The 144,179-nt window shown below is 36.2% G+C and overlaps 4 protein-coding genes and 1 long non-coding RNA gene across 10 annotated transcripts; 3 read left to right on the top strand and 2 right to left on the bottom strand.

Annotated features, from left to right (window-relative positions):
- Positions 1–475: 475 nt before the first annotated feature.
- LOC122757254 lies at positions 476–1,374 on the top strand. Of its 2 annotated transcripts, none has more exons than XR_006357217.1 (3): positions 476–764; positions 859–1,042; positions 1,104–1,374. It is a non-coding gene; the product is annotated as an uncharacterized LOC122757254 (long non-coding RNA). The 2 variants fall into 2 exon arrangements; XR_006357218.1 differs by having other exon boundaries at positions 1,100–1,374.
- Positions 1,375–50,415: 49,041 nt separating this feature from the next.
- On the bottom strand, positions 50,416–51,127 carry LOC26528528 (bromodomain-containing protein DDB_G0280777; the record flags this gene model as incomplete). The annotated part of the gene is made up of 1 exon (XM_032728518.2): positions 50,416–51,127. A coding segment is annotated over one exon (486 nt), but the record flags the coding sequence as incomplete, so codon positions are not given.
- Positions 51,043–122,245, bottom strand: LOC6576605 (guanine nucleotide-binding protein subunit gamma-e). Its single transcript, XM_015165272.3, has 4 exons — positions 122,160–122,245; positions 121,467–121,707; positions 93,206–93,347; positions 51,043–51,233 (listed from the first exon to the last, which is right to left on the bottom strand). The coding sequence occupies exons 3-4, from the start codon at positions 93,316–93,318 to the stop codon at positions 51,128–51,130; spliced, it is 219 nt and encodes a 72-aa protein (XP_015020758.1). The 5' UTR covers positions 93,319–93,347; positions 121,467–121,707; positions 122,160–122,245; the 3' UTR covers positions 51,043–51,127.
- An 8,022-nt stretch (positions 122,246–130,267) lies between these two features.
- LOC6576604 (borealin) lies at positions 130,268–131,939 on the top strand. Of its 2 annotated transcripts, none has more exons than XM_032729066.2 (3): positions 130,268–130,824; positions 131,043–131,472; positions 131,550–131,939. In XM_032729066.2, exons 1-3 carry the CDS (start codon positions 130,437–130,439, stop codon positions 131,740–131,742), a joined length of 1,011 nt encoding a protein of 336 aa, XP_032584957.1. In that variant the 5' UTR covers positions 130,268–130,436; the 3' UTR covers positions 131,743–131,939. The 2 variants fall into 2 exon arrangements, with proteins under 2 accessions (XP_032584957.1, XP_002002593.2); XM_002002557.4 differs by having other exon boundaries at positions 130,269–130,824; positions 131,031–131,472.
- An 80-nt stretch (positions 131,940–132,019) lies between these two features.
- LOC6576603 (borealin) lies at positions 132,020–133,648 on the top strand. Of its 4 annotated transcripts, none has more exons than XM_015165271.3 (3): positions 132,020–132,282; positions 132,939–133,149; positions 133,221–133,648. In XM_015165271.3, exons 1-3 carry the CDS (start codon positions 132,024–132,026, stop codon positions 133,411–133,413), a joined length of 663 nt encoding a protein of 220 aa, XP_015020757.1. In that variant the 5' UTR covers positions 132,020–132,023; the 3' UTR covers positions 133,414–133,648. The 4 variants fall into 4 exon arrangements, with proteins under 4 accessions (XP_015020757.1, XP_002002592.1, XP_032584958.1 ...); XM_002002556.4 differs by having other exon boundaries at positions 132,936–133,149; XM_032729067.2 differs by having other exon boundaries at positions 132,936–133,161; positions 133,221–133,307.
- The last annotated feature ends 10,531 nt before the right edge of the window (positions 133,649–144,179 follow it).

The following is a 144,179-nucleotide window of genomic DNA, read 5'->3' as shown; positions in this document are numbered from 1 at the left end:
GATATCTGAAAGTCCATACTTTTAACAGGCTTACTCATGTGAGTGCATGTTTTAGTGTTTAAATGTTGGCTTTAGTGTTTTGGCCATAAAATTGCGACTTTAAGTAGCCATCATGTTTCAGTGCCAGGATTGTTAGAGGGCGGGGCTAGACAGACGAGGGCTGTATCTAACATTTTATGATTGCTAAAAAGCTGTTTCATTTCAATGGGAGCCTAAAAGCAACAAAATAGCACAAACTGAAGTTTTTGTGTAGAGATTGTTGAAGGGCGAACTTCATCAATGGATTGTTCAGCCAAACATTAAGCAACATTAAGTAAACAAAGCAATTTGTAAGGACTCCATTGTTGGCAAAGGGAAATGTAAGCAAAATAAAACAAAAAGTCGAAATGAAGTTTAGATTCCGTTTTAGTGGTGTTTTAAAGGCAGCAGAGATGAACATAACTATCGATTTTGTTTTGTTTTGTTTTGTTTTTTTTTTTTTTGGCAAAAGATTTACATAACAAACCCAAGCAACAAAAGCCACTTCCGAAAATAATCTAAGGCTTGACTGCCTCTAGGGAATTTGATATGTCAACCAGAAATGATAATGCCAGACGTACAAATGTATATACAGTGCTGCTCAAGTGAATAGATTTGAAATTTCTTAAGGTTTAAAAGGCTTCGTTTTTCTTGAACGAAAACTTCGATATGAATTCAAGAACTATTGTATGCAAAAATGGATCTTTTGTATAAATAAACTATCAGCTAAAATTCCAAATTATAAGGTATGTAGCACTGGATATACATATATAATATAAATACGCATATGTATGTATATCTGTATAATATCTCAATTCCCACAACTGCCATCAAATGCAGCAGCGACCAAAACTATGCAACGAGCTAAATTTTTCAGTCAAGACAGAGAGAGAGAGAGAGTGTGAGACAGAGCATAGAGAACAGAGAAAGTCAAGAAAAGGAAAAGCGTTCATTGTAGTCAAGGCGCCAAAGCAAGATAAATGGCCCAGAAGCAAACACATTTGGTGTGAAACTGGGTAACTGGGTAAGCAGGGAGTAGGAATATATATATATATAGATGCACTTAACCTCTCAGTCATAGCCAGTCCGCAAGCTCAGCCGTGACGCGTCGGATGCCAAGTAAAATCAGAGACCTCAGCCGCTCCAAGCAGAGGGAACAATGGTTACATTGAGGCATGCACGGTGAGAGGAGGGGGCAAACGGCGGCAAACAGCAGAGGCCAGCAGCAGCAGGAGTTGATGATGCGACAGTCAAATGAGGCAGCACAGACTGCCAAGAGTCAGCCGCCATCTCATCTTCTGTCTCTCTTTTTTCTTCTCTGTATTTCTCTCTCTCCTTAAATAGATTAATTTATGTAGCAGCCAAGTTAGAAACTCACTTTTCTCTCATTTTCTTTTCATTTTGATCTTTTTCTATTTTCATCACCAAAAACATTAGCGAAAGTTATTTGGCTTATAAATTATACAGTTCGTGTGCATAAATTGGCTTTGTATAATCGACATCTTGATTAGCTGGCATTCAAAAGTGCACAGCTCTTTGAATTCGAGCTGGAATTTGAATTGGAATCGCATTTTGTGCGAGTGTGTGTGTGTGTGTGTGCATGTGTGTTTTGGCCACATTTTACTGCATTTTTTTATGATTTATAGTTGACATTTTACTGCTGCTGCTGCGGCGGCTGCTGCAAGTGGCGCATAGATTAGTTCATGTTGTTTTGTTGCCTATTACCCTGTAATATGGGCGCAATGGAGTATATTAACTATATACATAGGCATGCACCATCAAATAATTTACTCCTAATATTTACGCTGTTAATATTAGATGATATTGTTTTAAATAAATCAAGTTAATTAATATCAGAAATTACACTCAATTAATAAAATTAATTTTTATGCATATTATTAAACAAAGTTTTAATGATTTTAATTTATATTTTAAAATCTATTTATTTTTTTTTTACTATCTAATATTACATTCATATTAATTTTAAATAAGAAATTTTGTTATTGGATCTTTAGGTATACATATGCTTTTGGTCAAGGATATCTAACTGTGCAACCTTCAAAGTTTTCAAAGATTTATAAAATAAATTTTTGTGGTTTTGGCTTCAACGGGATTTCAATTTTGTTTTGGTATTAAAAATGAACACGTTTCGTTGTATGCTTTGGAAAGCCTTTAAGTTGCGTTATTTATACTGAATGTACATATATGTATATTTATATATTCAATGTAAAAAACTTTATATTTATATAAAATTTTAACTTTTTTAAAAATCTTATTCTGATATTCAATCAATGTTCGATGTATTTATTGACAAGTATTCTAATTTCGTACTTTAGGGTACTATCGACTATTTGATGTTCGTTCTTTTTTTTTTTCGAGATTATAAAATTTATTTACAGGTTAGCCTTTTTGGCAACTTACCTTTTTGGTAACTTAATCTAAACAGAAATGTTAACTAATTTACATACCGAAAGCTACAATCTAGGATACTTATATATTATGTATATATTATAAAATAACAGATATTTATTGGGTTTTGCAGATGTATAAGTATTCAGGTCAAGACCCGATCCAGGAGGTTTTGCGGGATGCTCGTTCAGTGTCAATTAGCGGTTGAATGAAATTTATTATTAACTTGAGACTATTATAAATATTATAAGTATTTATCTTTTCTCTCTCTCTCTCTCTCTCTCTCTCTCTCTCTCTCTCTCTCTCTTGCTCTCAGCATTGTAGCTCTATAGATTTGACTGTGTATACTTGATCTATTTTATGAACTCCAAATTCTTTCACTTTGAAATGTAGACATTACAAAATTGCATTTAATAATTTATAGACATTGCTCAAAAACCAATATACTCGGTTTTGTTTTAGAAAATTTAAATCAATTTTATTTAAATGCGATTTGTTAGCATGTTTCTTTTTTTTTTCAATCCATTAATCTTGAGTGTTTGGAGCTTAACAGCAGTTGATAGGCTTAAATTTATATATGACTATGAAAATCTAGTAAATTCGATTACACGTTTAGATGAATATAAATACTTTTTAAGAGAAGAGATATGCATAAACATACATATAAATGAAAAATGTAATTAAAAAGTAAAATTATAGATCGTCTTTTCATGCATTGAATTCAAAGTTTTTAGTCTCTCTTCTTCATTTCAGTTGTTCTAATTGGATATCGCAAATAGTTTTTAGTTTCTTTGTTTATTGCAATTTAATATTGATTCGTGTGCAATACTCTTCGTTTCTAGAAACTTTGAACAATTTTCGTTTGCATTATTTTTGGTAAGTTTATTCATTTCGCTTGAGTTTGTATGAGTCGAAGTGCAGTTAGTTTTTCGTGTTTTCTTAATTTCCCTTGCCTAAGTTGGTTCATCTTCTGCTTTTGCTGTGTGTTTCCCAGTTGCAGTTGCAGTTGCTCATTTCGGTTGAGGCCAAAACTTTAGACTCTGAAATGAGTCTAAGCAAAAGTCAGAGAGAGAGAGAGAGAGAGAGAGAGAGAGAGAGAGAGAGAGAGAGAGAGAGAGAGAGAGAGAGAGAGAGAGAGAGAGAGAGAGAGAGAGAGGGAGAGGGAGGGAGAGGGAGAGAAATGGAGAGAGAGATTGCAAACTTTTTGTCAGATCTGAACCGTTGAATCGTTCCATTTCAAGTGCTCAACTGTTTTGAGCCATGTTACTGGAAAAATCCGTTGAAAGAAAAACTCTTTGAAGAAAAACTCTGCAAGGAAATCCAAACAGAAATCCTGCTTTTAATTAGATTTATGCCCAAGTGGCCAATACAGAAATAACACACACACACACACACGAGCATAACACACACACACACACTCACTTACGTGCCGAGCTTTGAACAGCCCCTCAGGGATTTGCACGCTGGCAGAAGCAAACAAAAAAAAAAAAAAAAAAAAAAAAAAAAAAAAACAATAAAAAATAAGAAGAAAATTTAAAATTTTTGTCAGACCAAAAAGATTGACGACCGTTAGCCATTGAAGGGTTACCATATCAAAAGAGGGGTTTACAGGTGCAGGAATGGTATACAATGGAGTGAATAACTGGTTTTTGAGATAGAATTTAAGTTGCTTACAAATTGATATGAAAAGGTAAAGCATTTAAAATCTTAATAACTTAGAAGAAAATCCGTAATGATTTAAAAATTACAAATCAATTAAATTAGTATATTTATGTTATCTATATCTGTATAACAATATCTCTCTGTCTCTAACTCTCTCTCTCTCACGCTCTATTTATTTTTCATGATCTATTTCTCAAATTTCCTTCTCTCTATATATCTATATCTATTATATAGATATATATATTTTCTATCTCTCTCTCTCTCTCTCTAAGTCTGTCTGTCTCTTCCTGTCCTTTTCCTTGTTTCTCCTACTTACTTGCTAGCTCTTCTGTCCCTTTCCCTCTAATTTTACTCACTTCTATTTTCCTCACATCTATTTCTTCTAATTTCCGTCTTGACCTCTACAATATCTCGGTCTATCACCTCTATATCATCTCCCTCTCTATATGTTTTTACTGTTATTTTTCTCTCTCGCTCACACTCCCACTGTCTCTATCTTAAACATATGTTAACTCATCAGCTTCAACCACATTGAATATGGATTAACATATCTCTTGCCTTAACAGCTGTTACCTAACAGGTTTTCGTTGTCTTATCTTTAAGTTGAGCAGATTTTTGAATGCTTGAATGAAGTTTTGTTGCCATTGTCTAGAGCAAATTAATGTGCCCGCTATTGACGCTGTTGAGCTCTCGCACGGCCGTATTCGGGGGACCGGCTGTCAATTACGTAAATAGGTCTTCGAATACGCCGAAATGTGCCCAGTGCAGTAGTCAAAAGTTAATCAAATCAATGTTTGCCGGTCTTATCTTAGTTACGTGTTATTTGTTATTTGTCAGTCACTAAGCTACTTCATGTATGTCAATATGGGTCCAGGTGGAGCATCCAGCCCCTCCCCTTCCCTTTCCTTGCCCGTCTCCGGAAACCTCTTGGCATCGCTTTGAGGAAGCAACCAAACCGAACGACCAAGTCGACCAACTCGACCGCCCGCCCGCCCTCTGCCCCGAATGCTTTGTTCATACACTTGACTGGCCACATTTGCCAACTGTCTGCCATTCCGCTCTCTCACTCTATAGCCCTCACTCTTCCCCTCTCCCCCCCTCTCAGTCAGTCTGTGTGTGTTTGCGTACCTTGGAGAGCTCGATTCAGGCTCTGTGTTTGAGCTCAGTGCATGGTTCATCTAGCTTACCTAACACCATTTCCAATTCGAACATAAAATCGAACTGGGACAAAGACATTGGAATTGAAATCAAAAGGAAAACCAAACTAACAACGAGCTTGACAATGGGAATCGTATGAAAACGACAATTGAATGGGCATCGAACCTCGCAGCTACAAAACGAAAACCAGGCACCCAAATCGAAAGCCACTTTCCACATTTGTTTCTAGCATCGCCAAGAGCCAGCTGTAACTATAGATATTATGGCCAAATCACACAAAATTGAATTGAACTGGGCTGGCAGGTGGATTTATTGATTGATTTCTAGATAATAAAGATGTTAGGGCATAGCGATGTTTGACGAAGATCTTAGATACCAAATTTATCGAGCCAAATAGATGTATTTAGCAAACAGTCCAGAAATCAATAATAAACTACAGCAAAGTCCAATTATGTATTATTCCCGGAAGACTCTAAGCCCGTATAAGCTTGCTCATATAAGTTTATCTGGGGACTAGAATGTAAATTATGTGAAATTTAGTAGTTCTTGTTTTTAGAGATTTTAGATTTGGATGGATTTTCCAGCGTAGCCATTTTTAAACTAATTCATGAACGGAATGAATAAACCCGATTAATTCATATTGAAGGCTTATATAAATAATCTCTGTTCGTCTGTTTCTATCAAACATTTCGCAGCTATTGAAGCTTAAACAATTTTTGAGCTCTGTCCAAAATATTAAAATCTCAGCGGATTTTGTACCGATAATGAGTAATGAGTATGCAGTCGGTAGCAACCAGCCGCAATATTTTTCCTTTGTTTTTTTTTTTCATATTCAGTTGAATTGGCTGTTAATCTTCGTAGAGCTTTTTTTTTTTGGAGAATTTTAATCTTGTTGCTTGAGGATTGTATAATCCCATAGAGGTATTCTATATAAGAAGGCTGACTATGGTAACTTTATTGAAATTTCTAATAATAACATATAGAAAGTCTAAAGATATATTTTTTAAATGTATATATTTGTTATTGCTTTTTTATTGGCAACTGTAACTAGTAATCAGCAAGTAAACAAATCCACAGAAATTATATTATCATGGAATAAAATATTATAAGAGATACCTTTAAGATTTAATACACTAAATATAGTTAGATAAGTATAGATTAAGCTTTCCAACCTCTTCAATCTCAGACATTCGCCAGTCTCTATTACATCTCCACTAAATTCTCTCAGAGCCAAAGGCATTTTTCTTACCAATTGAAAACCACATCTATCTCTCAATATATATTTATATTTAATGTCGTGAGTGCGCACTCAGGTAGCAGCAGGTGTGTTGGCCATTAGCTGCACCCAGCAGAAGCAACAATTAGAGGTGGCTGTAAGTGAAACTTAAAAATGCAAAGCAATTTGGGGGGCATTAGGAGCTACAGGAGCTACAGGAGCTACAGGAGCTGTCAATTTGCTTAGAGCCGGACGCAAATGAAGTCTTAATGACTAGCCATCTATACCCGATTGGGCAAGACTCATCGAGGGGGGGGGGAGGTGAGAGACCGGGGTAGTGAGGGGCTCTCTGACTAAGAAGCTTGGGAAGCAACGCCTGCGGTGTTGCCAATTTAATTGTTTTGCAAGCTGTGCGTGTTTTGCATGGCCAAGTGTGGCAGGGCGTGTGGGCGTGGTCCGGCTTCGGGATGTAAACACTAATTTGTGCTTGAGCATTGCACACACGTAGGCGCGAGCAGCCGCCTTTTAATTAGCCCACGATCCGAGCTGTTGGCCAAGCGCACTTGAGTCACGAGCCGCTAGAGCATTGCCCCAACTTTGGCTCATGGCTCTTAATTAACCTGGCCCGCTGATACAGTCGGATAGACGTTATCTAGTCTTAGTCACTGCCCTTACCTGTGGCATTGTGCATGCATCTAGCGTGGGCGTGGCACCGATTTCAATTTTGAACTTTGATGGGCGAAAACTTGAAAGTGCTGCCAAATGCAAACGGACTGAAATGAATTGTAATTTTGTTTCACAGTTTGGCGACAGACAGTAGTAGAGAGAGAGAGAGTGAGTGAGAGAGAGAGGGGGAAGTTGGCATTGATTACATCTTTATGCAGGTGCTGCCAGCTGGCTGTGTTTCTCTCTTTCTTCCTCTCTCTCGCTTCTGTCTCCCCCCTCTCTCTCTCGCTCTTTCTCTCTATACACGCAGAGTCAAGGCTCAAGTCTTATTCAAAATTCTTGGCTTTAAGGCAGCTGAAGGCAGCTGTTTTGTTTCTATTGGGGCACAATTTTTATCGAAGCAAAAAACATGCAAGGCACAAGTTTGGTTAGCTACGACTGTTAGATACTCTATCTGCAAAAATAGATACTTTAATTTGTGAAAGATAGGAATTAATTACAATTTCAAATGTACAAGTTTTCGCAATACCCTGTAAATATCACTAACATATAACTTCGGCTAGTAACAACTTTTAGAATGCCCACGCATAGATAATAATATTGGTGAAGGATACTTTTATGGAGATGAGCCGTTGCCGAATTATAAGATCCTATTTGGTATCGTGCTTTTATATACCCTTTTGCCTTTAGATAGGGTGTGCCTGCCCAAATAAAATGTTGGTTTGAGCTGCAGAAAAGAAATGGCTGTCGGCATTCAGAGCTGCGTGAAAAATTAGCCCCATTGCCGTTTGCTGTTCAGAGCAGCAGCGAGAGCTGCGGCTGTTGTTCAACTACTTTTTTTGTGTACGCTGCGTACGATACCCTGTACATAAGGCGTATATATATGTTGCAGGGTATATTTTAACATACTTTTAGTATCAATTAAGTAAGTACATAGACTTTCTCAAAAGATTTGAGAGAATGGGGAATATCTATTATTAAAATTTCAACAGATTAACAAATTTTACAGATTTTCAATTTATAGCAACTATTTTTCGTAAGCTTCTTTTCAAAATGAAACTTAGAATACTTTATGCAGAATGAATCAGAGCAAGGGTGCGCTATAAAGAACACTTTAGATAATACCTGGAAAATGTTTAGCTTAATAATAGTGTTAGCATTTTGTAACAAACCTAACCTCACTTTAATTGCGCGTACTCTAGGGTATTTTCGTGCAATTGATGATATATGATATTGTTTACATATTATATATATATATATATTTTATTTTTTGTAATTGTCTTTTATTTTATTGTTGAATTTTATAGCAAAAGATATAGAAATAATATCCATAAACCTCTATTTGCTATGATAGAGTTTTGTGTCGCATAATAGAGTTATACATCATATATCATTGATAAGGTATAAATTTTATAGCAAAAGATCTAAAATAAAATACGACAAACATTCTTTGCTCATATAGGGCCATTCTAGGGTATTTTAGTGTCGACTCACATGCAACAATGGCATATTTTTTTCGTATGTGCCTTTGTTTTCTGACTCACCTAACTGCATATTTGGAGGCGGCTGCGGAAAAGCTTTTGCAGTTTTCGCTGTTGGCTTCGTGGCATTTGCGTAACGACACAAACGACGTCGAGGACGATAGCAGGTGAAAGCTGAAAGCACCTGCCTGGAGTAATCAAATTAAGGCGTGGGCGGGGCTGCGCCAGGTACAAGGACTGGCCGTTAAACGTGTGTGTAAATGTCAAAGGTTATGTGTAAATGGCAAAGCGTTAATTGTTTATGGGAAGAGATTTCCATTCAAGTTTACTCTTAATGTTAATTAAAATATGTTAAATTATGATCGGGCATATTTGGTGCTACTATTTGCTATTTGAGGTGCGCCTTAAAAATTCAAGACCTAATTTGCATGCAACCAGGTCCGGTCCGACCTGTTTCAGATGCCAATTTCAATCTGTATCCGGCTAATAATAATTCCATATCCCAAGTTTGTCGCAGTTGATTTGCAGCCACATGAAAGCAAAGCAGGCCCAGGCCCAGCTGGGCTCTGGCTCGGTCCCATTGCCCACAATTCCAAAGATTTACCCAATCACATTTTGTAAGACACACACACACACACTCACTCATGCACGCACGTCTGACCCGAAACGAATAAAAACAAATGTGGAATCTGCAGTTGTATGTGTGTGTGTGTATCTTCTGCTTCTGTAGCAGACACACAATTCTCTCGGTGTGGCAAAAGTGCATGGCGTACCTTTCTGCATACACTTGAGAATTTCAAAAATTTCACGTGAATAACTGTTGTTGCTCTCCCCATCGTATTTGCCCAATCTCCCCACACACACACACACACGCACTCTCTCTCCCTCTCTCTGTCTCGCTCTGTGCTGTTTTTGCGTTTGTCATCGAAAATGTTTTGCTGCTTACCCAGCGCAGCCAATTTGCAAGCCATGTCCTTACGGTTTCCCTGTCGCTCTTACTCGCTCGCACACGTGCTCGTTTATGGTCCGTTTCGCTTTGTCTCGTCCAGGGCGTAGTTTTTGTGCGATGAAAGAAACCGCAAAATAAAAACTGTAAATTTCTTGTGAACCACATGCGATTTTAAAATGGTAAACAATGGTTGAAATGCTCCCAGAGCGATGGAGCAGAAGAGGAAGAGGGAAAGGGACAAGAAGAGGCAGAGCGCCAGAGAGCAAGAGAGCGTAGCCGAACAGGATTTACACAGCTATACATATGTACATGTACATACAGTATGAGCAAGCGGGAGAGAGATATGTTGAAGCGGAGCGTTTGCCCTGGAGGCAAACCAATTAAATTACTCCAAACGCAAATTGGATACACAAAAAAAAAAAAAAAAAAAAAAAAAAAAAATTAACTGAAAAAAATGAGTTTTTCGAACTGATAGAATTTCGCATTTCAATTAGCAAACAAATTATGAATTAAAACGCTGCATACATTTCTGTCTCGCTGTCATAAATTAACCCAATTAAAAATTGTCGCACAATCATTACATTTGTTCGGCACGACAATGGAGATGAAACAGATGAACTTGGCTGACAATTAAAGTGATTTGCATACAGAAATATCTTAATTAATAAATAATTAAGAGGCGTTTGTTAAATGTTTGTTAGATTATTTGAAATGGACTTTTCTGACAGAATTGTAAGTAAATTGAAAATTGATTTTAAATATTCAATATTATTAAGTTTTTTAATAAAAGTAAAATAAGAGTTTTTTTTTTTGTCAATTTCACTTCAGTTTTTTTTTTTTCATAAAATTAAAGCAATTACATTCTTATTATTAAATACTTAATATAAATACACAATTTTTTTTTTTTTAATTTCATTAAAGTTTAGTTATTAAATTAAAGCAATAAAATACTTATATTCTACTTAAACGCTTCTCGTCATTATATAATATATAATTACTAACACACAAAAAAATATAAACATTTTTTATACCCTGAACCCATTTTTTATTTCATCAAAAGCTAGTTAGAAAATTAATTTAATAAAATATATATTATTTATTTATTTAAAATCTCAAACAATAATACAAATTATGCATTTTTAAATATAATAATTAATGTAGTGTAATCATACAGATTTTATGCTGTATTAATTATTAATGAAGTGAAATTAAGAAAATAAATTTAATATTAATCTGATATATAACAATTATTCTTTTTTTTTTAAATTTACTTTTAAAATCAAGAGCGTTGAAAAGAATAACAGTTATCTTTTTTAAACTTTGTGCAAAATAAAATCAAGTACATTAATTATTTATTTTAAGCTGATGTAACTTTTTTTTTATGTTTGAAAGAAATTGTGACCATTTATCTAAAATTCGTTTTAAATAAATTCACTTAGATAACTCTTTTCCCCCTTTTCAATTAGTTTGCGTTTCGTGAATATGCATATCAGAAATTGAATTGATGCACAATGTGAGAAGAGTATATGGGCTGTATGCAATGCTCGCTCGTCTGCCTGAGTTGTTGTTCCTGTAGTCCATATAAATGTTCGATTATTTTTTAAAGCTATTTAGCTGAAACTTATAATCTTTGCTAGCTTTAGTTAAGCGAATAACTTTATATTTAAAAATAATAATAATAATATATGATTAAGGAAACGCTGATAGTGCCGACCATATATATATATATATATTCGTGATACCTGAAAAATATATAGTAATAAGTATTTATGCATATTGGAGCGTAGGATACTTGTAAAACTTAAAAAAAAAAATAAAAATAAAAATAAAAAATAAAAATACAAAAGAAATATATAAAAAAATATAAAATAATAGCCAGGTTTACTTTTACTGTATGCTTTTATATGTGTATACAGTTATGGCCTTTGGGGCATGTCTAATTGGAAAAGTAATATCTTAAGCCTCAAATGTACCCCCACTTCATGGTTATCAAATTACATATATTTCTATGCTCTGTGAACGAAAATCAAAGCATGTTTCATGCCGAAAATATACCAATTAATACAAACATTGATGTGTGCTGAAATTGAATTCATCGTATACCCTAAACGAGTATTATGCCATCGTAAATGCCCGACTGCCATCGTTTTACATACTAAATGTTTGTGCAGCGAATGCAGATTGAGAGTGCAATAAATGCATTGCTACTATGTATATACACATACAAGGGGTTGCAGTACAAGTATATGCATATGTATACATGTGTATAATATATGTATAGACGGTATATAGTTGCCAGCCAAGCCTCAACAAATTAAGTGCAACATTTTCTAGCACATGCGAAATTTGAGCTGCAATTTCAAAGAACTTTTCATAGAGATTTTCTATTTATTATGAATTTCACTTTGCAGTCATCTTGAGTTATACTTTAGCAATTAAGAATTCTAGACATTTGCGCGTAATTAACAAAGTTGTTGCCATTCTGGCAAGTTGCTAGGTGAACAGCAGACGTCTGTGTATCTGATGGATACAGAGAACGGAAAAAGTATCTCATGTTGGCACATCTCAACTGTGGCAAGTGCTGCTTATCTTCCACTCATCGTTCGCATATCAGCCATGCATAAAATTCTAATGATAACATGCGATGCTCGGTGTCATTCAGCTGTGAAATGAGCTGGCATTACAGACAGCTAGCAGGAGCAGGAGCAGGAGCAGGAGTAATGGCAGCAGTTGCCAATAAAATGTCAGCATGAAATCAAAGTCATCTCCACCTGTGCCTGCCCACCTCCACCTTCTACCTGCCATGAAGCAGATGTCCCGCTGTTGCTTTATCGCTTTCTATCCCTATTTTCACAGCTTTCCATTTCACTTAACATAAGTAATAGGCACACACACACACACACACACACACACTCAGTTCACATATGGATCGTTGGCTTGCAGCACTCCTTGCGTAGATACTCTAAATTTCAGACACATTTTGTTGGCCCTTCCCTTTCCAGGTCAGCTTCGTTTAGTTTGTCAAACAGTCAACAGTTATGTGTATTTGATAAATCAAAAGTATTGCAAACATAATTTCGCTTTTACGTAATTCCTATAAATTATCCAAGTGAAAAGAAAGAAGTCCGTGAATTGAGATCTCGCTAAATGTTGCCACTGAAGAGGCGTAGCATGTCGGGAGATATGTTGGACGCAAGGTACGCAAAGTATGGCGATTCGCCCAGTAATGTGGCCCACATCAAGCCCATACAGGAGGCGGGCGATATGCTGACGGCCGAGATGGAGCCCAAGCGCAATCGATCCGTCTCGGTGGGCACCTCGACCCTGTTCGACAGTGCCAGCGGGCGGTTCAGCGGCAGCAATGCCTGTTTATGCCCCCAATGCCTGCTGCAGCGGAGTGGGGCAATGATGCGGCGCAAGAAGTCCCTAACGGTTCTGTGGGAGCGGCGGTGGCTAGCGACGAGCAGCAGCTCGCTGTGGCCGCGCTCTGTGGAGGCGACTACGGATCTGCGGGCCAGGCACAAGCGGGAGATAATATTACGGAAAAAGTTTCTGCTGCACGGCCTCTTTATGCTGCTCAAAGAGAGTCGCTATCGACGCTACCAAAACAACAACAACCGATCCCAGAGTGAACTCTGCCTGGCCAGGAGCAACAGCAGAGCGCAACAGCTGCGCAGCATACGCAGCCTGACGATCACGCTGGGGTCAGGGAGCGACAGCAATGGGAGCAGAGCACAAATTGAGCAAACTGAGAGCCAAAGCGAGATCATAACTGATGATGATGCTGCTGCTCCATTAGCAGTGAATGCTGCTTTCCCTCCCACAGCTGTAGTGCCGCCAATGCGGCAATTGCCCAGCGAGGAGCAAACTGAAGAGGATCTACCTGAAGAGCCAGAGGAAGGAGGATCTGCCGATGACAGCTGCCGCTTGCTAAATATCCCTTCAGAAACTCCCCGCTTCCTACCCGTCAAGTCGAAGTCGGCGGATGATCTGCTGCATCGTCGCCGTGGACTCAGGCTCAAGTGGGCCTTGGCCTTTATCGGCTGTCGCAGCCTCTTACGCCACTAGAAACTTTGTGATTCTATTTCTATATACATATATATACATCCTTTTTTTGTAACTCCGTGTTGTCTCTAATGTTTTTATTGCCATTTGGAATGACTATAATATAAATTTAGCGTACAAATACAAAAATCATTAATCATAAATGAGTCGAAAAACGGTTCTGAATTTTGGGTTTTAGGTTTCGCTTAACCTTAAAACCTTAAAAAATCTATTCATATTGCAGTAGTCTAAAGAGATTAGGATGTTTCGATTGCCGAGTACTGTAGAGTATATGCAGGATCCTTGATTCATAAAGCGAGTTCCATACAACAAATTGTACAAATTGCTTATCATATAAATTTCCTAAATCACCTATTTTATGATATCGTTCACTCCCAGTTTTTTTTTGATATCATTGTTAATATTAGGGATTTACATACAGTTGATATTATGCGTTATGTGTAGGTCATATATATATATATAGGCCTATATATGATCTAGCTCCTTTGCCTTAAGAGATATTTCAATTAAATTTTTATTTTTATTTTCATTTATTTTATTTTTATTTTTATAATATTGAAATTTAAATAATTTGATTTGATTTTTACATAACATTTTAAATGTAATTATTTTTTATTTTTATCATATAAATTAATTTTAGTAATTAAAAAAAATTTTTATTTATATAAATCAAAAAATCATTATTATTATTATTATTTTTTTTTTTTTTATAAAAATTATAATCGTTACGGTTCCCGGTTTTTAGTGAAATTAAAACCAAATTACTATTGTCTTATAAAAAAATAAAAACAAAAGAAAAAGAATATTTTTATAATACAATTTTTTTTTTTTTAAGAACCTGGAGCTTCAAATTATTGGCTAATTGGAGATTAGGGCTCTAGTATTTTTCTCATTTTCCTATAATCAATTGTTTTCCATATTAGGATAACCGTAATACTATCTCGCATTGCAGATAAAGAGATCCGAATCAGTTGACTGTTAGAACCTTGATTAGGTTTGCACACTGTCTATATCGCATTTAGCTCTAATGCTGAATAATCCTTATACTAGTATTGTAATATATCAATATATGAATATATCCCTACATCAATATATCAATATATATACATACATACATATACATATATACATTATAATACACATATCAGACTTTTCACAAGCGTATCTCAACTTCAGCTCTATACTATGCTAAACTGTTTTTTTCTGCTTCAATTTTAGTGTCACATTTACACCTGTGGCTGTGGGCGTCGGATGGGCGTGGGTGCAAAGTTTTTGCTGTTGTTTTTGTTGTCTGTCTGTGGACTGACACATTTGAATATGACAGCAAAACGCTGCAGGGCATAACAGCTGCGTCGGCGTTTTTTTTTTTTTTTTAGTTGTAGGGCGTGGCTCGCTGCGTTGCGCTGCATGCGTAGCATTCGAGATTTGAGCTGTGAGAGATTCGAGCTTAGCGCTGTATTCACTTGAAAATCATTTGGCGTTCGACGCTCCAGTGACACGGATTTCAAGGCGATTCAAATGCCGTTAGCTTCAGGTGTGCGTGTGTGCCTGAATGTTGATTGCATATGACTCTCAGATTTACGACACTGAATGCGAATAGGCCACAAGCTGTAGAAAAATATCCAAAACGCTGATAAAAGTTTCTGGGAATCCAATTCGTTCGTCTGGCGGCAGGTGCGTGGGCACACCTGCGAATCGTTCGTCTGTTAAGACTGGCAAAAATGTCGATAATATTGTAACTAAATGCCGCACGGAATAAAATCTAACGTGTGGGCCAGCTAATTGGCAATTAAAGCGTATCGAATGCTAAAATTAAACGTGAAACTTAAATACAGCCAACACCAAACCGTTAGTTTTTACACACGCACACACGGGCACGAGCAAAAAGCTGTGCAACTGAATGAAATTAAGCGCAAAAAACTGGAGAAAGCCAAAACTGCATGACATTTTTAATTATCTAGAACAAGCGCATTTAGCACACAACACACGCACACACACACACACATCGTACGTGCGCTTGCAAATGAGTTGCTCAGACTAATACACACACACAGCCACACTTCCGCACACACACACGCGCACACATTCGCACGCAAAAAATCGCTGCATACTTTGCGGGCTGCTGGGCATTTAAATTAACATTTTGCAGCTAACTGCATGTGTAGAGGGAAACGGAGTGAAAAACGCCAACACATGCACACACACACGCACATATATTGGCTAAACATGTTAGGCAGTGTTAGAGTATGCACGTCTGACAGTCACCCTGAGCAAACAAAACAGAAGCGGAACCATTGTTAAAAAAAAATAGCGTTAATTTATTTATTTCTTTATTTTTTTTTTATAAAAATTTTAAAAGCAGACACTGTACCTATATTTATTTATTTGTTTTATTATTAATCATATTGCTGGACCTTTTTAATTTAATTTAATTTTTTTTTTCATTTATTTTTATAATTTTTGTAAAATTACCCAAAAATAAAAATTTTAAATATATTTGTACTTGTTTTTTTTTTTTTTTTTTTTTTTTTTTTTAATCAGCTTTAATGTTTTTTCAAAAATTAAGTTTGGAAGTAAAATATTTTTTCTTTTTTAGAAATACATAAATTTATTACATATGTTGGAAAAGCTATAGCTATATGATATTTACATACATAATATACATACATAGTTAAGAGGAAAAAATTATAGAGTGTAACAGGTACTGATACTGATAAAGTTTCAATAGATATTTTATAAATTTTGCGTCTGTAGATATTGAAGTTGGTGACGTCTGAATGTTCTCAAGTGTGGTGGTACTAAGACGAAAAGCAGGCTAGTATAAGTATAAGCAGTATAAGCATTCCCAGACATTAAAATTGAAAAAGTGCTTAAATTCTTTGTATATTGGAATGTTGTAATGTGGAAGAAATTGGGTTTGAATTCCTTAAAATATGTATTAAGCTATTCAAACTTATTTTCTCAATGAACAGAGCCAATTGCAATTATTATATTAGAAATCGAAAATATGGACAAGAGTCTAGAAAAGACCGAGATTAATTGTGTTATATGAAAGACAATGGAAAAAGAGATTAATTTTGGCGTATAATCCCTCTAAGTACTACTGAAGTAATAAAGAATTTATAGCAATAGTAATTTTTAATAAACCTTAAATTGTTTTATTAAAGCTTCTCTTGTCATACAATTTTCTGCCAAATAAATACTTTTTATTTTTATATATACATAAACTCAAATCAAACCCAACCGACTGCTTTCTTAACCCCTTTCCAGCTTGCAGGGTATCAAATGTGTTGTAAGAATACAAGGAAAAAGGCAAACGGAAAGCAGTTTGCATGCTTTTTGCTTTTTTGCTCGCAGACGAGTCGAAAGTTTAATGAAATATTTGCTAAATTGCAAAGAATTACCAAGGGTTTTTCACCATTATATATATGTATGTGCTGTTGTACTTTTTTCTCTTGCTCTCTCTTTCTCTGTCATTCTCGTTCTTCCTGTAATTTTTCCTTAATTTTTACACCGTGTGCTATATAATTGTTAATTAAAGTCTGGCAGCTGTGCGTAAATTTTTTAAATTCATACGCAACGAATTATGGAAAAAAAAGGCGAAATGTGCAAAAGCTGTGAAAATGAGTTGGAGGTAAATTCAAGCGTAATCAGCTTTGCTTTAATGCTCCACTGCAAAAGCCGAGAAAACCTTGCATAAAGCCCCATTCTACACCAAAAGCTACAAACGGCTATAAAAAAAAAAAAATGAAAAAAATATGCCTTTTTATGGCAACTTTTGTAGCTGCTGCAGCAAATGTATTTGGGGATGTGAGTTGTGCGTGTGTGCGTGTGTGTGTATGCCTTATACATATATATGTTTTATTAAAGCCAAGTATATGTATGTATTTTTATATACAATATTATTTTATACATTCACAAAGAAGCAGAATAGAAATTTATTTCAGCATTTGTTAAGCAAATTGTAAATACGCTTACAGCTTTTCAGTTATTTATAATATTTGCTTATTAAAATTGAAAGTATTACATAAAACATTATTACAAAAGAAATGCTAAAACCTGTTTTAAAATATATTAATTAATAATAAAATATGAGTAGTTGCAAATATGCCTAACTAATATTATTTTATGTAGATATGTTTATAAATATTTGTTCATATTATTTTTTATGTATTTGATAACACTTTTTAGCTTCATTATCATATGTTATTTACATAGAAATATATTTTCTATATATAACTCTTTTTGTTTCTTAGCTAGGCCTTAGTTCTTTATAAAATACTCTTCTATTCTTCTTTATAGTCTTAGTTATGAGTATTCATTCTACGTTTTTCTCTTAGCTTGCATTAGAATATGATTTAGGTATCTCACAGTCTAACTAGTCCAGCTACTACTGTAGAGGCTGCACAAGAAATAAGACTAAACTTGTGCAAGTATAAAAAAAAGCGAATTCCTTAGGCTTTTCGAAACTCATTTGACCTGATTTTATTTATGCGTAAGAAATGAAAAATATACAAATAATAAAATAATTTTATGTTGCTCGGACTCTTTCCATATGCAATCTAAATTTATATAAAGAAATATTCAGCTCACAAAAATATATATTTTATACTATATATATTATACAATATATATTTTTTGTATCGTTTTATTTTTAATATTTCCTATTAATTTTTTTTATCAATATGTTTTGTGTGAAATATGTAGTATTTTATCCAATTTTATTATTTATTTATTTTTTTTTTATTTATTAGAGAACTAATACGTACTTTTTGAAAACATTTAATTTATTGTAAATATTATATATATATTAATATTAATATTTATATATATTAACATAGAGCTTATGAATTGAATTATAATATATTGTTTTGCTGAAATATTCAGTTGATTTTTATCATCAAAACTTTTACATAACCTTAGGTTAACAATTGCATTTAAATATTATTGATATTATTGTTACTTAAATATTAAACAATTTATGCTATAAACCAATGTACTTCACTGTGATATATTTATGTCCAAGTGCAATATCATGTCGCCCCCTGATAGAGTGTCAGCATATGAATAAATATAAAATATGCCGATAATTTATATAGTCACATACATGTTGTTCAAGGGTCCTTTAGTCGTGGCAGCTGTGCATTTAACGGTTTAATTAATAACAGCAAAGAGAAAACGAAGTATTTATCAATAAGTGTACGAGCCAACGAGTCGACGATTCATAAATACGAAAACTGAAATCAGACAAGGCGAAACGAGCTGTTTGAAGAGCTAGCAGACGCCATTGAAATATTTTTATTTCCCTTTTATTTATTTTGGTTTTTGCTGTTTAAGGATTTGCAAATACTACATTAATAACATTAAACCGGCATCCAGTTAATTGTTAGTTAAGCTTTTTATTAACTGTTTTCGGTTCGTTTCGTTTGCGCAACTCTCGAGTCGCCGATTTGAGAACTGGCAAAAAGCGGCCAAAAATGCAACTTGATTTATTTATTTTATTCTGAATGAAGTAAAAGAAGAAAAGTTTGCAACGTTGCGAATATTTGTGCAGCACTTAAAAGTACGCAGTAAGCTAGAGATAGAGCGTCGAGTGAGAGAGAGAGAGAGAGAGAGAGAGAGTGAGAGGGAGTGAGTTTGTGAGTGAGAGCGTGAGATAAACCACGCTGAAAGCAACTCAAATTAGGCAACACTTTTCATTTCTCACTAGAGAAAACGACAAACTTGTTCATCCGTCCGTCCAACCATCCCTCCGTCCGCCTATTTTCCAGCATCAAAAGGCGACTTTCCCAGCGACTTATCGCCAGTATCCGGACACCAAGTGGGCAAGAAGCGAGAGAAGCTACAGTGAAGTACGTGAACAGTCCGCCCGCACACACACACACACACACACACACACACACACACAACACAATGCAAACGTTGTCGTTGATAAGTTTATCAACATAAAATTTTGCATACATCAAGGCGCACAGGCCAAAAGCGAATGCTCCGCATGGTCCCCCCTTAGCCCTCAGGCAAGTGCGCAAATAAAAAAGCAGACTTGATTTCGTATTTTTGTTCCCTTTTTCTTCTTCTTCTTCTCATTTTTTTTGACATATTTGTTGGCTGGCTTGTCAAACCGAAAATATGTTCAATAGCATTGCTGTTGGAGCAGCTCGAGCAGCTGTCCTTGTCCCACCAATGGCACTTATCTCAGTCGATTGCGACAATGTGCTGGTCGATGCTCGGCTGGCGTTTGTGCTAATATCTGTTGACATGGAAAAGCCTAAAGTTATTGTTTGCAAACACCATTCGCCTGACCTCGACCCTGGTGCGTTGTGGTTTAGCCCACAGCCACAGCCACAGCCACAGCCACAGCCACAGCCATTGCCAGAGTCAAAGCCACGCCCAGCTCAAAAAGCTACATAATTTGCCTCTCTGCTGCTGCAGCGCCTCTTCTGCTCCTGCTGGGCTTTGCTGGGCTGCCTAATAAGCAGCTCAAGTGTTGGCCTGGAATTAATGCGCTCACCTCGGCCAACCCCTCCAACTGTTACCGAATGCCGTTTGCTTATGTGTTTATCATTGCTGGCCATCCAAAAGTTACATTTACCGGACATGAAATGGCCCTGACTGCAAAACTGTATGTGTGTGTGTGTGTGTGTGTGTGTGTGTGTGTGAGTGTGTCCTTCAGTTAGCCCAGGCTATCATAGTTGCTGACTAAGTGCGTTTGCTAACGAACCCGCTTGTTAGCTTTGCGTAGCATTCAGAGAGCTCTTCATTAAAGCTAAATCAACAGTTTTAAAAGCATTCGATTTTCCACCTTACACTTTTTTATTTGATTAGGCTGTGATAAAGCGGATTATATGAAAATATTTTGGAACATTTATTTTTGAACTGTTGAGTGTGAATTCGAATCTCAAGAGTTTTAGTTGAAATGGGTTCCATGAAAATGTATGTAATGGACATCTTGGGGCGTGGCATCAAAATAAAATAGATGCTGCCTGACCCATTCGTTAGTTCGTATGTCACAAATATAGAGAGATGAAAGAAAAGAATTATATATATTTTTTATTTTTGTGGACCGTCATACGTACGATTTTATTATGATTTTTTGTTTGATTTTTATCCCTTGTGCTTGAAAAAAATACACAAAATATTTTTACTGTGCCTCTTCGCTTGAGCTCTTCAGACTCTGACTCGTGACTCTCACTCTCGTTGACTACTGAAGGATCTGCAATCGCTATCGTGGCTATTGATTCTTCATAACAAGCATATATTGACAATCAAGCAGGGCTGGATTAACCCTCAACGGGGCCTTAGCTCACAATCTTTCCATATCATAGAACAATATTAAGTAAATACCTTTTCTTTGCTTTACTAAAATCTACAAATAACAAGTAAGGCGGCTCTATTCGAGACTGCTCGACTACGAGATCCCCTGAACTCTTCGAGTTTCAGATCGTGATTATATTATGCTTATATATTTGGTTATATATTGTATAATGCATGCATTTGTCAAAGCTCAAGTCTCTACTATTTGAGATACTCTTTTTACAAACTTAATATAACAAGAATATATATACTTTATTGGGTCTGCCACGCCTCCTTCTGCTTGTTACATACATTTCAACAAAAACATTGTACCCTGATTTCCCAATTTCAATGGGCTCAGGGTATAATAAAAAGAATGTTTGTGAAATATTACAGAGTACAGCTATATATTATTTTAAAAATAATGAAACAGAGTTTAATACTTATTTAAATATTGTTATATATTCCAAAATCTGATTACTGAAACTATGGAATATATGACCCTATTACATTTCTATCGCCATCAATACATTTATTTATTTATATGAAACAATTTATTTTTAATAAAAATTCTGATAACATTTTACTACTTATTTTCTACTTAAACATAAATAAATCAATGTACGTCATAAACTGACTCTATAAGTAGAGTATGCTTACAGTAATAGTAATACATAATATATATATCTTTTTTTTATATATATATTTTAAATATTTTAAAGACTGCATTCCATGCTTTAGAGTGGTCAGCGTATTGCCCGAGTTTCAAGAACTGTTCCACTTTGCTTTCACTTGATGCAGTTCACAAATGGGGGAACTATTCAAAGCCGATAAATTTATGTGAAGTGTCATCAATGCTGGAACTCGGGCACAGCAAACCCATTACTCTTAGCAACACATACACACAGATACACCCACACACACACACACCCTCACACCCACGCATAATCTCTTAACGCACCATTGCCCAAGGGCCAAAAAATGCTATACTTTTTGGCATTTACTAAGCTCGCAGATCTAACGGCCTGCCATTTGGTATGTTTCTGTCCATTTCCATTTATATATAGATATATATAAATATGTATGTATGTGTATATGTGTGTTTGTATATATGCCATTTCCATTTCTATTTCCATTCGAACTGGCTTCACTCTAATTTCTATTTCTGTAGCCAAGTTCCACTCGAAGCTGCTGATTGATAAGCGGCTATAATAAATGCCGTTATTAGGCAGTGGCAGCCGCAAGAGGCCCAAACGAGCAAATGATGCGTTAATAAAAGTCCAACGCCCAAGTATAGAAGCTGGCCTATTCTTTGAATATTACACAAATAGATAGATGGATAGATAGATCTCCCGCTGGCTCGACTTGATGCGCTTATTTGTTTATATGAATGCGTCGCACTCGATTCACTTTGATTCGATTTGACAGGACGTTGGGCAATTCAATGCGCTCTTGGCGCCTCAGGCTCCATCAATGGAAATGACAGGGCAAAGTAAATGTGGACGACAAATAGTTTGTTTTCTATTTTCGCAAATTTGTGCAGTTGGTCTGATTAGCCCTCAGCTGGTTCAAAATTTGTCGTTGGCTGTGATCCAGAACAGAACCCATGCAAATGGCAGGAGTCCCGCCCACCTCGCTGCCTGCATCCCTTTTTGATTGTAATTATTATACAGCTGGTGGCAGCACAGGGTGTCGCTGCTACCGCCGCAGCCACAGGGTGGCATTCAATTTTGAGTGTAGCTTCAAATTTGTGGCAACATCAAATTTTGTTTGCTAATTTCAATTAAAAATTGTTTGCGGCAAGCTTTGAGGTATGCCGTTCGCTTCCTCTCTTCCGCCCCCTCCACTTCCTGTAAAAGTTTGCCAGGATGAGAGGCAGTCAGGCTCAACTCAGTCAATGAGCGCAAGGTGCCAAAAGTTGTTTTAAAGGTGCTTTAGGTGCGCGGCACAAAGTTTCTATTGACTGCCATGACAGGCAAATGAATCACTCAACAAACGACATTGACATTTCGGGACTGCTCCAACATCAGCAACATCAGCAGCATTGGGGCCAGCTGCCCCCAAACAAACAATACGGAACAATATTTTTAGCCTTAGCTAATACTTGGAACAGACTCTACCAGGAATTACACATGTCCTCCGGATCGAGTCGGTGCTATTTAAAGAGAAAGTTTGCAGGAGTTGTTGATTGTTGGCGAGCCACAGGGTATATGAGCTCGAAGATCTAGAAAGATGGCGAGAAATAAGCTGAAGTTGGTTAAGATTTAAATAAAAATAAATAAATTAAAAGTTTATATAAAGATAATATATGTATACGATGGTTATATTATGGGGTATATCCTATATGAATATGAGGAATTCAAAACTCTCTTCTCTACTCACTGCTTTATTTCAGATTTGAGCAATCAAATACCCTCTAATATTTATACACCATGAGGCTTACATATTCTGTATTGCAAGATATAGATAAATCTGAAATAGTTAAAGATTTTTAAAATAATAAATTATTAAAATAAATTATACGTATATATGTATATCTAAAATAGTTGAACTATAGAAATAATATATATGTATGTAATTTGTGTTATAGAATCTTCTCATATCCCTATAACTTGTATGATATATAAAAGTTGGAGATTGAAAATATAGTTAATAACTATATATATATTTTTTCTTTATATTTCTTGTATAGATATAATGTATACATACATACATATATATAACTTTTCGTTAGAAGATTAAGGAATAAATTGAAAATTAATAAGGAATAAATTTAAAAATTGAATTGTAGGGAATTATATAAATAAATATTACACTAATTGTAATGATTCTTTTGATAAATTTGTTTCAATCTTCATTAACTATTTATTTGTTTTATCTAATATAATATCAATATATGATCAATTTTTTTTTTCAGTTTGACATAACTTTATTGAGTGGGAACTTAGAAATCTTTTCATGAAAACTTGACAGAGGTATGCAAAACTTATGTAAGTAAATTAAGTAAAAATTTCTTATATTTCATATATTTAAATATAAACTTATGTATATTTCATATCTGGATAATATTATTTTGCATATAAAAATAATAAACATTTTTATAATTTAAGTCTTTTATAAATTTGTGCCTTTGTTTTTCACTTTGAACGCGTTTTAAAAATTACATTAAATATTGAGAAAGCTCTCTGACTCTATTAATGCTACTTCTAATATTTATTTCTTCCACATTTAAAGCCTATTTGATGAATTTAAATTTATTTTTCAATTTTCAATTTCAATTTTTGTTATATATTCCTCAGTTTTTCCCTTATTCCAGCACTCACACTGAGTCAATTCAGACAATTCAAATGAATAAAATAAAAAATCCCCAATGACAGTTGCGACAATAATTCGCTTCATTTTGCTTTTTATTCAATTTGATTCAATCAAATCCAACAAATTAATGGTGTTGATTAAAAAACGCTTTGCTTAATGGGTATTTAATGGTCGCGCATTGCCGCCGTCGATTTCGTGCTCAAATATTGTTTATTTGCTTCGCCTCGCACAACAAATGGCAAATATTTTCTTGCGTATTTCTTGATGTGTGCGCAAAAAATAAATAAAATAAAATACAATATTTTTAGGAGTCAGCGTGTAGACCGACTAGAGAATAAAGTCTATCAAAAGCACACACACACTCACATCTTCCCATACCTTGATACAATACGGTATTCAGAGAGGCCTTTGTCTGGTTTCGCTTTTTTTGTTATTTAAGAATTGTTCAGGCGTTGAATTTGCTTTCACTTGTATTTTATTTTACTCTCATCCTCTCTCGCCCTCCTTCTTTTTGTGTTCCTCTGTTCAATTGAGCTATGACCTTCGTTCCTGCCCCAGCCATGTCAACTGAGTTATCTACTGCCCAATCAGCCACTATTTCAGCACCCATTCCACATGCAATGTTTTATTGAAATCGATTGCGTAATTGGGCAATTTGTGCTGCTTTTTGGCTGACTGATAATCAAAGCGGCATTTGAGTAGCTTTTGCTTTTAGCCAGCGTATGCGTATTAGCCACAATTAGACGACGTTTGAAATGCCTTTGACTGAAGTTGCGTTCCATTCCATCCATTCGATCCGAATCGATTCGACTCGACTGAGTCGACTCTTAGCTAATTGAACTTGTCCTGCGGCGCAATATATTCAAATATTCAATATTCTATCTGCTCTGCTCGCATTTGCAGACTGAACTTATTATATTATTATTACACATTATTGCGCATTGTAATCAGCAAAATGATAAAAGTACCGCATACATAATATGAAAAAAAAAAAAAAAATACTTTTAACGCTCACGCAATCGAATCAGAAGTAGAAGTTAAATAAATAAAAATTGTGAATAAAACCAAAAATCAACATAAATGGTCGTTGTGACTGCAGAGCTGTAAAATGAAAAAAAAAAAAAAAATTAAAAAAAAAAAAAAAATATTAATAATAATAATAAATAAAATACAGTAGTGGATTTTGATAGCAAGTATGAATTTAAATACTCTATAGCAAAATAAAAAAAAAATAAATAAATAAAAAAATACTAGCAGAAAGTATTTCTAAAACAATTTAAGATTTAAATTTAAATAAATATAAATTTTTAAATTTACAATTACAATTTTAAATATAATATCAGATAAGAAATAAAACTTAAACTTTATCCAATATATATACTTTTATTTGAATTATTTAAATAGATATGTGGTTTTATTCAACTGTAATTATTTAAATAACTTGTTTTGTATATATATAATTTATGTTGATTACTAAAATATTATATATCTTTAAATATTTTTAATTTAATCTTTTAAAACTATTCATCTACTATATATAATATTAATATTATTATTATTATTATTATGTATTTATTTAAACAGTTTGGCATCCTTTGCTCTGTATTTTTCTGCTTAGACATCCCCCATGTTAGCTGCATAATTGATTACAATTTCGGTGGTCGGTCACATTATCTCCCACTTAGCTAATGGACTCACATGGGTGCAGCTGGTGCCCGGCAGGCGCATAAAATATTTAAATAAGTCGCCTTGGCATCGGCCCATTTTGCACACTTCACATTCGCGGGTTTCGTTTGATTTATGATTTGTGCGCCTTAATGTTGCCTGCTTAATTTATTTTCGTTTCGCTTCGCTTCGCTTTCGACGCGTTAATTTTCGTGGCAAGCGGAAGGCGGAAAAAGCGGGGAGAGACGACAATTTCGGTAATTTATTCGCTGCGCCCACCATATGCACAATTAGCGAATCGTAAATCTCGTTACATTTGTGGAACAAGCAAAAAAACAATAACAATCTACGATCGTTTATATCATGTAAATTGATTGCTCGTGAAAATAGATGTATGTAAATGTATATTAATTACATATACAGTCGAGTCTCGATAATTTGTAACTGCTCAATCGAAAATCACGATTAATCGAAATTTCACCTTGACTCGAATTTGTGTATAACTCGAAAAAAAAATTTATCCCCTTGCCATTTCGAATCGGAATGTAAATATCTACTGTATATGTATAAATGAAATGAATAATAAATAATGTATGTATATCATATGTATGTATGTATATATATGAATTATATGTTCTCATTTAAATTTCCACTAATAATATTTTAGGGTAGTTTGTCGTTGCGCATACCCTACTGCTACTTGCTATACCCTGAACCCATTTTCAATAGGAAATCAGGGTGTAATGGCTTTGTTAAAAGTATGTAACAGGCAGAAAGAGGCGTGGCAGACCCCACAAAGTATATATATTCTTGATCTGGGGAACGAGCTGAGTCGATTTAGCCATGTCCGACCGTCCGTATGTATTAACGCGTCGATCTTAGAAGATATAAGAGCTAGCGACTTGAAATTTGTATTCATAGGTCCGTGTGTATCAAAATCGGTAAATGCTCCCGATATTTTATTGTTTGTTATTTTATTAAATGTCACTGCCCCCTCAAGGACATTGGGTCCTCAAGGTCACAGCCCCCCAAGTTCACTGACCCCTCAAGGTCACTGATCCCCCAAGGTCATTGGGCCCTCAAGGTCATTGACACCTCAAGGTCATTGGCCCCTCTAGCTAATTTTAGCCATATTATTACGCTCTGAAAGTTTCATATATAGTCCTACTACAAGAGAAATTATTAAAATTATAAACTGTCTCCCAAGCGCAGTCGCTGCTAACTGCGCAGTCAGCAGAGCGTGTGATTATACGTGCGTGTGGATGCGTGTGTATGCATGTGTGCATAAAACAAGGGCGGAATCAGTAGAATATCAGCTTGGAGGGTTCAGGGTATCTCCTAGTCGAGCAGTCTCGACTGGAGCCTTCTTACTTGTTGTTATATTAGTTTTGCCTTCTTTCACTTATTACATTTTTCAACACGCTCGAAACTTTTTGGCTCGCACAACTGGCGCCTATTTAGTTTGCTTTTTTCGAGCTATACCCTCTTAAGGTATGCCCTGCATGGGGTATGATAAGCTATTGTGTAAGTATGATGCATTTAGAAGATTTATATAAACTTTTAGCATAGAGTTAAATCTCTTTATAGATTAATATATCATATTATAATCATTGATAAAACTATATAAAATATGCAAATTCATCATACGAAATTTCTTAGCTTTCTGTTATTATAGTTAATATTTCCTTGAAGATATTTCTTATAATATATAATTAATTATACTCCCATATTATTTTCCTTTTCATATAGTCAGCTATTTGGTATTTCCAAAGGGATGGCATATATAAATTTGCCCTTTATATAGTCAGCTTGCCTGAAAGGGTATTTTAGCTGTAGTTCAGTTACAATTGTGTTTTTCCCATTTTCTATTTATATAGTTTCAGCCGTTTTCCTATTTATTTTTCTCTGTTCTGTTTTTCGTCTGCTCAGAGAGAGGAAAAAACTTTTATGTGTAATGAAAACTTTTTAAAATTATTTCTTTATTTTTTTTATTTCGCTATTCACTTTTTTTTGCGCAAGTTTTTCTATTTTTCTATATTACTTTGGCATTGTTACAGCTGAAGTGGACTTTGGCCGGCAGCGTTTAAGCTGGGTGCGGCATTAAAATAAAGAGATAATATAGCTAATAAACTAGATTAAGTTAAGCTAAAGCTAATAGGATATATTTTTTATGAAATGCTGAGCTGCGCAAAAAGTTCCTGCTTCATTTTATTGTCCATTTCTATTGGATAGCTGTTAAGTTATTCATGGTTCAATGCCAGGGCATAGGCTTCATTGGGGGACTGTTTTGAAATGCAAATGAGATTGATTAGCACAAGAAACCCGTTATATACCACGCCTCAACGCCCATCGGACTGCTCCCTTCGCTTGTGCCATAAAAGTTGTCAGAAAACTTGTCGTAACTATTGGCTGTCAGGCTCAGACTGAGGCTCTGGCTAAGGTCTGTGGGCCTGGCCAAAGCAGTTCAGTTCATTAGCATAGTTTACATTGGGGCGCACGGGCAGACAGGCCTCGGCTTTGCCCAGTTTTCGGACATTGTCTTGAGTCGCAGCGCTTGAAGTCTCAAGTCTACTTACATTTCACTTTGCGTTGCATTTTGCTGCCTCCGAGGGCTGCCTCGACTTGGCTGCTTGCCTGCCAGCTTGACTTGTGGGTCACTTTGCACAGAAAAACTGGAAGCGCTCTCTTCTCCGCCTATGCCCGCACTTAACGGGCGCCCATATATAATTATGCTGGAAGCTGAGATGCCATTGTCTTTACTCAGTCTTCTTTTTGTTGTTTTTTGTTTTTTTGTTTTTATCAATCGAAGGCATGTCTCTCGCATGTCTCATAATATGCCGCATACGTAACGGCTACAAGCTGACGCGCCCCTAGCCTCGCCCACGCATAATGCGACAAAAGTGCCTAAAAGTATTCCAAGCTTTTTGACATGTGCGACATCAGCTGAGGCTGAGGCTGAGGCTGAGTCTGAGGCTGGTGAGGCTGAGGCTCGCTGGCAGCGCCTGATTAATTGAAGTGGAAAATGTGCCTGCACTTAAAGAAAATAATGATATACATCGATAGCAGATTATGGGGGGAGGACTGATAATGATGATAGGCTCTTAAAAAAGTAAATTTGGCTTAGAAATGTGAGACGTAGTAAAAAATAACTAAAAGTAATACTGGTTATGAAAAAAAAAGTTAGCGTATAAAATAACTTACAATGTTTTATTTGGTTTATTTTTCGCCAATCTCAAATTAATAGCATAACTGCTAAAATTCTAGGTTCCAATTTGAAAGCTTTAGAAAACTTGTAGCTGATTTCCTATGCAATAATAATATTAATTTTGGTAAATAATCAGAGGAGGTCAACAGGTTAACTAAGTCATTGAATTTAGAGAAATGAAATTCAGGTTCAGGTATTAAAATAAAAATATGGAAGACTATTATTTATAATATTTAAATAAAGCTCTAAAAAATAACCTACAGTAACTGAGGCTCTAATATTGTGCAAGGTGTAGAGTTTCTTTTAGCTGCCGTGTCTTCATAGGATTGTATTATACCTACAGTATGTATATGTATATAGTATATACATATATTATTAACTGTTATATATTATTATTATTATTAAAATTCTTTCCATTTATATATATATATACATAAACATGTATTTTTATGAATTTTCCAATACTCCATTTGATATATCCTTAAAACAAATTCATAAAAATCATAAAATATATGAATTGCTATGTGAAAATCTTGCACTTCCTAAATTTACAATTGATAGCCTATAATTTCTTTGAATGCATTTTGCACAGTTTCTGAAGCTTGATTGATGGCACTTGCTTTTAATTAAAATTTATTGTGGCTTACTTTGCGGCTTGGCTGGGAAATTAAATTGCTTGATTTTAGCACAAGAAATGAGTTGGCCGACGGGACAAACGGCCAGAGATCAAGTTTTCTATGGCGCTGGAGTTTCTCGTAATTTGGCTAAAAGTGCTGCGAGCATTTAGTTCTGATTTTGGTTAAAACATTATGTTAAAAGCTTTTTGCCTTTCGCTTTTTGTTGGCTGGAATGGAGCTTAGCATTCAGGCCATTTGCATTGACAGCGACTGTGACGGTCGCTTTGGTCCGGCTATTGTTGTGCTGTCTCTTTCTGCCCGTCTTACTGTCTCACCTCTGCCTGTCAAACGCCTGCCGACATGCAATTGTTGCTTCTTTCCTTTTTTTATGCTCCCAGCCCATTAAAAATGTATTGAAAATGGGTATCAAGGTTTTCAGCTCATGTTTGTGACGGGCAGAGCTGAGGTATACTATTGTTATGGATAATGATCGTCTGCATAAATGATCTCCGAGGCAATGAAAGCTTAATACTTGTAACTTAAATAGGTTTTTATAGGACTCTTTTCCGTTAGGCTAATCTATTATACAAGGTAATTATGTGAAATTCTGAGGAAGATATATATTTTTTAAGATTATTCTTCGTTAGATTGATTTATTTTGACTTTCGTATCGAATAGAATCGACAATTATAATATTGAAATGAAACACAAAAATATAAAATAAATAATAAAATATATATAATATAAAAAATATATATAAAATATAAAAATACATATGTGTAAATAAAATTTAAAAGAAATGAAAATGAAGTGAAAGTAATGAAAAATCTACATCTACAAAAATAAATGAAATAAAATAAAAGTAAATAAATGAGTAATAATAATAATAATAAAATTTTAAAATTTTATAAAACAAAATGAATTTGTTTAAATATGTATAAAGATAAAGTATTATCCAATTTTAAGATGTAAAATTTTTAACTAATCTGACAATATAATAAATAATTGCATGTGAACAAGTATTACGCAGTCGAAGGCAACTGTATTTTTGTATGTCTATATATTGATTGAATGTATTAGTTCTTTTTAGAGTTAGGGTATCTGCTTTTCGGTCCCACCCGAGCCAGCCCCACCAATGCCGTTCACCTGCATCATGTCAGAATGTCTGCTTGCCTCATTCATGGCCAGCATGCATTCGTTGCGAGGAACCTACGTCAGCTCTCAGCTCCTTCCCTTTCTCACTCTCTCTCTCTCTATCTATCTCCATCTCTCTCTGCTGAACAATAGCATTAAGATATAGGCACACACACATATAGGGAGAGGCACAGTTGCAGGGAGGACTTCCTCAGTCAAACTGTGGCACTAATCGTAATTGTTGACTGTGTCTTCATGTCTTTCTCTCTCTCTCTCTTTCTCTCTCTCTCCCTCTCGCTTTCTTTTACTTTTCTCGCTGCCATTTGTACAATTGACAATTGTGATTGCATATGTTATAATGTTGGCTGTGCATAGAGCGGGGCATGGCACGTGTAACGCTCGACCCGGCGGGCCTTTTGTTTGACTGAAGAGTAACTAAGCTCACTGGCTCGCTCTTTCTCTCTCCCTCTCTCCCTCTCTCCCTCTCCCGCTCGCTCACTCGTTGCGTCTGGGGATTGAGTCATGCGTGTGCGACTCGACTGCAGCAGCTGATTACTGATTGCTTTCAATGTGGGGGACTGATGTCAGCTTGGCCCAAGTCAGGTCAACTGAAGGCAGTGCTTGGTCGGATATATACGATGGCGCAGATAACGCTAACCACTCACTTCTGGCCCAGAAAGCGAACGATGTCAGCTGCCAGATATCCACTTGATTATGTTTATCTTCTGCAGCTGCTCGATTGATTGACAAACGTCGCGACGTTATCCCACTATTCCCAATCACATAGCGATAACTCTGATGACTTATTGTCATTATTATGTGTAACGGAAAGCCAAGTACCAAATTACTCCGGGGAGCGAGCAAAGAGAAGAAATACTGAAATTTAAGAACGTTTCGACTTGACTGACTTTAAGAAACTTTTAAACCTCTAACCGGTAGAGTCAGTTAACAAAAGGTATGAAATATACCGTCATCAAATATGCTTTCTATGTAATCTGTTTTTTTTTTTTTTTCCAATATATACAATATAGCCTGAAAATAGGCCCATAAGAAATTATTATTTCGAAAAGCAAGGCAGCAAGTATTTATATATCATATAAAGATAGAGTCACCAAATTTTAACATAACTTGCATTTGTATTATATTTTGTATACTGGATGTATCTCCTGAAATATTTCAGTTCTTCGAAGACTGCAGGGGATCTACTACCTATCTCTTAGACTACGTAATCTCGAATTTGTTTAAAAAAGAATCGATAACAATTATTGGTCTAAGTTTATCGATTAATAACCAAAATCAAAATCAAAATCAGTCTTTAGATAAATCTTTAGATAGTCTCTAAATTTCAATATAACTTGAATTTTTATTATATTTTGTGTACAGGAGATACTTCAGTTCTTCGAAGACTGCATGGGAGCTCTACTACCTCTTAGACTACGTAATGTTGACTAACATTTCCTAACTGTTTGACTTTTTCAAATATTTTTTTTGCACTAAATTGAGTGAACATAAATTTGGTTATTGAAAATATAAATTGTGTTCCAGGCTAGGGTTAGCTCGAGGACTATGTAATCAACAGTTGTAGGCGCTAATGTCTAGTCGTCCGTCGGCATGCCAAGAGAAGCATTACCATATTTTCGCACCAGGCAAAACCGTTTTCTTTGTGCTGGCCCATTCATGAGCTGTCAGGCTCTATGGCTGCTGGGAATTGCCAAGCCCCAGAAAACAGAAGGAAGTTGCAAAATAGTGAAGCGATGTCGTTATTTGAGCCAAGCCCACTTTGGCTGGGCCATTGTCCGCGGACAGCGTTAACTTTTATCTTTTATCCGTTCCGCCCGTTGGCCAATGGGTTGGTTGCTTCTTTTTTAATATTTCCATTTTTCCTGCTTTTGTGGTGCGTGCCGCGCCCTAAAATGCAGAGAGAAAGCAACGCCCAGCCCGAATGTCCATGTCCGAATCATGCAATGGCAAGCGGAGCACGTGCTGCCAGCTGTCAGCAGCGAGCGGGCGCAGCGGCTGTGACGAGCTGCATTCGGACAGGCTGCCGGCTGGGGCTTTTGTTTGCATACTTTTGGGGGCCAGAGTTCAATTCGCTGCTGTTGCACTCGAGGTCGAGCGTTGAGAGCAGCTACTGGCATGACTTTTGTCCGACTTTGGGAAAGTGAATCGTGGTTCTCTAAGCAGTCAGCCACAGCCACACACATACACACACACACACCTGCGTAGCACACCTGACGCCCAGTTTCTAGCGCACTTTATTTCCAGCGAAAATCAGTGCCAAAACGTGGAGTCCTCAACGGACTTGAAAAGACGCTAACTAGCCGCATTGAGACAACGTGCCAACAGCTTCATTGTTGGCCTCTGATTAGCTACAGCTTTTTTTGGAGGCGCTTTGTTAGCCAGTTGTGAGCGGCTGCCAACGGAACAGGGACAGTGACAGAGAGAGAGGCAGAGAGGGTAAGAGAGAGAGAGAGAAAGAGAGAGAGAGCTCAGTCAAACAAAAATCCTTTGTGTTTTGCTTTGGTTAACACTTCAATGCAGCGCATGAGCTTGAAGCGAGTAAATTATGAAATTGGCTTAAAGGCGCTTGACCAGTTCAAAAATAAATGTTATTGCAATACTCTAATGTAAAAATAATTTAAAATTTAATAAATTATGCGTAATATTGAACTATTTTTTGAAAATATCATTTTATGCGTGCTTTAACTGAAGATATTTGTTAAGAAGTAAAGAATATGAAATATAAATCATAAAAAGGAATTATAATGAATATTTCTTTAGTGTTTTTTTTTTTTTTTTTTTTTTTTTTTTTAAATTTTATTTTTATATTTTTTATATCTATAAATAAATATATCAATAAATGTTTTTATTGGAAAGTTTTTAAATTTCTGAATTTTTAAATTTCTGAAATTTTCTGTAACATTTTAGTTTTTATTTCTTTTATTTTTATTCGAAAATTAATTTAAATTTGTTTGAACTGAAGAAAAATAATGTGATATAATATATAAATAATAATATAACATACTAATATATATTAATAATGAATTATTTTTCATACCAGAAATTTTGTTAAATGAATATATTTTTCTCTAAACTTCTTTTGTTTTGTTTTTTTTTGTTTTTTTTTTTTTTTTTGTTTTTTTTTTTTTGTATTATATAAACAAATATTTAAATAGTAGAATAATTCTCCAATATATCTTTATGAAATTTATTATAATAATATAATAAAATACTTATTAAATTGTGGATCTGTCGAAAAATGGAATCGATCCCAAATGGAATATAAAAATGTTTTTTTCAAATAATTTTTCTTTTATTAATTAATTTTTCATAGTAACCTTGAAACAGAAACACCCATTCTACAAATTGCAGATTCCATATATCCCCTGCATTATGCTTGCCAATATAAGCTGGCACATCACGATTCTGTTTGGTATTTCGTTGTTTATGCATAACGCGTCGCAGAAGCCAGTCAAAAGAATTTTATGCGAAGCTCAGTTTTTAGCGCTTTCCCAGCTTTGCAGTTCGTCTTTGTTGTTTACTTCTTCTTCTTCTTCTTTTTCTCGCTGTGTCTGGCGAACAATTGCGAACAATATTCCTGACACATATAAGTATATATTATATTTTTGGCAATTGTTGTTGTTTTTGTTGTGGTCGTGTTAAGGTCAACGGCTATGGGCGAATAAAATGTGACATGGCCAAGGCGGAGCTTTGGCTGGTGTGCAACACTGTGCTACAAATGCGATTACGTATACGCAGCGTGTGACAGGCACGTTGACCGTTTTGTAGCTGAATAACAAAAGGGGTGGCCGGCCATCAAGGACGTCCAGGATATAGAGCGGAAAGAGCGCTTCGAGCCTGAGTCTAATATAATTCTCAAAAGCGCCCACATCCTGGTCATGGCTGGACTGCGATTCTCGACATGCCGGGCATAATTTAAATGGGCGTGGCAAACTCTCTCTTTCTGTCTGTGTGTGTGTGTGTGTTCGAGTGGGTCACGTGCCATTGTTGAATTTCATTTGTGGCATTTTTCAGTAACTTTTTGAGCCTATTAAAAACCGGACAGCAGCTAAGCCCCCAGCTCTGAGCACTAAGTGAATCGCATTAGCACAGCTCTCGAGAGCCTGTTGAGCGCTCAGCACACTTTGCTCGAGGCGGCGACTCAAATGGCTCATCTTTCTAGATCATATTTTGCATTTACTTCTCAGCTCGATATAATAAAAATGTTGCCCGTCCGTAAACAGAGCTGTCAGACGAGCAGCAGCAGCAGCAGCAGCAGCATACCGGATGTCTATTAAGTCAATAGAGTGAGGACTGAGGGAGAGGCAGGGTCTGGGAAAGAGGGAAGCTATCTGCAGCAGTGTAACATGCGCCAGGCATTTATAAGCAATTTATAGAATATGTTAACCCAGCCAGACTTTGATGGCTGGCTGTCTGGCGTTTTTTCTCTTTATGTAATCGGAGCTGACTCGAGTTGTGAAACAGCAGCTCGAAACGAGGAAGTTAACTAAAGCGCATCAACAGGCTTCAAGCAAGGTAGACAGTTAATCAGCGGCAGCTTTGGCAGTCATGGCAAAAAAAAAAAAATTGAAAAAAAAAAAAAAAATATTATTCTCATAAAAATGTTATGCAAAAAATGGTATGAAATGGAGCTGAGAATTCTATTCTCTTCTCAATAACCTTAAAGCCAGTTTGCCAGCTGACTTGAGTTGGGGTTAAATTTTGCAAAGAATAATAACAGGAATTTAATTTTTTCTGTTGCTTTTGTAGTAATAATAAACATGCAAATGGCAAAGGCTAAGAGTTATTTGGATTATATGCAAAAAGTCAACAAAACAAAAGGATACAAAAATAGCTGCAAAAAAACTCGCTGAGAGAAAGCTTCGAATTTCATGTAGTTTAGTAAATTTAATTCACGAAACATTTGAGTCAAGGCAATTTATGGGTGACCATACAAATTTAAATATAATAAATCATAGTTCCCTTAAGGTGCACCCCTAACATTTAAATTTGTGATTCTTATCCTACATATTAGAAATATATATTAATTAATTACTGTTTAGATTATATTATTATGTAATATATAATTATAGATTATATTAATATGTAAATAGTTAAAATATAAATAAATAATAAAAAAATTTTAAAAATAGTTAAAAATAAAATTGTATTCAAATATGGAACGTTTCAGCATTGCTTCAGTTCATTGTCAAAATAATATTAGTTCATTAATTATTAATCATGATATTTATTTTTTTTATTTATTTATCATTATAAAATTTAGAATCTGCTTAACACATTTGGTTGAAGTAAATAATATTTATTATTTATTAATTATATATATATATATGTAATAAATAAAATAAAAAATAGTTTGAGCTAATATTGTATTTAATGTAGAACGTTTCAATAAATCACATTAATTTAAGAGGCAGGTAGAGCCCAGTTGTGGTTAAACTTTTGCCTATTCATTTAAATTATAATATATTATATTGAAATTAAATGACATTGAAAACCCGCTCCTGCTGAACTTTCATAACTCTGGTTTATTTGTGAATTTGTGGTTATCACATAAATATCGTAAATTCTTCTGCACTTCAATATCTAATATTATATTAGAATATTATATTTCAAATATCTATATATTTAAAGCGCAAGCAGCTCCCGCTAATAGTTTTACCTTATACACATTGAATGCCAGCCATTAGACGCTGTGCCGCTTTTAAATGCCATGCTCAAGTTGGTCAAGTTGGCCAAGTTAGCCAAGTTGGCAGCCACCATAAAGAGCATTGTTTAAACAAATGAAGCAGCAGGCGAAAGGAAAGCAAAACCCGATTGCCAAAACACTAGCCAAATTGTTGGCACGCAAGACCGCAGAGAGCAAATAGAGAAACCGCAAGGGCGACTGTAAATGTTGCCCACATATGTGCAAGAGTCCTGGCCCCTGCTGTGCCTCCTGCTCGCTCCTCGCTCGTCCTTGTTGTCCTCGTAGTCGTCGCTCGCTTATCGCTCTTATGGTATTTACGAACTTGTGAGCACGGAAATTAATTGAAATGCTCCAAATTTTGGATATGCTGGAAATGTTGTTGCGACAGTGCAAACTAGCAGCAGCAGCTGGAGCAGGAGCAGGGGCAGGGGCAGCAGGAGGAGCCATTTGGCGCTCAAATTAATTTGCAGCCAACAAATTGCTTTGGAAATAGCTAAGCAAATTTTTGTATTTTTGGTATTTTTTTTTTTTTTTCGTTTTGTTTGCTTTTTGTTTCTCATTTAAGTTGTTCGTCGTGTCGGAACTGTCTCAACTTGTTGGCGCTTTGCCGCACTATTGAGTGTTGAGTAACTTGCAGTTGTTTTTTCTCTGCCTCTGCTGATTGGGGCATTACTTTTTTCAGTCCTGCCTGGCAGACAGGTGCAAATTTCTGCTTAATTGTTAGCAGAAGCTTTCAACGCCTCGGCACACAAAGGGTTCGGCGGGCCAGCAGCCCTCCACTCCTTGTGCTCCATGTACCCAAGTCATTTACATAATTTGCATAAGGACGCGACGCGCTCAACCCAAATCAGCGACAATTAACTTTAATGGGTATTAATGCTTTCAAGATTTCACATTTCTCTTACACTTGGCTGGCTATAAAACTCTGTTGGCTTCTAGCTGTTGCCTGTTGCTAATGCCTGTCATATGCCAAGAATCATAGCATTAAACCTTTATACGAAACCCAATGAAAATGGGCATATTTGGGGCTAATACCTGTTGGTGGAATTGAGAGTGTATATTGGCTTTGAGCAAAGATTACAAATTTATATAAATGATTGTGCGAGCCTTAGTCTTATAGATAAAATCTAATTGCATTTAATAAAAAAATACTATTACTATATTACTATATTGTATGAGTCGTAGTATAAATAAACTTTTTTAAGGGGTATTTTTATTTTATTGTATTATTTCTTATTATGAATCATAAATTTATAATCTTTGGTTTCATTTCAAGAAGAATCTTGAAAGCCTCTCAAAAAATATAATTGATAATAATAAAATAAAAAATAAAAGTTTATTAACGATGTTATTATGTTTATCGAGCTCAATGTATATGTACAGTATATATTCATATTAATAAATACATTTGTTGCGCTGTGAAGATATTCGGAGTCAATTCAAACAAGCTTCAATTTTAAAAACAAATTTAAATTAATTGTTGCTATAGTTTTCCATTGAGCTAATAAAACCTATCTAAACTGCTCTAGTACTCTGACTCAACTATCAGTCAGCAAACATACTAATTTAAGTAGAGGGAATCGGCAGAGCATCTTTAATATTCTACAGGATATATATTCATAATTCACAGCTTAACAAAGTTCAGTTAAATACAAAATATATATTCGAATGCAACTCGCTGCTTCTACCTTCGGATTCTGATTTGCCAGAAAAAATAATTCTCACCGAGTTTTAGCTTTAAGTGATTTTATGGCAATGATTTCAGGCAGAGTATGATGAGGTAGGTGCGCTCGGATGATCATGAAGCTTCTCTTTAGGTATCTTCCAACCATAATTTTATATAATTTTTATTTATTTAATATCTATATTAAAAATAAACAATAATTAAATACAAATTAATAAATAAATAAATTAAACCAATATACTAATTTCTTTTCCGTGAATGAGTATAAAGATATACATTGAAATATAGAGTGTCAAACCCCACACAGACCCCCACGCTGGGTCACGCTGTGTCATATATTATTATCATATAACTATTTAAGATTTCTTATTTTTAACACTAACTCAAGCTAATATATTCGGCGTATTTCCCTTTCTAGTCGTTGAGTCTTTCGGGTACAATTCGTTAAAAAGATTTTCGGGCAGCATCCATAGCCCCCTTTCCATTTGTGGTATTTCGTATTCAAATCGCTTTTCGGATTTGCTTCAAATCACTTCGACTTGACTGGGCTCATGAATAACCCAGCAAGCAGAAACTATTTTTTGTATAGTCAATAATTGCTATTCATAAGATTTAGTAAATATTAAAGGAAGAGCAAAGGATTTGGTAAGCAAGCTGCTCGGCTTATGCATAGTTTATGAACGAGATTATTTTGCAATCTCATTAATGCCTTTGCGGATGCGGCTCTGCTCGGTCGCCATGCCATTCAACCGAATTCGCACAGTAGCCTTAATTATTCATGTTTGAATTTCTCTTAAAATTGCAAAAACTCGTTACTCGTTACCCGTTACTCGGACTGGGTGCTGCCGTATGCCCATTTGGCTCTACCGGCGTCCTCTGCTCGCTCAAAGGAAACTTTTGCTGGTCATGCAGCAGCGCAAGATAAACGTAGGTGGATGCCTCCAAATGGACGCTGATAATTTGCCTTCAGTTTTTTAAATGAAATATAAATCAAGCCACAACGGAGCGAAATAACTAGCAAGTAAGGACGGTGCAGTCGGATGCTACCGACTGCAGGGTACTCCGTCGGGACTCAAATAGAGCAGAATCTTTTTAGGTAAATTAATCAGCAAGAAGTTCGCAAACAAAATTTTTCACTAGAAGAAATCAACGGTAAGAATTTTGAGTTTAGTACTGTAAGTCTGTGGAACATGAATACAGTAGAATCCCGATAATTCGAAGTGGTAAGGGGATCAGTTTTTTTTTTTTTTCGATTTTCATAGATATTTAAATTATCGAAAATTATTGAGAACGAATTTCTATCAAGAGGATAGAATTTTTTTTCGATTTATCGTGATTTTCGATTTAGTGGGGTACGAATTTTCGAGACTCGACTGTATTTATCAAATTTGTCGAACTCACATTGATAGATACATATATGGTTTATCAGATATATATATAGCATTTCGTGCGAATTAATAGAAATTAAATAATTAATTAATTGATAAACTTTATTTGTTGAAAAACTTTTTAAAATATTGTTTCTCAAATTGTCCACGCCCATAGTTTGCATATCCACATCTACTTTAGTATACTATTCCGCTAATCTTTGGGAGTCTTAAGAATATTTTCCATAAATTTTGGGTCTTACGCTCCAAATTACAGATCATTTTTATTATTATTATATATTTATTTATTCTATAATGAATAGTGGATAGAGAAGTTGAACAGTAAATCAATTATTTTTAGGTTTTAGATCTGAAACTTTAGACAATATATACTTATGCCGCTTTATATGGGGTTGCTATATTAAATATATACCTCATATATTTTTGGTCTCTCAGCGGAGGTATATAAGTCTCCAAAAATTGCTAGCACTTCTAACTTTTGAGGGAGAATAAATAGTATTTCCCTATTTACCATGTTCGTAGTGGGTATATTGGCCAAAATCTGAATACTTTATCTTCCGAAGATAGCCCTTAGCATATGGTCAAAATTTCTCTAGCCTCAATATCGATGAAATAGCTATCGGACTGGATGATCGGACAGTGCCAGCTAGACGGACTTTGTATAAAACCAATATACTCCTTTCTCTTCGTGAATGAGTATAAAAATGCACTCACAGAAAAGAGTTTGTATTTTTAACAGTTTCTCATGCAGTTGGTCAGTCCGTCTGTCCGTCTGTCTGGCTGTCTGTCAGTTTGGCTTATTTGTATGTGCCCGAAGTCCTACAGCCTCAAGGGCCGACAGTTCGTTAGCTGTTGAGCTGGTGGCTCAGTGGTTCGTTAAAGTTTCTAATCCCGCAACACGCAGCTGTGTAGCTTGATGAAATCAAATAAAATGTTGTGAAAACATATAAATATATATAAATATGTATATGTATATATAACGCGCTCTGACGTGTTAATTAGTGTGACTTTTTGCGGCGGGCGGGCGTTACGTGGGCGTACGTTAGGTCCAGATAAGATATTTTGGTTGTGCTGAGCGGAGCCGCAGCCTTGACTGTTTGCCTTAAACTCCCACTGGCTTTGTGCGCTGCATATTGTCGACTCATTAAAAAGCAGTAGAAGAAGAAGGAGAGGAAGAGGCAGAGCAGGGCAGGCAGGGGAAGAGGTATACAAGCCACACACAACGCAACGACAACGCCAACGTAGTCATTTTCATAATCAAACAAACTGAAAATCACACAGCACAAAACACAAGGCCACAGACAGCCAGCAGTGGGGCATGGATGGATGGATGCATGGGGACCGCAGCGGCAGAGTCACGTCAATTGCATTAGGAATTGCATTTAATGAGCGACAGCCAGAAGGCGGAGCAGCTGCTGCCAGCGTGAGGCAAATGGCGTAGAAAATGGCGACATCCAAGTCGCCAAGTCGCCGAAATGGCGCCCAACATGGCGAATGGCGAATGGCGAATGACGAACGGCGTGAGGCTCAGAGCACATCGACTGTGCGACATACATAGGCGAGCTTAGCTCTGTGCAATTTGTCATTTATCACAGTCACAATTAATTATAAAGAGCCTTTTGATAGAAAATAAAAATAAAGTACGAAAGCTCTAGTCTCTAATATTTAAAATACGTCATTTGCAAAATTGGTGAATTTTGGGATGGTATCCAAAGTCTAAATTAATTCGAAAATCTATGAAATACACGTGAATACATATCTAAAATATTGAGACTTTAGCTCTTAAGGTGTAGAAGTTATAATAGTGTACCTTCGTTTCGATAAGAGTTATCGATTTTTGGACCCGAGCTTCATCTATGGCAGGATTATATGTGCTGACATCGACTAGCTCAAACATACGGACAGACAGACAGTACTAAATCAACTCTTCTCGCCCTGATCAAGAATATATGTATATACAGTAGAATCCGGTTATAACGACTCTGCTTGTAGCGTACGTACGGTTACTGCGACGAAAATTCCGGTCGCCAGACAAACGCCTTCTTCTGCCTGTTACATTTAACAAATCCATTATATCCTGGTTTCCCGTTTTCAATGAGTTCTAGATATGAATAGATATTCATGTTAGTTGCGCTCGAATCGATATAACATTAATTTGCTTAAATCGAGCTCATTTTGCTCATTTTAATTATGTTTTGTGCATATTATTTGGGCCATAAGGGGTTTTTGGCCATTGACTGACGCAGATTTATGCACAATTTTGTTAACGTGATTAAATACAAATAGAATTTCATTTTGTATGACATTTGCAGTTGAATAGACTCGGAATTATTTCCGATAAATTGTCTGCTTGAATGAGCTTATTGAGGGATAACTAAACGATTTGATACTACTAAATAATGTTAAATGGATGATTTAATTCGTTACTGACAATCAGCTTACACCTAAAGCTAAAGCTAAAGTTTATAAAAGCTTGGATTATTAATATTGATTCTTCAATAAAAGAGGAATTATCGCCAAATCTTTTGAATATTTGGAAAATTCGTTAGTTATGGAAATTCCTTTGAAATTTTTTTTTTAAATATTCCTATTAATTATCATCTCGGTAAAAATTTATTATTTGATATCTCTTTAAGCATCAGGCTGTATCGAGTGCTAAGAGTATTTTTCACTTTGCTAATCTGTTTGCCATTGAAAGTTATATATAAAGAAGCACAGCCAAGACTCTGAGCTGAGTTCATCTGCTCTTTGATCCCAGCAAATATTTAGTATTTTGACTTACTACTTAGTACTTTGACTTGATGTTCATCCGTCAGTTCGGAAAATGATTGGAGAGCGCCAATTGAGCGCCACCAGCCGAGCGACTAAGCCAGTGCCAGCTGAGGGCTTTGCACTCGTCCGCATTGTGGCCAATTGTGACAGCTGAAAATGAGGAGAGTCTGGGACGGAGTGACTGATGACTTAATGCGGGCACTGTTGACAGTCGATGGGCGCCGCAAGTACAACAACGGCTGAAACGAGGATGGGCCTGGGCTGCTTCTTAATTCCTGTTTAACATGTCATGGACGCAGCCTTTGGCTTTTGCTCTTTATTGCTCCATGGTAATACAACTGCTTCCATTTGCCTCACACACTTCGGTTCGCTCGGTAAAATTTGTTTCTTACGGCCTGCTCCGGCAGGTGTTTGTCTTCATTTTGAGTGCGGCCTCGGCCTTTGGATCAGTCACTGGGGTCACATTAATTTCGAGCTGCGGCAACTGGCACATAAATTTGGTACGATTGCCATTTAATACCCTATAGCTAGTTGGCAGAGGGTTGCTTGGTACTGGGCTTGAGGATGTACATATGTATGTGTGTATATGATGAATGCACATATATATATATATATATATATATATATATATATATATATATATAACAATATATCACTATAAGAATTTAACAATATAACAGTATATAAATGTATAAATTTATATATAAATATATTTATATACTGTTATATTGTTATATTATTATTTACTAAAATTAACATTAATACTGCATTCCAATAAATTTTTTTAAGTTTCGTTTACTGTTAGTCAACTGACACCTCTCCTGATATTAATATATATAGCATATTGCGAAGTATCTTGCAGTCGAGCAACTACTTGTTTTGCCATGTTTGTGCCGTGGCGTAATTTGCATATGAAATGTTTCTAAGTATGCAAATTTCCAGCGAGCGCATGAAAATGAAATTTGTAATATTTGCCAAGATAACGGCATTTGCGATGTGCCCTTTCTTTCGACCAAAACATCTGTTAAATTGACTAAAAAAAAAAAAACAAGGGCAACTTATGTTTTGTTTAAATGTATTGAAAAAGCTGAAAATGCTGTTCGGAATCAATTTATACAAATTTTGTTAAATTATATTTATTTATTTTTATTTCTTTTTTGAAGTCTTAACACATTAGTTTAATGTTAATATTAATAATTACATATATTTTATATTTATTTTATTTTATATTTAATTAATTATTATTTTTATATTTAATTAACATTGCTTAGGGAGAAATAGGTGCAACTATCACAGATAAAGTTCAAGGAGATATTTAATAGATTGAAGTCCAGATCCGGTACAGTTGGTCTTGAAAGTAATGATGCTCATGTATTGTCCTAGTTCTATTGCAGAGTTGTGATCTGTGATCAGATCTGTGAACTGCCTAGTACGTAGGCGTCTGGCTAGTCTGTTTGGGAATTCTGACTATTCTCCAGTCACGCGAGATATTTTTGGACCTCCTTTTGGATTCAATTTCCGACTATTGGCACCTTGAAATATCTCAAGCGCAGCAAGAGATAACTGAATTTTTATATATTGAAATAATGTATATATGTTGAAATAACTCTACTTTCAAATATATATTTGATTTGGAAAAATGGATAGCTCAAATTTTTAATTGATTCCACGGAAATAAAGAAACATTATCGGGGTAAACTACATTGCGATTGATAATGTAAAGGAACTGCCGAGCCTGCTTTTGCCTCCTATCTATATCCAGTAGCATCTCCATTGGGTATTTCAGACTAATTTTTATTTGAAATATTTAATTTGACTTTGAGCATAGCGAGTTGCAGTTGAGTCTTACATCCTCTCTCTTTCTATTCCTATGAAGCCTAATATATATATCACTTTCAACCTGCTAATTCTCCATTCAGTTTCATTCACTATGACAAATTCGTTCCTCTCGATTGAAACGACTCTATCGCAGTCAAGCCTAGCAGGTATTTGAGCCTTTTCTCTATTTCTCTCAAAATCAATCAAGGAATCAAATAAATCTCTTACATATATATATTTTGGATACAAATTTTTTCCATGATGAGCCCCAAATGAAACAAAAAACTTTAGTTTAAATATTACATTTTTATTAAACTTTCATCAAACTTTGCTAACTTATAGCTAAGGTCTTTGCTAAAACTATGCTCGATTTTCGATTCGTATGCATTTTCATTGTAGCTCTCGAATCGCGCTCTATTGAACAGGCCAGGACAGGCCAGGCCAGGCCAGGCATTTGCACAGTTCAGTGACTTTCAATTGATTTGCCAGCAGCAAAGCCGAGTGCCAAATGCCAAGTGCTAAATGCCAAATGCTTTGTTCTATATAAATTAAAAATACCATTTGCATGTCATATTGGCAGCATTTAAGTATTCGTTCATTCGTTGCATTATTCAATGGCTCGTCGTGTTCTGCTTGAGCTGCTGCTGCCTGGAGCCGGTCGGTGTCCAGAAACGAGCTTCATTAAATGTTGATTTGCAGGCAGTTGGAGCTGCTTGTTTCTGCAGCTGTTTGTCGTGCTTTTGAGTTGAACATAATTTCATTACGCATACGCACCGTTTGCTAATTACATCCAAGTTTCACAGCTCGCAAAACTTTTGCCCCAAACTTGCAATGGCGCATTATCGCCGACATCCAATGCAAACTTTTGCCTTTGCCTTTGCCTTTGCTTATCAAGGGGCAAAAGTTTTGCATTTTCTTTGACACTAGCTGCCTGATGAGCTGTCAGCAAGGCAGCCAGATTGCAGCTACTTAAATAAATGTATATACTTATATAAATATATATATAAACAGAAATGTATACTTACTGCCTGTGGCCGTAGAATGCTGTTGAAAGAGAAAATCAGCCCATCGTTGAAAATTGGTTTTCTCTTTTTGTTTTTTCTTTAATTAAATGAGCATACAAAAATACAAAAAAAAAAAAAAATACTCAAACCATATACAGAAAATACTCAAAAATACTGTCAAGCAAAGCATCAGCGTAGTTTCGAAATGAAAAGCATTAATTTAGCAGCGCATCATCATCATCATACCCATTATTATCATCATCATAGCATACAAGGATTATTATCAGGTTAGATGTTTCTTTAACTAGAGGATTTTCTTAGGAGGATTTTCAAAAAATAAAACACAAGCGCAATTTTTGTTTGTTTGGTTTTTTAGTTTTTTTTTTTTTTTTTTTTTTTTTTTTTTTTTTTTTTTTTTTTTATAGAGAGGGTAGTTTTCTCCGCTAAGGATTTTCAAAGTTTACTTTTTATTTAGAGAAGTTCCTTTAATGATAATCATACTTATGCTTTTTATTTTGGTTTTTGGTTTGTTTGTGGTTTGCCTTTGTTGTTTTTTAAAAGTTTTGTTTTGTTAATAAATAGTTGTTGTTTAACAGCTAAATACATGTTGTTATAATATTTGAATGTGGTAATTGTGTTTTTCCTTTTTCTTCTGTTTCTGTTATTTCTGGTAATGTTTTTGACGTTTGTTTGGTGTAGTTTTTGTTGGTTTTTTGCTGCGTTAAAATTCACTTACTAACTAGGTATGTTTTTTTTTTTTTTCAATTATTTTTATAATTGTATTTAAATTAATTTATATGTTTGGTTTTTCATTTTCGTATTTTTTATATTTGTTCTAAATTATAATTGTTTTGTTGTTTGGTTTCTGGTTTAGCCAGGGCTGTTGTGCGGCACCGTGTTGTTTGTTTTGTCCTTCGAGTTCGCATTTCGACAAGTTTAAGAATCAATCATTTTCTCTAAAATTAGGCTTACGTAATCTATATGTCCATATATCTTAATAGTTACGTGACTTAATACCCTAAATTGTAACAATAAATTTTTTATATTTATTTTAATTTTTTTTTTTTTCTTTTTTTTGTGTTATTTCTTTTTCGGTAACTTTTACACACATTTAAGCAATACATTTTTAAATTTGTTTGTTCGTCTGGTAATATTTCGTTATATAATTGTGGTAATGTCCATATAGTAAATATGTTCTTATATTGAGTTTTAAACGTTTTATTGGAATGAACTTTAACATCAACTTACGTGCTAGAGAATCGATTTCTATGAAAGTATAGAATATTTTGTAGTTATAATAATCATAATTATAATAATATTTATATATTCTTTCGCTTTGACACTGGCGCACCAAATGTTTTTGGCACATGCTGTGCTTGTGTCGTTTACCAACACTGCCATCGGTTTTCACTTAGTAGCTAGATTAATTGAGTGTTGTTGTTTTTGTTTTTGTTGTTATATAACATGCACATTTCTTCATCAAATCATGAGTAGTTATGTAATGCTATTAACTGTTGTTGAAATATCTGAATATATATATATATATACGTTAATATATTTGTGTATATTAAATATATGCTTGTTAATTGTAACATTTATAAATTGTCGTATATATTTTATATATATTGTTAGAACTTGAGAAAAATCACTAAAATGTATATTCCATATATATATTATATTGTTTATTTAACTTTCCATTAACTTTTCACATCTCATATGACCCTCAACATTAAATTTTTCTGAATTGAAGTTTTGCTAATGAAAAAACGATTAACACATTTATCGATTAATAATTTTTGTGGTTTTTGGGGCGTGTACTTTGAGCAAACCTTATGCCACAGCTAGAGTCTGGCCAACGGTATCGAATGTATGACGATTGCATTGGGAGACTTCTCAAATGTTGCAACTGTTAGAAACTTCTCTCGGCCCTCGGCGTACGCCAGCCTCGCTCAATTTTCGTGACACCCTCGCACCCGTTTCGCCGGGACTCCATGCCTGGCTACTCGGCGTGCTTAATGCGCTCTTGAGCGTCGAGCTGGCAACGCCGGGCTCGTGGAAACCATCGGGAAAATACTCTTTCAGGAATCCGTTTGTCCAGGCTCGCGCTGTGGCACAATCGAAGTGCTTAAAGCAATAGACACCTATGCTTAGACTAAGACATTTATATAATTTAGCTTGAACTTTTTGCTTTGATTACCACTGTTGGTCAGGCACGGAACGCTTGGCATTCGGCACACGACGCTGTCTGGCAACGCTGCGTGTGGCAAATGCCCAGAAAAACGTTTTCATGCCTGCGAGCCTAGGCAAAGGAACGATTATCCGCACGCTTTGCTTCGGCTCTACTCTTTTGATTATACTATTCCATAGTTCCGCTGGCGAAACGTTTCGATTTTCAATTCGTAACTTTATATAATTGTTGTTGTTCTTGTTGTTCTTTGGTTTTGTTTTTCATTTTAGTAACCACCAATACCCTAATTAATTTATGTGTTTTGTGGTTTGCTTGAACGCCTTGTAGCTGGCTGCTACGGCTTGTGCTGTTCCATTTCATGCGTTTCAATGCCGAAATGGTTCTGGTAATGTTGTTGTCTTGCTTTGTGTATGTATATGAATTCCCTAGACCTTGTTTATAATATATATTACGTTGCACTACGTTTATCCAACTTTGCTTACTGCTATGTTTTTTTTTTTTTTTTTTGTTTGTTTGATCGGTTCTATCGGTTATCGGGTGGCATAACTTAGCTCCATTCCGCTGTTCCGTTTTCTAGCGTTCCTTGTTCAGGCAGGCCGTTGATCTATTTATTGTTTCGTAGTACCTCAGCTACTCCTTCTACGTTTCTGCTTTACTCAAATAACTTTGGTTGTAGTTCTGCTGCGCTTATTATTAAGTTTTTTTCGTTAAGTTTTGTAAGTTTTATGTTTTGGGTTTTTTTTTTTTTTTTTGTTTGCATGCCCTTGGGCTTAGTTGTTGTTTTGCGCGACTTATTTTTAATTAAATGTACGCTCTTCTCTCCTCAATTTTCTACTTTTGTTTGTTGCATCTTAAAGTCAAATGTGCTTTGTTGCCGCTACATTAACTGTTAAATATTTAGTTTTTTTTAGCAAGAGTTTTTATGTTTGTTCTTTTGCTTTTCATTGAATTTTTTCTTGCTTTTTTTTTTGTGTGTGTGTATTTAGTTTTTGTTTTGGTAACCTCATTTCTTTTTCGAGTGTAGTATTTTGTGTAGTGTAGCGTAAACGTGTTTTTTGTTGCTGTTGTCTTTTAACCTTCTGCTACAAATTATAGCACTAATTAATGTTTAATCGAAATCATAGGCAAAAACTTAGCATTTTATTAAACGTAAACCCATTTCAAGAACTGTTAGTATATATGTATATATATATATATATATATATATATATATATATATATATATTTAGATACTTGTTTCAAACAGTTGAACAGCGCTTTAGTTTCAGCGTCGGTTTTACTATATATATGTATATATATACATCATATATATATATATATATACATCGTATATATAAATGTAAGTTTGAAGCTGACTTCGCTGACGATTTTCTCGACTGCTTCTCTAAAATATTTGATTTCGCTTTTCTCTATGTATTTCTATTTTCAACTATGTATTTATCGCACTACGATTAATCGTTATCAATTGTATATGTGTATATGTGTTTTGTCAGTGTTTTCTTGTGGTCTGCGTATATAATAATATCTGTTAAACATAGCATTAGAACTAAATAAATATTATCATCGAGTAACTACAGCGTCTGCCTTTCGTTTAAATAGTTTGTTTCGTTTGCCTAAACATATATGTTAATATATATGTGTATATATATATATATATATTGTATATCAAATCATATTCGTATTCCATATAAGTATCATATTATATAATATATAAGTTATATGCTTAATAGAAAAACATGCGTAAAATTTTCTAACGGTTTGCGTTTGCCTTTGCATTTGCTAAAAAATAAATTCAACTGAAAGTTCTACACAAAATACTTTTGTTTTGTTTCGTTTCGTTTCACTAAGTACATAAAGTATTGATGTAAAATGCATTACTAGATCGGAACTAAGTGTTTTTTTTTTTTTTCATAGGTTTTTTGTTTTTTATTTTTCATCTTTCATTTTTTTTTCATTCGTTTTAGCAGCTTGTCAAAAACTTATCTCAAAATCGTTTATAAATGTTTCTCGTTTGGCAAACTTTGAAGTGCGGCACAGGGCTGCAACGTTGGGAGTGAAACAGCAAGATCAATTGTTTCATTCCCACATTCCAGCCCGTGGCGCTTTTCGTATTTAGCAGCCTGGGTTCAATTTAAAAACTTATTAAAAAATATGTTCGTTTCGTTTGGGACAGCCTAAGAGCTGCATGCGCTGAGGAACGTTGGGAATGAAACAGCAAGATCAATTGTTTCATGCCCACATTCCGCAGCTGATTGCCACCAACACCCTCTTGGACCAGCCAAACGACAAACCCAGTAAAGTTTATAAAGTTCGCTGCCCACTAAAATATAGCTGGGATTTGGAATTTTCTGAGGCATTTCGGATTAAATAAAATACTTTAAAATATTAGCATCTAGGGTTACCAAAAAACTTGTTGCTTTAAGAGTTTGGTTTCGGTTTCGACTACATAGAGTATGGTGTGGGTGGGTTACAGTTATCGGGGCTTAACATGTAGAAGAGCTTTACTCTGTATCTGGCATACGATATGATCGGTTAGCGCTGTCAACTAGTGTGTGGCATGTTTTGGGACTGAGATGATCTATGATGATGACGATGACGATGCAGTCAACAAAATAATAACAATAAACCAGAACATAGGCACTACAAATGGATGTGGTTATGCATGCTTCAACTGAAAGATCTAAGAACGACTACAGACGATAGACGCTAGAAAGGAACGTAGAGATGAACGAACAGCGAGCAACGAGTAGATAAACGACGAGAGCGAGCTATGCGATGCGATGCGATTAGAGACAGACAGAGCGAAATAAGAGAGAGATAGAGAGAAGAAGAAGAAGAAGAAGAAGAAGAAGAGAGATAATAGAGTCGACAACGATGAAAGCGCATACGATAGATGTTGAGTTGAATAGAGCTCAAACATGTTGTTGTTGTTGTTACTGTTGTTGTTGTTGTTGTTGTAGTTGTAGTTGGTTTTTGGTTGTTTGTTCGAGTATGCAGCATATTGGGATTATATATTCATATATTTATTTAAGATTGAGTTTGAAAGTGTGGAATAATTATGAACTTAAGCATAGATTCTGACGGCATACCAAAAAAACAAGCTGCCCCGCACTCCCACCACTCCCCTCTACTCTACTCCACTCCACTTCACTCCACTTAGCTGCAGCTCCAGCTGCTCCAGCTGCTCCAGCTGCTCCAGCCACGCCAGTTGACTCCATCCTCCTCGTTCAGTGCCAGCGCCGGCGTTGCATCAGTATCTGCTCGCGCACAATCTGCCAGAACTTGGCGTGCAGCCAGACGAGCAGCACCACCAGCTGCATGAGCAGCGGCCACTGTTGCAGTTCGTGACGTGTGCGACGCTTCAGCTGCTGCAGCCGCGACTTGGGGCCGCCCAGGAGGCAGGCGTGGGCGGCGGCTACGGGCGGCGGGGCATAGCTCAGATTGTAATTGTAGTAATAGTAATAGTTGTTGTTGTAATGCTGCAGCTCTACCGGTTCTAGATCTAGGGAATTGCCAACTTGGCCGCTACATGGATTGCTCGCTAAATTGTTATCATCGTTATTCACTTTGTTTTCATATTGATTTGATGCTGTTGTTGTTGTTGTTGTTGCTGAATTGATTTTTATGCTGTTGTTGTTGTTGTTGTTGTTGTTGTTACTGTTGTTGCTGGTTGGATGTTCATCATTACGGTATTTCTGTGGTTTGCGATAATATTACATGATGATACACTTGCCCTTTTCAGCCCACGGATTGTTCTTCTTATCGGGCGCATTAATCAATGGATCATTCTTTTCATTCTCCTCAATAAAGGAGCGCATTCTGTAAGGAAATGAATGGAAATTGAAAATTTGTAATTAGTTGGCGAAACTATTTTATGGTGGGAAATATAATAAATATATTTTATATTAATTAAAATATTTGAATAGTTTGAACTGAAATGTTAGTTAGATTAAATGTTTAATATTTCCTAAGAATAAGAATTGATTTATTATTAAGATTTTTTCCTGAATTAATATACATATATATTTGAATTATTAATTACAAAATTCATTATTATTATTAGTTTTTAAATATATTTGTATTATTATCATTATCATTGGTATTATATATTTTTTTTTATTATTATATATTTATATATACTTTCCTATTCTGGAAATGTTTTTTTTAATAATATTCAACATATTATTAATTTACTTTTATTTAATAATATTTTTATATTTTACTTCAGAAATATTATAATACTATTTTTATACAAAGGATTATTGGCTGGTATATTTATACAAGTAAAGCACCAACTGAGTTTATTTCGATACATATATACAAATATAATATGTATATGTGTTTCGAGGCATTCACATTTGGAGAAACAAGCTTGCAATTTCAGAATTTAACAAATTAAAAATACCGTAAGTACAGGCCAATTCTATAGCAAATTCGCTTAAAATATCTTAGACTCTAATTCTAATTTCAGATGTAAAAATGAACTTTCAAACCACAAAGGTAACTTAAGTAAGTCTTCTAAATTTCACTTTAAAATGAAAATGAATTAAAAAATATCATATATTAAAATCTTGTTTTATAGATATGTATATACATATATTACTATGAACATTTGCTCAACATAAAGATTGAGTCTGCCCAGCCATATTCCGCTCTGTAAGTCTGCCCCTTTTAAAGTCCTTTGTGTGCATAGACAATAAACTTTCATTCACTTTCACATAACAATGTGAGTCTTTATGGCCCTAGCTCAATAGAATGAGAATCTCACTTCACATAGTTGCATATCTTCATGTTCCATAACTACTTGTACACCTCGCTTAATCCTAGCTAAATTCGGTTCGTTGAGTAACATAAAAGATGTAAGCTGTGTCCGCAGCCCCCCTCCGCAACGCCTGATATAGAACAGGAATCAAGCCATTTCAGAAATTGCATAATGTCAGCGTGCTTAGAGCTAAGCAGACATAAAATGAGGCACGCTTCAATGGCAGAGGGTCGCCACGGACGCTACGCTCCGGATGCGAATGGTCCGGTCCGGTCCGACTCGGGCGGAGTGGAGTGGAGCGGAGTGTGACGGCGGCTTTTATGCTAATCTGCACGCAGATGGACATTAAAAATGTTCAGCGTGCAAACGTAAAGTGTAAAAGGTATCGGATATACCCTGCTCACGGTTTGTCTGCATTTAAGTCTTCTTCTTCTTCTTCTTACTGTTGTTGTTGTTGTAATACACTTATCCTTTATCGGTATAAAAATGGCTGCCCTGTCGTTTGCATTTGTCTTTGCTCCCATTCGTTCTGTCGTTCCGTCTGTCTATCTGTCTTTCAGCTTGTCTCTCTGCTTGTCTGTCTGTTCGCCTGTCTGGCCATTTATTTTCCTTATTTTCGCTCAAGACCAAATTTCGTGCACTTTTGCTTGCCACGTTTCCATTTGCTTTTCTTCGCTTCTTTTCATTTTTTGGCTGGAGAAATTCGCAAGAATTTATTTATTGAGCGGCGGGGTGGCGGGGCGGGCGAGGGGCTTAAGGAATGACACAGTCGTTCGTTACAGTGCGCAGATAAAAGTATTCGCACAGACAGACTGCGTGGCACATGCTTTGCATTTCAATTTAGTGCGTGAATTGTTTACTTTGCATTTACCCCGACATCCACATTTATTTCGTTTCTCGCTTTGGTCCATGGCTCACGCGTCGTATGCAATTTATATTTTTATTTATGAAAAAATAATATTTATTGGCGAACGATTTGCGCATAACAAAATGGAATATATTTATAGTGAAGCTAAATCCGATTTAAAACTAAAAAGAAAAAAAAGTACTTTTAATGCTCAAATAAAAACGTAAGCGTGCCATTATCTGCACCATTATATCATTTGGGTTATGGCTCATGTGTAAAGTATAATATTTATTACCAAGCAATTAGCGTAAAAAATAACGTAAATTATATTGTATTTTTTAATGCTCTGAAAAAACGTTAAATATTGATTGGACTATCAATTTAGCCACGGCTCAAGCGACGTATGAGTAATTTTTTTGTTTTTGTACCAAACCATTTATGTAATTAAATTAATTTTAAGCACTGACATAAAATAGATAAAAATTTACACAAATTTAATGTGCTCTAAAGCTACAAATTATATTATTATTCAACATAAGAAAATAAAAACAAATATAGTAGATAATATATTGTAAATATACAATTATAAATTTTCAATAGCAGCCGAGAGCAACTATAAAATTAATATATATTTTCATCGACAAAAAAATTAGTGAATAAAAATTATTTTTTCGTGCTTTTTTATTTATTTATTTAGTTTTTTTTATTTATTTATTTTTTTGTATCAAATAAAAAAGGTTACGAGTATTTAAATACAAGCAAAATAAAAAATAATTATATTTTTAACAAAAAAAAAAAAAAAAAAAAATTATATAATATATATTTTTATTTTAAATACATTTCCTTAAATTATTTATAAATTAATGTTAGAACCAATTATTGAACGAAGCATTGAATTAAATTGCAATACATCAATTTACAAATAAATAATTAAAAATAAAATTTCTATGTATATATTTCCAAAGAAATATTTACCTAAAAATTAGAAATTAATTATTTATTAATTCTACATTAAATAGTTGAAGCATTGTTTGAATTATATTTAAATGCAAAATCAGTTGAGCTGTTCATTGTTTAATTATTGTTAATTGTCTTGTTTAGATTGCATCTATTATTACAGGCAATTGTTTGGCTATTTGATTTGATTTGCCTAAATGACCGTACTTGTTATTGCTTATCTGTTCGCTTCACTGGCAACTGTTTTTGCTTGCTGTCATTAAATGCGTCCGTCTGACTGTCTGTCTGTCCGTCTGTCTGTCTGTCTGTTTGTCGCTTGCCCTCAAAATTGTGGTGATTTTTGTGTCTGTTTGCCATTTGCTGGTTGGCGTGTGCAACATTTGCATTCATGTTATGAATTTCCTTGGCACATGTTTTCCTCCTGCGCTCATTAGTTTTGTTTGCTTGCCATTAAAGATTTGCCCCTATAAAATTGTGGCACACGTGCCGTACGCAATTCCATTTGCAGCAAACGTGTGCAGTTGGCAAACTATTGTGCTATTGGCGCGGGCAGGTGTGTAGGACACGCCCACTCATGTTGCCGCATTTATGCATAATTTAACTAACAAGACCTTGTCGACTTCGTTGTCCTTGTTTGGCTCTCTCTCTCTCTCTCTCTTTCTGTATGTAGGCGTTTCTATTTTCTTGCTCATTTTCCACATCAGCAGAGCAAACGGGGCAATATCAGGTATGGGCCGAGAGGTGAGCAACTGTGGCACATTGAGCAGGTTTAGCTAGATACATAAAACAATGCCCGGCGAGGCTAATGGGCTTATGACTCTGCGGTTTCAGGGTGGTGCAGCCGGAATAACCTACAGGCGCTGCTGCCGCCCCTTGCCACGCCTCCACCTGAAACATAACCAAAATCCACAAGCTGAATGAATGTGAAGGCAACAGCGAAAGTATCTTAGCCCCTAAACAAAAGGCCAAGGGTTCCACTTTTATTTTCGCTTTTCGCTTTGCTTTCGTTTGGGCTACGGTTCGACAGTCAAGACTGTTGTGAGTGGGCGAAATGTGGGGATTGTTGGCCTAAAAAGGCAGTCAACAAAGTTATTATGATGACGATTCTGCTGTCGTTGTCGTTGTTGTCATTGTTGTTGTTCTATTCTTTCTTCTATTCCTCTCGTGCGAGCTAAAGTAAAGTCTGGTCGCCCGCTCTGTGACATTTCATTCTGTTGCGCGGCAACTCTGGGCAAACGCCGCTGCTTATCATGTATTTATAATGAGCGCATTAGCAAGAAATGTCCAGAAAAGGTTGCCCAACATCTTCTAAGTAACTTACCGAAAGAGAGAGACAGAGCGACAGAGAGGGGGATTGGGTGAGTGGGAGAGCAAGCCGACTAGCTTAAACTGTTTGGCTGGTTGAGATTTACATTTGGCGCGACTCGTTGCGTTGTGCCACTTTGCTGTTATTGCCCCCGCTTTTGCCGGGGCCAGTCATTGTCTTTAAAATTTATAGCCTACTTTTCAGCGTTGGCTTAAAGAGTCAAGGCTGTCGCTTTAAGTGGCTCTTGGGACATTCGCTGCTGTCAATGGCCGAGTGAAACGAAATGAAATGAACTCCCTAGGCCTCAAGGTTAAGTCTTAGGTCAGGCAATCTGAACAATACCTCAACTTCTGGCTTTAAAGTACAGGGTATAATAGATTTGAGAGCTGGCTAATGATGATGTCATCGTCAGCTGTACGCTGTAATGTGCCTCGGCAAAGTTTACTCATAACTGTGAGACGCATTTAATAAGCGATGCCAAAAGGAAAATTGATGGAATACAAGAGAAACATAAAAAAGTTTCTCTCGAGCTGCAGAACGTGTCGCAGCTGTAGCAAATTGCCCTGAGGCAATTGAAGCTGCGCTGAGTTTTCTACAGTCTGTCCGTCTGTCCGTCTGTCCGTCTGTCCGTTCGTCTGTCTGTCAGCCACATGCATTGGAAACTAATTCACAAAGCTTTAATTAAATATGTGTACTCGTGGCCATTGTTGGCCACATTGCTTTCATGGCCTAATTAAAAGCACTTCCGCTGCGAGTGCAAGGACGTGGCCAGTGCGTCCGTCCGACAATTGCGAATGCCCGAATCGAATGGTTGTCCATTTGGATGCGTATTTCCTGTCGTGCGGAAAATATGTTGCTCTTGGGACTAGCACATTTATTACATTAAAAGAAGGTTATACATTATGTCGCAACGGGGTAACTTTTTGGATGCTGTGGCATATTGAGCGTGAAATGATTTCGCTGTCAATGAGTAATTTGGTTAGCACTTCTAATATAAGTAAATAATTTTTTATGGCAAACTAAAAGATGCCACATGGGTCTGATTGCCACAAATGTGTTTCTATAATTCATAGATGTTTCACTTTCCATTCTTAATTATTTTAATAGATTTTATACGGGTGATGGTCATTTAATCAAACAAAAGAATCTTAATTGCAAAGGTATGTATGTTCCAACTTAAGGTAATATGCGTTTAATATATTTATAAAATATTTTATTATTTTCAGACTCATTCCCCACAATAAATGCACAAGAAGAATATTTTCACCACAACATGAAAGAATTACATCTAAAAGTATTTTTAGTATCAACAACTTTTCATATATCTTTACTGAAATCGAACGTAATGTTCAACAACAAAATTAATAAAGTTTTTATTAATTATATATTAGCTTTGTTTTCTAGCTGATATTTAATTTAAAACATACATAAAGCTTTTACGTAGCAATTTAAATGTAGATCTGAAATGTATATGCATGTACACGTAAATTTAAAATTAAATTTTTTAAAAATTTAATCAGCTGTTTAACATTTGTCTGTCCATTCCACACAGCCATGAAAATCAGAGCAGCATCCAGTTAAAATCAACTGAGAGCTTTGGTATGAGAGAGAAAGAGAGCTTTCCACAAATGAACACTCATAGCCTTCACACAGATCGATGGCGTAATGCGTGAGTCCGTAAATTATTTTGTAATAGTGTGAGTAGAGCAGGAGAACAGAGGGTTCACAAGAGCACTCAACTATTTAGAGAGAATGAGAGCACACGATCCACACAGCTTGGCGCACAGAAGTTGCAGAGCGTAAATTGAATGGGCATATGATAGATAAGCACCTTTGAGTATGCTGAATTGAGCGCTTTTCTAGTGCTGAGGAGAGTAGCTATATATGTGTATGTACATACATACATATATACATATGTATAGGCAAACTGTAAAGCCTCCGATTTGAGCGAAGCCGTTGTGCAATTTTGTTGAATGTCTCGAAGTACATACAAACATGCATACATACATAAGTATCACAAAGTGATTGTCTAATATTAAGTTTAATTAATATTATAAAAATATATTATTTATGATGAAATCATAAATCTTTTACTGGACTTATAATAATAATTTCATGTATTTTCTTCATACATGGGCATACATTATACGTATATATAAATTATATGTATATATACATATATGTATGTAAGCTTATACATATGCACACATACATTCATAGCAAAAAGTTGACTCATAAATTTTATATTAACTCCACAGATGAGCGCAGCGAAAGCAGAAGGAAGAACGGGGAACGAGACGAAACCTGGAAACGAAACTGGAAGCTGAGTAGAGCTCTACTCATTGCTGATGAGAGGATCCACATGCGCACAAACACATGCACATTTAGTGCTTGAATAGCTGCATATGCATGTATGCAATTCAAGCAAGTGGATCGTAAGGGAGCGGGAGCTATCTAAGTAGAGGTTATTGGATTATTTTGTGATAGTTGCTTGCGAGCTTTCGCTTAGATCATACTATTTGCGGACAGCTTTTTCGGATCATTAAATTAAATTAAATTAAATTAAATTAAAATTTGGAATTTTAAAATATTGTTAAGACATACATATTGTTTAATTCGCCCTGTACTTAAGTGATTGAAATCGAAATATATTTGCTTTGTTTATTTCTCAACCAAATCTTCCCAACATTGGTTTCTACCCATATATATTTTTTGTTCGACAATACCATAGATATAGTCCTGTTAAACCTAGAGGATGAATTTTTTGCTAAATACGCACGATGAATATGATCTGAAAATATGTATGTGTGTTCTTTCAGACTGTCCCTAATGGTTCCTAGTTGACTAGATTATCTTTGAGTAAACCATCGATATAGTCCCAGTGAGCCTACAAATGAAATGCATTGAAAATACATAGCAGAATGATCCCTTGCTGCGCAACTGAATTGTCAGCTGCTGAGAAGCCGACTTAACGGCTAACATTAAATGCTCTTAAGCAGTACATTTAACATAACTCAATTTACATGAGTCTATAATTAGCAGGCAGCTTACGATCCACAATGTTAACTAACATAATTATGTGAGCTTAGATTGTTCACCCTGCTAGTCATTTCTGTTTGCCTGGTAAATAAGTCAGATTTTTGGATATAACCATAGTAAAATCCGCTTTAACAGTGGTCTGCGACCGCCCTGTGACGCAATGGAAATTAACAGCACTCCATTAATGAGTGATTTTAATTAACATTGAATTTACGATCCACTCTGTTAGTTAACATTGTTAAGTTAGCTCACTCTCTTCACTCTACTAAGCATTTCTGTTTCCCTGGTACCTCACTCGGATTTTTGTACAAAAGTGTGGCCAAAACCTACTTGGCTATCGGCGAACCACCCCCATGTGGATGCAAAAGATAAATATTTCGTTTCATTTTTTAAATTTTCCTTTAAATTATGTCGGCCATATTTTCGCCTAAGGCCGACAAAAATCGGCGCAGCTGCCGCCCATTGAATGATGCAAAGACGATATTTTGGAAATTTTAAAATATTTTTATTCGTTCATTAAAAAATGTTATTACAATTTATATTTATTTACATTTGCTTTCAAATATATTTAAATGACTATCAAGAAGCTTAATAAATAGCAGGATTTGCTGGTGCATAATGTATAATGCATAATATCTCTCTCTCTCTCTCTCTCTCTCTCTCTCTCACTCTGAGTTCCTTAAGCACCTTTAACTGCAAGTAGGTGAGGCAATTTCTCACACATATTTCACGTTCAATGTATGTGGACAGCATTGTAGTTTAATTTATTTGAATGTGCAGCTGGAAAATTAATGAAAATTTATTTAGCTAAGGAACTGATATGTAAGCTTAGATATACTGACCTTATAAACATTAATTTATAGATGTTTCTGCTGTGAAATGCTCTTTCACTTTTTTCTAGACTTTCATAGAACTTTGTTTATATCGTCCTGAGCTGATTTCGATTTAGTTGGAAACCTCTAAATCGAACGAACTCTTGGACACATTCTATAACGAACTCTATTTCTATAAATATATATTTGTATATTTTATAGATGTATTTTAGTTCGCCAAAATTCCGCCTGTCTAAGAGGCTCTATGTTATATGGGTTTTCCGTTTCATCAAAATCAATAAAGAAGTATTCCAAATGCAGACATAACATACATATAACATACATATATATCACCATCTCTCTAAATTAGTACACTTGTAAATAACATACACATAATATTAATAGAAATGTTTAAGCAAAAGTCTATTTATTTAAATTATGTGATTCATTTGTAAATATCCTATGCAAAGGCTAGTGAATCTCGTAATGCCATTAATTATGAATGCCGACTTCGAGGCCTTAGCAAAAAGCGTTAAGCATATGCACGATAGACTTTTGAGCCGTTGCTTACTTTTGGCTAAGACAAGCTGTTCACCTGCTCACGTGCTTACCTGCCCAAACCCCTAAATGGACAGGTGTGCATTCGTCATTGTCTCGGCATTGTGGTTAGCTTGAAACGACAAACCTTAACACGATTTAAATGTTGATTTATGACAGCAAGACATACTCACACACAAGCACATACACACACACACATATGTGTATTTGCAATCTAAGCACCTACAAACAAAAAAACATTATTTATTGATTGCGTCTAGATGCAAGGCATCTAACCACAGGCCACGTCGCGCTCATGCTATATAATCCATGGCAGCTTTATGAGAATTCCAAACACCCAAATAACACACCAACCCCCAGAGCTGACTCTCCCACTCTCTCTCTCTCTCTCTCTCCCCTCTTTCGCTTTATCTACCTCTCTCGCTCACACAGACAGACACCCTCGACAGCCTCCAACATAAATTTCATATTCAGTTTGTGTAAACAAAATGCGACAGCCACATGTCACATTTACATTTCACTCTGTGTCTGTGTGTATGTGTCTGTGTATGTGTGTGTGTTTTGCTCTTATCTTTCCATTACTCCTACTCTCTCATTTATCCCCAGTCGCGCTTTGTTATTTGCCTTTATGCGTTGAACAATTTCATTTCATTCATATATTTTAATTGTTTACGCATAATTGGCATACCCAGGACTCAGGCTCCTGCTAACAGCATAACTCAAGCGAAGCAACACTCAATGGGGGGAGGGGGGGTTGATGCTGTGTGTTTGCTGCAGCCCGTCTAAAGTGTTGCCCACTTTAGGCTCTAAAATTATGGTTTACTCGTAAGCGTCTCGCTCGACCTTCGTCATAAACTAATTTCTAGCTCATTTCACAATTGTGGCTGCGTGTGCATGTGTGTGTGCGTGTGTGTGCGTGTGTGTGTCTGTGAGTCTCGTCCTTCGCTGTGGCTATGCTAAATTTAGTACACTTTTAGGCACAACAACGCGAGGCAGGGGCTCTTCAAGGCACAGAAGAAGCCCCACAGCAAAAGCTCGCGCTAAGTTGAAGCATTTTGTTTTCATTCAAAATATGCGAATATTTACATATGCATATCAACGTGCACGTGTGTGTGTGCGTTTGTGTGTGTGTGTGTGGGACAAGAGCCCAGCTAATTATAAATGCGCATTATTTGAATGCTGTTGGATATTTGCAGGTGTTGCCCAAAAGCAAATCAATGTGAGATCCCAATCATAAATTAAATTATATGAAATGTAAATAAGCAATATCTAAGGTAGATTGTAATTATGATTATATACACATATTGTATTATATGTATAATATTATTCTCATTATAAATATATAATACAATTATCAATTGCATGAAATATGCAAATACGACTTAAATATGTGATGCATTGCATTAGCTGTAAACAAGGATTAAAGGACAATAAATAGGCAAAAATAGTTGAAAATACCGAGAAATTAAAGAAATGGTGAAGCATGGTATATAGCTATCCATATAAGAATTGTTGTATGTATGTAATTCTAAATTATATGAACTATAAATGAATAAAATTTTATAGTTTATGTTTAGGTTTTAAAAATAAAGGAAGAAATAAATTAGATATTGTATATAAATATATATAAAAAGAATTATTACATAATTAAAATGAAACTGATTCAATAATGTTCAAACTAATATGAAACAATATTTTGTAAGAAATAAAATAATAATGGAAAAAATAAAATATGAATATGTTTTTATATGTTTATATATTTATAATAAAATAAATAAGCTTTAAAATTTTTTATTTTAAATAATAAGAATAAATATATAACGATAAAATAATAATAAATAAAAAATTCAATATTTTTTTTATATATATATATTTATAATAAAATTAATAATAGACTTTCAAATTTTTTATTTTAAATAATACGAATAAATATATAAATATATATATAAAGGATAGTAAATAATAATTTAATAAGAGTTTTTTTTGTATATATATATATTTATTTATTTTTATGGAACACTTTATTTTTAATCAATTACTGCATACAAATACATATATATATAATAAATTAAATAATACATTGTATATATATATTTTTTTTTTTTTTTTTTTTTTTTTAGTAAACATATCTTTTCTTAAATTATATTTGTATTTTAAATTATATTTGCATATAAACATTTTGTATTGTAAGATCTAAAATATCTCTTTATTCTCTCTCTGCCTTTCAACTTATTTGATTTCCACAAACAATTCGTCTCGCCAGCTGAGCATTCCATCTGTTCCGCTCAACTGATTCGAACTACCTCTGAAATCTTTGCGAATTATTGGTTTTAGCCTCAACCAGAAGAGCTGCCGTATCTCGAGTCGAGTCTCTGGAGGAAATGTGGCAGCTGTGGCAGTCAGCTAGCTGCACTGCCTGGATTAGGGCACACCACGCTGCACGTTGCACAAACAGCAGCCGGAAAGGAAGTGCGACTGAAACTGATTTGTGTGCTGCAATCAGAATTCCGTAAAAGCCAAAAGAAAACTCTGAATACGAATTGTGCAATGAATGGCAAAATGCGACTAAGCAGCTGACTGAGGCCGAGGATAGACGGTCAGCTGCCCTAGGGCAGATAAGGCATGACTTTAGCTCGATTCGATATACCCCACAGATTGCCTGCTGCTGCTCCACAGGGTATTTACGACTTGTGACAGCTGTCGGCTGTTGTCTGCGCTTCGATTTTGTTTGCATTTCAATTGGGAATCAGTGAACAATCAGCCGTTGCGAGTCTCCATTACAGCAATCGGGCCTTAGAGCCAAAGCTAAAGCCGTAGCCAAATCTCGACAAACACTAATCGTTGGCCACACTGCGAACAACAAAAGGCCAAGGGTTTTTGCCTCGACTCACCTGCTCAACTGCTGGATATCAACTTTTTTTTTTTTGTCAACTTTATTATGCAGCAGAGTTGCCATTGCCTGTGCTAGGGCCATTGGCAGAGTTGCCACAAGGATCCTTGGCATTTTCTTAACCACTTTCTGGGCCACTCGAATGGGCTGCGAGTGAGACTAGTGGCTGCTCTCTCGCCCTCTCTCTGTCTCTCTTGCACTCTAGCTCTCGCTTTTGCCTTTTCATGAATAACAAATCAGGCTGAAAGACAATCCTTGCCCGGTCATGGGGCGGGGCTTGGCAGGGCCAGATATTATGCTCTATGGCCTGGACGGCCAAAAGCCGCAAGTTCTCAGTTCTCAGTTCTCAGTTTTTTAGTTCTATGCATACAAAATACAAAACGACGGCAAAGCGACAACGAAAATCCGTAAAACAAAAAACCGCAAAAAAAAAAAAATTCTTTAACATGGCACAGAGCAGCGAGGCGCTTGAGGAGGCTGCATAAAATGTGCTCCAAGAATGGGGTATGAGGGCTGCGGGCGGTGGGCGGTGGGCGTATGTGAAGGGTTTATAGCTGCACTAGAAATGCTTTGCAGGCCTGCTCTGGTCCACTTTTGTTGAATTGAAAAGAAATTGTGCAAAAAACACTTGAGCCGAGTTCTTCACATCGCAGCGACGACGACGATGATGATCATCATCAGCAACATCATCAGCAGCCGACTGCTCATCATCTTCGTCGTCGTCGTCGTCAAGTGTTTGTCAAAGTTTGCCTGTGGCTGGTCTATAGAAATTCTGTAGCAAATCAAATGACGTGCGCCAAGTGCGACTCGGCCCAGGCTATCATGCAACAAAAACTTGCCACACAATTATGCTCCACATTGAACCCACTCTGAATCCTTTTGATCAAGGCCAGGCTCAAATCGAAAACAGAAACAAAAACAACTGCAGCAGACGAGTATCGGGTATCTAGCTGCAGGTAGATAAGGAAACAGAATTATAATAAATAAAATTAAAATAAAACTAGTTAAAATGAAACAAGTGAGAAAACTGTTAAATTATTTTTAGTAAAGAAGTCAGGCAGGACTCTGCAAAAATCTTCATATACCATTTACATAGGAACTCTAGCGTGAAAGCTTCCTAAGAATAAATATATGTATATTTTTAGTGCTTTGAATATCAATAGTGAAGATAAAATCAAATTTTTAAGCAAGCTACTAAATTATTCCTCATATTTGAAGTCACTAACTATTGAGAAATATAGGAAGTTCAATTGGACTGTGGCTTGTTCTCAGCTTTGCATTTGTGTTCGTGACTTTTGCTTCTTTTCAACACTAACTATAAATATAAAGAAGGTATGGTACCGTTTTCTCAATTTTCCACGCCTCCAGTGGGCGAGAACATACAATATTATTTTTGGTCGATTCCTAAAAGGTTTCTGGAGTCTAATTGTACAATACGTTCATAAACTGGGAAGTGACAGAATATTTTCGACTTGTAATGATTCCAGAAGCATGAAAAATCATTTTTGAATCATCTTACTGCTAATAATCCAAAAATAATCAATAGGGCCATATCTTGTATCCGATTATATATTCTACATTAGTGTAGCTTTTATAACTTTATATAATAGCACTTCTGAGATACCATATACATATATAATTCCCCGCTTTGACACACCCAAGTGGGCTTGATGGGAAAATCTTAACAGCTGCATAAGACGATGGTTCCTTAAAATTATCTAAGAATATATATATTCCAAATTTCCCAAAGTCTCTAAAGAAATATTTTGAATTCATGTGGATAGATGAAGAGAGGGGATTAGACAGAAATACAGCCGCAAACACAGAGATACGGACATTCCCAAAAACCAATATACTCATTCAAAAACAAACAGCCGGAAAGTAAAATCTGTCAAAGCTCAGTTTGCCAGGAATATTTAAGAAGCAAAGGTCGAAAACTTGATTTCCATTAGCCATAAACGAAATATTGAAAACTGAGCTAAGTCTCATTCAAATGGAAATTGAATTTTCAATTTTCCTGATATTTCACACATATACATATGCAAGAGAGAGATTAATTGAACAATGGCCGCACTTAAGCTGAAAACAAATTCAATTTGGGAAATCATTTCAAAGCCATAAGCAATGCAAAATGCCAACAAACTCTGATCTGAATATGGGCTTGTATAAGTTGGTGTGCATACATGACACGCACACGCACAGACACATACGATGACAGGAAGAGCTTAGCAGACATTTTCGCAATTGCGTAGGCAAGACACGCAGCCCGGATTCATTCGTTCGCTTAGGCGGGTGCAACGGCTTAAGCACACATAATTCCGAGACACCGTTCGATAATTACAGGTGTACGAGCGATAGCTCTAGCCCGTATCAGGTGAGCGAGCGTCATGCGAAATGCTAAATAAATGCTCAACGGAAATTTAATGCCAGAAATTGCAAATTTCCTGATATCAGAAACTTGTCGAGTCGAGGCAGCCGAGGCGGTGCAAGAGGCGGCAGTGCAGCTAGAGTGGATTGTCAGGATGTGCTACCCAAAAACGGTTTGTCTGCCTGCCCTGCCCTGCCCTGCCCTGCCCTGCCTCGCCCTGCCGACTGTCAATGGGCGCCAAGTGGCATATACAACTATTTGCATATTTGATTTGCAGTCAGCAAAGTTATGTTTCCCTCTCTCTCTCTCTCTCTCTCACTCTTGTCACACACTGCGTATACGTATTCTTCATGTATGCACTGAGCTAAGCTCTTTGGAAATCTACACAGCTTCATTTACCTGAAATCATCTTCTTGCTGCAATTGAATCAATGATGCGAAAATGCTTCTCATTAAAATCCATTCGGTTAATTAATGCTGCATTAATTACCTCTTGACTCTCATTGCTCAAGAATTGCAATTAGTCTGCCTATGGAATATGCATATCAATTACTTATTTTATTATTATTAATTGAGAAAATGCCAAGCTTTCTATATAAATATCTCTTTAAGGAGCCGTTGCGTCGCCGTTGCGACAACTAGACAAACACACTCAAATTATCCGAATAAAATGAAGTGAGTGAGAGCAGCAGTCGCATACGACTCGGCCTCGCTTCATTCAAGAGAGAGCAAACCGTATTGAATGAAGGCGAATGTGTGTGCCCGAGGCACTGTGAGTTTCGAATGCATTCGAATACCAAACTCACTTCTTAATTGTTGTTATATGTTGTGCTTAAGGGTGCAAAAATAAACACAATTCGCTTCGGTTTCTTCCTATGCCCATTTCTTATGACTGCCTGAGTAATGAATTTTTATATATCATTTTCCATGAGTGTCGTATGCTATGAGATACGATACATACTCATATTCTTACACATTCGCTTAGTTGTTGACGCATCACAATAGAGAACAATTAAGAGAAGTCCAAGTCAACTCTTATTTTGATAAACAAAATTAATTAATAAATAAAAAAATATATAAAAAAAATAAAAACAATCAGTAAATAAAAATAAAAAAATAAAAAATTAATAAATAAATAGACAAAAAGAATGTAAATATTATATAATAAATTAGATTAGTATCTGTGAATTGTCCACCAAATTAAGAGATGCCATCCTCAAACAGTGATATTCCATAACAATTGAAAAAGGATTACTCTATATAAACTACAGATTCTGAGACAAAAATTTGAATAATTTGAGCTGCATAAAAAAATAAATTAGTAAATATTTAAAGATTTCTTTTCTTAGTTTCGAATGGATACGATACGTACATATCAGTTTTATTATGGAATATGAAAATTAAATAAATTATTTAGATGACACAGTAACGTTTACGACTCCCCACATTTATTCCTGGAAAAAACTCAGCCCTCAGACCCACTCTGGAATATCCCCCTAAACTTTGACTATATTCAAACCCTTTTCTATGTATTCTCTCTTCATTGAATTTTATGGGCTAATTAATTAATTAATTTCATTTAAGTTAAATTTGTCTAAAAGGCAGCAGGACACTAGACAGTAAATATTTCATCAAGTATTTGAATTCTTCAAACTTGACTGTCACTTTGTAAGTACTCAAAATCCCTTAAACGGACCTCAATCTGTGTGCTTACAGAGGTTTTTAACCTTCGTTTAACCTCACGTTGTAGGTCGATTAATCTGGACTGGAATTGCACTCAAGTAAATAAAATTTGTTGCGAAATTTAAGTGAAATCGATTTGAAGCACACACACACACACACACATACACACTTGAGTTGGCTTTTGTTTTTTGTCGCAAGCATAGAGTGAGCGAAAGCGAGAGAGAGAGAGAGAGAGAGCTTTGTGTTGGCTTGTCGAAAAAGTAGGCTAAGCATTTTTGCTTGCGGCCTGCGGTTGATTAATTGAAGTGGAAAATTCGCTGGCCGAGCACTAAAGCCAGCTCAGTAGCCAGAGCAACGAGTATGATTGATAGTTGAAGCCAGGCTTAATGAGCCCGCAGGCCAACTTTTATGCACAGCCACCCCAGAGTCCCCCATCCCAGACCCACTTGGCAGCAAGTGCGCTCATATTTACATGCCTAATTACTGGCTGTGTCTTACCTAGCCTTTCATTCAAATAAATACAGACAGAATGTCTCTGGCAAACAAACACAATTTGATGCCAATAAGGCGCGCCTTTTGACGGACTGCGGACCAGGCTTGCACTGGACCAAAAGGACACAAAACCAATTTGCCAGCGACAACAAAAGCTGGCAAATTAAATGATGTGATCAGGCCACAGCCAGAACAGCAACAGCAACAACAATGGACAGCAGCTGCCAACGATTCTCATTTGGCATGTAAATTTCGCTAGTTGCTCTGCCTCTGCCTGCTGCTCTGCTCTGCCTCTGCCTCTGCCTCGGCCTGGTCAAAAAGATTAATTTCAGCGTCGCTGGGCGAAAACAAAAAATATGCGTTACACTTTGTTAGCCAGCAGCAAAAGAGCGCAAAATTGAAGTGAACCAAATGAATGGCAAGCAGTTGATTATGCGACCGCTAACGAACTAGTTCAGCTGAACGCAACTGCAATGGGTGAAATCGAAATAAATGTTGAGCGTGGGCTAAGGCGACTAGGCGATGTTCTATGAAAAGTTAAACATAATTATATATAAGCCGTATCTATTAAGCACTTAAAATTTTACTAACATATATATGGCTGCAAGCGAACTAGTTCAGTTGAACATAAATGTACGTAATAATTAAAATCTTAAGAGCTGGAACAATTGAGAGGTCTTAGAGATGTTCTAAAGAAAGATATTTTCGCTTCAATTCTCGTTTCTTCTTCTCGTTTGTTCTTCCTCTTTCATCTATTACGTCAGTTCTGTTTAGCTGAGCTAGTTCGGTTCCGCATATTTGCAAAATTCTCTCTGTACAAAACATACTTTCAACATTAACAATAAATGAGTTCCTATATAGAATTCTAGCTAACATATGATCTGCAGCAGAGTACAGGGTAGCTTATGATAATCCTGGACATGCGAGACCATGGAAATAAAGATATGTTATCAAGAAATGAAAAACTAATTATTTGGTATCAGCGGAGTGTCCCTAGTTTATAAGGAATCTCCAGTGGGACAATGACTTCAAACTAATTAACATTAAGAACTATTAAATATAGAGAATATATCATAAAGATCGCTATAACTCAAACCTCAGTTGTACAGCCCCTAGTTCTAATAATATCTGCTTTTATAAAAACCCTTTCTTAGTTCACAGTAAAATAAATTCAAAATATAAGTTTGAAGAAAAGTATGAAAACAATAAATTCAAAGTGAATGTGGGAAACTTAAATTGGATGAAAGAGAATATATTCAATATATTTCATAAGATAACTGAGGGAGAACCCATAGAAAAATAAGATTCTGATACACTAAATATTCAGCAAGAAAGCAGAGTTCCAATATCCTCTCAAAACTACATTTCATATAATAATTCACAATGAAAGTGAATAGGGAAACTCAAACGCTATATATTTGATATGAAGTGCACGATTCAAACAAATAGCAGCGCAGCACTAAAGCGTTTACTTATGAATATTACATCAGGGAGAGGGCGAATTTGCATGGCTGTTGTGCTTCAGATGCATATTTCAGGAAATATTGCGCCAAACACAACATGACAAATCCAATGAGAGAGAGGAAGAGAGGGAGGGAGAGAGGGAGAGAGAGAGAGGAAGTTATCGAGCTCAAGCTGAGCCGAGACAGAGTCACGTGCATGGCAACAGTTACACATATACATGTATGTGAACACACATACACACATACACATACAGGTGCCAAGTGTCAGGGGCCAAGTGAGTGGGCGTAAATCAGAACTGAGACCCAGGAGCTGAAACAGTAAACAAAATAAATACAATTCGGCAAGAATTCTAGAGAAAAGTGTTGAATAATAATAGTAGGAGAGCTCGCTCAACTTAATTCTCAGAATTCCCAAATAGTTTTGGTCTTGTTTACCTGAACCTATTAAAAATAGGAAAATGGTTATAAAGGCAGATAATAATATTACAAATAAAATAAAAAATAAAAATAAATATAAAAAAAAATTCAAAATATATTCAAATAAAATTTTAATTATTAAATTTTAATTTAAAAAACTAAATAACAATAATAATACGAAAATAAATAAACCCAAATGATTCTGATAATCATCATCATGATGAAATAGAAAATTTATGATATCTTCCATTTACTATTGTGCAACAAGTAAGTTACCACAATGGCCTGCAGCGTCAGTGGAATATTAATGATACCGGGTATATACCCGGTCGTGAACCTCCCTCGTACGACTCATGCTGCGCTGTGTACCCTGTGCACTCTTCAATTACAGGGTATTGTGTGGGTATTTAGTCGCTGTTGCATGTTATTTGCAAATCGTAATTGCGTTCAAGTGGTCTGTGTGGCCCTGACAGGAGGCCAGGAGGGGGCGTGTCCTTCTAATTGATGCTCTGCGAGCGGGTCGCAACGCTTGAAAACTTTTGTGTACGCTTTAAGCGTAAACTGTACTTTTCAGTTGTTGTTGTTGCACTGCGATTGTTGCTGTTGCTGCTATTGTTGTAGTTGTTGTTGTTACTGTGAATGCTCTCGCTCTAATTCGCCGTTAAGTGGCTTTTGGACATTTGTTGCGAAACTTTTCTCCTTTTTTTCCCACACTCTCTGCCTTTTTTTTTTTTTTTTTTGTAACCCACTTACTGCAGCAATTGCCGCGGTTGTTGTTTTTTTATTCGATACTTTCAGCGAGCAGTTTGTGGTTCCCACCAGTGTTGGTAAATGGCATCAGCATCTTAAGTTCTGCTGCGGTTAAATTAATGAGTGACAAGAAGTTTCTCGCCCCAGACACAAAAACTTGACTCGACCGACGAACAAAATGCCAAAGTAGAGCGCGAAAGCGAATCGAGCTGAAAAGTTGAAAGGATTCGATAACAAATATCGTATACAAATTACTCGAGGGAATACCACTAGCAATTGCTGTCGATAAATTAAGTGCGGAAACTGCTAACTACCTTGGGCAGGGCAAGGAAAATTGAAAACTTATGTGACCGAATTCAAGGTGCTTAGATCTGAGTGCTTTACTCTATTTTAGTCAGAGTAAGTCTCAAAAATTTGATGAATAAACTAACTGAAATTGAGGGAAACTGTTATTCCAATAATTAATACTTGATTTTATATATATGATGAAATTTCATGGAGATATATTGAATGGAAATTCAAATAGCAGCTCAGAAAAGTTCTGAAAATTTCATACATAACTAACTGTAACTAGATTCAGTATTACTATAGATCAAAATATTAGAGTGTTTAATAAATTAATTATAAACTATAATATTAATTTGCTTTCACTTTTAATCTCAATTACCTCAGTTAGCTTTGGTGATTGAGTATCGAATAGATGGGATAATTTCTGAGAATTTATCATATAAATTAACTGAAACTAGATTAAGTATTACTATAGCTATACATATTAGAAAGATAATTAAAAGTTTACTAAAACCATAGTTAATTTAGTATTAATTCATATATTTATCAAGCAATCTCCACTGCCTCACTTAGCCTAGGGATTAAGATACCAATAGCAGATCAGTGAGGTCTGAGAGCAACAGCAGGAAGTAGATTAGCTATTTTTATAGCTAATTACAATAGGTTACTATTGACTCATTATTTAATATCGTAATATTCAGCAGGCAATCTCAGCAGAAGCCTCGCTTAGCAACAATTGAGATTTCTATCGGCTTTGGGGCCTGAATGAAATGGCCTGGCATGCGGGGCGTATGCGCGTTATCATCTCGCCTCATTTAATGGTTATTTCACGTTCACATTCTGGTGCCTGGCACTGCAATCTGCAATCACAATTTGTTGACCATTTCGTTTCATAAATAAACCAATAATTTCATTTAAAGCCCGCACCTGTTACCGAAGCGCACAGCGCAGCGATTCATGAATTCCAAATGCGTTGTACTTCGAGTAGACCTCACTCTCGCTCTGTCTCTATTTATACATGAGCATATGAGCATGTGAGTGTGTGTGTGTGTGCGTGTGTGGCTTTGTTGTGGGTCATAAAGCTTTACGAGCAGTCGTCGACGGTCGACGGTCGACGGTCGACAGCGCCTCATTGTTATGGACAATGATGGGCGGAGAGACAAAAACACGGCGCATAAGATTTTTATGCTCGCATTTTTCTGTGAGCCCAACACGAAACAGAAGAGGAAGACGAAGTTGTTTTAATTATAACACCTGAAGGCAGTCAGCCTACAAGGCTATCACATAAGTGTCTGCCCATGTGTGTGTGTGTGTGTACGTGTATTGAGGTACAGTCAGCACAAAAGCTACATTACATATGCAAAATTTAATTTCACAAATGAGAAACGATTCACGGTCACTGTGACTGTGACTGTGACTGCGACTGTGACTGTGTGACTGTGATTCTGATTGAAGCTGAAATCACAGTTTATCACACTCTCTCTCTCGCTCTTTCTGTCTCATACTGCTCGCTCCGTCTCGCTCGCACGCTGTCATGCTCTATGCGAATATTTGTTTTATTTTCACCATCTTCCTCTCTTTGCTGCAACGAGACACAATTTACCAAATTAAAAAAAACAAGTAAGAACGTTGCAGTCGGGCGATACCGATTGCAGAAGACTCATTCACAGCCCAAACGCTGTCAACCAGAGTATATAGTGCAATTTTCAAGTCTAGTGCGCAACAAAAAACAGGGCATGATCCCATTAAAATTGGAAAATCATCGATAGCTATTGCTATTGTATATAATTTATAAAATTTAGACTTTTAATAATATATATGTATTTATATCCATATATTGGATACCGGCTTCAAGCTAGCAGCAGATCAGCGCGATTTTACTATACATGTGCACACACTCATCGTCTATTCTATGCGTACAGACAGAAGCGCGCCTTTTCTCACATTCTTAGAATTTCGATTGATTTCTGGACTTTCTAGCCGTTACTGTAGTTTTGTCTGATGACGCTCTCTTATTAAGCTATTCTATTTTAGCAACTGATTGCTCGAGCAAAGCAGTGGCGCGGGTGCTAAGGGCGACGCAAGTAATGTTAGAGTAGGGGAGGTTCGAACCTCTACTATGTTATTATTATTATTTTTTTTTTTTCATACATATTTCGTTTTTTATAAAATAGATATTTTATTGGAAAGGTGCGAGCTTGACTGAATGGCACTTAATACTTTTCATTTTCTTAGTCGAATAATTTTATAAGTTTAAATTTGTTTCTTCTTAAATAGCCCTCAAATACATATACGCAAATACATACATATGTATATATGTAAGTCTGCACGCATAGCATCAAGCATTCCAGCCTTATACACGCGCTCCTTTGTATGTGTGTATGTATGCACACATAAATGCGTACTCTAGCATATTCTAAGAATCTCGTTGCGATTGATTTGTCTTTGCATTGTTTTTGAATTTCCAGCCACCACTCTGGCTTTTCTTTGCTATGTGGCGTCATAACAATAATGTGATTTCATTTTAACTATTGTTGATCGAAACGACGCGGTGGTGCTGTAGGCTGAAGCGCCGACGACCATTATTTTAGCTATTTTGACAAACATGCTGTTTGGGATGGGTGCGAGTTCAAATCCCGCGGAGAACACTTTTTTGTAAATTGCAAATTTTTGTTATTTTAGCTTCTTTTAAATTTTTTTAAATTCATAAAAATGTTTCTTTTTGTATTATGAATATCTATTAAGCTTATTTATATGTACAAATGCATAAATAGATGGCTGACGTATACAAATGTCGCAATACGGGCACTGTAAATGCCGATTGCCACGCCCCTAGTGGCCGTCGACTCCTCAATTTTAGCCAGTTCTTAGAACGAGCAACCGGTTACCTAAATGCAAAATTTGAATTCTTACGCTCAAAAAATGTGAAAATTACAGGGTATTTTTCGATATGCCACGCCCCTAAAGAGGCTTAAAAATTATTTTTGGGGCATCGATAGAGGAGGCTACCAGTAACTTAACTATCCAAATTTGAAGCTTCTAGCTCTTAAACTGTAGGAGATATAAACTTTTGCGGTTTGCAACGCCCCCTATGGGCGGACATATATCTACCATAGCTCGTTGGACTTGGGGGATCAACCCGCGTATATATACCAAATTTCAGATCTCTAGCATCAATAGTGCCTAAAATATAACAGAATTCGAAAAATCACTATATCTTCAGGTCCGATTTGCCACGCCCCTAGTGGGCGTAGATATATAATTTTTTCACCCATCTTCATAGAATTAAAACATCAGCTTACGTGCGAAATTTCAGCATTCTAGGTTTTTAACTTCAGGAGATACAGTTTTGTCCGATTTGCCACGCCCCTAATGGGCGGAGATATATCCGCCATAGCTTGTGATCTTGGGTGATCGGCGCAGACCTATATACTAAATTTCAGCTTTCTAGCTCTTCAACAAACATGATTTCTGGTATATCGGAAAATGCATTTTCCGATTTGCCACGCCCCTTGTGGGCGGATCGGGAAAATTTTAACACTTTATAAATCGGAGATATACACGAGTATGTGTTCCAAATTTCAAGTCTCTAGCTTCAATAGCGCCGAAATAGATTGCGTTCATACGGACAGACGGACAGACGGACAGACGGACGGACGGACGGACAGCAAGACGGACATTGCACAAAACCAATATACTCATTTCACTTTCGTGAATGAGTCTAAAAAGGGGAAAAACAGAAACAGAAAAGGGCGCAGCAAGAAGGGAAACAGAACAGGAAGCACAAACCGGACGGAATCGTATGAAACGGAGTGACCCTGACCAAGAGCCTCGCAAACCGAGGCGAGAAATATGCAAAAATGGAACGGATTGTGGGTGGAAATATCCTGAACTCCTTCACACACAGAGAATCTGTTAATACTTAGCATATGCATACACAGCTCGCAGCTGCCATAGTTTCATTAACCAAGAGTTTCTCATATTTTATAGATGGAAAGCATTTCGCTTACAATGCAGCTATGACAGATGATACCGTAAAGTAACTCGAAATTCGGCTTTAAATATTTTAATATTAATTAAATAAATACATTTTCTAGATCTATAATATAATGCTTAGATATGTAAAATATATATCTAATATATATCATTTCACTTGTACAAAATATTGAAAACTCACAAATATTATAATACGAATGCCCTACGAAATTTATTAAGAGTTATCTTACAGTATTATATCACACATCTGCACGATAATTCTTAATATATACCAAGTTTTTATATAATAATACAGTATATTTATTCTGTATATACTCACTTAGATTTTTCATACTTCTCATTTTAATTTACATGAAAAAGACTTTTGGGCATACTCACCTGAAATAGATAGAAAGAGAAAATAAATTAGTTTGGCAAAGAATTAAATATAATTAGAAATTTTAAAGGTGTTAAATAAATTTCATATGCGATAGAAATAGATTTTTAAACTAAATAAGTATCTATACATAATGCATATTTAGTATTATTATTAATCATTGTCAACTATACGTAGTTAAATTATTTTATTAAGCATTTTAGCTTTAATAAGAAGGAAACATTTCATATAGATAACAATTATATTTTTATTTGTTAGTTAAATAAAATAAAGTATTTATAATAATTAAAAATATTTTTCTTTATTACTCAAAATATATATATATATAAATATATATATATATATATTTATATAATTTTTTTTTTTTTTAATTTTTACTACTAACTAACATCGTCCTGAGTATAACAAAACCTGATCACCCCGAGTTTCAGGATACAAATGCATTAATTCAGTGAGGAAGCTGGGCGATCTAGCCCAGGGAGAGTGACATTCCCAGTCCGGCATTCCCGCTCAATTTCAATTCGAGTTCCGCTTTCATTGTCTATTATTACTGATATATACTACAAATCATTCAGGAATGCTTTATGATTTACTCTGATTAAGCGACAGACAGAAAGAGTCGATTCATTTCCATATTTATTTATTATTTCATTTATGCAAGGTCAATTGACATGTGAAATTCAAGTAATATTTCACCACCAGCTCTTATTTATGCATGTTTTATATACATGTACATTTTTTATGCATATTTACTAATATTTATATATGCACATGCAAGCCTTTGCCAACTAAATTAATGTTCATTTTGTGTTAAGCCATAAAAAAAAAAAAAAGAGATGAGAGCAAATCGAGATTGTTTTTAAACAAATACACTATTCCCCGGATCCACTTGAATATGCACTGGCTAAAGTTTTGCAGCCCTTTTTCCGGTAACGAGCCGAAGCATAGACATCATGGGATTTACGCTCCGCACGTAGGCCTGAATTATTAAGCAGCTGTTCGGCCAAACCAACTCCTGCTGCCTGCCGCCTCCTAGCTCCTGCCTCCTGCCTCCTGCCTGCTGACGGCTAACTGCTGCCTGCTTTAATATGGTATTAAGTCATTTCATTTATTATTGACAACCTGGCGCTATTCGCTTTGGCGTTGGCTGTCAAAAATGCAATCGCCAAAACGAGCCAAAAAAACAGAAAAACAGAAAAACAGAAAAAAATGTGGGGAAAATGAAAAAACAAAATACAAATGGCAAAGAGAAATAAGAGAAATGGGAAGCGCATGCAGCGAAATTCAATTACTACTATGACTGGTAAACGGGCAGGGGAGGAGGGGAGGAGGAGGCGCTCAGTTGGCGGTGGGGGGCGGGGCAAAGGTGGAGTAGGATGTGCGGCTGTTGGGAACGTAACGAGACGTAACTGTTGTTTGCACATAAATTGTTTGTAGTTATGCCAATGCTCATAATGCATCTCTCTCTCTGTGTGTGTGTGTGTGTTTGTGTGTGCATGTGTGTGTGTGTCTTTGTTTTTGTATACAGTGCCATCTAGCACAAGCTTCCCTCAGCTGCAGCCATTTCTCTCATGTGTCAATGAAAAACTGCGAGTAATCGCTATACAAAAATGGAAATGCCAAAATGTCGCAGTTTTCCAAGGCAATTTCTGTGACCTCTCACATGCTCTCGCTCTCACTCTCGCACACAGGCACACTCGCACTTCCTCTCCCCCTCTCTCTCACACCTTCGCGCATTCTTTTTTATTACTTAACACGCATATGGCCATAATTCTTGGCTTTTATTAACCCTGCGAACTCAACAACAGAAGCAAGCAAAATAATGAAACAAATAAAAGCAATGTAATAAATTGTTGTAAATTATGAGTTGAATAAATAAGTTATTTAAGATATAGCTTATAGCTATGTCATATGAATCGGGCTCATCAAAAGAATTAATATTTAGTTAGCTCAACCGTTAGTTGGCAGCCTATGCCTATATCTTTCTTAACAGTCCCATTTAATATTAGGTTCGATAACAAAATTCTTTAACAATAAAGTTGGCAATGATCGGGTAGTAACTGTATTATTTATACCCATAGATGGATGACATAGATGGATTTCTGATGAAGTGACATACACACATATACGACTGCACATTTCCACAACTTAATGTTATCGATAAATTGCACAGCTGCTTTCATATAGCTATCGGCAGAAATAACCTATGGTTTAATCGCCCGCTAGAAAAATTTACAAAGTTTGAGATCTTGCAGCTCGATCAGCTATTGAACTATATAGTTGTCCACCTACGACGGACCCATATGGCTACCCCATATCTTTTCTAGGCTCAAGACGGCCATTTAAAAGATATTTTATTCAAAAAGTGATGCCAAGTAATCTACTTCAACCATAAAATATGATTATTATCGTCAAAATAAAAAAAATAAATAAAACAAGTAAGAACGTTGCAGTCGGGCGATACCGATTGCAGAAGACTCATTCACAGCCCAAACGCTGTCAACCAGAGTATATAGTGCAATTTTCAAGTCTAGTGCGCAACAAAAAACAGGGCATGATCCCATTAAAATTGGAAAATCATCGATAGCTATTGCTATTGTATATAATTTATAAAATTTAGACTTTTAATAATATATATGTATTTATATCCATATATTGGATACCGGCTTCAAGCTAGCAGCAGATCAGCGCGATTTTACTATACATGTGCACACACTCATCGTCTATTCTATGCGTACAGACAGAAGCGCGCCTTTTCTCACATTCTTAGAATTTCGATTGATTTCTGGACTTTCTAGCCGTTACTGTAGTTTTGTCTGATGACGCTCTCTTATTAAGCTATTCTATTTTAGCAACTGATTGCTCGAGCAAAGCAGTGGCGCGGGTGCTAAGGGCGACGCAAGTAATGTTAGAGTAGGGGAGGTTCGAACCTCTACTATGTTATTATTATTATTTTTTTTTTCATACATATTTCGTTTTTTATAAAATAGATATTTTATTGGGAAGGTGCGAGCTTGAATGAATGGCACTTAATAGTTTTCTTTTTCTTAGTCGAATAATTTTATAAGTTTAAATTTGTTTCTTCTTAAATAGCCGTCAAATACATATACGCAAATACATACATATGTATATATGTAAGTCTGCACGCACGCGCTCTTTTGTATGTGTGTATGTATGCACACATAAATGCGTACTCTACCATATTCTAAGAATCTCGTTGCGATTGATTTGTCTTTGCATTGTTTTCGAATTTCCAGCCGCTACACTGGCTTTTCTTTGCTATGTGGCGTCATAACAATAATGTGATTTCGGTTTAACTACTGTTGCTCGAAACGACGCGGTGGTGCTGTAGGCTGAAGCGCCGACGACCATTATTTTAGCTATTTTGACAAACATGCTGTTTGGGATGGGTGCGAGTTCAAATCCCGCGGAGAACACTTTTTTTGTAAATTGCAAATTTTTGTTATTTTAGCTTCTTTTAAATTTTTTTAAATTCATAAAAATGTTTCTTTTTGTATTATGAATATCTATTAAGCTTATTTATATGTACAAATGCATAAATAGATGGCTGACGTATACAAATGTCGCAATACGGGCACTGTAAATGCCGATTGCCACGCCCCTAGTGGCCGTCGACTCCTCAATTTTAGCCAGTTCTTAGAACGAGCAACCGGTTACCTAAATGCAAAATTTGAATTCTTACGCTCAAAAAATGTGAAAATTACAGGGTATTTTTCGATATGCCACGCCCCTAAAGAGGCTTAAAAAATTATTTTTGGGGCATCGATAGAGGAGGCTACCAGTAACTTAACTATCCAAATTTGAAGCTTCTAGCTCTTAAACTGTAGGAGATATAAACTTTTGCGGTTTGCAACGCCCCCTATGGGCGGACATATATCTACCATAGCTCGTTGGACTTGGGGGATCAACCCGCGTATATATACCAAATTTCAGATCTCTAGCATCAATAGTGCCTAAAATATAACAGAATTCGAAAAATCACTATATCTTCAGGTCCGATTTGCCACGCCCCTAGTGGGCGTAGATATATAATTTTTTTCACCCATCTTCATAGAATTAAAACATCAGCTTACGTGCGAAATTTCAGCATTCTAGGTTTTTAACTTCAGGAGATACAGTTTTGTCCGATTTGCCACGCCCCTAATGGGCGGAGATATATCCGCCATAGCTTGTGATCTTGGGTGATCGGCGCGGACCTATATACCAAATTTCAGCTTTCTAGCTCTTCAACAAACATGATTTCTGGTATATCGGAAAATGCATTTTCCGATTTGCCACGCCCCTTGTGGGCGGATCGGGAAAATTTTAACACTTTATAAATCGGAGATATACACGAGTATGTGTTCCAAATTTCAAGTCTCTAGCTTCAATAGCGCCGAAATAGATTGCGTTCATACGGACAGACGGACAGACGGACAGACGGACGGACAGCAAGACGGACATTGCACAAAACCAATATACTCATTTCACTTTCGTGAATGAGTCTAAAAAGGGGTTTTCATTAAAATAAATGGGTCCACCGAATATGGGCAACCAAATAGGTTTGCCAGATGGAACTGTCGAGAATGGACAGCCCTGTATGAGCACAAAATATAGAAAATTAGCTAGGCTATTCAATAAAAATATTTTGTTATTTTATATATCTTCTATTTATTTATTTTATATTCGAGCTCCACTACAGGGCAGAAATATCTGCAAATATTCCACAAAATTTTCCATGGCCTTACAAAAAATATTTTAATTATTTCTGATTAAGCTATCAAAAATGTGTCAATAAAAACTGTAAATATTCCAAAAAAAAAAAAGAAAAAGGAAAATTTAAACTGTCGATAACACAAAAATGCTTATTTAATATACCACTACAAATAATTCCAAACTGTACTGAAATGTAAAACTCCAGCTTAGCTTTTAAAAACAACGGGAATTTCTTGTGGTTTAGCAATTAGTAAGAAAATCCAATTAGACTAAATGCCCTGCCCTAATTTTATGTCTCGTCATGCTTCTGCTCCACATTTCATCCCAATTTATGTGACTTGCAATTAAGTTTTTGCCATTCAATTAGCTTTATGCACACGCACTAAGCACATCTATAATCCGAAATGTCTGACAAATAATAAAGTCACAGAAGTTGTTCAACCAGACATAAGACTCTCATGTGGCGACCCACAGAGCAGCTCTTCCAGCTTCGCTCACATATACATACATATATAGAGAGCCAATTAGAGCAGATTTATAGCACTCGATTTCTTTAATAACATGAATTTAACCTCTTGATGTCGGGCTAAGCTGCAGCTGAGCCAAACAGATGGCAATCATAACTTTTTAATTAACCACATGCAATATTGACCATGTCAAAAGCACAGACAGAGAGAGAAAGAAAGGGAGATGGTGATAAGGGGAGAGAGAGAGAGAAAATCCATCAGCTAATTAACTGACATTTAATCTCACATGCGCTGGCATTAAGGACCTCTTCAATTAACATATAATTAAAATGCTCTCAGCTCTCGATTTTATTATAGCAAAAAAAAAAAAAAAAAAAAAAAAAAAAACAAATGCTGTATATGTTATATGCTTAAATAAATGACGTCATAAACATGAAAGCGTCAGAGAGTCTAATGAGCGAATACTTATAGCACATAATGTCCGCACTTTGCCATCCCTTTTGATCTATCTTTTCCTTTCACTCAGTCAGTCACTCACTCTATCTCTCTCTCTCTCTCTCTCTCTCTCCCCTTTTAACAATTAAAGAGCTCGTTTGCTGGCTGAATTAGGTTGCCAGCTTAATAGTTTTTGCTCTAAGCACTTCAAGCAGTTAGTTACGTGGCATCTTCAGTTACTCTTCTTACTTTATCTTATTCTTCTTCTTCTTCTTTTTCCTTGGGTTCAGCCCGGCTGCTTGGCTAGCGAAACCCTCGAGCCAATTGCTCAATCATTCAACTAATAGACCAGGCGACGATGCACTTTGCCTCGACTATGAACCTTGAACTGGGCGTAATTGCCACGTGCTGGGGCGTGGCCCGGTACGACAGACGCTGCATTGGATCCTAAGCGTGGCATTGTCTAATAGACAACCACTTCATTGGCCTTTCCAGTCCGAGCATACTCGACTGCCCACAGATAAGATAACAAATGCAATGAAAGAGAACCAATTAACTCGGGCGAATTTATATTCTTCTTCTTCTTCTTCTTCTTCTTGTTATTGGGGAACAGCAGAAAGAAAATCAATTGAGCTGAGTTTTGCTTAGCAGAAAGTGTTTAAAATATCTTTTATTTGAAATTAACTAACCTAAGCAACAAGACTGAACGCATTGAAAATGGAAAATCTGGGTATGTATTAGGCAGAAGGAGGCGTGGCAGACCCCACAAAGTATATAATTCTTGAGCAAGGCGACGAGCTAAGTCGATTTAGCCCTGTCCGTCCGTCTATCTGTCCGTCCGTCCGTCCGTATGTATGAAGATGTAAGATCTAGAGATTTGAAATAATAAAACGATAACTACTCCCGATATATTGTTATCGGTTAAAATCCTTATCGAAAGCTAGTTATTTAATTATATCTCTTACACCTTTAGAGCTGCAATCTCCAAACTTTAAATTTAGACTTATATGTATTTTACACAATTTTGATTTTTGTTGTAATTCAACCTCTACCCCTATATCCACCCCCTCGCCCACATATTTGTAAAAGGCGTATTTCAAATACTAGAGACTTGCGCTTTGGCATATATTTATAATATATGAATAAATATGAATTAATGATTAATGTTTACAGATATTACATATTTTATTATATTATTATTTTATATATTTATTAAACCGTTTGTATGCAACAAGAAAATATTTGTCAGCTTATAGAAGAGTCACAAATTAAAATAGGAATACAGAGTTTAAAGATAAAAGAGAAATACACACATACAAAATATAATTTATATGCCATAATCATATATAATCATAATCAATGGCTGTAAGACCTGCAACAACTCGAACAATTCCCACTCAGTCGATTATGGAAGATAAATGTTTTTAATGAAATCAGTAACTCAGCGTCGATACAAATACATTTCCACAATAGAAAATGTCCAAGCAGCCATTAGGACAGAGCCATCATAACTCATACTTGATGTGCAGAAACGTGCAGAGCAGAGATTAATGTGTCTGGGCAACAGATAAGCAAAAGTTATCTACATGAGTGTGCGTGTGTGTATGTGTGTGTGTGTACAGCAGGGCAACTGCAAGCATGTCTATTTCTTGAATTGGCTCCAGCCCTGGCATTGCCATTACAATTCATTTATATGTGCGGCATGCTTTATGGCGTACTTTGTTGTGCTGCCATTAATCAACATTAAAAGTGTCAACAACAGCAACAACAACAGCAACAGCAACAAGAAAAGAAAAGAAAATGTTGAGCCAGTGCCGCGCTGTATGCAAAAATAAAAGAATAAAATGCGAAAGGCGAAGAGCGCTCATAAATAGCTGACAAGGCGCCGAGTAAAAGCTGCAGGCGAGCACAAGAGAAATAGAGAAACAAAGAGAGAGCTGAGGAGAGTGAGCAAGGTAAAGGTGTGCTGCAAAGCAATCAGCAGGTGTTTGTCATATGCCGTAAGTAATTTATTTGCTCTGGCAACTTGTTAATACACCAGTCGCTAGACGCCAGTCGCCAGTCGAGAGGTCCCAGCTCGCCAGTTCCCAGTTCCCATTCCCCATGCCCCACTGCCCACTCTCCATTCCCCATTCGCCATTCAGCTCGATTTTCCAGCTATAGAAATTACTTTCATCACATTAGCAATTTTCCTTTGAGCGAAGCTTTTGTTTTTCAACTTATTATTAATGGTGTCTATTTTTTTGTAATACGGCAAGCTTTGCACCTTTACAAAAGTTTTAAATTACAATTTTCATTAGTTGACCTTGGGATAACAATAAATTTGCACGATGCAGTTTTCAAAACTGAAAAAGTTTTGGTTTAATGAGCCGAATAAATTAGTTTAATAAATATACTTAAAGTAAATAAATAATTCAAATTTTAAATAGATATTTCAAAATTTTTTAAATATATCTAAATTATATAACTAATTAAATACATATATTAAAATTATAAATTAAAATGAAACATATTTAATTATCAAATAAATATATTTAAATTATATAATTAATTCAATATTAAATGACTAAATATTTGATTAAAATATTAATATTGAAATATATTTAAACTATATAATAAATTTAAATATGAAGTATAAATATTTAATTAATATAATAAATAAAAATACTAAATAAATATAAATAAATTATATTATAAATTAAAATATTAAGCTAATATATTAAAAAAAAATTGGTTTAATAAATATAATAAACCTATTTCTACTAAAACAAATATTTGGTATATCAACTACATTTTGGAGCACTTTTGAGTATTTAGAAAAACCCCAAAAGAAGTTTTAATTGTAAAAAAAAAAAAAAGGAAATAAAAATAAAAAAATTTAAAATATTTTCTTTATGTCTTGCTAACCTTCAATCAGAATGAAATATTCTCATTATGTTCAGTTCCCATCTTTATTTAAATCTGACTGAACTTGAAGGCTTTGCAGTCAAGCCATTACAATCGACGCATTGCCAATCGAGGGATTCAATTGTTCAAAAGCTTTGCACAATGTTAACAGAAGGTAGCTCGACTTTAGCCACAACCACAACCCCGAGCCAGCCAGAGACTTCAGAAGCAGCTGAACAATCTTTTGAAATGCTCTGCGCTTCACGCTCGACCTTAGCCACAAAGTCAGCGGTTTATAAAATGTTTTGCATTTAAATTAAATTGAATAAACCGCTAATCCAATTCACTGGCCATGCCCAGTTGCCGCTGAAGCTCCACAACTCTCTCGCCCTCTTCCTTTCCCTCTCCCTTTCTTTCTCCCCTTCTTTCTCCCTTTCAACAGCAGCGCAAACAAAAGCCAGACAAGTAACAAGGAACACAAACAATTTCCATATCCTTCCGTTGCCATTGTGAACTGTTCTGCCAATTAATTTGCATGTTGAGGGCGCTGCCATTTTAAAGTTTAGCCGCCATTCGCTATACCGTTAGACAAGCCATTTAAAGCTGCCACGCCCTGCAACAGCATGACAACGTCAATTAGCTGACCCCGCCTCCTCAGTTGCATTCCCCAGAGAGAGAGAGTGAGAGAGAGGGAGAGAGAGTGACTGACTTGCACGCTTCACTGCAGACAGCCAAAAAGTTCGCTATAGATTTTACACACTGTCAGCAGCTGTATGTGTGTGTGTGTGTGTGTGTGTTGGCGCGTGTGCTTAATGTACCGCAACAATGGCAACTACAGCTCTTGGCCAACTGCGCCTTTTGGCGTCTTTAGTTGACCAGAACTCTGCAATTGTTACACACACACACACACACACGCACACGCACACAATTGAAACAAAACAACACAGCTGCAGTTGTTGTTGTGGCATTTATTAAATGTGGTCCAGCCATAGCTACCACATATATGAAGCTGCCCTGGCCACAGTCAGCTAGCTAGCCGCAAAATAGCTGACTCACAGCTATTAAAATGCGCCGTCATGAAAATGGCAATCGAAGCCAGTTTTGTGCACAGCTTTAAAGCAAACCAATTTAGCCAACAACAAGCTCAGACTTTGTGTGATTGACGCGCTAACAATTAAAGCCAGCCAAGGCTTAAAGTTTACGATGCGAATAGAACTGAGTTATCAGTTGAGCCGAGACTTCAGCAATAAGTCGTAAATTATTTAGGCCGATGAAGCCAGAGTATTTGGTCAGCTGTGCAAAGTTTTACCTGACACCTGGAATGATGAAGAGAAGCCATTTGAAAGTTTTTATTCGTGCATAAATAATGTCACTAGAGTAGTTTCAAAATAAATCTGAATGCCCTAAATTATTTATACACTAAAGCCATTATTATCCAAATTTCGCTAACTATTCTTATACCCATTCACGAAAGTGAGATGAGTATATTGGTTTTGTTCTTGCCATTCATCTGAAAGCAAACCATTTCGCTGCTATTGAAGTGAATGCAAATTAAGGATATATACCCAGCTATAGCCTCGAGTTATATATATATAAGGTATCAAAATTCTACCGATCCGTCCACCAAAGCCGCAATAAATGGGAAATACGTTTTCCGATATCTCCGAAACAATATTAATTGAAGTGCTAAAAATGTTGAAATTTTGAATATACTATATACAAATGGCACACGCCCATTGAGGGTGTGGCCAATCCGGAAAAACTGTGTTATCTACACTCTATCAGCTATAAAGTAAAAAATTTATCGACAAAAAATACCGTTGACATCCTCTATCGATTTGCACAAATATAATATATATAGACCAATTGGGGGCGTGGCAAATCGGAAAGTGAATCTGGCAGAGTTTAGGTCGCTAATAAGTATTCTGCAGTGGGTTACGCCCTGAAACGGCATTACAGGTTCTTACTTCATGATTGCTTATCCATTTCCAATTACTTTCATGTCAACAATCTAATTTCATTATACTATAATTTTCCTTTTTCAAATACCAATGAAATCAGAATCATTCAAAATGCAAAATGCCAAACACTTCACTTTGTTTTATCACTAGTTGTATTCTAGTCCACTTTACTCATTTAATTAAATTCCATTTAGCTTAGAAGTATTGACTTTCTCCTGCAACTTCAGAGCTATTAAAGTCATAAACGTCAGCAATTTATAAGTTTTCGCCTGTCAAATGAAATGCTGTTCAAACTGCCAGCACTTAATGTAATATCTGCCATCATTTATCGCCCATCACCGCAGAGTAATTTGTTCATACGTTTTGACAGTTGCAAACAAACGGAAATTTGTGCGTGCCAGTCGGGCATAACAGACTGCATTATGCCCGCCTATAGCTACAGCAAAAATTCCTTTGGCATAAATATAAAGTAATATTTAGCTGCATGTCTATGTCGAAGGGCCATGATGAATCACAGTTAGATGGAAGTTTCTATATTGTCTATATAAGTAAATATTTATTTGGTGCTTCAATTTTTTAGCTCTCTTTATATTGTAAAAGTTAAATATATAATTATGTCTTTATGAAGCATAAAAAAACCTATAATATATATTTTTAATATTTTTTTTCCATTCATAAATTCAAGTATCACACAACCTTTGCAATTAATGAACGAGTAACAAAATGCGGCCAGCGTAGATCAAAAGCGTCAATCAATAATAATTAAATATATTTTGTTAATTACATTTTAATAACTTCCATAGAAAACATTTTGCGCTAATTAGCTTCCGTAAATATTGAAATTTTATTAAAGCGTGTCAGCTATTATAAGAAATATGTAAATATATATATTTGTGCAATCATTATTTTGACTGTTCACAATGAATATTAAATTATAATTAATTATATATACATTTAATATTCATGTCGACCAACGAATAAAAAATAGCAGCCGCGCCCACAATCAACCTTTGGGCAATCGAAAGAATCTCAACCGTAAACAGCCAAGATATAAATAAAAAAGCTTTAAACTTTGGGTTTATGGCCTGCACTTAATATATCAATAATCATATTTCTTTCATTGGGCACATCAATCCAAAGTATTCAAATATTTATGCCAAGCACAAGGGATGCAGTTATAAGGGTAAAGCGAATGAATCGCTCTGATTTTATTGATGCAGCCAAAAGGGCTGCAATCGAGCATCGAATGGTTTAATTTAATGCTTAATGCAATATTCTTATATATATGTATATATATATACATGTTAAGCGCATTAAAGGAACTGCACACAGCTTACGTTAACCTCCGACTCCGCCTCCTGCTGCCCCCTTCACAGAGCTTTCGGGAATGCATCCGCACGGTGGCTGCGAGTGGCTCTCGCATTTCCCAATTTATAACCACAATAAACCGCAACAAAAGCGACAACAGCAACCATAAACTGCAGTCGGCTGTTATTGTTGTTGCTGTTGCTGTTGTTGTTGTTGTTGTTGTTGTTGTTGTTGTTGTTGCTGTGCCCCCAGCATATATATGAAATGTCATAAAAATATGAGAGAAAAGGCAAAAGCAAAGCCAAGTAAAATCCAGCAGGCAGGCATATAGGAAAAATGAAATGCCAAAAATGCTTATACACGCCCTATACCCCCCCCCCCCCTTGCTCTATTCGCATTCCCATTTCCTTCCTCTGCGGCACTGTGGCTACACAAGTAACACAATTTTCTGCTCGAAATGCTAAATTCACATAAATTATACCCTAGATTGAATGGTTGAGTTAGTGGGTATAGCCAACTAAATTTACATAAATATAAAAATTATTATTTTAGGTATAGCAAATCAGCAAACCAAGCAATTTATCCAATTGTATATTTCAATTAATACTATTTTTATTTATTATAATATACTTTTTATTTTGTTTATATTTATATTTATGTATATTTATTTGGTTTCATATTTAATTATATAATTATTCATTATTATTATTACTGTTATTTTTTTTATACATTATTATTATTATAATTTATGACTTTGTTTTATTTCATTTATTTATTTATTTATTTATTTTTTTTTTTTTTAATATATTTATTATCATTTATTTTATTTTATTTTGAAGATATATTAATTTTTTTTTATTATTTTTATCCTATTATATATTTAATATTTCAGGTTTTACTTTTATTCAAATTGAAGTTGCCAGAAGTTGTTAGCTTGATGGGATAATAACTTCACTTCACATTGTAAACTCAATTCACAATACCATCCTTAGCTACACTTTCAAGAGACAACAACTTGTTTGAACCACTCTCACCTCTGTCTGCCCACTTTCCAGGGCATTTGCTGTTTGATCAACTTACAACTTGTGTAAGCAGCTGCCTGTTATAGTTTGTGACTCGCCCTAATACCGAAAATAAATTTGCACTTGTTGTTGATGGTGAATTAAAATGCACAACAGATTTATATGCACATGGGGGCACATAGAGAGAGAGAAAGAGAGAGAGAGAGAGAGAGAGAGCAGAGTCTACTCTCCGCATTCCACATGATGCCAGCCGGCCAGGATGCAGCGAGCCGAGAGGAAGACTTGAGCCAAGAGTTTTGCGGGCGCATTTAGATTTTATGAGGGGCTTCCACATAAACAACTTTCGAGTCCCACCTGGACGAGACTAAGGCAAAGTTTCCGGCGGACACGAAGACGGAGACGGCGACGGAGACGAAGACGGCGTCGGCAAAAGTTTAGCGTAATAGCTAAAACAAAGCCAGCCGCAAAAACTTGGACTTATCATTAAGGTGAAATATATACGCTACGAGCCGAGGGGTAGTTTGTGTGATATGTGGGCGGGGCAGCTTGATATGTGGGCGCCTGGCGCTATGCAACATTTGGTTGTCACTCGCAGCGCTCCGCGCGCGGGCTGCCATTAACCGTGCGTTGCAGAAGCTGTCACGCAGTGTGGTCGGGGAGGGTCGGTGCGAGTGGGTGGGCTGTGGATCTATGTGGCTATAGCCACAACACTGGGTGTCAATCAATCAGCATGGCAGCTAAAGTGGGGCCGGTGATACGACCAAAGATTGGGTTCCATTTCGTTTCCATGTGGTGCGTGTTTGGCTGCCGCTCGGCTGCACTGAATCGACGTAATGTGCGGTGTTTGCTGCACTTAACGAGATGCCTACCACACACACACACACACAAACACACATACGCACAGCCCTCATTTGTGTCGACCAAAGTGTGTCCATCAATCATATGCTTCGATTTCGCCTCTCTAAATTTAATTGACTTTGATTTTGTAAAGTTGACCACTGTTTAGATGTGTGTGTGCGCATGTGTGTGTGTGTGTGTGTGTGTGTGTGTGTGTGTGTTGTCTAATTTGGTCCGTTTTGCTGCTGATTGAGTGACAAATGTTTGATGTATTCGGAAATTGGATTGATGCTTGCGCTAAGTGCTATGAACATCAGATACAAATCGCTTGACGAAATTGCATTTGTCATGCTTTTTTATACCAATTTGCACAGCTATTGTTGTTGTTGTTGTTGGTAATGTTTGGCTGTCAATTCAGTTAAAAGTTTCAGTGCGACGTATTTGAGTTTGGCTTACATCGATTATCGCAAACCAAGCAAACACATTTATACGATATAACAGAAAATGTTTTCTCTTTTCCTGTTTGCAGTTGAGAATTCTTTGTTTGACTTTTCAGTTGGTTGTTCTTTATTTTTTGAGGGAGAAGCCAGGTCACTGTCAAATTTCAACGAGACAGAATAAATAAAAAACAAATGGTTTATAGTTGACAAATATTATTCAATGAAATATTCACGTAACTTTGCCAACACAAATCAAACAGAGAAAAGTTAAGTTTGTCAATTGTTCAATATTAAATAAATAATATTTGAGTGCATTGCGAATTTATGCAAGGGAATGACATTTCAATGCCTAACTGGAAACGTAATTTGTTAGCTGTTCAAAATTTAAGAATAATCCAATAATAATAAGAAATAAAAGATATCTAAGAGCTAAAATCAATATCAAAGGTAGATTAAAGAAATTACAATTGAATCTATTTGACAATAATGTTATTCAAGCATGGAAACTTGTTTAAGTAATCCTCTTTCATAATAATTTCCCTTGGAAGGGCAGCAAGCAGAACGCTGCAGCTGATAAGACTGAAAAATGAGCCTTGAGTCTGGCTTTAAATAAAAAAAAATAAATAAAGAAAAACAAAACAAATTTAAGCATGAGTGCATAGAGAATGTGCATGGCACGAAATTGTTTTAAGTTACTCATGTTTAGTATTTAAGATTTGCTTAATTTTATTTGCATAAAACAGTTCGAGTCTTCAATGCAAGAAATGCTGTCTTTACAATATTGTTTTAATTTTCATATCACATAAATCAGACATTTAAATGCTTGAAATATTTTATATGCAATTATTTTTTATATATATATATTATTTAATTTATGATTATTTATAGTTTTTTTTTTTTTTTTTTTTTTTTTTTAAGCTTTAAACTGTTAAGTCTTATTGAAAAATGTTGAAAATTGAATAATTACAGTTAGCAATAATATAAGCACGACAAAGAGTGTAACTAACAATTCGATAATTAACCTACTCCAAATACAAGTTTAAATTATTGTATTTATTTATTTATTGTTACAAAAAATTAATTCTAAATAACAAGTTTTAAGTCAAAGCAACAAAGGCCTTCAGGCATTAAATTATTGTACATCTAAAGCTGGGATTGTAAATAAAATATATATAATCTTTCAGTATCTATTAAAATTTTAAGCGAACCTTATCGTATTTTCGCTCATATCAGACCATATATGTACGTCTAACTTTAGAGAAGCTCAACGGTGGGAATGTGAACGAGATAAATTATTAATACTAACCCTAAAACAATAAAAGATTTTTAATTAATTTCGTTTCAATGGAGGAAAGGCGAAGCTGAAAGACACAGATTAAATGCTATTTTAATTTTCATTTGAAAACCTATTTTAAATTTATGGCAGACCCAAATTAGGAATTCCGGCACAGCCAACCGCGAAAAGCCTTTTAATGTTTTTATAAACGTAGCAAATTAAAATTAAACTGAAACGAGAGTGAGACAGAGAGAAAGACAGAGAGAGAGAGAGAGCGAGAGCCAGAAGGGAACATAATCTGTAACTAAATCTGTGCTTTTAAATGGATTTCAAGTCTTAACAGTGACATAAAGGTGAGCACACAAAGTTGAGCTCGTGTTTATCAACGTAATTATGATAAATAGATTTGCTTTTAGCAATTAACACCTGCAACAGCAGCAGCAGCAACAGCAGCAGCAGCAGCAGCTGGCACTAAGACTGAGACTCTAAATGAGGCAACGAGAGAGCAGAGAGAAACGACGGCATTCAGCTGGGATTCTCGCTAATTGCTAAACCGCGTTTGGACTAGGCAACTGGAGGCTCCGAAGGTGTTGTATGAAATGTTTTCAAATAATTAACGTAAAGCGACGCACAGCAGCAGCTCACTTGAGGTATGCGAGAGCCGCAAGGGATTTCCAGTATTGGATTGCCGAAATGCGAGCAATTAATTATTCATAATTAGCCGCGGACTAAATGTTTATCCAAATGCCTTGACAGCGTACATTTTATTTGAAACGGGACTCTGAAGGCAATCGCAGTCACAGTTGTTGGCCAACAATCCAAATGCTGTTTATATTGCGGTTCAGCTATATTTAAAAGTTGCAGAGAGAGAGAGAGAGAGAGAGTGTGGGAAAGTCGAATTTGTTGTGATTTATGTGCGGCGTTTAGCTGTTGCGCGCCATGAAAATGCCATTTGACAAATTTTTCTTCAAATTAGCAAAAACAAAACTAAAAGAATTTCGATTGGAGAGTAGGAGAAGAAATACTGGAAGCAGAATTTGAGAGAAACTGAAACTGAAACAAAAACAGAAACTCTCAACAGTAGCATTCATCAGTCAGCGTGCTAATTTGTGAAAAGCGAGTCAGAGTTGGGGTTTACTAAAACCATACAAAAGTAGGGCGTTGACCTTAGACTTACGGACTTATATAGCAAAAGCAAAGAAAGTCTTAAATCGTAAGTTCAAAAAAAAAAAAAATAAGTTTTTGCTTTTAGAATTGCGAATCGAGCAATTCCATTGATAAGTCGAAGCTGTCAAACTTTTAAGATTTATACTCATAAAGTCTTTAATCTCTTTTTATAAGAATACAGATTGTTGGGCCTAGCAACAAATTCGTAGTTGGCATAATTTTTTTTATTTTTTAATGTTTTTCCCGTTATGAAAATGTTAAATTATGTTATATTGGTTTATTTATGTAAACTTGAGTTTATACAATTTAAAAAGCATTTATAATATATAATTCTATACGCAATAGAAGCTACAAATATACCTAATGATCTCAACATATTTGGAGGGGTATATTTTGTTTCATCTGAGATTTATATTTCTAAAGATATTTTAAATTCGTTCTATATTCCCTATATTCCTCTCATGCTTCACTCGCTCTCTTAAGTTGGCAAGATCGTGCTAAGCCGGTGCTCTCGAATTACAATTAATTATCATTAGAATACTACAGCTGAACGATTTCACATTTCAGCTCTACGATATGTATGTATATAATATCTGGCAACGCGACAGCTAAAATCGCTTGCTTGCGTTTCGACCAAAGTGTGAAAACTGAAGGTGAAAAATAGTGTGAACGTATTATGCCTTAAATTAGTTTGTATTGCTTTAAAGCAGCATACTCTTCATATCTTCAGCATATCATTGAAAATATACTAGGTAAATAGAAATGGAAGAGAGTAAAACTGAGAAATGAAATTGAATATCAGTCAACTGAAGAACCGTTTAGTCAGAGTACAAATCATGGTTACCGATATGAATCATTTTATGGTGTCATATATATAATATAATATATATATATACAATTTATATATATATTTATGTATTTACAATTTAAGATTCCCACGAATGTTTTCAGAAGTTCTTTCAAGAATGAAACAATTTATAGTTCTTAAATGTGATACACATTACGCACATAACTTACTCGTTCAGAAAAAAGCCATAGCCCCATGAATGCCTCTGAAACAAAACTTGAAACTTGAGTTAGGCCGGCTGCATGACAAAAGCTGAATGCTGCAAGACTCGATGTAAGATACATCAATGCCAAAAACTGAATAATATGAATTAATGCAATAAATTTAAAAAAAAAAAAAAAAAAAAAAAAACTAAATAAAATAATAATAAACAAATATACAAATATTTATTTATTTATTGAAATGTAAGATTAAGTAAACCTTTAAATGAATTAATAAATTAAATAAATAAAATCAAATAAATATGTAATCAAAGACAATGAATTAATAACAAAATTTAATCAATAAAATTTAACCATATATAATCAAGATAAATATCCTCGTTATGCTCCATAAAATAAATCCCATTACATATTCGCTAATTATTCCGCTATTTTAAATAGTGTCAAGACATCTAGAGATGTCACATAAAATTTAATATATATTACAGCATATATTCAATATATTATCTTTGCTATCTGTATCTGTATCTTTATCTTTATATATAGCTATAACCAGCAGTATGCTATGCTTTGAAAAGATTTTATCAAACTGATTTAGCCGACGGGTTAAAGCAGTTCAATTCCGTGTTGACAGTGAGCTATGAAAAAATGCGCTCAGCGAAATTGTTCATGTTTTTGGAATTTCGTCTAGTCACTGTCTGTCACACGCACACACACTCAAGCATATACATGTATAGATATATTAGTAGCTGTAACTTGTTGTGCATAGAGCAGAGCAGACACAACAACAACTACAACTTTATATTTATGTAAATATTTAGCAACAAGCAACAGCACAGCTGCCGGACAAGCACTCAACTCAGGTGTTGCCCCACCGTCTCGAGTCTGCGGGCGAGGCACGTGTATGAATATTTAACGCAAGCACTGTGTCAACCTGGGAGGAAGCAGCAGCAGCAGCAGCAGCAGGAATAGCAGCAATGGCAGCTAACTGCTGCCTGGGACGCGCGTCTAGACAAACTTGAGCTCAATTTGTGTTAAACTCGCAAGAGCCATAGACACACACACACACACACATGGCACACACTCTCACATATTTAGCACACGCGTAAAATTTGTAGCAGAAAGTGTGAAATAATTTTTTTATTTTTTTTTTTTTTTATTATTTAGTTAACTTTAGCACTTGTTTGTTTTTAGTTTAAACACTTTTATTAACAGCTAATTATTTGTTATTATTAAATAAATACTATTGAATTGAGGCTACTCACTCAGCAATGCTTTTAGATAACGGCCAGCGCTCCATGGAGGCCTGATATTTCATATTCTCGATTTGCTTCTTTAATGCGTCCCGATCCATGTTTTGTAGAGCACTGGGATCCATGGCGGCTAAAATTTATCCACATACCACCCCTGCAAAGCCAACAGAGAACAACAGTGAGCGAAATGTTACCAGATGCTATAAAAGCTGCAAAGCTGCAGTCCGCTCTCACTCGCCCACTCTCACTCTCTCTCTCTCTCTCACACACACACACACACACACACACACGCAGGCACATGCCTGCCGCATTCCCAACTTGGGGTTTGTTTATGGCGGCAGTTGCTTTAGGGGTTGCGTTAGCGTTTGTTTTGTTTTGCCAAGCACCCTGTATGCCTGCCTATATGGCCGGTGTCTGGCTGAGCTGAGCTGGCGCATGCGTCAGCTGTGCACAACAAATCAATAGAGAGAGTAAAAGTGAGAGAGACAGAGAGAGTGAGAGAGCGTTAACAGCGCCGCCTGAAAGGCTGCTATAAAACCGCGTTTGCCATCGCTGTTAAGCGTGCCCAAGCACATTTGTTTACCTCCGCTAGCAAGCGGTGAGTATTTCGTTATTCCTATTTTTTTTTTTCTCATCTTTTATGTTTTGCAGCCAAAAATAAAAGGGCGCGCCCGAAAACTTAAAAAATGCTTAGCCAAAAAGCAAAACCGAAATGCACAACCTAACAGCTGAGCCAAGCACGCAGCTGCCACACGCGTGGCCAACACTCTGCCTTCCCCTCCCCCTGCGCCGCTCTGCCACCCTCTACCCCACCTCTGTCTCTCTCTCTCACACACACACTCGGCTGCTTGACCGGCTTTGGCGCTGCAATTTATGAATCTTTTACTTTGTTTATTTAGTAAAGACGGAATTTGTCTTTTTACTCTTTTTTTTTTTTTTTTTGGGTTGGTTTTTTTTTTTGTTTTTGTTCGCTCGCCTCGCCATAAATAAGAGAAGCGTGTCAAAAAATCTTCTTGCCTCAAATTTCTGTTTTGCGTGCTTGGGTGCGAAAAGTGAATAAGGGCGGTGATAAAATGATGCGTGAGACGGCACAATTAATTTTTGTTTGCTGCGAATTGTTTAACTAAGCGTATTTATTGCCTGTATTTGCCAAATTAATTAGAAACTTACGTTAGCTCTGAGAACCTTAGGAGCTTGAATTTTCGAATTTTAAATATCCTGATTACTATAAAAATTAATATCTATAATTAATACATTATAATTATGATTATTATACAAAATTAAGAAACAGAAAAATATTGCAAAAATAAAAAACAAAATCAATATTTTATTAAAAATTTTAAACAATTTTTTTTTAAACATATCATGCAAAAATCCATGAATTTTAAATATTAGAAACCCAAAAAAAGACGGTGTTAAGACATTGTTATTTATGAATAAAATAAACAAAACAAAATATTTTTATATATAAATACATGAATCTATAATAATATTTATGTAACTATAAAAACTAATCAAATTTATAAACTTAGAAATATTCCCAAAAATTGTGGTTTTACAGGTTTATTTGGATCTTCCGCATCATTCATTTGCAATTGAGCTTAACATTGTCATGCTATGCACTTAACAGAGCTCTGTTAGACAACACAACAACGCTCTGTAAGCAACAACAGACTTTGTTTCCACTGTTCCGCTTAGCGTAGACACAAACCCGCCTTAACAGAGCTGTTAAAAAACTCGCTGCAATGTAGAAATTTTATCGCATGCAACATGTTAACAATGGCTGCGATTTCGTAGCTCATAATAAGCTAACGACCGTCACATCATGAAGAACTAATACCGAACTCAAATAGAAAGCCGCAACATAGGCGAGTAAACAACATTGAGGGTCTTGGGGCCGGGCTGCTGCGGGTCTGACAGCGGACAGACAGCTATGGACCGCAAGCGGCACCAGTTGCAACCCAAAATGTGAAGTGCCACTGAAGGCGGAGGCGGCTGACTTCCTATGTCCAAAGCCTACTAAAACCTGACACCTACCAGAAGCGGAGGCAGTCATGGGCCATGATGCACAGCTGTCGCTTTTGTAGGTGTAACTGGGAATACAAAAGGGACGAGCCGGTTAGTTGGCCAGCTTTTCCGTGTATTGGCCAACTGGCCAGCTGGCCAGCTGCTCATATACATACATATACAGGCATGTATATGCACATCATTTTTTGTCGCTTCGCCAGACAACTGACAGCGGTTGTAGCAGCTCCCCTTCTGCCGTTCTCGCCTCCTGCCCGCCTTGTTCTGCCACACGTTTTTAGGCTTAAATCCAGCAGCTTGAATCTGTTTCTCTCTCTCTCTCTCTCTCTCTCTCTCTTTTTACTTTTCACATGCCATCTGCTTTAAGCACTGGCCAAAGTGTTAATGCCAAAAATTTTATTGTAAGAGAACAGATTTAATGTCGGTCTGCTACCACGACTCCTCCTGCCGGGCCCGGCTCACTTCAGTGTTAAACATGGGTCCCGCCTGCTGGGCCCGTGTGTGTGTCCGTTGACAGCCCTGACCAGCAGAGCTAAAAGCTTAAAGTTGGTTTAATTAAAAGTTTTACTGCAGCTCGCCTGTTACCACATGGCCAACAGCTGTCCCCTTGGCCAGTTAGCCGAGCGAATTCAACAAAATTTCTTTGATGCCTGACGGAGTGAAGAAGACAAGGATTGCCAGCTTGTCAAAAACTCTTTGGGGATTTATTGAGAAGATAGCTAAAGTCTAATTAATATTAAGAAAAACTAAAGAAAATTCAAAAATATTTTGCAGGCGCTTCAATATTCTACTGTAGAGCTCTTTAACTTTAATTTTGGGAATGATTGAGGAGAGAGTTATAATTTTATGAATATAAAGAAAAATTAAAAGAAATTCATAAATATATTGCACTCGTTTCTATATCCTACCTTAGACCTCTTTAAAGTTCTTAAAATTCTTGATTATTTTCAACCACTAATTTGAATAACTAACTAACTAACTTCGAAGATAACTAGAGTTTTATAAAGAAACACTAAAGAAAAATTCACAAATATCTTGCAGTCGCTTCAATATTCTACTGTAGAGCTCTTTAGCTATTTTGGGAATTATTGAGGAGAGAGTTAAAATCTCATTTATATAAAGAAATCTAAAGGAAATTCATATTCTTGCCCTCTATATCATACTGTGTTTAACTATCTCACTTAGAGGATAACTAAAGGAAATTCACAAATATTTTGCACTCGTTTCTATATACTACTATAAAAACAAATATACTGAACACCTCTTTAGCTACTCTGGTAATTATTAAGAAGAGCGCTAAAAATCTAATTAATATATATAAATGTTTAGGAAATTCATATATGTACTTCCAGTCTTCCAGTCAGTTCGTAATCCTACTCTAGAGCTCTTTAACCTTCTTAAGCTCTCAGTGAACCGCTGAACGTTGGAGAATTCCAAACTAATTGCTTGCAGCAATTGCAGGCGTCTGGCTGACATGTGACCCGAAGAATGGGATGCGCCATTAACTACAGAGATACACGCAGCAGGCATCAGGCATCAGGCAGAAGGCAGAAGGCAGCACGCTGCAGGCTGCAGGCTGCAGGCTGCAGGATGCAGGATGCAGGACGCGGAGTCAAGGATGTGTGTGCGCTGCAACTGAAAAAGTAGCTAAAATTTATCTTACAGTTTCTCGGTCGAAGAACATGCAACGGACATAAATCGTTAGCAAAATGTTTTTGGCGGTTACAAGCAGCAAACCAAACCCCCCTCCCCTCCTAAGCAACCGTACCCCACCCCCATTCCGTTCTGCTATCCACAAAGTCTGGCGCTGCCATTCCGCCCGGCGAAGAGCTCGAGTGTGTCGCGTGTGTGTCAACAGGCGCTCAAGTTTTTGACACCATCTAAGCCCACGGCCCCAGCGAACAGAGCTGCAACCTCCCCCCCCTACCACCCTCCTCTTTAGACCTAAACAAGCACCACTTGCCCTCTCACCCTCTCTCTTTGTCGCTCTCTCTCTCTCTCTCTCTCTCTGTAAGCGACAAGGACAACTAGGAAAAGTCAAGTGATTTTCTTTTTATACCCTGAACCCATTGAAAATGGGAAATCAGGGTATAATGGTTTTGTTAAAAGTATGTAACAGGCAGAAGGAGGCGTGGCAGACCCCACAAAGTATATATATTCTTGATCAGGGCGACGAGCTAAGTCGATTTGGCCCTGTCCGTCTGTCTGTCCGTCCGTCCGTCCGTCCGTCCGTCCGTCCGTCCGTCCGTCCGTCCGTCCGTCCGTCCGTATGTATGAACGCGTCGATTTCAGAAGATATAAAAGCTAGAGACTTGAAATTTTTTTCCTAGGTCCGTGTATATCACGCGCATATCAAGTTTTTCTTTATATATCGATAACTACTCCCGATATTTTATTATCGATCAAAAACCTTATCGAAAGCTAGTTATTTAATTATATCTCCTACACCTTTAGAGCTAGAGCTTGCAAATTTTAAATGTAGACTTATATGTATTTTATATAATTTCGATTTTTGTTGTAATGTACCCCTCACCCCTATATCCAACCCCTCACCCTCACCTTTGTAAAAGGCGTATTTCAAGTACTAGAGACATGTGCTTTGGAATGTACATACATTTTCACCATATAATTACGCCCTGAAACTTTCATTAAGATTGTACGTATAGAAATTAAATTATTCAACAAATAAATTCTTATAATGTTACTACACTACAGCGCAGCCCAAGCGCATTTAGCAGAGCGCATTCTAATACGTGTGTGTGTATGTATGTTTGTCGAAAAGAAGTGCAGACTGATTAGAATATCAGATTAGAGGGTTCAGGGTATCTCCTAGTCGAGCAGTCTCGACTAGAGTCTTCTTACTTGTTATTTTTATTGTTGTTCGCATCCTGTTGCTGTTATTGTTGTTGTTGTTCATAGCCAGCAGGCTCTGTCAGGCAGTTAGTCAACCATCACAAATCAGTATATATAATCTTGTATATATGTACATATGTATATGTATATTACTAATGTACTATGTGGCAGACAAGTCTGGCTAAATGTAACAAGAAAAAACTTTTCAATGTTTATGATTTATTTGCCTATATCAAACACAGCTCTCAAGCCTCACTTTGAGGTTTCACTTATTATCCTGTGGCTGTGGTACGCCAAGGGCGACTCAAATTGTCAAATTCTTCATATAATTGGCATTAGCCTAAATTCGTCCAAGTGGGACAGACTCTCAATTATGCAGAAGAAGAAGAAGAAGCAGAAAAAGTAGTTTGCGACACATTTTCGGCTTGTTAGCTTCTGTATGAATGCGTTTAACATTCATAATTCCTTAAACATTTTGATACTTGAAGAGATTTAACGAAAAGCTGGAGATAGAGAAAAAAAGATAGTGAAAGAGAGAGTGAAAGAGTGAGACATGGATAGTGACGCTATAAATAGAAAGCTTGAGTTTGGATATCAACTCAACTGCCTAATATAATATGTATAAGAAGGTATGCAGATTCTGTGAAGTCCTATCCATACATAAGCAAGAAATACTTTAATTTACAATGTTTATATGGTATAATAAAAAGAATTCAATGTAACCAACACCCACTTCGAAAAAGAGCCTCAAGAGAGAAGCTAACGAAGAAGTTAATCCTAAGCATGTTTAAGAAGAATACGAATAAAAGCGAAGTGAGCAGCTTAGCTAGACAAAGAGCTAAAGACGAAGCAAGTCTGGCAGCAAAAAGCTAAGCAAAGGATAAGCAGAAATAAAAAACTTTAAATGGAAGTGCAGGAAAACAAGTTGAGCGAGAAGCGAAAGCGAAAGCAAAACTGAACACAGAAGCTTATCACAGTTTGTTTTTTGTTTGTTTGTAGTTGAAGCGTGCCGAGAGGAGGAGTGACACGACAGGAGGAAAGCGAGCCTAATGCAAACTGACGGGCTAGGGCAAGGCTCAGTAACAACACATAATCGAGGCTGAGAGGGAAAGAGCAAAAGAGAGAGAATGAGAGAACGAAAGAGATGACAGTAGGAATGAGATAAATAAATGTTTATTATACTCTATGCACAAAATGACGAAGAGTATATTAGTAGATGGCCAGTTAAGCATACACCTATATACTATATGTATATATTTAAATAATATTATTTATATATATTAGAATTAGGCCATTCATTAAATGAGCCCAGAAAATAAGTGACCAATTTCAATCATATAAAAATATTTTATTTATTTGATTTAGGTGGCTCGCATATCTTTACAGAGTATTCAACAGTCGACTACTTACGCTTGCTACATTTCAACTTGTTATTGAACTTGATTAGCTTAGCTTGCATTAAGTTCCGCTCACTCTGACTTCTGCTGGGCAATTATATGGTCTATTGCTTCGCCTCTTGAACTTGGCATATCATAAAGTGCTACAAATCAACTGAATTTAATAGTTAACATAATTGCTGTGACTTCCTTTAAGCTTTTAATAAACGAAAGCCCAAATTAAAATCGAAATATGCAAAATATGAATTTATCTGCTTCCTCCTCCTCCTTAACCTATTGAATGTTTATTTTTATACATCTAGATATATCATCTCCTGAATTACTTAGGTTATTAAACTTTTCCACTCTTATCTCTTTTTTTAGTGAACAAATTTCACAATTTTTATTTACAAGCTTTCATTAAATAATGTAAACCTGACTAATCAAGGGATCTCAGTTTAGTTGTCGATTTTACAAAGTATTCTATCATCATGCATCAGCAAGATACAAATCGAGCCAATTTGCTCATACAATATATTAAAATTTTATTTTTTAAATATTAAAATTAATAATAATAAATCATAATAATTATTTTGCTCAGGTATTAACCCTCACATAAATTATATTTAAATTAATAATAATAAATCATAATAATTATTTTGCTCAGGTATTTAGCCTCACATGAATCAAAACGCATTAAAGTTTAAGGAAAATTCACACTCTCAACCATCAAATATTTCATCTAAAAATATTTATATTAATATTGATTTATATATTTCCCGTTATATTTACTTGTTGAGTTAGCTAGCTTCGTATACAAACTTTTTGATTTAAAAATATTTATTAAATACAAATGTGTATATTTCCCAATGATATCTATTTCTCAAGTTAGTTGGTTACCTTTAAATAAAATTGTATTATTGTATAAATTAAAATTGTGTTCAAGTGTAAGGGATTCTTTTCACACTCTCAGTCATTTCAATTGAATTGAATTGATGTGAATTTTAAGAATTCTCAACACTCAACATTTATCAAAATAATAATTACTTTGTTTTTTTTTTTTTTTTATCGCATATGCCATGTCATGTTTGTAAATAAATATCTAAACAGAAAAGGCTTATTTCTTAGCATAAACTCTTAAATGATTATAAAAAAAACCATTCACAAAAATCTGTATTTATAATAAAGAGTGAAATAAATTGAAATTGAAATTGAAATAATTGGTAGATTTTCTACTATTTCTGTTTGCTCAGTTACCAAAGCAAATAATAAATTCAAGTATGAAATTTATGTTTTTCACATGCCATCCTTCACATTTGCATTCAATGTATTGAGCATAAAGCAAAACAAATTCTGTTCACTTGTCACGTACTCCTGTTGCCCAAATATTTATAGAGTCATTAACAACATTAGAATTCGTTGATTTCGCTACCTTCAGCTGCCCTGCAGAAGTTGGCTGGGTTGAACTGGGCTGGCTGTTCCTCAGCTGCAGCGGCAACTTGAGGACGACAATTTGCCGAAAACTTTCAACTCGAGAACTTTGACGGCACGTGAACCAGCGAACCACAAAGTGCAGCTCCGACTGCAAATGCAACGGCAACGGTAACTCAAGCGGCAGCTGCAACAATGTACAATCAAGTGTGTGGGGCCACATTCGCCGAATCAATTTGCACAGCTAAATAATTAAAGCACGAAATGCGCTCAGTTCCATGTCCTGCCCAATGAGCTTTTGGTATATTCAGTTCCGGACTGTTGGCCGGGCTAACCGGGCTTATTAGCCGTGAAATGCGTTAAATTATGATGGCAGCCAAACAATGCCAAGTCGCTGCGAGCAGTTGGAGTAGTTCCCCTGCCACACGTTGCGTATACGTGATTTATGCCTGGGCCATGTGCTGTTACCTAACCGCGTATCCATTTTTAATACCCTGCACAGCAGCACAAACACCTGACGAGTGGCTGCATTCAATTTATGCATAATTCAAATCGTAAACAGCCAAAATGCATTTGGCTAAGTGCGCAGCTTCACACAACTGCGGACTGCACGATTGCTAAACAAATTATGCTTATAATTGCTGAGGGAATTATTAGCCTCGAGTGGAGCATGGGGAACAGCTAGCGAAAATTTAGAAAGGCTTTCACAAGCTGATGAGAAATGGTTGAAATTTTACAAATTTCAAATTAGCAAGAGAAGCACGTGGAATCGTCTGAAATAAATTATAAATGTTTTCAATGTTTAAATACTTACAAATATTCATAGCTACAAAAGCTACTTTAAAATATATATGTCGCTATAATATTGAGACGCTGTACTTCCATTTTCCAAGCTCCATAAAAGTGATTAATTTTCCTACTGTTGCACTAGTGTTAGTGCGAGGCTGAGAACTTGAGTTCGTGCCTTAGCTAGATGCTACTCTTCGCTCTGCCTAGCATCCTATACTACTACGAGAGAGAGAGAGAGAGAGAGAGAGAGAGACAGAGAGAAAAAACAAGAGAGACAGCGAGAAAGAAAGAGAGAGAGAGAGAGACAACTATTGCTATTTATTAAGCAAGGTATTGCTGATGAGAGCGAGATAGCAAGCAGAGTTGCTACGATTGTGAGTTTATGAAGAACGGGCTACCGAAAAGAGCAAGTCTCAAAAATTACATTACGAAATCCAGCAAAGCGAGAACAAGTTTTTGGGCATAGAACTATAGTATTATTGATAATTCCACTAAATCAAATAAATATAACCACAGAATATTGATATTTTGTATAACCCTGGAGTTAAAATTATCGACATAGAACTTAATCTCTGTGAATAAAGTAAATAAGTTAAATAATTACATAAATTAACAAGAATGGATGATTTCTTATCTGTTTAGGGCTCAGCTCTCAGTGTTACCTATTCAAAATGTCATAAATTGATTTTAATTTATTTCTGAGTACAGCATATGTGAAAGTAATCGAAAATTCAAGATTAATTTGGCTCATTCTGAACTACTTTTGACTTGGACCAGTCTGAAGATGAGTTGCCGATAGATATAACTATATTGAGTGAATTTTATCTAAACCCTTGTAAACAATACTCCTAACTATTATTTGACAACATTCTGTATAGATAAGTGTCAATTCATTAAATATATATTGAGATCCCAATCTATGCAGCATGAACTTGCATATTAAAGCTCGATTGAAAGACTAATTCAATATAAATATATACAGTAGCATCCCTATAATTCGAAATGGCAAGTGTATCACTTTTATTTTTCGATTTACACAGAAATTCAAAGTATCGAGAATATTTGAGAACGAAATTCTTTCAAGGGCATAGATTTTTTTCGATTTATCGCGATTTACCATTTAGCGGGGTACGAATTATCGAGACTCTACTGTATACTCTAAATATTAGCAGATTATTTGTTTGAATTTATCCATATTTCATAACCCAAATCAAATAGAATCACTGTACCATACATATTATATATATTATAAAATTAATTTAAAATATTTTTGCAGCCAATGATTCTCAAGTTCTTATCCAGGGTATTGCGCAATTCGAGTTGTCCTCAATTCACTTATTATTCACTTCCAACGAGAGCGACGAGGGAGAGCGCAAAAGTGAGTGTAAGTTATAGCATTTAAAGAAAGTTTGTCTGGCGAATCGTATAAATCAAACGATCCAAACGAAGCCCAATGGCTATTAAATTTACGAGCTGACCTAACCTGGTTCCACTGCACGTAGGTGGGCCCTGAAGATGGCAGATGGACGATGGAAGATGGAACCGTTTTGTAACCGTTTCATTGCGCCTCGGTTTGTTTGTTTGTTTGTGTGTTGTCTGTTTGCTGTTGATGACAAAGTGCAGTAAAAAGTGAGGCTACAAAAAAATGCAATTAAACGCGTTTCATGTGACACTTTAGTTGCCTATCTCTCTCTCTCTCTCTCTCTCACACACTTTCTCTCTCGCTCTCTACCTTACTCTGTCTGTAACACGGAGCTGGGCTCGATTTGTTTGACCAGCCCGGGAGGCTATTGGGCCATTGCATAATAATGATAGCATGAGCGTCGCGAGCTGCAGGTGATGGGATATGGAGCGAAAGGAGAGAAGGACAGAGCACCAAATTGATAGATAGATTGCTTGGAAGAAAAAATACGATAATAGCTGTTATCTGTGGCACAGCGGGAATTGCCAGCCGGAGGAGCAAAACACAAACAAACAAAGGCAAAACCTTGATGCAAGCATATTGAGCAAAAAGGGCGTAGCAGAAAAACATATAAAGGCCACATCAATTTATGTGTTGCCAGCTTCAGCAAATGGAAAACCGAACAAAAACCTACGCTTGACAGTTGCACTGCACAGTGGGAGCCGCACAGATGCATAGATATATGGTAGATATACAGGTGTATAAGAAAATATTCAAAAGGAACAACTGCAGAAATCTTGATAGCAAATAAAACACTTTTTTAATGCAGCGCAGAGCTGTAAACAATAAACAGGGATGGAGAGTTAAGGGTAAACAGTAAATAAAGAGCGACTGAGATGGAGATAGCGAGAGAAAGAAACTCCTAACAAGTGAAAGAGAGAACGACAATGAGAGAAAGTCGCAAGCAGGATAATCGGAGAAGTAGCAGCGAGAGAGACAGCACGTGAAATAGTAAGAGAGAGAAGGAGATAGAGAAATAGAGGCAGCGAAATTACAAGAGAGGAAGGGAGAGTTAAAAAAAAATGTTAGAGAAAGGCTGGTATATATAGTAAGAAAGATCAAGTCAGAGAAAGACAGAGAAAGAAATGTCAAGGGCGTAAGTGAGAGATAGATGGATAGAGGGAGAGAGAGAGAGGTCAACTATGAGAGAAAGAGAGAGAATGGAAGAGATAAAGTTAGAGAGAAAGACAGTGTGGGAACGAATGAATGAGAGAGAAAGAGGAAATATGGCAAAAAAGATACAGAGTTAAATAGAGAGAATCAGCAAGAAAGAATTATATAGGAAGAGTTTGAAAGAAAGTATGAGAGAGCGAGAAGATAGAGAAGGGTTGAGAATGAATATATTACAGCATTTTAGGATAACATTCGATTTAGATTTCTGAATTAATTAACCCCAAAAAAAAAACATAACCAGAGACTTTTCTGACAAATGATAGATTGACAATAAGGTGATGCAATCGGCATACCTATAAAAAAATTAACTTAAAATTTAATATCAACCCAATAAAGTATACTCCGGGAGGAAGTGTGTGAGAGAGAGTGAGAGAGAGAGAGAGAATATCAAGAGAACAAAGGACCAAGCCACGCCAGTTATGTGTTTTAATTATCATTAACGTTTACGAAATCATAACAATAAAAACCGAAATGGGGGAAAAAAAATGCGACTCCAAGTGCCAGCCTATAGAGTGTAAAAGGCCGTCAGGAATAAAAGATGAAGAGAAGCGAGTGTCAGAGCAGGCGACGCTTCATAAAGTTGCGCTCGCTTTAAGCTGCAAATGACATGTACTTAAATGCTAAGCGACTCAACTAGGAACAAAGAGAGACATACATAGATATATATGAGGTATATATATAAATGTATGTGTGTGTGTATGTATTTAGCAGTGGAAGGCGTTGTGGGCGTGCGGACAATGGGGATACACCTACGAAAAAGCTGAACACAAAATTAAATGTAAGCACTGTGAGCAAAAACCCAGCCATTAAATTTGCATTAAAATATTCAATTTAGAGACATGGCCCCGGATGGCATGGGACACACTGTAAAAGATGTGGTAGATGCTTCTATGGCCGGCTGTGGCTAGAGCTGTGGCTATGGCTCTGGCTGTGGCTATGGCCATATCTGCACCTTCTGGGGTGCATCAAAGGCAGCGGGCGACTTTTATGAGTAGATGACGTTGGGACATTCCTCCTCCTGCTGTTACTCCTCCTCCTCCTCCTCCTCCTCCTCCTCCTCCTGCTGCGGCTGCTGCTCAGCTAGCTGTTGCCTCCAGCCCATTACACGATCTCCAGCTGCAGCTCCAGCTCTAGCTGCCTTCTACTGCTGCTTGTTCTTCTTCTTCTTTTATGCTTTAATTATTTGTAGCATGCAAAGTTAAGTCCCAGCACACACACACACACACACACACACACACACACACACGCGTACAGTCACGCACACACACGCAGACATTGGGCAAGGTATTAAGTTGTAAATATGTATAAAGCGCTGCAGCTCAGAGCTGCCAGCTGCCTCCTGCTACAGCCTCCAAGGCTGTGTGTGTGTGTGCGTATGTCAAAAATGAATTACATTGCAGTCAGCAGTTGCATGTGTGTGCGTGTGCGTGTACGTGTCTGTGTGCGCTGAGTGTGTGCGTGTCTGCATATTTAAGCGCGCCGCAAAGTATGCAGCAAAGTTTAACAGCTGCATAGCTCCTGCTGCTCCTGCTGCTGCTTCTGCTGCTGCTTCTGCTGCTGCTTCTGCTTCTGCTCCTGCTGCTGTTGCTGCTTCTGCTTGCTTTACGGATTTACTTATGTTGTTCTTGCCAGCACACATACACACACGCACACACTCACACAATACGTGCAGCACTCGCAGACAGCCATTTAGTTAGTGGTTGCTGTCGAGTGCTTAGTTTTAAATCCGATACAATTTACTTTAAGTAAGGACCATAAATTCGCTCTATCAGAGCACAGCACACGTACACATACATACACACACACTCACACACATTCACCCACACATACACTCACACTCTTTGATTACAGTTGAGTTACAATTTTTCGTACATTTTTAATTGAGTGTCACGAGAGCTACGAGTATTTATCAGTCTCTCTCTCTCTCTTTCTCCCCCTCCTGCTCTCTCACTCCCTCTCTCTCTCTTCATCTACATATATTGTATATAGGCAAATCCTTTAAGGCTCTGCCACCTCACCAACGGCTGCACTTTGTTAGCCTTTTAAGCAAATGGTTTCATATTTTGTCCAAATTCCGCCTACACTCAGTGCAACAGCAAAAAAGGCAAACGAAAGCGAAAATGAAAGAGTTTTCGACACAGACTAAAGTGGATTGTATTTCAAGCTAATGCTAACATTTCCTCTTTCATTTTGTTTTTTCTGTTTTTCTTTTCCCAATTTATTACCTGAAACAGGTGACATTTGTCAGCACCAAAATTGAATTTTATTTTTGCTTTGTTTAGTTAATACTTTTCATTTTGACATTTGATAACTTTTGTCTTTTTATTCGTTATCAATTCTTTTGCTTTGTTGATTTTTATATCAAAATGCTTTGCTGATGATCTGTGTATGAACGAAATGAAAATGTTGCAGAATATTGTATATGTGCACATATAAAAAATTTATATGTACATGAGTAATATTAATAGTCCGTTGTTTTACTTTTAAACTTCAACTTCGAACGCCTATAAAACACATAATATTAATTGAAATTACAAAAGTTTAAATGCTGAATTGTAGATTGAGAAATAACCTTTACGATGGGGTGTATATATTAATATATTTAACATAACTAACAAGTATTAGGAATATTAATGTTACTCACTGTATATGTATATATAATATACATATACTGTCATAGAACTAAATGAACTGCAATTCCAAGCCTTTATATTGATATTATGTAATATTTAAACTGTTTGCTCTAAACTATCCTCAAAACTTATTTTTCTTTTCTTGAAAAATTTTATTTATGTACTTTTAAATAAAATTAAATTTATGAAATAAGCACAATCATTATACAAATTATACAATATGTAAATACAATTTGTTAAAAGTTCATCAAGAAATCATGAAAAGTCGTTATAGTTTCATTTATCAAATCAATTTTTGTATTATGTTTTATGAGCGAATATATAAATTATTAAATTTTCATTTTTTTATATATAGTATTAATTTATCTATATTTTGTTTATATATTATCTATTTGCTCATAAAACATAGATATATTTCCTGGCTTATAGACCCCGCCCTTAGTGAAGCTAAATAGATAAATAATAAATAGCTAAATATTGAGCTGCAACAAATTTAATTTCAGTGAAGGCTGGAGAAATGGAAGTTCATCATATATGTGTATCATATATATAGTCGAGCATATTAGCGATCCATGAATATAATGCTAAAGGGAGGGCCATACTGAGAGATATACATGTGTATATGTGAAATTAAGTGAATTAACAGTGTTATACGTATGTATATACATCTATTTGAATTTATCCCTATAACTGCAATTATATCTATATCTATCTATATACAACATTAAAGCATTCATATTAAATATACACACATATATATTATTAAAATATTATATATTATTGTAATTCATGTGCAAATATCTAGTTCAATATTCATATTGATTATGACAATCCATGCACATCTTATCAAAGCACAAATATGCACTTTGAGAGCAGAACAGCTGAGAGACGCCATAACTCTTGTCCTGACAATCAAAGCTATCTCTATTCAATTTGCTGTATCACAGCAAGCTCCAAGCAACAGCGGAGTCCCCTCACCACCTACATATGTTATTTGTCGTATAAGGAGACAGGGGAATGCCTTGCATGGCATGCGCTAAGTAACTCGCCCTGTTCCTCGTTGCACGCTTCCCGCTGAATCAACAAATTCCTGTCATAGCATTTGGATTGACCATTGCTCGAAGGCTTGCAGCACTTATCGCAATTCGCAATCGCACTCTCCGCACGCACAATCAATCTGAATCGGAACCAGGATGTGAATTGCAATCCATGTGGGATAAACACCTACCACCTCCACCTCCCACTACCCAGCACCCAATCACTTACCACAGTGCCTCCTGCTTGGCCCGCATCCATTTGGTGCACTTGTTGCCAACGCAGCGGCGTTTAATCAAATCCATTTTTTTCATTCATTCATTTTTTCTCTCTGCTGTCCCGTTGCTTTTACACATGTTACAAATGTTCGAACTATTTGCAAATCCCCAGCCGCTGCTCAGTCTGCCCGGTCTGCTCAGCCTGTCAGCCTCTCCCCTGGCCCAGTTTAACATTGCCCTATGCAAATCCATTGTGACAGCCACGGACGAGCCGGCATGCTGAGCCAGATAGTGAAAAAAGTGACTCTAATTGAATTTAGTTTACGGCAGCTATTTTTTTTTCACTTTTTCTTTCTTCTTTCTGCTTCTATTCGATCCTTGACCAGGCGCTACGAAGTTCTGTTTCACTTCACTTGGGTTTACTGCCCATAATTGAGGCACGAAAAGCGCAACGCACTGTGAAGGGTCGCTGGGGCGGGGTACGTTGGGCGTGGCGACGGGGGGTCGGTGGGCGGCACGACATTGATATACATTGTGCGAGGCACTGCAATGCAAGCGGAAACGCTACCATTTCGCAGAGGAGCATCCATAGAAATGCCGAATTGCATCATGCCGCAGCGCGGGGCGAGGCGTGGCGGGACGAGGCGAGACGAATCGAGCTGCCGTTCGCCTTTTGTCTGGCATTTTGCTAAAGGCCAGCGGCAAATTGGTGTCGGCCGCTCGCTCGCTCACTCTCACTCACTCACACCCTCCCTCTCTCTCTCTCTCTCTCTCTCTCTCTCTCTCTCTCTCTCTCTCTCTCTCTCTCTCTCTCTCTCTCTCTCTCTCTCTCGCTCTCTCTTTGAATCACGGCGCAAGTAATTGAATAAGCGATCAATAGGTGAACAAGTTGCAAGGAACCCGGGATTCATTTTGTGTATGCGATTTGATGGCAGCACAAAACTCGCCAAACACGGAAAAAAGCAGAAGATGAAGCAGAAGAAATAACTCACGAAAATTGCGCAAACACTGAAAAACTGTTTAATTGAATTAGCTGAGGCCCAGACGCGGGTCAACAGTGGCACCAAAATGCCAGCTCTACCCACCCACCTGCTCTTCCCATCCTCTCCCTTCACCATTTCACTTGATTCATGCTCGCCTTTTAGGCCATGGCCGAAAACTCTCAACAGTCTGCGCACTTGTTTGTTGTTGTGCGTGGGAGCTGATGCTGCCGCTGCTGCTGCTGCTGCTGCTGCAAAAGGTTAGCGGGATAATTGCTTTTTGGCCAAAAGTGGCGAAATTCCGGCTAGCCATTCGCTATGACAATGGGCTTTTTATGCAACGCTTCTTAACAACAATTTAGCTAGCCCGAGCTACACTTTACTTATAAATATTTTGCCTTTAGTTGACTTTACATTTATTCTCTGCTATCTATTGTCTTGCATAAAATATAATACAATTATTCATCTGTTTAATATAATAATAAGAAATTTCAGTTCTGTGGAATGAGATTTTGAGTGGGTATTTCATTTTATTATATTTTCGATTTTATATTTTAAATTATATATTTTACATTTCGTATTTTCTAAATTTTATATTTTATAATTTACATTTTATATTTTATATTTCATTATATTTCATATTTTATATTTTATAATTTATATTTTATGCTTTATATTTTATTTCCTAATTTATTTAATATTTTTATTTGTTTATTTTATTTTATTTATTTATTTATTTTTATTTTTTATTTTATTTTATTAATTTTTTTTTTAATTGCAATTATTTCACCTATTTGGTGAATTATATATTTAAGTCATTTAAATTATAAAAACTCCTATTTTTCCTATCCATAAATTCTATCTTAAAATATTTTTCCTGCGCAGCTTTTATAAAACAACTTTAACACTCTCCATTACACCTCAATATTCAGATTGTTTTCAAGCATGCTCCAGCTGCAGGCATCAAAACAAAGTTTACGCCCTTCAGGGAACAGCATCCATTACCGAATCAAATTATTGCACCCATTCGCAGCTCAATTTATTATCCAATTCATGGCGAATAACAAAGGCGCAGATCCCTCCCCCGCTGCATCGATTGGCAAGTGAAGCCACAAGATTAATTACCTCAAAGATGCAACGATAAACCACAAGTAACAAGTGAATTTAAGAGCAATTACGAAACTTTCTACACAGCTGGCTAAGCTCAGAGCACCGTCCCTTCTCTGACTCCTTATTAATTTATTTTCACATCTATTTATAGATATATATATGTATATACTTTCTTTCTCCCTGTCTCTCCTCTTTGTCTCTGCCAACTCGTGTTGTCTTGTGAACTGCAATTTAATTTACTTCGATAGCATTTCAAATCCAATCAAATCGAAACCGGCATCAAATTTTCATGAAGCGAAAATGAAAAAGAACAAAAAATGGTAGAAAAGCTGTGAAAGCAAACTGAAATATCAATGAAAAATTATGAGGCATGTGCCAAACAACAACAGCAAAACTGTCGACTATAACAATAGCAAACAAAGTTGTGGCGAACCCGTTTGCCTCGCCAATCGACCAGGACGATCCAATAGCCAAGTGGCCATTGATGCGTTAAATAAAAACTTCAGCTAAATATTTCCCAAAGCAAAAACAAGCCAGTTCTGCCAGCCTGGAGGCGATGACCCAAACTGATGCAAAGTTTCCACACGTAAAGCAGCAAGAAAAGTGCAGAGCAGAAGCAGTAAATGGGCGAAAGGGGGATAAGAGGATATGGGGAGTATGGGAAGCTTGAAGCAATTTTTGAGGCCAAGTAAGAGGTAAGTGCGAGAAAAATCACAAATCAAAAAGTAAACGACCTGGTCTATGCCCTAAGTGAAGTAGAGCAAGAGACACGATTTTACTGAGTGGATCGGAAAAATCTTATACGGACAAACAGTCGAACAGTAAGACTGCCATAGCTGAAAACTAATATACTCATTTCACTTTCGTTAAGTACAGTATAATAATTATAATCAGCTATAGCAAATTAGCTATAGTTATACAGTAAGGGAATATTTTACATTAATGTTTTTTATGTAACTAAATACACAAGAAATAGGATTGAAGATGCTGTACGATAGAGAGCTAGTTACCCTAGCGGAATATTAAATCTAGTCAAAGTTTTGCCATTTACTGTAGGGCATATTTCTAGTCATTAGCAGCGAACTAATTCAACTGCTCCAGGGTCACGAATGAAAACAACTCAACTAGTTTATTAATGACTTTTTTTCTATTTGACATGAGTTCCGGATCATTTGTAATGTCTCAATAATATTTTATTTATTATTATTAAAACAATATTTAATTTCATTTAATTTTTTAAATATGATATTATAAACCAACCTATACAAGCTAATCTTACACTCGATATTGATATCGACTATAATTGAAATTCCATTAGGCACCTGAGAACTCAAACTGATGAACTAAGCCCACGTTGGTAAGATTGATCCAATCACCCATCGATTCATTAGAATTTCCAATTAGTCTTTAGGTACACATAGATGCCAATCATTTAAGCACTTCCGATAGCTAACTAGCTAACAGCTTCTAATTTAATTAATTAGTGCGGCAACACAATTGCAATAAACCTTATAGCTATTTATAGACAGCTACAGGGTATCAATTGAAGCAACAACTAACAAGAATTTGTCGTGCTGCCTCCGTTCTTTGCCACAGCAGCCGCCTCCTGCTCGACTGCCCGACCGCCTGACTACCCACCAGCTCCCTGCCAATATCTACGCTCTTCTTCTTCTTCTTGTTCCTCTGCCGTCTCGGTGTAACATCCGTTTTACGGGCTCGGCCCAGACACGTATACAAACATTTCATGGTTCAATAAATTTGCTGCCGAGCGTACCGGAAACTTTGCGAAAAATACATTGGGAAAATTCTCGTTGCAATGGAAAAGGCAAAAAGAAATTATCTGTAGCCGGTTGCTGGTTGCTGGTGCTGGTTGCTGTTGGCTGACACGTAAATGCCACGCCACACACACACACACACACACACGCGCATAATTTCAGCTTTTTCTTTTATTATATTTTTCTTTTTTGTAGCTGCTGCAATTTTTAAACTCTCTTTTTAATGGCTGTCAGATTGCTTGCCTGCCTGCCTGCCTTGCAGTCACGCCCACTGATTATATATTTTGGCCTAGTTCTGAAAGCGTGTAGGTGTTAAATTATGCATTGTCCACTTTTCACACCTAGTTGCTGCTGCTGCTCCTGCTATTGCTGCCATTGTTGCTGCCCTTTTAATATGTTGCACAAAAAGCAATTAAGTGTACAGCCCAAACTTGCAAATAGATTTAAACTGGCATAATTTATAGCTTTAATTAGAAGCAATCGGATTCGTACCTCGAATGCGACTGTTTCCAATGTCATCCTTGGGCTTAATAAATCTAATTTTTAGTAATGGCTTTTAATCATTGCTATTAAATTATTAAATTCTCACACATAAAATCATATGCATCTACTACATATATTCCCCACGTAACAAAAGGACTAGATCAAGCGAATGTTCTCGAACGACTGACTGCAGTGACCAAAACCGGCATTCTCACATGCAGAAAGCTCCACTCATAACCTGCATTTGTCTGTCGCTCTCAGCCGTTTATAGACTCGGAAGCTAACGTACACTATTAAAAGCATAAAAGCTTTAGCTCAATCGTGGCTATTCGCACTCACATCATCCGCTGAGCGAGCTGAGCGCCATCGATCCGTTAGATGACAGACGAAGAAGTAGAGCACATACAAAAACTCTCACATTAACGCTCTCTCTCTCTCTCTCTATTAAGTTGAGCTTAATTTACACTACTCATATTTGACTTGCGATCCACAACGGTACACTATGTAAGATTTCTTCGGGCTTACCTGTGGATTCTGTTTGAAATGTATGTCTTTTAGCTCAAAGCCATAACTTCACATACATACATGTACATATTTATTTGGTATGTAGCTAACATACGTAGCAATTTTTCACTAAGTTATGTTCGACCAACAGAAGTCTAAATTTATGTTATTTTACTTTCCAATAAAGACAAAATAAGACTTCACACACGCACAGACCATGAAAAAAGCGCGAGTGGATAATATTTTAAATGTGAGAGAAAATTGAGAGCATTTGCCATGATCCCGTTTAAAATGTATGATTGTACATCAGAGTAAGTAGAGCAAATAGCATTTGTATGTGTGTGTGCGCGTGAGTCGACAGACCACACAAAAAACAAGTAAGAAGGCTCCAGTCGAGACTGCTCGACTAGGAGATACCCTGAACCCTCCAAGCTGATATTCTAATCATTCTGCACTTCTTCTATGTACACATACATACACATGCACTTATAAGCACGCGCTCTGCTAACTGCGCAGTAAGCAGCGGCTGCGCTTGGGCTGCGCTGCAATGCATTGCATTGCAATGTGGGCAATATTATGACAATTTATTTGTTAAATAATTTCTTTTGTAGACATACAATCTTAATGAAACTTTTAGAGCGTAAGCATATGGTGAATATGTGTGTACATTCCAAAGCACAAGTCTCTAGTACTTGAAATGCGTTTTTTACAAATTGGGGGCGAAGGGGGCGTGGTATCCAAAATCTGTAAATTACAAAATCTTTGTGTCCATTAACTCTATATACAACGCAAATTTGAAGTCTCCAGGTTTAAAAGTGTTCAAACTAGGCTGAAAAAACCATGTCGATTTTTCGATTATTCTCGATAAAAATGTTATCGGATGAGTTATCGAAAAAATAAAGCAAACTCGTACTGCCTATGGTATACACGAGTATGCATGCCAAATTTCAGCTCTCTAGCTCTTATATCTTCTGAGATCCTTTTGCTCATACGGACGGACGGACGGACGGACGGACGGAGGGACGGACGGACGGACGGACGGACGGACGGACGGACGGACAGACGGACAGGGCTATATCGACTCAGCTCGTCGTCCTGATCAAGAATATATATACTTTATGGGGTCTGCGATGATTCCTTCTGCCTGTTACATACTTTTCACAAAACCATTATACCCTGATTTCCCATTTTCAATGGGTTCAGGGTATAATGAGAATATAGTTCTGGTTGCTGATGAGAATGGCAACTAAGCGCTCTCTCTTTTGATCCCGTTTTATAGATAAGTGGTGTGGGTAATATGAGTGTGCAAGCGAGTCGGCCGATTGGCAGGGATTACAGCGCGAGCAGAAAGTGGCCCACGCTGTTGAGAGTGTCAGAGATAACGCGCGCCATGCTGTTGATGCCGCTGCGTGCATACATACATATGTGTGAGCTGAACAGCAAGTAGTATAAGAGGAAGGTAGACTAGTATAGATTAGATGTGTGTGCGAATAAGTCGACCGCTGGAAAGCAGCTCCAGCACTGGACTCTGTCTCAACGAAATGAGCGTGTATTGTGCATGGTGTGAGAGTTAAATTAGTTGTATAATCTCAGCTGTTAATGAGATTGAGTGCACATGCAAATCTAACGAAGGCATTAGGTGACAGAGCTGGTTAGTATATATGTATGTATGTATATACATATGCTTAGACTACGTGCTCGATCTTTGAGCGCTTATTTAAGAGGAAGGGATTATTACACGTGCAATATGGAAGTTAATTGGATTGCTGATTAAAGCCAAAATATCCAGTTTAGCCGCTCTGAAGGGCTTTAGCGTGTACATAGACAATTTTCAGCAAATATATAATATGCCAAGGGACTTGCTTGTGAAATTTAATTTATCAAACTTCTGCGCCGTTGCACAGCCAACAAACATAAACACACACACCCACACACACAGAGAGACACACGGCTACCGCAGTAAGAGACACCACACGGAAACAGGAAGTAGGGCGCAAATTTTGTGAATGCACTTCCGCTTAGTGGGCTGTGCATTTCACTCATTCCACTTTCTCTCTCTGTCTCGCTCTCTCCTCTCTCATGTAGAATGTACATTATGTGCTGGGCTGGATACAGCGCGCACTTTTGTTATTCACAATGCAATGAAATGCGAAATGAACTATATCGAATATTGTATTGCATGGCAGAGAATTTATACGCGCTGCTTAACACAATTACATTCTGCACATTTTATAGCATACTTTTAAGCGTACGCATTACACACAGACAAAGGCGTCAATTAATCAACGCAATTGAATAAATGACGCATCGCTTAGCATTGAAAACTGTGAAAAGCCCGATCTAGTCATTTTTATAGAAATCTTTGGCTTTTTTCAATTTTTATCTAGCTCATTCACAGTTCAGTGAGCATGAACAGCTAACAATATTTAAATACAATATAAAATTCAAAAGAAGTTTGCAGAATATAAATCAAGTAAGCCAATAACAATTGGAGGGGATTGCACTATAAATACCTATCGATACTTAACTATGAAGTTATTTTCATTTTTTTTTTTTTTTTTTTTTTTTACATTATTTTCAATGGGCTCAGCGTATGAAAGGCAACAGATATATTTATTTATATTAATATGATATTTTTCGTAAATTATTCTGATATTTTAATGAGATATCTTAAGCTTTTTGACTTAAAGGTAAATGCATTTCGAGCAGAATCTTGACCCTAATTAATCAAACGCCTAAAGCTCCATGCAACGTACAGCGAGAACTAGCTCACATATACTAACATACTCTGTCTCTCTTTTTCGCCTTCTGCTTTATTGGGCCCTCTCATAAATTTATATACACCGTTTTTTCTTTTTTTAAGCAGCTGAAGCTAATGCACGCCAAGTTTCAATACAGAAAATCGAACTTTGAAGTGGACGCCGACGCGACGCGCTCTATTTTAAATGCTGCCGGCAGGAGGCAGCACACGATTCTTATGAGCCATGATTGGACTTAGCTTGCAGCGCGACGCGTCGGCTGGCGCTGCTGGCGCTGCTGCTGTTGCACATCGCGTGCTTGGCCAAAAACCACTTGAAGCTATTATTGATGAACACGCCCCACGATGAACCGAGGGGCAGATTATGGGACAATGGCAGCAAGTGATGGGGCGCGGGGGGCAGTGGGACGGTAACAAAGGCCAGCTGACTGACAGCAGCAGCTGCAGCAGCTGTTGGCAGCATTGCTGAGCCATGGGAGCCACGGCCATTGAGTTGTCGCGGCAACGAATGCGTTTTGTGCGTGTTAAAGCGCACAGAAAATATGAAAAATATGAAAACGCGAAAAATATATGAAAGCGAAAACGAAAATAACGCTGCATACTCCAAGGCGCAGGGGGAGAGCAGCACTTTACCACTTTTTATGATAAATTAAAATTTTTATTAACATACTTTTCTGTTAGCTGCAGCCACGCCTCCCTCCCAGGCAGCCCACTCAACAAACGTCAGCTTGTCCGGCACTTGTCGTAGTCTTTTCTCTCTTTCTATTTCTCTCTCTCTCTCTCTCTCTCTCTCTCTTCTTGTCCAAGCATTTTTTATGAGTTGAGCAGCGCACGCAAAAACTGACCCCTTAGTGGCAGCCTCCTCCTCTACCCTCTCTTCCCCTCCCTCATATTCTCGTCTGGATATACAATTATAATTTGTTGACGCGTCCGCTAAGGCTTTCGAGGAAAAAGGGAAATAAATAAAAGTGCTTGCTCAGTGACAGAGTTTCAGGTCTGATGAGTTTTCCATCTTAAGCGCATTTTCCCCCAACAAGCTGCAAATGCAAGCTGCTCTGCAGCGAAACGGCGCTATTATGGCCATGGTCCAAACGATTAACATTTTTCCATTTTACATCAAATTATGCATGCAAACTATCCGATAAGGCGATAAAAGTGTTTAGATTGGTATTGAATCGAAAGCGACAGCGACAGCGAAAGGGAAAGGGAAAGATAAAGGAAAAACGAAAAGATAAGTTGCAATAAGCAGCGAAGTCATAGCAAAGCATCAAATGTAATTCAAGTTGAGGTTGCTTCAAGACTAAAACCATTCAATTTGTGACAAGCTGATGAAAAACTGGAACTAGCCCAGCTTGAGTCCAAAAGCCAAAGTAGAGCTTAAGTTTTATGAGCGTGAAACGTAAATAGAAGCGCAAATGGTCGTAAAGGAGAAATCAGTAATGTAAGAAAATCAATTTTCAAGAGAGAAGTTTTATGAGAAGCGCAGAGAGATGCGCTGGATATATAAAGTTCAAAATTTGTTATAATAGTAATGGACTGATAACGATGCAAAGGAATAACAATAAAAAGAGAGAAAAGGAGAAAGAAACTTTAAAATATAGAAGCGAAAAGAGATAAACAGCCACAGCAAGCGACGAAGGCATTTCAATTAAGAAAAAGAAAAAACAAGTAAGAAGGCTCCAGTCGAGACTGCTCGACTGGGAGATACCCTGAACCCTCGAAGCTGATATTCTAATCATTCTGCACTTCTTCTATGCACACATACATACACATGCACTTATAAGCACGCGCTCTGCTAACTGCGCAGTAAGCAGCGGCTGCGCTGCAATGTGGGCAATATTATGAGAATTTATTAGTTGAATAATTTCTGTTGTAGTAAGAGTATCTTTATGAAACTTTCAGAATGTGTTCATATAGTTAAAATGTGTGTACATTCCAAAGCACAAGTCTCTAGTACTTGAAATGCGTTTTTTACAAATTGGGGGCGAAGGGGGCGTGGTATCCAAAATCTGTAAATTGCAAAATCTTTGTGTCTATTAACTCTATATACAACGCAAATTTAAAGTCTCCTGGTTGAAAAGTGTTCAAATTAGGCTGAAAAAACAATGTCGATTTTTCGATTATTCTCGATAAAAAAGTTATCGGATGAGTTATCGAAAAAATAAAGCAAACTCGTACTGCCTATGATATACACGAGTATGCATGCCAAATTTCAGCTCTCTAGCTCTTATAACTTCTGAGATCCTTTTGCTCATACGGACGGACGGACGGACGGACGGAGGGACGGACGGACGGACGGACGGACAGACGGACAGGGCTATATCGACTCAGCTCGTCGTCCTGATCAAGAATATATATACTTTATGGGGTCTGCGATGATTCCTTCTGCCTGTTACATACTTTTCACAAAACCATTATACCCTGATTTCCCATTTTCAATGGGTTCAGGGTATAAAAAACCAAGCAAAACTAGCAGAGCAATCAAAACTCTATTGAAATGCGTAACGAGAAATACTGAAGATAAGCAAAATTTTCCAAGCTGGAGAAGTGAGAGTAAACGCGAAAAAATTCCAAACAAAAACACGAAAAAATGAAGCAAAATGAAGCAAATGTAAAAAAAAAAGCAAAACAAGAAAAGCAATACGAAATGCATTGACATGTATAATGAGAAGCGCAAAGAAAGTGCTTCATCAAAGAACGTTAGCCACGCTAAAATGAACAAAAAAAAAAAACGACAATGATTCATCAATTAATGTGGCAAGCAATGAAAAAGGAATGAGCAATTAATAAACAAAGAAAATACAAAGGAAAATCATGAGCAAGAGAATGAGAAGTAAACTGAAGCATGATCAATAAAGATGGCAACGGCAATACAGACATTATAATTATTATATTATTTTTTTATTATAAATAATATTCTTATATTTTTTTTTCATACTTTTCATTTTCTTTTTCTAATCTTTGTAACTTTTTTTTTATATTTAATATACATAGTTTTATTGCAGCTTTTGTCTTAAACTCTATAGCGCATTTATAAGGATACCTTAACTAATGAAGTGGCTAAATGCCTTTATTACTACGAATTACGTTTACTAATTTAGGTCACTTCTCGGGTCCAGGGGGTGTATTATTATTTATTTATTATTTTCATTACTTATTATTTATTTACCTTTCATTTACATAAATATTATTATTATTATTTATAATTAGGCTCCGAATGCACAAATGCAAAAACTTCAGCAATAAATTCTATTTATTACATTTCTACTATGCGTGTAATTGAGCTGTTAAAAATGATTCGGCAGATTAAATGAACAAATTTATTTTTTACCCAGATTACAAATTTCATTTCATTTTTTCAGCATTGCCACTGAAAAGGCGGAATTAGAGGCCAACAAAAATAAAACATTTGTTATTCAAATCGCCAGCTAACGATTATTTATTGTTCATTATTTTGTCTAAAAAAATAAAAGAAAAATAACCAATTGCGCATTTAATTAAAAATTAATTGAAACAAGTTTAATTCCGTGCGGCATTCAAACAAACAGAACAAACGACATCTAGTGAAATTGCAGTCGCCAAATTCAACAAATAGCACGTAGTAAACAACCCAACACCCAACCCCCAACCCCTAACCCCTAACCCCTAACAACCGACCCCTCTTGGTAGTAGAGCACTCCTCTCGTTCGCACTGCCCTACCTGTAATATTCGTAGGCTATGCAAATACTTTTCACTGCTGTGAGTGAGTGAGTGTGTGTGATTGTGAATGCACCGTAATTCAATCATCTCTCGGCCAGCCAACACACAAATAAACAACAATCCAGCACATCAATTCGAAATGTAATTCAATTAATTTTTTACATTTATTACAAATCATAGTAAAATAAATAAATTTTCAAATCTAATCGACGTAGAAGTCTAACATAACTTATAAAGAACATAGATTATTTTCTAAGAAACCAAGAGAAGCAAATAAAAACAATTGAAATTAATGAGAAGCGCAGAGAGGAGCGCTGCAGATAAATTGAATAGAATGAGTTAAATAATCGACTCACAGTTAAAGAGAAACGATATTTGGAATAAACATGACACGCATTGGGAAGCTTTATGAGAATCACAGAGAACAGCGCTAAGGATAAGCAGAATTTGAAAAGTTTTAATAAAACTTTAAAAATTATAGTTTTTAAATCAATTTAAGCTACCCCACTTCTGATTTGAATAATTTACAGGGCGAATGTGAATGGCGAATATCTGCTTTGCTTACAAAATGTTTTTTAATTGAATTTCAGATAAAAGATATAAAAAAATAATTCATATATAAATGGCGTAATAATTGCCCGTGGGCGTGTCGCTGACAGCGAACGAAAATAATTCGTACAAACACACACACATATGCATGTGTGTATGTGCATTTATGCATATGTATATGCATATAAATATATATGTATATATAGATCGGACAGTAAATGACATTGGAACAGTCAACTCGCTCACATTAACCGCAGATGCAGCTGAACAATGGAATCGTAGCCTGGTCTGGTCTGGTCTGGCCTGTCCTATCCTGCCCGGTCCTGGGCTGTCCTGTCCTGGCACGGCCTGGTCTAGCACTCGCTTCAATATTTATTGAAAGGCTGCGTGCGTCAGTAAATGACAATTTTATTGCGCAGCTCACTCATTAAAAAATTTATATACCAGACAATGGGGTAGCCTGCCGCGGAGGTTAATAATGGCAGCGGAAGGACCTTTTAATCATCAACACAATTTCTGGACTGTTTATAGTATTTTTTGCTTTTTCATTGTTTTGTTTTTATTGCTGCTGCTGCTGCTGCCTGGTGTTTAAATTGCTCGACGATTTATGGAGGACAACAGGAAATTGAAAACGCCATTAAATGCGGTTACACATGGACACTTTATAGGGGGCGGGACCTGTACTTTTATTAATGTGAGGCATTCCTTCGTAACTTAATAATCACTTCATATATGCGATATAAAACACTCAGCATGATATAGATTAAGGAATTCTAGCAGTGAAAGTTTTTATAGTAACTATATAGAAAGTCCGTGGACATAATACATTATATTGTATATACATATATATACGTATGTATATACAGTGGAATCCCGATAATTCGAAATGGCAAGGGGATTATTTTATCATGATTAAATTTTCGGTCGTAAAAAAAAAATAAAATAACTATATCTAACAAAAATAGAAACAAAACATTTAATTTAATTATGTAAAGCTATAATTATGGAAAGGATATTGTTTAAAATTAAATTTAATTTAATTAAATCGATGATTATAGAATTGAATAATATTGTATTTAATAAAATATAATGCTTAGATGATAAATTTTATAAATATGTATATGAATGTAAGCGAAAAGCTATATTCACTCTTTTATATACTTTTCTTTTTCAATAAAATTTTTATATTTATTTTGTTATTAATTTTATTTATTTTTAAAATTTCTTTATATTTAATTTACTTTTAATATTCATTTTTTATTTTTATATTTATCTATAAAATTTATTTATTTAAATACGTGTATATTTCATATAAATAATTAGATTTTGCCATCTCTAATGCAATTGCTGGTTCCATTAAGAACTCCACATGGTAATATAATTAAAAAGAAATGAATTTCAATTTGAGCATTCGCTTACCAGACAAAAGAGTTGAAGAGTTGCTCGCTTTGCCCGTGAAGTAGACCTCAAGTGGAACACAAGGACGTGGAACTACTTTCTTTTTCTTTATTTATTTATTTATTTTTTTTTTTTGCTTTCTCAATTTGCGTTAAGAGGTTGTGTTTGTATGCCGCGCGCCAAAAACTATGCAACACAAACTGTGAATGTCTTCTGGTTGCGCTGTTGGCCAACTGCCGCCGCCGATGTCAATGCCTGATGGCTGGTAATGTGATTAGTTGGCTCTGCCGCCGACGCGTATGTATGTGTGTGAGTAAATTTTAATTTAATTATGTCGTCGTCGTCGTCGTCGTCGTCGTGCACTCCTGTTGTCCGCCTCGCTCTTCAGTTACGAAAAAACAGCTCAAAGCAAACGAGCGCAAACTAAAGACACGCACTAATAAACAAAGGCAACAATAACAGAATAAAAAAAACAAAAGCCAGCAGCGCCCAGGCAGCGGGTTATACAGTGCAGGGGGGGCGGTAGCGGACAGCGGGCTATACCGTTGGCACAAGTTCAGTTAGCTCGACCGACAGTCCAAATAACCAAAAGCGGACGAGCGACCGAGTGTGGAATGTGTGCGTGTGCGTGTGCGTGTGCGTGTGAGTGCCAAACGAGATGCGAAATGCGAATGCGAATTGCGAATTGCGAATGCGAACGTTGCACAACGGAACCTCTGACTGTTTTAGTTGAACGCTGACGCTGACGCTGGCTGCTCTGTCGCTGTCCTTCTGGCGATGGCTGGCAATCGAATGCAACTGCTGCCGCTGCCTGCTACAAGCGACTGCTTGGCGTCTCTGTTGCATGCGCTGGGGCGAGCTGTGCGAGGAACGTTTCGGCAATGGAACACTAGCGACTCACTTTGCCTTTTGAGTGCAACTTGCAGGCAGCTGAGTGCTCCGGAACGGGTTGGAAATTTCTGAAACACACCAAGAGCACACACCTGTGCTTGAAACGATGGGGGTGTCTGTTCATGTGTCCATGTGTGTGTGTGTAATCTTGTGCATGTGTGCGTGTGCATGTGTTTGATATTGACAAGACAGCTAGACGAAAATTTAATTGAGTTTACGATACTTACACCCTACATAGAGCGCACACAATTCAATATTTGGCTCATTACTGAACTGTAAGGGTAGTTTGGCCTAGGGGCTGTGTTACCCACTACACATGCCTGTATTAAAAAGCCATAACATTCAAATTATTGCTTTTTACAAACACCTATTTACTTTCGGCTATCTGTGTACTTTGCCGCCAGGGTAGTTTGTTGAGGATTGATCTCGAAAAACTCATCATCAAGTGAGCATTTGAGCTAACGGTAAACACAGTCGTCGGCTGATCGCACATTTGTCTCTAGAATAAGAAACCGAATGTTCTGGATTATGAAATAGACGCAAACATAGAAGCATAAGGAGACATCCAGAACATTCGATATGCAGTAGAAGTAGGCTGTAAGTCGAGCCAAAGTTCATTCAGTAAGTTCATTGTGTAAGATCAATGTCAGTGTGTCGGCTCGGTTAGTTAAGTTCAAATCGTCGCGGTACGTGAAGAAGTGTACTTGTTACTGAATATTTTTGTTGTGTTAAATAAACTTATTGCGTTGCACCTACATATACCGTGTTTCATTTAAGAAAAACCTTCAACAGGTTATGGGCCCAGACAGTGCTAAACGTGTAATGTAGTGTGAAATCGAGTGCAAGTACAAAAGTGAATTAGTGGCAAATTTGTAACTAAATAAAGACAATGAAAATGGAGCCATTAAATATGAGAATTGAACGATTACGCGACAAAGACAATTGGCATTTGTGGTGTTTTATGATTCGTACGCTATTGGAAGAAGACGACGATGTTCTTGCCGTTTGTGAAGGTAGTTTGACGTGTCCGACACAGGAGTCTGCAACATACGAGAGAGACTCGAAAAGGTTCTTGAAAGCTGATAAGACTGCAAGGAAAATAATTATTCATTCTATCGAGAGAAGACCGATGGAATTGATTGTGAGCTGCAAAACAGCAAGAGAAATGTGGATAAAATTGAACTCAGTGTATGATATGAAATCCGAAGAAAATTTATCGGCTATTCAGAAACAGTTTTTTGATTTCAAATGGATTGAAAGTGAGAGTGTGGACTACAATATTTCAAAGTTGGAAGTTTTGTGGAGCAAGATGAAAAATCTTGGAAGTGCTGTGCCTGAAACAATGTTAATGTCGCGAATCCTGTCATCTTTGCCTCAAAAGTTTAACTATTTTCATAGTGCGTGGGATTCAGTCGAAGACAGCAAAAGAACATTGAACAATTTGACGACTCGTTTAATGACAGAAGAAATGCGGTCAAAAGAACAAGAAGTGGTACCTGAAGAGTCAACAGCGTTAGTTGCCGGCAACGGAAAAAATAAAAGAGAACATGAAAATAAGAAGAAAATTATGAAGTGCTATAACTGCGGCGTGATGGGACATCTGAAGAAGGACTGCTACAGGTGTTATATATGCAAGAAGAAAGGCCACAAGAGCAACACCTGTCACCAAAGGAGAAATGCAGGAAGTCAAGCGGAAAATAATCAAGGAGAATCGGGTGAATCATCGAGGAAAGGATTGATTGCGAGCAGGGACGGCAGAGAAGATGACGTGTGGGTGATCGACTCAGGAGCTTCTGATCACATGTCAAGGCGTCGAGATTGGTATTCTACTTATGAAGAATTTTGGAGCCCCTGAGGATAGGCGTAGGTAACGGTAAATATATCACGGCGCACGGAAAAGGTAATATTGATATTGAAACTTATGTCAATAATAATAAAAGGGCGACGACAATGTTTGATGTTTTGTATGTTCCGGAAATAGTTTACAATTTATTTTCTATTATGTCAGCTGCAAAAAGGGGTGTTGATTGTCTTATTAAAAATAAAGGAACACAGTGTTTGTTGAGACGTGATAATAAAATAATTGCAACGGGTTCTAGGTTCGGAAACTTATTAAAATTAGATGCGAATGTTTTGATGCCAAAATTGTGTAATTTAACAAGAAAAATAGAATCGAAAGAAAGTGATTCTTTACAAGTATGGCACGAGAGGTTTTGTCATCAAAACGTTCGACATGTTCGCGATTATTTGAAAAATAAGAATATTGATTTTCTAGAAAATGATTTCTTTTGTGAAGGATGTGCTTATGGGAAGCAGCATCGGCTAACATTTCACAAAAATATTGACCGTGCAACAAAGACACGAGAGATAATTCATACTGATGTTTGCGGTCCGATAGAGGTAGAGTCTATTGGTAAAAAGTTGTATTTTGTTAGCTTTAAAGATGATTATTCAAGTTATCGGGAAGTTTATTTTATACGTCATAAGTCGGAAGTATTTGAAAAACTCCAAATTTTTATTCAGGCAATTCAGAATCAATTTCATGAAAACATTAAAGAAATTCACAGCGATGGGGGTAGAGAATATATTAATAAAGAAGTTAAATCGTTCTTTAATAAGAAGGGAATAAAACATATTGTTAATGCTCCTTATACACCTGAACAGAATGGAGTTGCGGAACGTGAGAATAGAACTATTATTGAAGCTGCACGATCAATGTTGCATTCTAATTCTGAGTTACCATTATTTCTATGGGCAGAAGCAGTAAACACTGCAGTTTATGTAATTAACCGCACAGGTCCAACAAAACATGGGAATAAAACTCCATATGAGTTGTGGTTCAAGAAAGAGCCAGATATCGGAAATCTTAAAATTTTCGGGACTGAATGTTTTGTACATGTACCAAAAGAAAAAAGGAGAAAATTAGATAAAAAGTCTATTAAAGGATTTATAGTAGGATACGTTGAAAATTGCAAAGGATATCGTGTATATGTTCCAAATATGAGAGATGTAATTATAAGTAGAGATGTATGTTTTAAACCAGAAAACTTTACAACTCAGTTTAAAAAACCTGAAATTTTAGTTGACAATTCTGAAAGTGAGACTAATGAAAGTGAATACAAAAATAATAAAATTGAAGATGAATCAACTGAACATAATAATAGTGAAATGGGTCGGCGATTGCGAGATAGATCACAGATTCGTATGCCAGATTTTTATGGTTGCCCTGTTACATTTATTACACAAAGCTTGCCTTTAAATTATAATGAAGCGTTAAAGTCTGATGAAAATGTATCTGAACAAAATAATTGTAATGCACCTTACCGCGAAGCAATAGGAAATTTAATGTTTTTACAAGTTGTTTCAAGGCCAGATATAAGTTTTTCTGTTAATGTAGTTTCCCGAGAGCTAGAAAACCCGAAGCAGCATCACTGGACGTTAGTTAAGAGAATATTTCGTTATTTGAAAGGAACGATGTATTTGGGAATTTTATACAGTAAAATTAATAATATTTTTGAGACATATAGTGATGCTGATTATGCAGGTGAAATCTACATCTGGAATTTTGTGTAAATATGCGAATGCTGCAATAACGTGGCAAAGTAAAAAACAACAATGTGTAGCTTTATCAACAACAGAAGCCGAATATGTAAGTGCAGCTCTAGCAAGTAAGGAAATGATATGGCTAAAGAAATTGTTTTTTGATTGTAACATTAATTTAAGTAACTACATCTTGTTTTTAGATAATATAAGTGCGATTAAGCTAATCAAAAATCCTGAATTTCATCAACGAAGCAAACATATAGATGTTAAATATCATTTTGTACGCGATTTATTTGAGAAAGGTGAGATAGATGTAAGGTATGTAAAGAGTGAAGAGCAGATCGCTGACATTTTTACTAAAGCTTTGCCAAAGCCCAGATTTTTGTATCTAAGAGAGAAATTGGGAATGAGGAATAAGGGACAAATTTGTTATAGAGATGTTGAGTTTTAGGGAGGGTGTTGAGGATTGATCTCGAAAAACTCATCATCAAGTGAGCATTTGAGCTAACGGTAAACACAGTCGTCGGCTGATCGCACATTTGTCTCTAGAATAAGAAACCGAATGTTCTGGATTATGAAATAGACGCAAACATAGAAGCATAAGGAGACATCCAGAACATTCGATATGCAGTAGAAGTAGGCTGTAAGTCGAGCCAAAGTTCATTCAGTAAGTTCATTGTGTAAGATCAATGTCAGTGTGTCGGCTCGGTTAGTTAAGTTCAAATCGTCGCGGTACGTGAAGAAGTGTACTTGTTACTGAATATTTTTGTTGTGTTAAATAAACTTATTGCGTTGCACCTACATATACCGTGTTTCATTTAAGAAAAACCTTCAACATAGTTGAACAAGCAATTTAAACCACGGAAGAACAAGAAGTGGCATGGATGAGGCACATGAAATTAAGTCCAACAGCCCAAACGATGTGGATGGCCATGTAACTGTTCCTGTATTAAAACTATTAGCTACCAGTTGATCCCAAAGAAATTCGTAACTAAATTCAAGCAGTTAAGCTACAGATTATGGTTAACAAAGCAGAGGACAGATTTGATAGAGATATCAAACTAGACTCAAACTAAAATGGTATCTCCTTGAGGTCTATTTGAAAACTAAATATTTTTTGTAATTTTCTAATATTATTCGTTTATTTTTTGTATTTGTATAAATATTTTAATAATAAATAATAAATGATAAATAAAAAATAATACAAATCTTTGCGTATTACTTGAAAGAAAAATAAAGGTTTTTTAAAGGGATAAAATATAATGACCATTATAACATTTTGAAAACATATATCTCTATGGAATATCTCTAAAATCATTAGCATTGGAATTACAGATATTATTAATATATAATATATTTAGCCTATGCTTTAAGATACGCTTTACGTCTGGCTACCTCTGATTCGCTTTGTATTTATTATGCTTGCAACAGTAGCAGCAGCAGGACCTGCAGGAGTAGCAGCAGGAGCAGTAGTAGCAACGGCAGCTATTATACCCACATCTTTCGATATGGCTGCCAGGTAAGCTGTCTGGATTGTATATCCTGGTCTTTGTGTGGCTTGCGCTGTGCCTGTCCAACTGGATGTTGCACCTGTTCTACAATATACATATACAAAATGTAATGATGCATCTGGTCGGATGCTACCTCTACCGCTGCCGCGTGTGGAAGGCAGTTTCATGTGGCAGCACCGACAGGCGCCACAATAAAAGCGTTGCACGCACTGCAATATGCAACAGTTGCAAATACGCAAACAGAGCCAAAGAGCTGCGGTTACAGAGCTCCCTGTGTGTATATATATATATATGTGTGTGTGAGTGTGTTCGTCTCTGTCTATGTAAAGTAAGTCGTTGTGTAATCTATCCATGAAAGTCGCTTCCGTTTTGCATTTTGTATGCTTAACGCATCGTTTGGTCCTGCAAATTGGGTTTTCAATGTTGTTGTTGCCGCCGTTTTTGTTGTATTTCGCCTTTCACTCGCAAAATAAAGTGAAGCGAAAATGTTGACGTTTACGTCGATTGGATATGCCTTTGGCATAACCGCATATCAATTGTGCCAAAAGCATTCGCCTTGGCCCGTTCGACCTTGGCTTTAAGGCGGTAAACTGTTGCTTTGCTTTGTCAATTAAACAGATACAGATACAGATACAGATGCAGATACAGATACAGATGCAGATACAGATACAGATACAGATACAGATACAGATACAGATACAGATACAGATACAGATACAGATACAGATACAGATACAGATACAGATACAGATACAGATACAGATACAGATACAGATACAGATACAGATACAGATACAGATACAGATACAGATACAGATACAGATACAGATACAGATACAGATACAGATACAGATACAGATACAGATACAGATACAGATACAGATACAGATACAGATACAGATACAGATACAGATACAGATACAGATACAGATACAGATACAGATACAGATACAGATACAGATACAGATACAGATACAGATACAGATGTAGATACAGATGCAGATACAGATACAGATACAGATACAGATACAGATACAGATACAGATACAGATACAGATACAGATACAGATACAGATACAGATACAGATACAGATACAGATACAGATACAGATACAGATACAGATACAGATACAGATACAGATACAGATACAGATACAGATACAGATACAGATACAGATACAGATACAGATACAGATACAGATACAGATACAGATACAGATGTAGATACAGATGTAGATACAGATGCAGATGCAGATACAGATACAGATACAGATACAGATACAGATACAGATACAGATACAGATACAGATACAGATACAGATACAGATACAGATACAGATACAGATACAGATACAGATACAGATACAGATACAGATGTAGATACAGATACAGATACAGATACAGATACAGATACAGATACAGATACAGATACAGATACAGATACAGATACAGATACAGATACAGATGCAGATGCAGATGCAGATACAGATACAGATACAGATACAGATACAGATGTAGATACAGATGCAGATGCAGATACAGATACAGATACAGATACAGATACAGATACAGATACAGATACAGATACAGATACAGATACAGATACAGATACAGATACAGATACAGATACAGATACAGATACAGATACAGATACAGATACAGATACAGATACAGATACAGATGTAGATACAGATGCAGATACAGATACAGATACAGATACAGATACAGATACAGATACAGATGCAGATACAGATACAGATACAGATACAGATACTTGCTTTGGCAACATACGAATGCGTGTTTGCCAGCGGGAGCTGAAGCGGAGGAGGGGCCTGCCTAATAGGATTGCGGCTGTAATTTTTGGGGTACTTGCGTTTTTGCAGTCTTGAAATGTGCTCCAAATTCGGGCGTTGATGCGACTAATGTTGGCCCTTCCACCCCAAACGCAATTTTCAAGCTATTTGTGGCAATTCGTACAGCGAACTGCTCTCTCAACTTTTCTACATTCAATGGAAATATGAAATCAACTGTAATAATCCAGACTTTATTAAATATTATATTTATAAAAAACTAATTGAGTATATATTAATTATTGAGTAGTATATTAACTAAAAATAAGTTCCTTTCATATTTTATACAAGCTGTAAGAAATGTGTTTATATATCAATTTATTATAATATTTAATTCAACATAAAAAACTCATATAATCAAAAATATTGATTCTAACCATGAAATATGAATATTGAATTTCGAATGAATATAACATAAAGAAATTGTTTTAGATTCACAGACGCTTTCAAGCAATCTAAAGTATCGTTTAATTATCCCCAATTCTACTACAGTATTTTATATAAGTATATAAGATGAAAACGCTATATATTTATTTAAAGTTGTAAATAATTTGTGTCCAAAAATTCTATAATTCAACAAAAAATATAATACCTAGAATAGTTACCTCCAATTTCATATTCCGACCGGAATTTCCGACATGCAAACACTTTATAATGAGTATAAATGTTAACATGCAGTGTGGAGCACAAAGAGAGCAGCAATAACAGAGGCAGAGGCTTGCAGGCAAATAACGGTGCTTGCAGGCGAAAATCAAATTACGATACACACGTACAAAATTAATAAGCTGCTTTTGTGCAATTGTCATAAAATATAACGATTTGATACACACATATTTACTCATTTAAAAAAAAAAGTAAATAAAAATACAGCTATATAACACATTTTAACTATTTTTTCCAACACTTTCGCGGCAATAAACAGCACTGCCAGACTACTCAAGTTGCACTGTTAAGTTCAGAAAATCTGTTGCTACGAATACTATCGAATATACTATCGATATGTTGCATGCGATACATCAATGCTGTCAGCCTATCGAAGCCAGCTGTACAAACGAGGCGGAAAAACTCAAAAGAAACAGATAAAACAGAGAGTGACGCTTGCTTTTTGCGCCACACAAAGAAAAACGCAAAATTAAAATAATTATATTTTTAATTAGACTAAATTTTGAAATAGTAAATCGAAAAACGCTGCCAATATGCCGCGTACCAAGATAACAAAAAACTCGAAACGGAACCGTGAGGCTGCCAATCGCGAGGAGAAGATACGCATATACGAATTAAAAATGGATTCCGTGCTGATGAGCATCGACGATCTGGAGCAGCGCTACAATGCGATGGTCGAGACGCAGCTGCAGGGCGTCACGTTGCGCCTGCAATCCGAGTTGCGCGAAATGAAAATGTGCGACTTCCTGGAAATTCTGCCCAACCTGGAGCACTTTGGCGATTTCAAGGCCAGCGATCAGACGCAGCATCTGGGCTCGCAGTCCATGTACAGCAATACAACAAATGGCGGCGACGTCGCCGGCGGCAGCAGCACCAACTGCGCAGCTGTAACCGCAGCGGCCAGCAGTCGCAATGACGAAGGTATTTGTTTGTTTGTTTGTTGTTTTTGTTTTTCGTCAATATTTTTGGCTTTGCTTCTTGGTGGCGCGGTCTCTAACCTCTGCTCTAATCTTCTACTAATTCTAACATTTTTGTCATCATTTACACACACATACATGCACATGCGCGCACACACATACAACCACATCCACATCTACGTCACATTTGCTGGTGCACACTCTATTTAGGCTACCTTACAGAGGACAGCAGCCTGGGCGGCGCCGTCAGCTGCAGCAGCGCCAGCACCCTGTCCGCATACACCGGCTCCATGCTGCGCTCGGCCAAGGCCATGCGCACACCCGGACCGCTGCACTCGGCGCGTGCGCGCCGCGAGCGTCGCAGTCGCTCGGCCTGCGGCAGCGTCATACCCAAGGTGCTGGGCAACACAAGCACAGCCATTGCCGCCGGCAGCAGCAACAGCATCATCATCCCGAACGGCCATCGCAATTCGCGCAGCAAAATGCGCACCCCAATGGCAACACGACCAAAGGCCATCAGCGCCGATCGTACGCCGCGCATGCTGAAGAAGCGCAACACATCGCCCAGCACTCCGCCCATGGCCTTCCTGCGCTGGCCCAAGCCCGGCGAGGTGGCGCTCTCCAAATACGGCAGTCCAATCGTAGCTCAGGTGTAAGTAATGTCGCCTCCACTCTCTCTCATATGTCTACCTATTCCATTGGCTAAATTCCGATTCCCTTTGCTTACAGCATGCCCGACAAATTTGCGAATGTGAATATACCCATACGCAATGGCGTATTATCGCTGCGGCCCAAGAAACTGGCCGAGGTTAAAGCAGAGCTGCTGGAGAATCTGGACGAGGACACTCTAAATCAGATCCGCACATTGCACGAAAGCTTGCAATTGATTGTGAATACGGCCAACAAGGCTGCCCTCAAATAACCCATAGAGCTCGTCGTCAACTTCAATCTATCTTAAACCAATCCAAAACTACATATAGATATATGTTCGCTAACCATATACAATACGTATTTTATGTTCGTTTAGTTTGTTAAGTTCAGTTTCCCATATTTCAATCGTTTTTAAAGTGTATTTAAAAATTAAGTTGTCTCAAGTTAATAAAAATTTCAATGCTCGAACGCAGCAGGCGCAGCAGCCTTAACTAATCTAAACTGAAACTGAAATCGAGAACGAGGCATTTTCCGATCGTTTTTCATCTCGAGATGCCACGCACTAAAGTAGCCAAACGTAAACGCCTGCAGGTGCGCGAGGAGGCGGAACGCGAGGATCAACTGAAAATGGCGCAAATGAAGCTCGAGTCGGCGCTGGAGAAGATCGATGAGCTGGGCAGGCGCAGCATGCAGAAGGTGCACAATCAGCTCCAGCTCATCATGGCGCGCACACACGACCACGTGCTGCACATGAAGTGGAGCGACTTTATGCAACTCAATCTCCAGCACTTTGAGGACTATCGTTGCTTGGGTGAGTAGCTGCCGTTGCCTCGAATCTTTCATAGCTCTTTTATACCCTGTACCCCCATCGACAACTGGAGATCGGAGTATAGTGGCTTTCTTTAAATGTATGTGTCGGACAGAAAGAGGAGGAGGCGTGACAAATAGTATATACGCTAATTCTTGGTCAGGGCAAGCTGAGTCGATTTAGCCATATCCGCCGGTCCGTATGAACGCGTCGATCTCAGCACCTATAAGAGCTAAGGATTTGAAATCTATTATAGGTCTTTCCCTATATATCACGCGCAGATTGAGTTTGGTAATAAATCGATAACTACTCCAGGTCTTTGTTACCGATTAAAACTTCTATTAATTACAACTCCTACAACAATTACAACTCCTACATCTTTGGAACTAGGGTCTCAAAATTTTGCATATAAGTGAAGGTGTGTTCAATAGAGTTTCGATTATTTTAATATTTTAGATACTAGCTTCAAATATTTAAGAGTTGGCATTTTTCTAACGGCAAATGCTGAAAGTTTCATTAAATTCCTATAAGTTAACAGAAATAATTTAATAATTAACGAAAACAGGCAACGCCTTTTCTATCTATTCGGGTATCTTCTAGTCGAGTACTGCGAATAGAGTATTCTGGCTTGTTTCAACATTCTTTTCTCCCTGCAGCAGCTCCACCCAAAATGCGCAGTCAGTCGATCACACGCAGCAGCCGTCTGCGCACACCGCAGCCCCAGAAGCCACCGGTGGCACGGCTCCAGGTGCAGTCCGTGGATCGGGCTGTGCTGCGCCGTGTCGAGCTGCCGGCTATGGCGCTCCTGCGTTGGCCCAAGCCCGGCGAGCTGGCGCTCTCCACCGGCGGCAGTCCGCTCGCCGTGCAAACGTGAGAGTTGAAGTTAAATCAAATACCACTTTCACCACTTACTTAACTCACCAACTTCCTTCTATTTGCAGGTTTCCCGATCGCTGTGCCAATGTCCACATACCCACCAAGGCGGGCGTGCTCAAGCTGAAGCCGCAGAAGCTCTCGGAGGTGAAGCGTGAGGTGCTCAAGCAGCTGGACTCGACTACTCTGAATCAGATCAAGACTCTCAACTCCAATCTGCACATGATTGTGGACATGGCCAACAAGCTGGGCAAACTCTAAGCGCAACTTCAATTCTTCTTCTTCTTCATCTTATTTCATTAATATTTTATTTAGTCTTTTTCATTTTCTCATTTTCAATGTTGTTTTTTTGTTTTTGTTCTCAAACATTAAGTGTACGTGTGTTGATGTTGCCTGTGTTGCTGTTGTTGTTGTTGCTGTTGTTGCAATTTCATTGTATATTTAATTTATAATTAATAAATTTAAGTATCCATAGATTTGTAAGTACAAACATAAACGTAGCGCACATAATATTAATTCTTAGTATTTTCATTCTCTTTGCTTTTTTTTATGTAAATTCATTTTGTTTGAATTTTGTAAATTCCAAAAATTTCCATTTACACATGTACAATTATTAATTAATTACTTAAAAAATTAATGCCATTAAGTTTAGTTGTTTTTTTCGTGTCTTTTTGCATAACAAATGTTTTCTGAAAATTGTTTTTATAATTATTTTTCGCTTGTGTGAAACTTTCTATATAATTTGCGACTGTGTGCGAGTTGTATATATGTGTGTGAGTGTGTATGTTTGTTTAGTAGATAGAAATACAATACATAGCAAAAAGGTACATAGACTTATATAAAATATGTCTGAATTATTATTACATAATAGTTTTTTTTTCGTTTGAATAGAGTGTGTGAGAGGGAAAGAGACAACATATAAACAGTGACAAGGGACCAGTGACAGTGAACGAACAGTGACAAGTGACAATAACACAAATATAACATTTAACATCTATGTGGCTTGCATTTGATTTTTAACTTTTCTTCTTCACTCATTTATTTATTTTTATTTATTTATTTATTTATTTTTTTTTGTTATTGGTTGTATTTCATAGACAATTGCTTATACACTGAACAAAAAGAAACGTTTAATATAAATCAACATAGGCAAAGAGAATATACACATAAATATATTAATGTGCCTAATACTTAATAATTAGTATATATGTAGATGCATATGTAGATGATTTGAACTGAAGTTTGCTCGAAATTAAAACTGATTTCATTCCCATGTACGTGTATATACTATATACAGTTGTATATACCTTATCCAATGCCTAGCGAAAACTAACCTAACGTTAATCAGTTAAGTTGATCTCTAACTAATTCTAAACCCAAACTCTCGACACTTACCACCAAATCTGTAGACCTGTTCAAACTATATATATATTTATTTATGCTTGCTCCTCTTCTTTTCGCTTTTGCATTCAGTTTTTCCTTTCTCTTTTGTTTTCTTTCTTTTAACACAGCCAATCAACAATAGATCCTCCCAGCTTTTCCGATACAAAATCTATATATAGCAGCAGAAATAATAAATGTTAAATGTTAATAATTCAATTGCAGGCGTTTTGCTCTCTAATTGTTACCTTGCTTAAATATTCCAGTGTATATGTATGTGTGTGTGAGAGAGAGAGTTTATAATGTGTATAAATATCTAATCTTGTATTTGAAAGTATTTGTGGTTATTCATGAATTTCTTGTTCTTGTTTATACAAAATTGTGCTATAATTTGTTTGTTTTTCTTTCACTATTTTTCCATTTGTTAATAACTATTTAGGCTGCTGTTTTAGAATTTGTTATAACGTTTTTTAAATGCTAATGTTTATTCATATATATAATTCTGTTTGCTTTGTATTAGTTGTTGTTTTTGGGCACTACTTATTACGGTTCAGGGCTTCATTTTGTAATTATAATAAATAGTTTTTTTATTTTTATTTTTATTTTATATATATATATATATATTTGTTTAACAATTTGTGGTTGTTTGTTGTAGGCTGATGCACGGGTACAGGGCGTTGCATTTTGTATTTTTGTTATTTAATAATTTATTTAATTTTTCTTTGTTTTACTTTTTATTTTGGTACAAATTTATGGTACTAGGTTGCAAAAAGAGAGAATAAAACTATATACAGATCTAAAAAGAAAATTTATCATTAATAAACCAAATAGAATTGTTAAAAAGTTGAATTCATATTTACAATAATCTTAATTAACTTAATTAGATGTGCTTGTAACTTATTTCTATATATATATGTATATTTTTATATATATATATATAGTTATGTATCAAAATGGAAATTGTGAAACTTTTTTTTTTTTTTTTTGCTGTATAATTCGTAGCTAGGTTTAGGTGTAATATATTTATGAAATTAATTTTCGTTATGCATATGGAATTTTATTTTTCGTTTTGTAAATATTTGTTTGCTCAATATATATATATATAATTTTATATATATATATATATATATATGTATAGTTTATGTATAACTATTTCAGTAATTTCGTATATATATATAATTTTGTATGCTTATAAATTAATTAATTTCATTAAATGCTTAAATTCATTAATGCACTTTATATGTACTATTTGTGTGTGTGTATGTGTGTGAAATTTGCTATAATCGTTTGCCAAGTCGCTTAAATATATAAATATATATGTATATATATACGTATGCAATTAAACCTAACTTGCATTATTCAAACCTATACTTAAATGCAGTATACTTGTGTATATATATATTTTATATATATATATAAATTTATTATTATTTATTATTTTTTTTTTTTTTTTTCATCTTTTTGAGGTCATATTCGAGCATAAATCAACACTTCGATGACAACCAGGGGCCTTCAGTTATCAATAATCTGTTTATATCATCCCTTTGAGGTCTTATTCGAGTATAAATAAAAACTTAGATGACAGCCATGGGCCTTCTTGCGAAAATTATTGGATAATCTGCCCATTAAACTAGACACCAAAACATTCATTAATAGCGAAGTTCGATAGAGTTTAGTGGGTGAAATTGTTCAAGTAAGACATAGACATAGAATAAAATACTTAATTGCAAATTTAATCAAATAACTGCATAGATATATATGTGTGTATATCTAACGCTTCCTATCTTTCACTTTCACTTTAATTTAATTGCATTAAATGTAGCCTCTTAAAATAACTGAAATTCAACTAATTATTCACGTAACTTAAATTACCCCATTGTATTTGTATATATAATATATGTATGTACAAATAATTATATTAACATTACTTTAATTATACTTGATTTTCATTAATTTTTATGTATAAATTTGTATGTTTATTATAGGTTTTCCATTTTTGAACTTAACGAGAGGTATTTCTATTTTCCCAAGTGCTTAATATCGCCATTTCTTTATGCACATTTACTTTATTATGATTATTTTTTAATTTTGTATTACTTATCGTTGTTGTTGTTGGTGTAGTTGTAATTTTCTCAGCATCATAATTTGTTAAATGAATAAATGATAATAATAAAAGAAAAATATATAAATAAATGCACACTTTCCAATTTTTGTTTGTTTTTTATTTTTATATATTGTATATAAATTTTTATTTAGGATCTGTTTGCATTTTAAACATATTTAATAAAATTAAAAAACTATATTTAATATATATATATATATATATATATGTATATGTATATTATAATTTTGTATAGGTTTTGTTTTGTTTTTTTATTTTTTTCGTGTTTTAAAATAATGTTTATAACGATTGAACCCAACTACAGTTTTATAGAATTACAGAAAATCAAAAATCAATAATAATTATAATTATACAATAAAAAATTGAGAGACTAAACAACGTTCTCTCGCAATAAAGTTGAAGAAATTGTGATATGCTACATAATATGTAAAGAATATAATAATAATAATATGTATATAATAAGTAAAAAATATTGTGTATGTTATCATTAAAACGTTCGTTACAAATTAGTTTAAACAAAAACCTGTAAAATAGCCTTCACATTGAACCGCTACGTCGACTTTTGTGCAGTGCGCGCGCGCATTTCTAACTGCTCGTTAAAAGCATACAAATTAATTAATTAATTCACTAAATTATCAATTACAATTTCGTAAATAATATATGTATAAAGTATATGTATAAAATTGTGAAAAATATATGTACAATCAACGTTACACAATTAGAGTGCAGCTCGAAATCAAATAGCATAACAAATATAGATACATACATATAACTAAATGTTGTTTGAAAATTGAATTGAATATGCCAAATAATTGTCGTTGTTGTTCAGATTGAAATGAAATCGGGTGAATGCACAAATATATATATATAAAAAGTATAGAAAACATTTGGAAAAAGAATAGAACAAAAATCGTATAGAATGTTGTCTGGCTGGGACAGGTTCTATAGCAACAAATATTAGCAACATTAGTATACGTAAAGATTTAACAAATTATCACACTGAAAAAAATTCAACACTAATTTTAAATATATAAATATACCCATATACATTACTATATATATATATTTATGTATACATCTGTATAAATGTGTGTGCTATATGCTTAAATAGTTCGTTCAAATTGTATACGTTTTATCATTGTTTGTTTGCTGTTTGTTAGTTTTTTAGTTAATCATAACACTAATGCCGTTATAATTTAAAGCCGATCTCGCTTGTTTGTATAAATATACACATATACATATACAGATACATCTACATACATGTATATATTTGTATAATTATATTATCTTTAGAGTTATACTTATGTCCATAATAAACAACAGCTTGAAACGTTGCGTTATCCATATATAAATATATATGCATGTACACGTATATATATATATATATAAGTTAACACAATCGACCAGCAAAACATAAATGTTCAGATTGATCACGCGCCGTCAGCATGAATGTAGCCGTTCCCAGCGGATATTGCACAACAGCAGCAGTGGCTCCAACGCGCAACAATGTTGTTGCCCGAAGTAATGCGATGCCTCGCGTAAATATGCAATGTCAGCATAATCAGGGTTTAGGGCTAGCTTTGGATATAAGAATTTATGTCACTGTACTTTAGTTGATTTTTGATAATAAAGAACGTCGGTCGTCGCCACGGGATTATTGAAGTCTACTCATTTTGTGCAACACCGCACACTAACATCTAACAACTACAGCAAAAAAGCTTAATTGGCGCCCAACCGAAACGAACCCAAAAAACAAAAAAAAAAAAAACGAAATTAAAACTTCGATTAAAACAAGCATTCAGTGAGATAAATACCCCACAAGTGCAAAAAAAAACAGCAAGACAACTAAAACGCATAACCAAAACGAAAAAAGAAAAAAAGAAAGCAGCATTAGACGAAGCAGTACGCAGCGAAGACACCCACCACGAAGCGGCTCATCAGCGAAGAAACACACAACATACAGTCTACTAACATAATATAAGAACATGTGAGTAGAGTGTTCATTGCAAAAAAAGAAATTAAGGAGTAAAAACAAATAAAAATACAATTTCAACCTTTAAATATTAATTATTAATAACAAAAAACGCAGCACGCAAAATTCCCTGTCTTTACTTGCCCTATGAGTGATAGTGAAATACAAGATTTAATAACAAATTTTCGAAAAATTTACAACACAGAAAATTTAAAAATGGCTTTGAATTCAGATCAATTAAAAGCTATAGTAGAAGGCGCAGTCGCAAGCGCTTTAGCTGCTCAAAAAGATAGCTTTGATAGAAAATTAAACGAAATTGAACAACGTATAAATTCAGTACAGGTTAGCGCACCCGAGGTAGAAACTTTCAAGGAGGCAGAAATCAAAATAGGTGTTATTTGCAACGAAACCCTTGACATCATGAAGTCCCTCCCGGACTTTGAAGGAAAAAAGCGAAACTTATGTATCTTGGAGAAAGGCTGCGCATATCGCATACAAGGTATATGAGAAATACGATGGTAGCTCAAAGCATTATCAAGCTTTGGGAATATTAAGAAACAAAATTAAGAACGCTGCTGATATGGTACTCTCTTCTTTCGACACTCCTCTAAATTTTAAGGCCATTATAAATCGGTTAGATTTCACGTACTCCGACAAACGACCGATATACTTAATTGAACAGGAGATGTCAACACTCCGCCAAGGAAATTTGACACTACTGCAGTACTACGACGAGGTAGAAAAGAAACTGACTTTACTTATAAATAAGACAATCATGACCTACGACACCACCGTTGCCTCTTCGTTAAATGAGAAATATAGAGCAGACGCCCTGCGAGTATTCATCTCAGGAACCAGGAAGGCCTTAAGTGATGTCCTATTCTCAGCTAGACCAATTGATCTTCCCTCTGCATTGGCATTGGCTCAAGAAGTTGAGTCAAATCATGAACGTTATATGTTCGCCACAAATTTCGCCCGCAGTATAGAAGAAAAAGCGCAGAAGATCGAACAAAGACAGCAAGTCAGAGACAAGACTCTAGCTCAAGACCCAAAACACAACCAACCAGGAAAAAGCCCACACTACAAAAGACCAGAATTCTCACCACGACAAGAACAGGTAGAACCAATGGACGTTGACTCATCTTCTCGCTTCAGACAGGCTACGCAACACCAACAAAACGCGACCTTCTCGAAACAGACTCAGTGGCCAAATCAACAACGACGCACTCAATACGAAAACTACAATAACCAGGGACAGGCAAACAAACGACCAAACAGCGGTAGCGCACGGTTCACAGGACCGAAACAGCAAAGAGTTAACCACCTAGGAACAGAAGATACAGAATACGAGCAGGACAATAGCGAATACCAAGCGATCGCAGAAACCGAGACAGAAGACGTTGACAATGAATTGGACGAATACGACCAGGTCAATTTTTTAGGAATAAATCCCTGCTCCCGTTCATAGAGAGAACGATAGCAGGGAAAACCATAAAGTTGCTAATAGATACCGGAGCCTCAAAGAATTACGTGAGACCATTAAAAGAACTAAAAATATTACGCCGGTAGAAAAACCCTTTCGATTAAAATCAATCCATGGCCACAACGTAGTTGACAAGAAATGCATAATGCACCTTTTTAATACCAAGACAACATTTTTCTTATTACCAAACCTCACGACATTCGATGGTATAATCGGACTTGACCTACTAAACCAAACCAACGTTTTATTAGACTTCAAAAATAAGAAACTAACAACAAACTATGGTTCTGAGACCATTAACTTTCTAAAATGCCCAGCCGTAAATTTCACAAGTGTCAAAGAAATAGAAGCCCCTCAGGCTATAACAACGGAATTTCAAACAATGCTCAAAGCCCGAGCAGGAGTATTTGCGGAACCAAATGAAGCGCTTCCGTATAATACAAATGTCATTGCAACTATTAGAACAGAGGACGAGAATCCCATTTATTCAAAATTATATCCATACCCAATGGGCGTATCAGAATTCGTAAACACAGAAACTCAAGATCTGTTAGAAAACGGTATAATACGTCCGTCCCAGTCACCATACAATAACCCCGTGTGGGTTGTAGATAAAAAAGGTACCGACGAGCAGTGAAGAAAAAAAGAAACGTTTAGTTATAGACTTCAGAAAACTAAACAAAAGACAATAGATGACAAATACCCCATTCCCAATATAGCCTCCATTTTATCCAACTTAGGCACAGCAAAGTACTTTACAACACTAGATTTAAAATCCGGATTCCACCAGATTTTACTTGCCGAAAAAGATAGAGAAAAAACAGCCTTTTCTGTAGGAAGCGGAAAGTATGAGTTCTGCAGGCTCCCTTTTGGCTTGAAAAATGCACCTAGTATTTTTCAGAGAGCCATTGACGATGTGCTCAGAGAGCAAATTGGAAAATCTTGTTATGTTTACGTAGACGACGTAATCATTTTTTCTGAAAATATGGAAAGCCATGTCAAGCATATCGCCTGGGTCCTAGATAAACTATACGAGGCCAACATGAGAGTTTCACCAGAAAAGTCGCACTTTTTCAAAGAAAGTGTAGAATACCTAGGTTTCGTAGTCTCAAGTAATGGTATAAAGACATGTCCAAGTAAAGTTGAAGCGATTCGTAACTATGAAGTACCAACAACTTTGTTTAACGTCAGATCATTCCTTGGGTTGGCAAGCTACTATAGGTGTTTCATCAAGGACTTCGCGTCTATAGCAAAACCTATAAGCGACATCTTAAAAGGCCAAAATGGCAAAGTGAGCGCCGGACAATCCAAAAAAATTCCAGTAAAATTTGACGAGAGTCAACATGCGGCATTCGAGAAGCTAAAAGAGGTTCTTGCATCCGAAAATGTAATGTTGCTCTACCCTGACTACAAGAAGCCGTTTGATTTAACAACGGACGCTTCATCCTCTGGTCTTGGGGCAGTTCTGTCACAAGGTGGAAAACCAATCACCATGATATCAAGAACATTAAAGGATAGAGAGCTTATCTTTGCAACAAATGAGAGGGAACTACTTGCAATAGTTTGGGCTTTAAAAAACCTCCGAAATTATCTATATGGGGTAAAAAATTTAAATATCTTTACGGACCATCAGCCTCTGACGTTTGCAGTATCCGACCGAAACCCGAACGCAAAAATCAGGCGTTGGAAAGCTTTTATAGATGAATATAACGCAAACATCTATTACAAGCCAGGGAAGGAGAACTACGTTGCGGACGCACTGTCACGGCATAATATTCATGCCCTAGAGGACGATGTACAGTCAGACAGAGCCACAATTCACAGCGAAATATCGCTCACATACACCATAGACACAACAGACAAACCAATCAACTGTTTCCAAAACCAAATTATAATAGAAGAAAATAATATAGCCTCTGATCGTACAGTTATCCTATTTGGTAAGAAAATCCGACATACAATTCATTTCTCAAACAGAGACTCGTTAATCAAAAGAGTTTGCGATGTAGTCAAAAAAGATGTCGTAAATGCAATCCATTGCGAGTTACCAATATTAGCATTCATACAACATAAACTAATAGAAACTTTTCCAACAACAACATTTCGATATACAAAGTACATAGTAAATGACATTTTTGATAAAAACGAACAGAAAGAAATAATTGCAACAGAACACAATCGGGCTCACAGAGCAGCCCAAGAAAATGTGAAGCAGATTTTACAAGACTATTTTTTTTCCGAAAATGACAAAATTAACGAACGAAGTTGTTTCAAATTGTAAAATTTGTAAAACAGCTAAGTACAATCGTCACCCACAAAAACAAATACTTGGAGAAACACCCATACCTTCCTATGTGGGCGAAATACTACACATAGACATATACTCAACCAATAAAAAATACTTCCTTACGTGCATAGATAAATTTTCAAAATTTGCAATTGTTCAACCCATCGCTTCAAGGACAATAATTGACATACAATCAGCAATTTTACAACTTGTAAATTTTTACCGGCATACCAAGACGATCTATTGCGATAACGAGCCCTCCATAAAGTCCGAAACAATAAAATCTCTGCTAAACAATCAATATAACATTCAAATCGTAAATGCCCCACCACTCCATAGTACATCAAACGGACAAGTCGAGAGATTCCATAGCACCCTCGGTGACATTGCAAGATGCCTAACAGCTCAAAGGAAAATTACTGACACTGTTGAAACGATACTTCAAGCAACTATCGAATATAACAATACAATTCACTCAGTAACGGACAAACGACCAATCGATATAATCCACTCATCCTCCCCAGAACTCGAAATAGAGATAGGAAATAAAATTCAAAAGGCACAACAACTCCTAACAAATAGAGTAAACGAAACAAGACACAATAGACAATTCCAAATAGGCGACACAGTTTTGGAAAAAACAAACAGACGCTTAGGGAACAAACTGACACCACTATACAACGAAGGCAAAATTGACGCAGACTTGGGGACAACAGTCTTAATAAAAGGGAGGGTGGTCCACAAGGACAATCTAAGATAGGCAAAACATTAAATTCCCTTTTTTATCTTTTTAGGATTTGGACTATACTTCTTTTTGCTACAACGATAACAGCGAAATTGACTGACTATACTAACATGGACTACATACCGATCTTGGACGGATACGTAACCATTTGGACGGATTTCCAATACTTGAAGCACTCAACCAACCTTACCCTATACTCAGAAATAGTAAAAAATACGAAAGAATTAGCAAACCATTTCCCCCGATCACATATGAGAATGTTATTAGACGCAGACATACAACATATAGAAACATTAATAGCTACAGTAAATGTCCACCATAGACATGCTAGGAGTATCAATATGCTAAGCACCGTTCTAAAGGTCGTAGCTGGCACGCCAGACCATGATGATTTCGAGAAACTAAAATTTACACAGAATGAACTTGTAGAGTCAGAAAATAGGCAGATAACCATAAACACAAAAATGCAGGAACAAATTAATAAGCTAACTGACACCGTAAACCTCCTAGTAAAAAACACAAAAGTAAAACAAGTAGACACAGAGCATTTATATGAAACGCTGCTAACAAGAAATAGAATAATTATCTCAGAGTTAAAAACCTTAATACTATCAGTAACACTTGCAAAGGTTGGAATTGTAAACCCCTCCATTTTGGATTCCACTGATTTAAAAAACATTGTTAATGAACACTCTATAAATATCACTATTACTGACTTAATGGAAGTATCTCAAATTAAAGTTTTGTTAAGCGAAAATTTTCTACATTTCATTATAAGATATCCTAAGCCTAGCATAGTATGTAAAAAAATTAACCGTATACCCTGTCCAACACAACGGCATCATAATAAATTTCGCCGAAGACTGCAATTTAGCTGACTGTGGAAATCATGTAATATCAATAGGAAATTGTAGTACAGCCCTCACAATAACGTTCTGCAAGAAGTCACCCTACACAACATGCGCTCAACAGCTACACTCAGGTGACACCGCACATTGTTCAACTCGGCCCAGCCACCTCGAACCTCTAACCATAGTC

Source organism: Drosophila mojavensis, unplaced genomic scaffold, assembly GCF_018153725.1.
Source record: "Drosophila mojavensis isolate 15081-1352.22 unplaced genomic scaffold, ASM1815372v1 contig_36, whole genome shotgun sequence".
NCBI lineage: Eukaryota > Metazoa > Arthropoda > Insecta > Diptera > Drosophilidae > Drosophila > Drosophila mojavensis.
The sequence above is the reverse complement of the archived record's forward strand: the minus strand, read 5'-3'. Positions and strand labels throughout refer to the sequence as shown.

Coding starts and splice junctions, on each gene's coding strand:
- LOC6576605 (XM_015165272.3), bottom strand. CDS start 93,318: ATGGATCCCAGTGCTCTACAAAACATGGATCGGGACGCATTAAAGAAG. Junction 51,234..93,205: donor TTATCTAAAAGCATTGCTGA/GTGAGTAGCCTC, acceptor ATTTCCTTACAG/AATGCGCTCCTTTATTGAGG.
- LOC6576604 (XM_002002557.4), top strand. CDS start 130,437: ATGCCGCGTACCAAGATAACAAAAAACTCGAAACGGAACCGTGAGGCT. Junction 130,825..131,030: donor CAGCAGTCGCAATGACGAAG/GTATTTGTTTGT, acceptor CACTCTATTTAG/GCTACCTTACAGAGGACAGC. Junction 131,473..131,549: donor AGTCCAATCGTAGCTCAGGT/GTAAGTAATGTC, acceptor CTTTGCTTACAG/CATGCCCGACAAATTTGCGA.
- LOC6576603 (XM_002002556.4), top strand. CDS start 132,024: ATGCCACGCACTAAAGTAGCCAAACGTAAACGCCTGCAGGTGCGCGAG. Junction 132,283..132,935: donor TGAGGACTATCGTTGCTTGG/GTGAGTAGCTGC, acceptor TTCTCCCTGCAG/CAGCTCCACCCAAAATGCGC. Junction 133,150..133,220: donor AGTCCGCTCGCCGTGCAAAC/GTGAGAGTTGAA, acceptor TTCTATTTGCAG/GTTTCCCGATCGCTGTGCCA.